We start from the raw sequence: 144,179 nt of genomic DNA on the forward strand, positions 1-144,179 counted from the left end.
ATAGGGAGACCGGTATCCGTCAGGACCCATAGCACTCTGGAAAAAAGTAGGGCACTATAAGGAATGGGGTGCCATTTGGGAGGACCCAAATAGTAGTGGTGGAATAGAATAGATAGACAGTTTGCTGAATAAATCCACATTCATCCCGTGAAGAAAGATACCAGAGACTTATTTACAAACAACCACAAGCCACCACAGAGAACAGCTAAATTAGGGAGCCATGGGTAGAGTTAAGACATTACATAAATATAGAAAAAGCCAGACTGCGCTTTCTCATAGGTCATTCATTGAGTGAACCTGGATGAAACCAAAAGGTCACAATAGAGTCTGTGCTATTAAAGGTGTGCCTTGTCCTGCTTGGACAAAGCCAGAATTCAGTTTGCTTAGTTATCTTTTTTTGCCATGAAAAATCTAGGTTTGGTTGTACCATGATACTGTATTGCGATAACCCTAAAAACAGAGGTACTAGAATTATACGGTGGATGATGTGTTGGTTGATAGAGGTCCTGCCAGTAGATCTCTGACTGGGTCAGAGGAGAGATACTGGAATCCCACATCAGCCGCTGATGGGAGCAGATGTACACACTTAATACATGATCACAACAAATACATTTAATAAAACACAAAGAGAATAAACTCACTAGGCTGCAGGTAGCCTAGTGGTTAGAGTGTTGGACTAGTAACCAGAAGGTTGCTGGATCAAATCCCCAAGCTGACAAGGTAAAAAAATAAATAAAAAAAAGTTGTTCTGCCCCTGAACAAGGCAGTTAACCTACTGTTCCCTGGTAGGCGGTCATTGAAAATAAGAATTTGTTTTTAACTGATGTGCCTAGTTAAATAAAAGGTTAAATAATAAATCAAAACCATTAAAAAAGGGGCAGCGCAGTTAAAAATAGTGCTTCCACACAAAGGTCAAAATAACACAGAAATTGTTAATTATGATAATGCCCTTTTTGGAAGAGCGGTTTGAAAAACAAATGCCTGGAATTTCAGCCCACATCATGACTTCACAAGGTGATCTGCTTATAATAGACCAATGACTGTTCATCTGGGTAAGGGGGGTAGGCTCTAGACCACCCTATCAGGGATGTGTACGCAAATATCTTAATTTGCTTCATAACACCCACAAGATCAGACTGAACATTTCAACAGCCAAATGAGGCTCAAGAAATAAAATGATCAAAATAGTTTCATTAAATAAAAGTGATAGACAGTGATGATTTAAAGACCTTTACTAAGTCAAGAAGTGTTCAGCAGGGAGAAAATGTTTTGAAACAGAAGGGGAAGGTACTACCTAAATTGAAACAGATTTTAATTTTCTGTTGCAAAAGGTACTGCCCTACTTGAACACGACCCTGAGAACCACTACAGCCATCCATCCATCCATACAGACATGCCCTTACCCAATCTGCTGCTCGTCTCATTCACCAGTAGCTGAGCCTGTTCCTGTCTGGACCGCAGCTCCCTGACCATCTTACACTGGGTGTCCATCTATGGAGGAACAGATGTTTTTTTTTTATTTACGTGCAACTCACATTTTAAGAGGGTAATAAGCGTCTCACAACTTCAACAGTAATAAAAATTTTAAAAACGGCCTTCGATATGCACTCATCTACAACAAAAGCCAGGGCAGCACCGTGGTTGAGGCAAATAAACTCTCGGGCTAGGCGATATGGCCAAAATGTCAATACTTTTGTATTAAAAAAATAAATACAATTTCTAGATATGCTTTATGAGTAGTGCATGACTAGCGTGGCAACATATGAATTCTAAGTGTTTTAATGGGCCTTTCTCCATTCTGGTTGAACAATATAAACAAAAAAGTTCAACAAAAATATTGAATATAGTGACTGGGCACTTCAAAGTGTTTGACATGACAAGGAATCAAAAAGCAAGGTGTTATTGTGACAGGGTATGAACCAAATGTTGGTCAGTTTTCCAGTGGATCCTATTTAGAGGTTAAGTTTCATGCACTCTTACTTGATGTAGCTAAAATATTAATGTGTTATACATTTCGAATTTTATTTAACTTGGCAAGTCAGTTAAGAACAAATTCTTATTTACAATGACGGCCTACACCAACCAAATCCGGACGACGCTGGAGCAATTGTGCGCCGCCTTATGAGACTCCCAATCACGGCTAGTTGTGATACAGCCTGGAATCGAACCAGGGTGTCTGTAGTGACGCCTCAAGCACTGAGATTACAGTGCCTTAGACAGCGGCGCCACTTGGGAGCCCAGGCGTTGCCTATTCCTCTCAGATTTAGAATATACCATTGTACAAACACACTGGTATCAGCACAGATAGATATTTCACCGGACATATAAATGTGAAGTATCCGCTTGGCGTTTCCACTCACTGGAAGCCCACTGGCCAGCAGGGGGAGAAGATGGATTTTGGCTGACATTCTACAATTTCTCATCAACTGAACATTTGATCTCAATACAGTTCTGTTCCCAAAACTGTTAAATCGGTTATGAACAGAGCGGACTACCCTTTGCAAAAGTTTTTAAAAAAAATTTAGGAGTGCAAAGGGGAATTGAGTGATTGCACACGCACACTTCAGAGTAGGCGTTCCCTAACGGAAATATGCAAACGCATGTTAGAACACGCCAATAGGATCGTTTTAGATCGTGCTTGGTTCTGCTCACTATGACTCAATTGGTCCCATTGGAAACAGGCTGTGGTCCATCTTGGTTTAGTTGTAAAAATCTTTGGTATCAGGCTAGCTTGCCAGCTAAGTAGCTATTTGCAGCTAACAATTTGAGGCACAAAAAAACAAGTAAAACCGTAGAATGTTTGTGGATTTACATAAAGCAAAGTGGAAAGCAACATAGTTCTCAACATCTTGTTGCATCTGAAGCGTTGACCACCGCAGACTGTCACTGCGAGTGAACGGCTAGTATTTTAACTTGACTCGTGGAAGAGCAAAAACAAGTCTCGTTGAGTGATAATTGGCTGGCTGTGTGGAAGGAGAGAAGACAAATAGCAAACGGAGTAAACTATAAAAACTGACATTACACACGGAGGAGTGGATTAACATTTAAACTTATCAAACATTAAAAAAATACTGGTATACAAAGGTAAACTAAAGACCCAAACTCATCTGCATCAATACCAGTATTTAGTCAAATTCAGTATACCGCCTAACCCCATCTCGGGCTATTAATGAACATTTTATGTTAGATTCATTAACACACAAGGGTGTGATAAAGAAATAATTGCTCTAACCTGAAGGCAAGTGAGAACACTTCACACAGTAGTCAAAAATGTTTATTGCATTGGAACTATAATGTGTGCACTGCAGCTACCATCTTACTTTGAGCATGGGACATAGAATTCACCCCTCAGTGTTCCAACTTCCACTTCAGTCAAATGTGTAATTACTCGTAGTCGATCATTGTAGTCCTTCAACTTAAAGCATCAGCTGTCAGAGCAGCTTACTGATCATTACACCTGTACACAGCGCATCTGTAAGTAGACCACCCAACTACCTCATCCCCATATTACTTTTTGCACACCAGTACGCCACACCCCTCTACTTGCACATTCATCTTCTGCAAATCTCACTCCAGTGTTTAATTGCAAAATTGTAAATATTTCACCACTATGGCATATTTATTGCCTTACCTCCCTAATCTCACTACACTTTTCTATTGTGTTATTGGACTGTACGTTTGTTTATCCATGTGTAACTGTCGCACCGCTTTGCGTCATCTGGGCCAGGTCGCAGTTGTAAATGAGAACTTGTTCTCATCTGGTCTACCCGTTTAAATAAAGGTGAAATAAATTAAAAAATGCCATCAATGCATGACTAAGTGAAAATCTAACTTAAATGCAAGTTAAGATTTGCCCAATAGAACATTAAATAAAACTCCCAAAGGCCTTTCCTGGATACAGAGCCAAATACTGGACTACAAAACTATTACGACAGAGATTCTCCATTGAGCTTGCTTTTAGTCTAGGACTAAACTGTTCAAGAAACCATCCAAGTGGAATAATACAAGTTTGTCCGCATTACCACCAGTTCCACAGTGGACAGTACAGACCGCTGTCTGCGGAGCACGCTGTGGTAATCAGGTTTGTTCTGGATGAGCTGGCTCTGTGAGGACTGGGCCAGGCAGCTAGGGTCTAACATCACCCCATTCTCCAGGCACTGCTCCAATTGCCTGCAAAGGGAAAGATAAGATATACCAACACATTTACACTAGACAAAAACCACGGTACTAAAATGGGCCATAACCAACTCTAGTATCGTTATCATGCCATTCTGAACAATGAACAATCATTGGGGGAAGATCAGCTTTAATATTACAGATGGTAGCTGCCATCAATGAAATTGTCTGCACAAATTCCAATCCTCCATTCATATACGTAAACATACAAACTAGAGGTCTACCGATTATGATCTCTCAGTGCCGATACCGATTATTGGAGGGGGGAAAAGATGATTTAGATTGTTTTAAATATTAAGAAAAGAAAAAGCCATTTAAAATGTATTTGTAATAATGACAATACTGAATGAACACTTATTTTAACTTAATATAATACATCGAATCAATTTAGCCTCAAATTAATAATGAAACAAGTTCAATTTGGTTTAAATAATGCAAAAACAAAGTGTTGGAGAAAAATGTAAAAGTGCAATATGTGCCATGTAAGAAAGCTAACGTTTCAGTTCCTTGCTCAGAACATATGAAAGCTGGTGGTTCCTTTTAACATGAGCCTGCAATATTCCCAGGTAAGAAGTTTTAGGTTGTAGTTATTATAGGACTCTATATACCATTTGTATTTCATTAACTTTTGACTATTGAATGTTCTTATAGGCACTTTAGTATTGCCAGTGTAACAGTATAGCTTCCGTCCCTCTCCACGCTCCTCCCTGGGCTCGAACCAGGAACACAGCGACAGCCACCCTCGAAGCCGCGTTACCCATGCAGAGCAAGGGAAACAACCACAGGCTCAGAGTGTGACATTTGAAACGCTAACTAGCTAGCCATTTCACTTTGGTTACACCAGCCACATCTCGGGAGTTGATAGGCTTGAAGTCATAAACAGCGCAATGCTTGACGCACAACAAAGAGCTGCTGGCAAAACATGCGAAAGGTGCTGTTTGAATGAATGTTTACGCGCCTGCTTCTGCCTACCACCGCTCAGTCAGATTATATGCAACGCAGGACACGCTAGATAATATCAACCATGTGTAGTGAACTAGTGATGAGTGATTTGACAAGATAAGTTTAATGCTAGCTAGCAACTTACATTGGCTTACTGCATTCACGTAACAGGCACTCCTTGTGGATTGCACAAGGACTAGTTAACTGTAAGTTTGCTAGATTGGATCCCCCGAGCTGACAAGGCGAAAATCTGCCGTTCTGCCCCTGAACGAGGCAGTTTACCCACCGTTCCTAGGCAGTCATTGAAAATAAGAATGTGTGCTTAACTGGACTTGCCTGGTTAAATGGAGTAGAAAAAAAATATTTAGGCAAAAATCGGTGGCCAAAAATACCGATTGTTACGAAAACTTGAAATCGGCCATTCCGATTAATCGGTCGACCTCTAGTATATACACTTTTTACATTGTAGAATAACAGTGAAGACATCAAAACTACGAAACACATGAAATCAAAATATATTTACATTCTTCAAAGTAGCCACCCTTTGCATTGACAGCTTTGCACACGCTTGGCATCCTCTCATCCAGCTTCACCTGGAATGCTTTTCCAACAGTCTTGAAGGACTTTGCACACATGCTGAGCACTTGCTAGGCTACTTATCCTCCCCTCTGTGGTTCAACTCATCCTAAACCATCTCAATTCTGTTAAGGTCAGGTGATTGTGGAGGCCAGGGCATCTGATGCAGCACTCCATCACTCACCTTCTTGGTCTAATAGCCCTTACACAGCCTGGAGGTGTGTTGGGTCATTGTCCTGTCGAAAAACAAATTATAGTCCCACTAAGCACAAACCAGATGGGATGGAGTACTGCTGCAGAATGCAGAGGTAGCCATGCTGGTTAAGCATGCCTTGAATTCTAAATAAAACATTTTAAAAAAAGAATTTAAAAAAAAAGAACTCACTGACAGTATCACTAACAAAGCACCCCCACGCCACCTCCTCCATGCTTCATGGTGGGACCCACACATGCATAGATCATCCGTTCACCTACTCCGCGTCACAAAGACACGGCGGTTGGAACCAAAAATCTCAAATTTGGACTCAGACCAAAGGACAGATGTCCACCTTTCCAAATGTTCATTGTGTGCGTTTCTTGGTCCAAGCAAGTCTTCTTATTGGTGTCTTTTAGTAGTGGTTTCTATGCAGCAATTCAACCATGAAGGCCTGATTCACGCAGTCTCCTTCTGAACAGTTTATGTTGATATGTGTCTGTTACTTAACTCTGCAAAGCATTTATTTGGGCTGCAATTTCTGAGGCTGGTACCTAATGAACGTATCCTCTGCAGCAGAGTTAACACTGGGTCTTCCTTTCCTGCAGCAGTCCTCATGAGCCAGCTTCATCATAGCGCTTGATAGTGTTTGCGAATGTACTTGAAGAAACTTTCAAAGTTATAGAATTTTTCCCGGATTGACTGACCATGTCTAAAACTGTAGTTTCTCTTTGCTTATTTGAGCTGTTCTTGCCATAATATGGACATTTATTGTACCAAATAGGGCGATCTTCTGTATACCACCCCTACCTTGTCACAACTGATAATGTTCAAACGCATTAAGGAAAGAAATGGCACAAATTAACAAGGCACACCTGTTAATTGAAATGCATTCCAGGTTGAGAGAATGCCAAGAGTATGCAAAGCTGTCAAGGCAAAGGATGGTTATTTTGAAGACTCAAATTGATTTAACAAACACTTTGTTACATGTGTTATATAGGGATGCACAATATTTAATAAAAAATAAAAAAAATAAAAAATAATAATAATTGAACATAACGGAAATCGTCCGATATTAGCCAAAATCAGTATTGGCCAGATATGTAGTTTAATGCCGATGTGCAAAATCAATGTCAAAGCTGAAATGCATACCTATATAATGTAGGGACATGTGGTAATGACTGTACATAAAATGTAAAGGCTACACATCATTCCTAACCTAGCCCACAATGTCTGCTCTGTGGATCGAGCAGTCAACAAGTCGAGCAGTTATTTGAAAGAGAGACAACGCAAAGACTAAACTCATTAACACCAAGATAAATTCATTGCCCATTACAAGAAAACGTTCTGTCGTGGATGATGTTGGCTTTCGCGACTGGTCGAGCACAGGTACACACTAACGTTACCAAGTGCGCAATTTTTTAGATGTCGCCCTACCGGAGTTAATAATAGTGTCATTGCTATTAGCTTCACAACATTACATGGAAAGCCGTTTGGGCGTACATTTTTTGAACGGAGCATGCTTATTTAAGATGGTGAGGAAGGCACTTTTAAAGAATAACCATGCATCCTCTGATGGGATGAGGTCAATGTCATTCCAGGATACCCCGGCCAGGCCGATTAGAAAGCCTGCTCGCTGAAGTGTTTTAGGGAGAGTGATGAGACAGTGATGAGGGGTGGTTGTTTGACCGCAGACCCATTAAGGATGAAGGCAATGAGGCAGTGATCTCTGAGATCCTGGTTGAAAACAGCAGAGGTGTATTTAGAGGGCGAGTTAGGATGATATCTATGAGGGTGCCCATGTTTACAGATTTGGGGTTGTACCTGGTAGGTTCATTGATAATTTGTGCGAGATTGAGGGCATCAAGCTTAGATTGTAGGATGGTATGTCCCAGTTTAGGTCACCTAGCAGCACCAGCTCAGAAGATAGATGGGGGCAATCAATTCACATATGGTGTCCAGGGCACAGCTGGGGGCAGAGGGTGGTCTATAGCAAGCGGCAACGGTGAGACTTTTTCTGGAAAGGTGAATTTTTAGAAGTAGAAGCTCGAATTGTTTTGGTACAGAACTGATAGTAAGACAGAACTCTGCAGGCTCTCGCTGCAGTAGATTGCAACACCGCCCCCATTGGCAGTTCTTTGTCGGAAAATGTTAGTTAGGGATAGAAATTTCAGGGTTGTTGGTGGTTTTCCTTAGTCAGGATTCAGACATGGCTAAGATATCCAGGTTGGCAGAATGTGCTAAAGCAGTGAATAAAGCAAACTTAGGGATTAGGCTACTAATGTTAACATATGCATGAAACCAAGGCTTTTACGGTTACAGAAGTCAACAATTGAGAGCACCAGGAGAGTAGGAGTGGAGCTAGGCACTGCAGGTCCTGGATTAATCTCCACATCACCAGAGGAAGAGAAGGGTACGGCTAAAGGCTATAAGAACCGTCCGTCTAGCACGTTCGGAACAGAGAGTAAAGGGAGCAGGTTTCTGGGCACGATAGCATAGATTCAAGGCATAATGTACAGACAAAGGTATCGTTTACCTCAATGTACTCTTCCTACCTAGGCATTGAGTAACAATTAGTGTGTCTCCAGAGACGTTTAAACCAGGTGATGTCAACGCATATGTGGGAGGTGGAACAACATGGTTGGTTAAGGCATGGTGAGGCTCTACAGTGAAATAAGACAGTAATCACTAACCAGGACAGTAATGGACAAGGGATATTGATATTAGGGCGAGGCATGCGTACCTAAGTGATCGTATGGGTCCAGTGAGTGGTTGGGCCGGAAGGGGACACGGCGATTCAGACAGCAGGCCGGGGCTAGAGAGCTATGGGGTGGGGTCTGTTTTGCCTCCTTGAGCTGTGTCGTCGATAGACCAGTCTTGGAATTAGTAGGTTTCCAAGTACCAGAGGGGTTCAAGTCCAATTGGAGAAATGGGTATAGTGGTCCAAGAAACTGGCCGATGGATCAGCTAACAATCCAATATGCTCTAAATAGCTTGCAGATAGTTAGCAGAATGGGCCTTCAGGGGATGTCGCACCTGAGGGGCCTGTTGGGGTCCTCGAGCAGATTATGTCGGTATTCCAGCCATGAAGGATTGGCAGGGTTCCATGCCCCGTACCGGCAGTAGAAGGGGTCCAGATACTGTAGCCGAGGAGTGGGCTTCAGGAGTAGAGATGGGTTAAGCATGGGTAGGCTCCAGGATAGTTGGTGCTTGCGCCGGGACAGAAAGGTTAGCCAGGAGTAGTCAACCCAGGTTGCGGTTAGCTAGCTGCGATGAATCAGATGAAATGGTTCAGAGTTTGAGGTAGGAATCCGGGGATATGGAGAGAAAAATAGGTCTAGTATGCTCTGGTTTGAAACGCATTGTACGAACTGACGAGAGCTTTCCGAGCTAAAGGTTAGCTGATGACCGCTAGCAGTGGTTAGCTGACTAATAGCTGGCTAGCTTCAGTTGAGGTATTCCAGTTCGGAGGTAAATAGAAATACTTTAACAAAAAAACAGATCCACACCACATCGGGTGAGGTGGGTTGCAGGAGAGTATTTAGAAGTTTAGGAAAAATATATACACACACACACGGGACAAGACAAAGACGTCTGACTGCAACACCATCTTGGATTCCTGCATTGTGATTTCAGATGTCAAATTAACAATTAGTTTGTTGATTTTATATAAAACATTACAATCTCGTTTAGCATGATGCATTCAATTATGGCATAATTATACTGCTTGTATTAATTTGCATCACTGTCAATGACATACTTTAATTTGAAGGCTAACAGCAAAGTCCACTATTGTGGCAAATCCTTACTGTGGCTAGGTGGTTCCGACCAACATTAATCAAATAAGAACAGTCTTATAAATTAGGGTTATTTTAGATGACACATAGCTATATAGTTAGCTAGCTAACTATAACTACAGAAACAAATGTTTTGCTATGTTTTGGGGGAAGAACATTGTTTGCATCCATGAGCTAGCTAGTTAAAAAAAATAATGACCAGCACCATAGGTGCGCAAGAAGTTCACCAGCATCATAGCATACATATCGACGAATCGTTGTGATATATGAAATACCAGTGAGTTTAATCAATATGTAAAACTCGTTAAATTATGTGACGTGCAGACATATTCAGGTCCTGATATGTCAAGCTGTTTTTTGACCCAAATGGCGTTCATTAGAAATCCTGACTGAGAATGAAAGGACTGAACAACGAAACAGCACAGCAAGTAAGTGAAAGAAATAAGTTTTGATTATGTTTTACTGGTAATGGGGACATGCGTAAATGCCAACAAAGTGGTCTGTACATGGCCTGTATTCAAACCAGGGACTGTAGGGATGCCTCTTGCATTGAGATTAGAAGAAGTCGACCGATTATGATTTTTCAAAGCCGATACCGATTATTGGAGGACCAAAAAACCCGATACAGATTAATCGGATAATAGATAGATAATGACAATTACAACAGTGCTGAATGAACAACTTAATACATATAAAATAAATTTAGCCTCAAATAATGAAACATGATCAACTTGGTTTAAATAATACAACAGTGTTGAAAGTATTAGTGCAATATGCCATGCAAAAAAGCTAACGTTTAAATTCCATGCTCAGAACATGAGAAAGCTGATGGTTCCTTTTAACATGAGTCTTCAATATCCCAAGGTAAGACGTTTTAGGTTGTAGTTATAGGACTATTTCTCTATACCATTTGTATATTGGATCTTCTTATAGGCACTATAGTATTGCCAGCCTAATCTCAGGAGTTGATAGGCTTTAAGTCATAAACATCACTGTATTCAAGCAGCGAAGGCTGCTGGCAAATGCAGGAAATTGCTGTTTGAAAGAATGCTTACGAGCCTGCTGCTGCCTACCACCGCTCAGACTGCTCTATCAAATCATAAGACTTAATTATAATAGAACACAGCAATATGAGCCTTAGGTGAAACCCGGAAACAACCATTTTGAAAACAAAATGTTTATTCTTTCAGTGAAATACAGAACCATTCTGTATTTTAATCGAACAGGTGGCATCCAGAAGTCTACATATTGAGGTTACATTGCACAGCCTTCATTGCTATGTCATAATTATGTAAAATTCTGGCAAATTAATTATGGTCTTTGTTAGGAAGAAATGGTCTTCACACAGTTCGCAACGAGCCAACTGCTGCATTTTCCCTGAATCTGCTTGCACAGAGCGCAAGAGAAGTGACACAATTTCCCTAGTTAATATTGCCTGCGAACATGAATTGATTTTAACTAAATATGCAGGTTTAAAAAATATATATATACTTGTGTATTGATGTTTATGGATAGGTACATTCATTCAACGATTGTGCTTTTTTCACGAATGCGCTTGTTAAATCACCAGTTTGGCGAAGTAGGCTGTGAGTCGATGAAATTAAAACGCACTGTGCATTGATGATTTGCAATGTGGTCAGCCTGCCAAGCAGTCTCCTCGTGGAGTGCAACATAGTCGGCGATCAAAAATGCCGATTACGAAAACTTGAAAATCTGCCCCAATTAAATTTGGCCGACCTCTAATTGAGATGCAGTGCCTTAGACACCTGCGTCCATTTGTGTGTCAACTATACTAGAATGCTTAAAAAGGCTGCAATTCTTTTAATAATATCGGTATGGGTTTTTTTGGCAAGGAAAATATTGGATATCAGGAGGCCAAAAGTGGCACTATTATTCTACAATGTAGAAAAGAGTTTTTAAAAACTAAGAAACCCTGGAATGGAGTAGGTGTTTCCAAAGGTACGACTGGTACTGTATGCATGCATGTATACACACCCTTTTAAAAATGTTCCACTAACATCGAAAATCTCTTCAACTATTTAGCAACCTATATGGCACAGCTGTGAATTTTGGGGTAGTTAAAAAAATACCAGTTATCACAACGTTATTTAATGCAGGGCCGACAGACTAGTTCCTTACTTATTCCCCCTTCCACTTGCCGCTTCCATTTTTGCAATTAGTTAGTTATTTTGGGTAGAGCAGACATTCCAATACATTTTTGTTAGCTGTATGTGTGACAACTCCACCAGCCCTATTTATTCTATAATCTTTTAATTTAAAACATTTTTTTGATTAAAACAATAATCAATTACAATATTTGAGTTGAACCACAATATGTTGTATGATTGTGTCTTTTCTGGTGGATTTAACTGAAATTGCAACCTATGGCTTGTTTTAAAAATATTGATATTTTGGAGATTTCATTTCACATATCCAAAATTGAAAGGTTGTAATCTGAATAAAGGCCATTCTGGAACACGGGATGAGACTTTCTTACTAATTTGCTAGAGAACCAGTTCAGATTTATGTATAACTTTTGTATGAATGACACCTTCAGTGAGAGGTCTAATGCTTTAATATTTAAATCATTTCTGCCCTCCGAATTCATAAATAGGCCCTTTAAATTTTGTCTGGTTTGTCATTCTAGATAAATTATATGGGCAAAAAATATTGCATTTTAACAAAAAGCAGGTCGCTAGGTGGAGGCAAGACCATAAGCAAATAGGTAAACTGGGATATGACTGAAGAGTTAATCTGGGTGATTTTTCCAGAAATAGACAAGTGTTGTCCTTTCCTTGGTAGCAAGATATATTTTTGCTAACTTTCTATTAAAATAAAATTGAGATCATTTCTTTTTCAGGACATATACTGAATATGTCCACATCCGTCAGACCATTTTATTGGTAAACTACACAGTAATGTAATAGTAAAAAAATAAAATAAAAATTTCAGAGATCCTCTATGAGGCTGTGGAGGGATCCAAATTGTGGATTTAAAAGGAAACATGACCTTCATTTTCAAGCCCTGGATTACTAACCCCTTAATATTATTGTTAAACTCAATTTTAACAGCTAACAATGGCAATAATAAAAATATATGTTGATAGTGGACAACCTTGTTATACTCCGACAGTTTAAAAGTTCCTGAGAATAGCCATGATTTACTATACATAACTTTAAACCATTTTATAAAAATTAAAAAATTAAAAAAAGATTCTCCAAAATTGAAATTTTCCAGACATTTATATATGAACTCCAGTTGTACTTTATCAATGCCTTTTCAAAGTCTCCTATGAATACCAGGTCTGGGTATTGATAGCTAACTTTGGCTAATGCCCAAATTGGACTGAAGCACCAGGCACATAAGAAAAATAACTGACAACCTGAAACTTGGAGCATGGTGAGTGCAGAACGAGAGTGAACAAGTGCATGTAATTTGTGGGTGTGAGAGAATGTGCTCACCTGTCCAATTGTTCAGCTTTACTCCGGTGCTTGTCTAACAGGGCCTCCCAAGACGCACTCTCAGCCTGCAGCCTGAAATTACAGGTGGAAAAAAAATAAATTAAGAAAATATTTATTAATTACAGGCACTCACACAGTGATGAGGAAGTCAGTTACCTGTGTATAGCCTTCCTGGCCTGCTCCATGGTGTTCTGCATTTCAGTGTCACTAGTGAGAAAGAGAGTCAAAAGGGAGCCATAACAGATAACTGAATACAGAAAGGGCTGAACTAGAAATAAAGGGACAATACAGAAGAATGAGCCCTTTTTCTCTTGGGCTATGCCGATACTAGTATCGCAATATTTTTTCCATGCCAAAAACAAGAAGCCTTCCTTTAAAAACCGGCTGTTTGTAAAATATTGCGTGCTATAGCTTGGGGGGGGGGGCAAACTCTGGATGACATGACGCTGCTTGTTTTCAACAGAAGTTAAAAATCGGTTTTGTGTTGTTTCCTTGCCACAATACCGACTAGTATCATGTTACTCGGATTGTCCCGGACCCTTCATGTTAGAGGATGAAGGGGGGAGAAAAAAAAAAGTGCTGGAAATACATAATAGTAAAATAGACTGCTCAGGAAAAAGGTAAGTGTTTAAGGACGTTAAGTCAAGGAACAAAATGAGGTTGAGGGCTGTGACGAGACAGCATTACCTGGCTGTGCTAGTGGGAGGTTGCTGACACTGCGGCTCATTGCGTAGGTCTTTGGCCAGGCAACACCACTCCTTCTGTACAGCCTCCACTGAAACAGGGAAGAAAATGTTATTAGACAACACTTAAAGTGAATTCGGAAAGTATTCAGACCTTAACTTCAATTACAGACTTTTAAAATTAGTTAAAAAATTGTCACCCCAAGCTATCTATACACAGAGCAAAACCAAGTTTGTAGAATTGTTTGCAAAAAAAAAATACACATTTACAAAGTATTCAGACCCTTTACTCAGTACTTTGTTGAAGCACATTTGGCAGCGATTAGAGCCTTGTCTTCTTGGGTATGACGCTACAAGCTTGGCACACCTGTATTTGGAGAGTTTCTCCCATTCTTCTCTGCAGATTCTCTCAAGCTCTGGCAGGCTGGATGGTGAGTGTCGCTGCATAGCCATTTACATCTCCAGAGGTGCTATTGGGTTCAAGTCTGGGCCACTCAAGAACATTCAGAGACTTGCCCTGGCTGTGTGCTTAGGGTCCTATGGGAAGGTGAACCTTCACCCCAGTCTGAGGTCCTGAGCACTCTGGAGCAGGTTTTCATCAAGGATCTTTCCGTACTTTGCTCCGTTCATTATTCCCCTCGATCCTGACTAGGCTCACAGTCCTTGCGGCTGAAAAACATCACCACACCACGATGCTGCCATCACCACGCTTCATAGGGATGGTGCCAGGTGTTTAGTTTTGGTTTCATCGGACCAGAGAATCTTGTCTCTCATGCTCTGAGAGTCCTTAGGTGCCTTTTGGCAAAATCCAAGCGGGCTGTCATGTGCCTTTTACTGAGTGGCTTCCATCTGGCCACTACCATAAAGGCCTGATTGGTAGAGTGTTGCAGATAGTTGTCCTTCTGGAAGGTTCTCCCATCTCCACAGATGAACTCTGGAGCTCTGTCAGAGTGACCATCGGGTTCTTGGTCACCTCCCTGACTAAGGCCCCTCTCCCACAATTGCTCAGTTTGGCCAGCCAGCCAGCCCTAGGAAGAGTCCTGGTGGTTCCAAACTTCTTCCATTTAAGAATGGAGGCTACTGTGTTATTGGGGACATTCAATGTTGCATACAATTTTTGGTACCCTTACCCAGATCTGTGCCTCGACACAATCCTGTCTCAGAGCTCTACGGACAATTCCTTCAACCTCATGGCTTGGTTTTTGATCTGACAGGCACTGTCAACTGTGGGATCTTATATAAACAGGGGTGTGCCTTTCCAAATCATGTCCAATCAATTGAATTTACCACAGGTGGACTCCAATGAATTTAAACATTTCAAGAATGATCTATGGAAACAGGATGCACCTGAGCTCAATTTTGAGTCACGGAAAAGGGTCTGAATACTTAGCCTGGTTTCACTTAGTCATTATGGGGTATTGTGTGTAGATGTAGTGTTTAAATTTTTTAAATACATTTTAGAATAAGTCTAACGTAACAAAATGTCAAAAAATGGAAAGGTCTGAATTCGAGGTCGATTTCAACTTCTCATAAAAATCAGAAATCTGTTGTTTTTTTTTACACCTTTTTAAACATTTAATTAACTAGGCAAGTCAGTTAACACATTATTTTCAATGACGGCCTAGGAACGGTGGGTTAACTGCCTCGACAGACTTTCACCTTGTCAGCTCGGGGGATCCATTCTTGCAACCTTACAGTTAACTAGTCCAACGCAATAGCCAACTGCCTCGTTGCACTCCACAAGGAGACTGCCTGTTACACGAAAGCAGTAAGCCAAGGTAGGTTGCTAGCTAACATTAAAGTTCAAATAAAAAAACAAAATCAATAATCACTAGTTAACTACACACGGTTGATGATATTACTAGTTTATCTAGCGTGTCGTGTGTTGCATATAATCTGACTGAGCATACAAGCATCTGACTGAGCAGTGTTAGGCAGCAGGCTTGTAAGCATTCATTCAAACAGCACTTTAGTGCGTTTTGCCAGCAGCTTTTCATTGTGCGTCAAGAAGCATTGCGCTGTTTATGAATTCAAGCCTATCAACTCCCGAGTTTAGCCGTACCCTTATCCTACTCCTCCTCTGGTGATGTAGAGGTGAATCCAGGCCCTGCAGTGCCTAGTTCCACTCCTATTCCCCAGGCGCTCTTTTGATGACTTCTGTAACCATAATAGCCTTGGTTTCATGCATGTTAACATTAGCCTTCCTCCCTAAATTTGTTTTATTCACTGCTTTAGCACACTCTGCCAACCCGGATGTTCTAGCCGCGTCTGAATCCTGGCTTAGGAAGACCACCAAAAACTCTGAAATTTTCATCCAACTACATTTTCAGACAAGATAGAACAGCCAAAGTGGGCGGTGTTGCAATCTACTGCAAAGATAGGACAGAACTCTGCAGGCTACTAGCCAGGTCTGTACCCAAACAATTTGAACTTCTACTTTTAAAAATCCACCTCTCTAAAAACAAGTCTCTCACCGTTGCCGCCTGAGCTCATGCTGCTAGGCGACCTAATTTTACCTTTGTTCTTAACTGACTTGCCTAGTTAAATAAATTATTCTTTTCAATGACGGCCTAGGAACAGTGGGTCATGGGCAGAACGACAGATTTGTACCTTGTCAGCTCGGGGATTTGAACTTGCAACCTTCTGGTTACTAGTCCAACGCTCTAACCACTAGGCTAACCTGCCGCCCCTAAACTGGAACACCCTAGTCATCCTACAATCTAAGCTTGATGCCCTCAATCTCACACAAATTATCCATGAACCTACCAGGTACCTCCCCAAAGCAGTAAACACGGGCACCCTCGTAGATATCATCCTAACCAACTTGCCCTCTAAATACACCTCTGCTTGTCTTCAACCAAGATCTCAGCAATCACTGCCTCATTGCCTGCATCCGTAATGGGTCAGCGGTCAAATGACCTCCACTCACTGTCAAACGCTCCCTGAAACACTTCAGCGAGCAGGCCTTTCTAATTGACCTGGCCAGGGTCTCTCATCCCGTCAGTAGAGGATGCTTGGTTATTTATTTTTTTAAATGCCTTCCTCACCATCTTAAATAAGCATGCCCCATTCAAGAAATTTAGAACCAGGAACAGATATAGCCCTTGGTTCTCTCCAGACCTGACTGCCCTTAACCAACACAAAAACATCCTATGGCCTTCTGCATTAGCGGCGAACAGCCCCCGTGATATGCAAATTTTCAGGGAAGCTAGAAACCAATATACACAGGCAGTTAGAAAAGCAAAGGCTAGCTTTTTCAAGCAGAAATTTGCTTCCTGCAACACCAACTCAAAAAAGTCATGGGACACTGTAAAGTCAATGGAGAATAAGAACACTGCCTCCCAGCTGCCCACTGCACTGAAGATAGGAAACACTGTCACCACTGATAAATCCACTATAATTGAGAATTTCAATAAGCATTTTTCTACCGCTGGCTATGCTTTCCACCTGGCTACCCCTACCCCAATCCCAATCAACAGCACTGTACCCCCCCACAGCAAATCGCCCAAGCCTTCCCCATTTCTCCTTCTCCGAAATCCAGTCAGCTGATGTTCTGAAAGAGCTGCAAAATCTGGACCCCTTACAAATCAGCCGGGCTAGACAATCTTTTGTGTCGTCTGAGATTCCCAAAGATTGGAAAGCAGCTGCGGTCATCCCAGTCTTCAAAGAGGGGGGGGACACTCTTGACCCAAACTTCTACAGACCTATTATCTATCCCACCCTGCCTTTCTAAGGTCTTCGAAAGCCAAGTCAACAAACAGATAACCGACCATTTCGAATCCCACCATACCTTCTCCGCTACACAATCTGGTTTCAGAGCTGGTCATGGGTGCACCTCAGCCACGCTCAAGGTCCTAAACGATATCTTAACCGCCATCGATAAGAAACAATATTGTGTCTCTGGCAGTCTATGGGGGTGCCACAGGGTTCAATTCTTGGACCAACTCTTCATACTCGTCGCCAAACCCACTGGCTCCAGGTCATCTACAAGACCCCGCTAGGTAAAGTCCCCCCTTAACTCACTGGTCACCATAGCAACACCCACCTGTAGCACACGCTCCAGCAGGTATATCTCTGGTCACCCCCAAAACCAATTCTTTCTTTGGCCGCCTCTCCTTCCAGTTCTCTGCTGCTAATGACTGGAACGAACGACAAAAATCTCTGAAACTGGAAACACTTATCTCCCTCACTAGCTTTAAGCACCAGCTGTCAGAGCAGCTCACAGATGACTGCACATAGCCCATCTATAATTTGGCCCAAACAACTAGCTCTTTTCCTACTGTATTTATTTAGCTCCTTTGCACCTCATTATTTCTCTACTTCGCAATAAACCATTCCAGTGTTTTACTTGCTATATTGTATTTACTTCGCCACCACGGCCTTTTTTGCCTTCACCTATAGACCTTTTCAACTGTGTTTATTTTACTCCATGTGTAACTGTTGTTGGTTTCAAACTGCTTTGCTTTATCTTGGCCAGGTTGCAATTGGAAAAGAGAACTTGTTCTCAACTTGCCTACCTGGTTAAATAAAGGTGAAAAAAAATCAAATTAAAAAAAGATGAGGCTGGTGTAACCGATGTGAAATGGCTAGCTAGTTAGCGGGGACAAACATCACTCGCTCTGAGACTTGGAGTGGTTGTTCCCCTTGCTCTGCAATGGGTAACGCTGCTTCGAAGGTGGCTGTTGTAGTGTTCCTGGTTCGAGCAAGGAGAGGGACGGAAGCTATACTGTTACCCTGGCAATACTAGTGCCTATAAGAACATCCAATAGTCAAAGGTTAATGAAATACAAATGATAGAGGGAAATAGTCCCATAAATACTACAACTTAACTTCTTACCTGGGAATATTGAAGGCTTATGTTAAGGAACCACCAGCTTTCGTATGTTCTGAGCAAGGAACTGAAACGTTAGCTTTCTTACATGGCACATATTGCACTTTTACTTTCTTCTCCAACACTTTGTTTTTGCATTTAATGCAAATTGAACTTGTTCCATTATTTGAGGCAAAATTGATGTATTATATTAAGCTAAAATAAGTGTTCATTCAGTAGTTGTAATTGTCATTATTACAAAAGAAATTGGCTTTTTTGGTCCTCCAATAATCAGTATTGGCGTTGAAAAATCATAATCGGTCGACCTCTAGTCTGAATACTTTCCGAATGCACTGTATACCTACTGCAAGGCACACAACTAAAGCTCTATTCAAAATACAGCACCGAAACAGTGGGGGGCAGAAGTAAACATTGGATGTTTTTTTTGCTGGATGTTTACAATCCAAAACCACTACTCATTTGATACTTACAAAGATCCTACCAACCTTGTGTCTGAAGTGACTCTAAACTGCCTTTGGGTGTCGTGCTCAGTGAGTCTTGTAACTTCTTGACTGCCAGCTGGAGACAAAGAGAGAGATGGGACACAAAGTCAGCTAAATTGTCAGCCAGGATCCTAGACATTGAAATAACCTCCAGGTTGAAGTTAACCTGACTTTCAAAACACAGACACTAGCGAATTACAATCACTTAAACATACCCCCATAGAAGCCTCCATCAGTTTCTCTTGCCTCTCCTCCTCTGGTAGGGATTGGCTGATTGACCTGCATATAGCTGGATAGGAGGCATTTAGACAGAAGCTTAGCATTTACAGGTTACAAGAGAATTTTGTAAATCACTTAGCCCCAATTGTGCCTCCTTCCCATACTGCAATTCATTGTTTTTAAGGGTCAACCTGGGATAGGTGGCCGACTCTAGCCATAGCTTGGAAAGAGTATATGTTTTACGGCTCAAGAAGACGTAAACTAAACTCTAGATAGTGTCACTCATCCCAGACACCACAACCAATGTTGTTGATACTGAAAAATACAGGTTTTGGGGCTCACTCTGGGAGGTGTTGGGGAGGGAAGGGAGAGAACGTCGGTCCCTGGTCGACCTCCAGGAATTATTTTGCATGCTGCTGGGGCTCAACGACTGACCCTCTGTTAGAACATCCCCCTCAGGATCCCTTCCATGCCGCTCTTCTCCAGAACACTGCTCCATCTGTGCCTCTGCTGTTTCTGACATCTGTATGTTGGTGGTGGAGGCAGGAGTGTGTCTGCAGGGAGATTTGGGGTGAAGAGCTGCTGGGCTTGGACTCCCAGGGCAAACTCTTTTGAGTTCCTGCGGAGGCTTTTCTTCCTCGTGGACCTTGATCAACTAAGTGGGCTTTTAGGTAATTTGTGTGTCATCGTCAGTGCTATGCTAACTTCATCAGCTAGCTACCATTTTAGTGAGTTTATATTATGTATATTGGCCCTTATGTGCAACCAAAACCGCCTACACCACAAACAATCAGCTGTTGATTGTCTTACCTTCTTCTGGTGTTCAGCAGAGCTGTCGCAGCTGCTGATAACATCAATGAAAAAGAGAGAAAGATTAACATAACCACATGAGCATAGTTTATGTTGAAATGGCTAGTTTGCTGTCTATAGATGTGGCTACCACTAAGACTACTTTAAAATAGGGGTGTTAGCTAGTAGCTAACGTTACCCGGGCAGTGAGGTCGGTACTTAACGTTAGCAAGCTCCTACTTTGATGTACAACACAATACGACCCTCTGAGATAGCGCGCTAATTCCACCCAATTCTTCAGAGCAAAGCAGTGAAGTTCGGGAAAACTTTCAGTAACGTTATTAACTTAAAATACATTTTAAAAAGATACAAACCTTTCCGACTGCATTCCAGAACGAATATCCGCCATATTTATTTTAAAAATCTACCCGCCACAAACAAAATCGTCCCCTCCCATTTACAGATATGCATTTCGGGAAATGTAGTGTTGAGCGACGTGGCCCACTAGGAGCATCTTTGCACTACTTAGGCTCCAGCTACCATTTCTCTGCATGAATCGTCCCTTAAGCAGAGTTTGGGGGGGTTGGGGACGAGTTGCGCTCTACTCCTCTCAAGATAACAACCAAAGTGTTACCATAATTCAGCTTTTGAAACAAGCCATAGTTTTTAGCACGGTTTGGCACCAAATGGAAACGGAGGTGGCACCGTTATTATACTGAACAAAAAATATAAACGCAACAAGATTTTAATAAGTTACGGTTCATATAAGTCAATTGAAATATATTCATTAAGCCCTAATTTATGGATTTCACATGACTGGGAACACAGATATGCATCTGTTGTTCACTAAAAAATGTTTTAAAGTAAGATGGCACTGACAGACATGGAAGCTCTGCTTCTAGCTCCTAAGCAACTTTGCAGACAAGCATTTCGCTACACCCACAATAACATCTGCTAAATATGTGTATGCGACCAATAAAATGTGATTTGATATCTTTAAAAAAAAAATTGCCTCAGAATGGGCTTCAGGATCTTGTCACGGTATCTCTGTACATTAAAATTGCCATAGATAAAATACAATTGTGTTCGTTGTCCATAGCATGCCTGTCCATACCATAACCCGACCGCCAACATGGGGACCTCTGTTTACATCGGTGACATCAGCAATCCACTCGCCCACACGACGCCATACGTGGTCTGCGAGGTCAGTTGGACATACTGCTAAATTCTATAAAACGACGGAGGCGACTTATGGTAGAGAAATTAACATTAAATTATTTGGCAACAGTGGTGGATATTCCTGCAGTCACCATGCCAATTGCATACTCCCTCAAAACATGAGACATCTGTGGTGTTGTGTTGTGTGACAAAACTGCACTTTTTAAAGTGGCCTTTTATTGTTCCCAGCACAAGGTGCTGTTTAATGATCATACTGTTTAATGAGCTTCTTGCTATGCCACACCCGACAGGTGGATGGATCATTTTGTGAGAAATGCTCACTAATAGGGATGATTATCAAATTAAATGTATTTATATAGCCCTTCGTACATCAGCTGATATCTCAAAGTGCTGTACAGAAACCCAGCCTAAAACCCCAAACAGCAAGCAATGCAGGTGTAGAAGCACGGTGGCTAGGAAAAACTCCCTAGAAAGGCCAAAACCTAGGAAGAAACCTAGAGAGGAACCAGGCTATGTGGGGTGGCCAGTCCTCTTCTGGCTGTGCCGGGTGGAGATTATAACAGAACATGGCTAAGATGTTCAAATGTTCATAAATGACCAGCATGGTCAAATAATAATAATCACAGGCAGAACAGTTGAAACTGGAGCAGCAGCACGGCCAGGTGGACTGGGGACAGCAAGGAGTCATCATGTCAGGTAGTCCTGAGGCATGGTCCTAGGGCTCAGGTCCTCCGACAGGAGAGGACAGGAGAAGTACTCCAGATATAACAAACTGACCCTAGCCCCCCGACACATAAACTACTGCAGCATAAATACTGGAGGCTGAGACAGGAGGGGTCAGGAGACACTGTGGCCCCATCCGATGACACCCACGGACAGGGCCAAACAGGAAGGATATAACCCCACCCACTTTGCCAAAGCACAGCCCCCACACCACTAGAGGGATATCTTCAACCACCAACTTACCATCCTGAGACAAGCCGAGTATAGCCCACAAAGATCTCCGCCACGGCAACCCAAGGGGGGGGGCACCAACCCAGACAGGAAGATCACATCAGTGACTCAACCCACTCAAGTGACGCACCCCTCCTAGGGACGGTATGAAAGAGCCCTAGTAAGCCAGTGACTCAGCCCCTGTAATAGGGTTAGAGGCAGAGAATCCAAGTGGAAAGAGGGGAACCGGCCAGGCAGAGACAGCAAGGGCGGTTCGTTGCTCCAGAGCCTTTCTGTTCACCTTCACACTCCTGGGCCAGACTACACTCAATCATATGACCCACTGAAGAGATGAGTCTTCAGTAAAGACTTAAAGGTTGAGACCGAGTTTGCGGCTCTCACATGGGTAGGCAGACCGTTCCATAAAAATGGAGCTCTATAGGAGAAAGCCCTGCCTCCAGCTGTTTGCTTAGAACAATTAGGAGGCCTGCGTCTTGTGACCGTAGCGTACGTGTAGGTATGTACGGCAGGACCAAATCAGAGAGATAGGTAGGAGCAAGCCCATGTAATGCTTTGTAGGTTAGCAGTAAAAACCTTGAAATCAGCCCTTGCCTTGACAGGAAGCCAGTGTAGGGAGGCTAGCACTGGAGTAATATGATCAAATTTTTTGGTTCTAGTCAGAATTCTAGCAGCCGTATTTAGCACTAACTGAAGTTTATTTAGTGCTTTATCCGGGTAGCCGGAAAGTAGAGCATTGCAGTAGTCTAATCTAGAAGTGACAAAAGCATGGATTAATTTTTCTGCATAATTTTTGGACAGAAAGTTTCTGATTTTTGCAATGCTACGTAGATGGAAAAAAGCTGTCCTCGAACCAGTCTTGATATGTTCTTCAAAAGAGAGATCAGGGTCCAGAGTAACGCCGAGGTCCTTCACAGTTTTATTTGAGACGACTGTACAACCATTAAGATTAATTGTCAGATTCAACAGAAGACCTCGTTGTTTCTTGGGACCTAGCACAAGCATCTCTGTTTTGTCCGAGTTTAAAAGTAGAATGTTTGCAGTCATCCACTTCCTTATGTCTGAAACACATGCTTTTGGGGCTTCACCATGTTTCATTGAAATGTACAGCTGTGTGTCATCATTTTCAAACATTTTAGAGAAATAAGCTTTTTGTGCAACATTTCTGGGATCTTTTATTTCAGCTCATGAAACCAACACTTTATGTTTATATTTTTGGTCTATGGGTGGCCTGTACCAAAGTCATCATGACATCATCCCACCTCTGTTGTCAGTGTAGTAATCTCATCACTAAAATCAACTAGATTTTAATCTGTCACAATAGAATGCCAGTGTAGCAAGCAAGAATGCACCAGACATTTTTACATTTTAGTCATTTAGCAGACACTCTTATCCAGAGCGACTTACAGTAGTGAGTGCATATATTTTTCATACTGGTCCCCCATGGGAATAGAACCCACAACCCTGGCATTGCAAGTGCCATGCTCTACCAAGCGAGGCACACGGGACTTAAAGTCCTCTCAAACATAAATCAGGCTTTTCTTGTGGCCTCTCAACTTGACTTCCAGTTAAAATGTATGCAGCTCACTCATCAATTAAAAAAAGATATGTTCAATCCCTATGTAGGTATAGTAGGCAGTGCACTGCATAGGTAAATGGAACATGACAAAGTAGCACTTGACACAAACAGCACCACTTGTATTTTTTGGTATTTTATAAGTCTGTAAGAGTTTTATGTTTTTACAAAATTAAGAAAAAACAAAATGTAAAAAAATCAAACACTTCGCAATTCTCTTGGAGAACGCCCTGTTGTGTGTGTGTGTGTGTGTGTGTGTGTGTGTGTGTGTGTGTGTGTGCATTTCACATGGGCCGGCACACAATCTCAAACGCCACACAATACTGCTGTCTTCTTGGCCTTCGGTGATAGAGGGAGGGATGGAGAGGGGGAACGGGAAGGCAAGAGGGGGAGTCTAACTAGACCTGGGAATCCTATTTAAAAATAAAAAAATTCAAATACTTTAGCTGCACTTGTTTCAGCTTGCCTGGCGCAACAGAACAGTCCCAAAAGTGCAAACCCTGCTTATCTGGAGCTCCTGGCAGGATCAACCAAAATGCTCAAAGTATTCAAAAGAAAGCAAATAGCATTTGAGCCCAAGTTTGTCTCTAGCATAGAAGAAATATAATTTTAAATACATTAGTGAAGAGGGGGAACAGGAGGGACAAAGCAGAAAGATGGGGTAACATTTAAGGGTGTGGTAGGGGTACAGTACTGCGCATCTGCCTGACATGCCTAGTCCATCTCCTCAGCTGTCTTGTGCATCACATCAGCCTTTAATCTTTTCCTCCCTCCACAAGTCTCCTCAATCCTTTCCCTTTACAGATTGGTTGCTGAGGGCAGAGGGTTGATCAAGGCAGCTGTTGGCATGGCGATTCAGGAAGGCAGCCTCGGGGTTCCTTTGCCCAGCAGGAACTGCAGAACGCGGTCGACCAGCAGGGCAGCGACAAAGTCAACCACCAGGACGCGGGCAATGACTAGCTTGAACTGCAGGGGAAAAAACACACAGATAATAATAATTTATACATCCTTTTGCGCCGGTTTCCGACACAGATTAAGTCTAGTCCTGGACTAAAAAGCAGTTAAATGGAGAACTTAAATTAACTCAGTTACTTCATTATAAAAAGGTTCATACAAGCTTATAACAAGTTATAAAGCAAATCACACAAAATGTTTGTGAAAGTACAGATGTTGGATCCTAATTTGACCCGTTTCATTGCAGAAGGAAAATAATCAAGTGTTTGATTATGTTTGAATGTTTGAAGAAATATTTAGAATCACTGCCAGGGGGCAGCTGGAAGCGGTGTTTATGCACGATGCAATAGAGTACCTACAATGTACCTTAGCCTGCAGGTCCACTGTGTGCCAGTTCATGTAGCCTATGCAGGCTCTATGCAGGCTACAGCGCATCTCGTGTGAATTCTTATGTGGATTATAAAACATTTACATATTTGTAGGGGGTTTATGTATTTTTCATTAGGGAAAATCATTTTTTTTAATCAATTGTTTTAATATATGTTCAAGGCAAGCAATAGGCAAAATCAATTATTGGTGGCCTCAGTGCCTGTGTGGTCCAGCGTCTACAGCCGCTGACCCCGGGACATATATGCCTGTGTCGGCATTGGTTCAAATCCATCCCACTGCCTCTTCAATGAAAGCAAAACAATTACGAAAGGAGTGGGATTGCCCCACTCTTTAAAAAATACCTTTAAGAAATAATAAATCGGACAAATAACAATTAGATTGTGAGCGCACATCCAACATAAAACATAATTATAAATAATACAAGGTATGCTAAATTGATTAATAGAAAATGCACAGACCTAGCAAGTAACAATAGACTGTGAAACAAACAGTAGCCTATTATCGGTTTTCACACCTTTCATTATGTGACAATAGATAGGCTAATGGTTAGCCTACAGAATATGAACAAATATAGCCCCACTGGTCTGAAAAACTTGACTGCTCCTGCAAGGAGAAAGAGAACTGCTGCTTTTCAGTAACATAACTACTATAAATCACGAAGCTCATCTGAATTTCCGAATGAGCAGGACATTTATGTGATCAAATTAAGATCCAATATCTGTATAATATATGCTGACCTCTGTTGGTATATCTACAAGAGCAAACTGCTCGTTGAATTCAGGCGAGGATCCTGAGAGAAGGCCCACGATTGCCAGACCTGAAAGGGCGATACTCCATAGCAGCGGTCTGTTCTCACTCAGAGACTCCATGAAAGGATGACCCTAGAAAAACACATAGTATTAGTGGAATACATGTCTTATTCAATGATGGCTAGGATAAGTACGGCATAAAATGGGGCACATTTTTTATTAGGTATCGCTTAATGAAGCCTTCATAAGCCCTACATAGAAGCCTCAAAACTATTTTATATGCAAAGAAAGGCCTTATAAGGGATCATGAAGGCTACATTAAACCTAAGACACGGAGGAGGAAGAGCAGTACCTTGTAGTTAATGGCAAAGGTAGCCATCTGCATGGCAATAGACATTATGTACACTGTGCTGTTGATGAGATTGGGCTCAAACTCTTTGTACAGGTCCGCAAACCGCTCTGCCCTAAAAGGTAAAGAACAGACAGAGGATTATGAGAGGGGATACTTGGACAGGTTGGAAACAAGACAATGTCAATAACTGTAAGGTGAACATGTCCAGTTAGTACAGTGTGGGTGCAAATACAGTATCAACAAGTCTGTAGGTATCTATAGTGTGTGTGTGACAGAGAATGTGTGTTTGCATGTGTGTATGCATGTATGTGTACCTTGGAGGACTTCTGCTCTGCGCTCCTTTGTACAGGTATACCAGACTACAGAAGTGAACAGCAAACTGCAGCAGTACTGTCAGAACAGTGTACAGGTTGAAGATGTTAGGTAAGGGCCGCTCTTTAGACAGAGTCTTCAGGGGCTGGACAGGACAAGAGAAAATAGGATGAAAACTTAAAAGGGCGCTTTTACATCTCCCCTGTATGATCCATTTCCTGGAGCGTTTGGTGCCCTGAGCCGCACTATAAAGCATGTGTGAAACACAAATGAATCCTGGCTAAAACAAATCCTGGACCTGCGTTTGTAGCGGGTCCAAGATGCAGGACCAGAGTATCAGGAGTCGCATGGAACTTTTTGCCCGTTGTAAACAAGCTAGCTCGCTAACGTCATGTAGAATGTGCGTCTTGCTAATCGCACCCTGAAATGGGTATTTTCAGATCTTGTGAAAGCAAAACTTATTTTGTAGAATTCTCACACTCTCCAGGAAAACGGACCAGGGCACCAAATTTAATGTGAAAACCCCCTAAGTTGAATTAAAGGCTTAACTTGAAACTACACCTGTTAGCACTAGGGCTACATAATAATACAGTGGGGCAAAAAAGTATTTAGCCAACCACCAATTGTGCAAGTTCTCCCCCTCAAAAAGATGAGGCCTGTAATTTTCATCATAGGTACACTTCAACAATGACAGACAAAATTAGAAGAAAAAAAATCCAGAAAATCACATTGTAGGATTTTTTATGAATTTATTTACAAATTATGGTGGAAAATAAGTATTTGGTCACCTACAAACAAGCAAGATTTCTGGCTCTCACAGACCTATAACTTCTTCTTTAAGAGGCTCCTCTGTCCTCCACTCATTACCGTATTAATGGCACCTGTTTGAACTGGTTATCAGTATAAAAGACACCTGTCCACAACCTCAAACAGTCACACTCCAAACTCCACTAGGGCCAAGACCAAAGAGCTGTCAAAGGACACCAGAAACAAAATTGTAGACCTGCACCAGGCTGGGAAGACTGAATCTGCAATAGGTAAGCAGCTTGGTTTGAAGAAATCAACTGTGGGAGCAAATATTAGGAAATGGAAGATATACAAGACCACTGATAATGTTACGGTTTTCTAGGTGTGAAGGAGAGTCGGACCAAAATGCAGCGTGTAGATTGCGATCCATAATTTAATAAACAAACGTAACACGAATCTAAATATAAACACTACAAAAACAATAAACGTAACGAAAACCTAAACAGCCTATACTTGTGAAAACTAACACATAGACAGGAACAAGGACACTAAGGACAATCACCCACGACAAACTCAAAGAATATGGCTGCCTAAATATGGTTCCCAATCAGAGACAACGATAAACACCTGCCTCTGATTGAGAACCACTCCAGACAGCCATAGACTTTGCTAGATAACCCCACTAGCTACAATCCCAATACATACACACCAAAACCCCAAGACAAACACACCACAATACAAAAACCCCATGCCACACCCTGGCCTGACCCAATACATGAAGAAAAACACAAAATACTTAGACCAGGGCGTGACAGATAATCTCCCTCAATCTGGGGCTCCACGTAAGATCTCACCCCGTGGGGTCAAAATGATCATGAGAATGGTGAGCAAAAATCCCAGAACCACACGGGGGGACCTAGTGAATGACCTGCAGAGAGCTGGGACCAAAGTAACAAAGCCTACCATCAGTAACACACTACGCCGCCAGGGACTCAAATCCTGCAGTGCCAGACGTGTCCCCCTGCTTAAGCCAGTACATGTCCAGGCCCGTCTGAAGTTTGCTACAGAGCATTTCGATGGTCCAGAAGAAATTGGAGAATGTCATATGGTCAGATGAAACCAAAATATTACTTTTTGGTAAAAACTCAACTCGTTGTGTTTGGAGGACAAAGATTGCTGAGTTGCATCCAAAGAACACCATACCTACTGTGAAGCATTGGGGTGGAAACATCATGCGTTGGGGCTGTTTTTCTGCAAAGGGACCAGGACGACTGATCCGTGTAAAGGAAAGAATGAATGGGGCCATGTATCGTGAGATTTTGAGTGAAAACCTCCTTCCATCAGCAAGGGCATTGAAGATGAAACGTGGCTGGGTCTTTCAGCATGACAATGATCCCAAACACACCGCCCGGGCAACGAAGGAGTGGCTTCGTAAGAAGCATTTCAAGGTCCTGGAGTGGCCTAGCCAGTCTCCAGATCTCAACCCCATAGAAAATCTTTGGAGGGAGTTGAAAGTCCGTGTTGCCCAGCAACAGCCCCAAAACATCATTGCTCTAGAGGAGATCTGCATGGAGGAATGGGACAAAATACCAGCAACAGTGTGTGAAAACCTTGTGAAGACTTACAGAAAATATTTGACCTCTGTCATTGCCAACAAAGGGTATATAACAAAGTATTGATAAACTTTTGTTGTTGACCAAATACTTATTTTCCACCATAATTTGCAAATAAATTCATAAAAAATCCTACAATGTGATTTCCTGGATTTTTTTTAAAATTTTGTCTGTCATAGTTGAAGTGTACCTATGATGAAAATTACAGGCCTCTCTCATCTTTAAGTGGGAGAACTTGCACTATTGGTGGCTGACTAAATACTTTTTTGCCCCACTGTATGGTTTCCTACCAATCACAACTACAGTACATGCATTACATGGATGTCACAGGTTCTTTCGCAATACTATTTCCTCGATTCCTTATGTCATTTCCTCCTAAAAAATGTCTGTCAGGAACTGATGAAAGGACTCAAGGAAAAGAAACGCTTCCCTCTGACGTTTTGAGGAGGCAGGGAGGAGAGGACACAAGGAACTGAAGGAGGAAAAACTATCAAGAGAAAGCACTACAGTGTTTTTCCCGCCATGTGACCTTTCACCTTTGACCGGGAGATGAAGAGAAAGCAGCCAGCCAATAGCAGGCCCTGTAGGGTGGCCTGGAAGTCACTGAACTTGACCCCCTCCAGGTAGAGGACAGACTGGCTGTAGGCCAGCACCAGGGCGTTCAGCGCCAGGATCTTAAACATCTGTAGTGTGGTCACCAGCGTACAGCGGCCCTGCTTTATCACGTGGCAGACTAGGCAGGAGGAGATGATAAAGAGGGAGACAGTGTGTGAGGGAGAGAGACAGTGAGTGAGTGAGTGAGTGAGTGAGTGAGTGAGTGAGTGAGTGAGTGAGTGAGTGAGTGAGTGAGTGAGTGAGTGAGTGAGTGAGTGTGAGTGAGTGTTAATTTGTGTTTGTATACAGTGTGGGTGTAAACAAAAACACACATTTTATTTAAAAAAAAAAAAAATGTGTATTGATTATGTGTATGTATGTTCCTCACTGCACTGTATGGAGGATAATTTGGAGGTGAAGGGGGCAGCAATGGAGGCATCTCCCAGTTTCACTACTTGTATCTGATCTTCTTCCAGCTCCCTTAAGACTTGACTAATCCTCTCCTGCAACAGAATTAACACCAAATGGTTAACAACACGCACAATCACCTCTCCCTCCCTCACTACCCCAACACACACACACCACCTTCTGTGCGGCTAGCTGCTCCTCTCTCTGGGCCATGACCCTTTGCCTGGCTGCCCTGGAGGTCAGTTTGACCCCTGAGCTGGTGACCGGAGGTAGGGAGGGTCTGGAGTCGGCTGCTGGGGTCTCCTTCTCTCTGCCCCTCTTCCTCCTCTCAGGCATACGCTCTGGAGCGTTGGCCAACAGAGCCACACCTGATGGGGGGGAAAGGGGGAGGGAAGGAGAGAGGGTAGGGGGAGGGAGGGAGAGGAGAGAGAGAATGGTCACAAAATGACTCACATATAGCGACATTGTTTTTGATAAGAGGATGGTATAAATTTTCCTACTGAGACAATAAATGTTGAATTGAAGATATCATGGTCTAAGACAGGTGTGTCCGTTAACGTTGCTGAATATTGTGCACAGCTTTTACATGTCGAGTGACCTCACCGATATGAGAGTGTTTGAGTGCTCCGACGTCATTGGTCCCGTCTCCGCACATTAATGTTGTATAGCCCAATCCTTTAAGACTAGTGATTACAAACTCCTGCAACACAATAAGAATACACACAGTTAGCACAAAACTAGCCTCAAAATGTACCGCCAGTTCTTGAGTGTGTTGGTTGTAAACCGAGTGTACAAAACCCGAAAAACACTTTCCTAATATTGAGTTGCACCCCCCCATTCTTGATACACACAGGAAACTGCTGAGCATGAAAAACCACAAACCAGTGTGTCTGGCACCTACTAACATACCCCGTTCAAAGGCACTTAAATATTGTGTCATGCCCGTTCACCCTCTGAATGGCACACATACACAATCCATGTCTCAATTGTCTCAAGGCTGAAAAATCCTTATTTAACCTGTCTCCTCCCCTTCATCTACACTCAATAAGGGATCATAGCTTTCAGCTGGATTCACCTGGAAAAGAGCCTGTGTTCATAATGTTTTGTACACTCAAGAATATATGTAGTCTATCTTTTATAATCTAATAAATTCATTACATCAACAAAAATGGAGTAAAATAAGAACAATTGGAATTGAAGGGTAATCAAATCGAACAAAGCTTTATTGACACAAAAATAGAATTCAGTGGTAGTGTCCAAAATGTAAGCCTATTTAATCCCTGTACTGTATAGTGCACTACTTTTGACTAGAGTCCTATGGGTCCTGGTCAAAAGTGGTGCACTAGAAAAATAGTAGGGTGCCATTTCTGATTTAGCTAATGTCTACATGGAGGCAAGAAGACTGACCTTCTGTTTAGGGCTGACCCGTGCGAACACCCGGACATGTGGTAGGAGGGCGTGGAGCAACCGGGTGTCACTGGTCAGTCTGGTTAGCCCCTCCCCCGTCACACACAGATCATACTGATGAACCAACGAGGGGACGGATGGCGGGGGAAGCGGAACACACACACTGCCGTCTATAGACTCCCACTGCCATTCACCTGGAAGGAACAACGGCACAAGTTACCGTATTATAGTGCATTCTTAAAAAAACGACACACTACACCTGGGTTAAAAACATACATATTATGTCAAATAGTCTCAAGTACTTAAGGTGCGCTTGATTTGGTTTGCATATTATTTCATTGCACTGGGGCGAAGTAGATCAAGTGCAGCTCAAGTATAATATATATGCATTTGACCCAGGTCTACAACACATGCACTGTCCACTATAGATCCCTTCATTACAACAATCACATGGTTATATCATCAGTGCATTAGTCTGTAGATTAGTCTAGTACAGAGCCCTCCAACCATGTTCGGAGAGCTACCATCCTGTCTGTTTTCTGTCCTACCCCAGTTGTAACTAACCTGATTCAGCTTATCAACCAGCTATTAGAATCAGGTGCACTAGATTAGGGTTGGAGTGAAAACCGACAGGACGGTTTTCAGATCAAGCATAAATTGGCTCTTAGTGTGCCATACCCTGGTTGGGTCTGGCCTGCAGTACGAGTGTGTGTTCCTTCTGGATGAAGTGGAGCTCTCTGGCCACATGGCACGCTGTTAGAGGGTTGTCGCCTGTTATCATCACCACCTGAGGGAGAGACAGAGGAGAGGAGGGTTATGTGTATGTGTGGTGTGTAGTGTGTGTGTGTGGTGTGTAGTGTGTGTGTGTAGTGTGTGTGTGTGTGTGTGCGTGTGACTGAGTGACTGCGTGCATGGAAGTGCCTGATATTATTGTAATAATTGTAATCTTTGTCAATGTGTGTGAGCGTGCGTGTGTATTTTGAGACAGCCTGCTCACATGATGCGATGCCTCCTGGATCTCTTTAATGACAGCCTTGCTGTCGGTCTTCAGGGGACACGAGACGACCATGAAGCCGGCAAACTGCAGGTCACACTCCAGAGCATCACGAGTCACCTCCCGCACCTGTACAGACAGCCACAAAGCACCCAGTCACACAAACAACCAACCCCTTCTGTAAAAGAGAGACACCCTCAACTAACCACTTGGCTGAGGTTCACGAAAGCCTTGTAGCTAACGTGGTACTTTATTTATCTCGAAGACCCAGAACTACCCCACCCCCTCTCTCGGCTGAGCAGCTGGGTTGTTGAGAGTATTGAAATAGCGTGCCATGTTAACTATGAGGCTTTCGGGAAACTCATCCCGTCATACAGAGCAGGGCAGGACCGATAGGTGAGTTAAACAGGACAAGTAGGTGAGTTAGACAGGACAAGTAGGTGACATAGGTGAGTTAGAGGGGACAGGGCAAGACCGGTGAGTTAGACAGGACAGGGCAGTTAATTAGGTACACCCATCTAGTACCGAGTCAGACCCCCCCTTCGCCTCCAGATCAGCCCGAATTCTTCGGGGAATGGAAATTTTGATCAATTAGTATCAAGGGCCCTAACGTGTGCCAGGAAAACATTCCGCACACCATTACACCATGCCACCAGCCTGTACCGTTGACACTTGGCAGAATGGGGCCATAGATTCATGCTGCTTACACCAAATCCTGACTCTGTCAAAAGAACGGCTGGAAGCCAGAGATTTCTCTGGAGAGACACTGAAAAGATCTTCTTTTGCAAGAAAACGGTGAAGGAGCTGAAGCAAGAAAGAAATTTGGCTAAGAGTGCTTTTACCAAGCAAGCAAACTTCCTTAGCAGAGGTGCAAAACACATGACTAAGAGCGAACTGCGAGAGGAGTTCAAGAAGCTCACGTCGGAGGCAAGGAAGGTCAGTGAGAAAAATTATGAATACAGGGCTGGACTTCTGGCAGACATTGAAGCTGAAACCGATGAGGGTGAAGAAGCTGACCTGAGCAAGCAGCAGCAGACTGAACTTGAGAAGACATTCCAAGAATGTGAAGTATGATTGGATGAGGTCAAGGGGATGATCCAGTCCAACCTATGGCCTAGATACGGGGAGGACGAGGTGAAGTCTGCAATCAAAGAAGCTGAGACCGCCTGTGATGGAGTTGCTCGAAAGCCTGTTTTTGCTGTAAATAGAGATGGCTTCGAGCTACGGTGGGATGGTGCGAAGGCACAAGTCCAAGACGCAATCACAAGCCTAGCAGAGTGGGAGATGTGGATTCCAGTAGCAGAAAAAGAATGGCTGGAAGCCAGAGTAAAGGATCTGAAGCATTCAGAAACAACCTTGAAGCAAGGAGGGCAGGATTTCTCACAGCGCAAAGAATTGCAGAAAAGGATAAAGACAGAGGGAGAGTGCCGCAGATTCCCGTGCCAGCTCCACAGCCGACACTGAGAATAAAATCAACCTGTTTTCCCAGGTTCAGTGGGTATCAAAGGAATTTCCATCGATGGAGGAGAGACTGGGAGAGTCTACAGAAGCAGGGGGAACCAACAGGCTCAGTCGAAGTAAAGAAGATCCAACTCCTTGACAGTGTAGATGAGAGAATGTGCAGAGACCTCCATTTGTCTATTTACAATACTGCTGAGGACATGTTCAGGGTGCTTGAGAACAGGTATGGAAACAAGTCTACAATTGCCTTGGAGATAATTGAGGATCTGGAGAAAAATCCTGCTTTAAGAGCAAATCAGCCAAGGAATGTTATCGACATGATCCAAACTATAGAGAAGGCACTGGATGATCTCACAGAGCTTGGAGGCACAGGAGCCATCAACAACCCTCTAGTGATCAAATCCATAGAAAGCAAGTTACCTGACAACATCAAGCAAGATTGGCTTGTCTTCATGGTTGACCTGAGGAATAATGTCACGCCGGACAATCACTTTGAGAACCTTCTTAAATTCCTGAAAACACAGGAGGAAATTCTTGAAAAATTAGAGCAGCTGGGAGTGAGTGAAAAGCCAGAAAATAAATATGCTTGTGTGGAGAGAAAATATGCGTCCACACGTTCCACAAGGAAAGGCGGCTGTTGTTGTCTGTGGAGATGAAAAGCATAGAGAAAAGATCTTATTTTGCAAGCGTTTCAAAGAACTGAAGCCTGTGGAAAAGTTGGATGCTGTAGAAAAGATGGGGGCCTGCAAGAGGTGCTTGGTCTGTCATGGAGAAGATGATGAATGCAAAGACACTTACCTGTGCAGGAAAAGAGACTGTAAGAAAGACCATCATTTCTTTCTTTGTCTGAAGGGAGATTTCAAGAGGAGTGACTCAGACAGAAGACAATCCAATGTGAGAAGGTATACGCGTACAGAGGAGCAGGAGGAATTTGTATCTAAGCTCTCCCCAGAGATGGCAGAGAAATTCAAGAAAGCATTCACCAACATCACTGCGAAAACAAACTGTGTCGAAAAGAATCAGCTAGGAGTGACTGTGTCAAGTGCAGTAGAACAATTGGCAGTTATTCTAATGCTGCTCAAGGTAACTACCAATGCAGGACAAAAAGAATTGGAACCCTGATCGACTTAGCATCGGACACAAACTACATCACTCACAGAGCTGCCAGAAGATTAAATCTTCGAAGTGAAAACATCACTTTAGTCGTTCATGGAGTCGGAGGAATGGCCATGAAGATTAGAACCAGAAGATATCTCCTCAGAGTGAGGGTCAAAACGACCATAGGCACGGAAAGAGCTCATGAGCTTATGTGCTATGGTTTGAATGAAATTGCCAACATCCACAGAGTCATCAAACCTGAGCAACTCAAGAAGTTCTTCCCAGAAGTCAATCTAGGAGATCTGAGTAGACCGGAGAGTATTGAGCTACTGATAAGCCACCGCGAAGGAAGACTTGCTCCGCAAAGAGTGAAGGTGATTGGAGACCTTGTCTTGTGGGAAGGCCCGCTAGGAAAGACTGTTGGTGGAGCACATCCAGATCTGTTTGAAGAAGTGGATATAGCCGCACACAGGTCTGAAACACACTTTGCTCGATCCATGAGAGCAACCGCTGTCAAGTATCAAGAGATAGCTAAGCTGTTCACAGCTGAAACCAAAGGCACAGTTGCTCGCAGAGAGTTCTTGGATTGGTGGAAATGGGACAGCATTGGAGCAGCTTGCGACCCAAAGTGTGGAGGATGCCGGTGCGGCAACTGTCAACCAGGAGGCAAGGAAATGACTCTGAGTGAGGAAAGAGAGATGGAGATCATAAGGAAAGGCCTCACCTACATCAAAGCAGATGCTCACAGCGATGAACCCCACTGGGACACAAAATACCCCTGGATTCAAGATCCAAGTTCCCTTCCTGACAACAGGAGTGGGGTGGAAGCCACCTTCTTGAGAACAGAAAAGCAACTCAAAAAAGAGCCAGAGTGGAGAATAGCATACACAGCTCAAGTCCATGAAATGGTGGAGAGAAGAGCAGCGAAGAAACTCACCAAAGAGCTCATTGCCAGCTGGAAGGGGCCAGTATGGTATGTCAGCCACTTGGTGGCGCCAAACCCGCACTCTCTCACAACACCTGTGCGACTGGTATGGAACAGCAGCCAGAAGGTTAGAGGGGTCAGCATGAATGACGTTCTGCTGAAAGGGCCTGATGTCCTCAATCCCATCCGAGCAGTACTACTCAGGTTCAGGAGAGGCGTCCATGCTGCCCTCGGCGACATTAAGAAAATGTACAATTCTGTGTGGTTGGAAGACCTGGAGATGCACCTCCACATATTTCTCTGGAGAGACACTGAGGAGGAAGAGATTGAAGAGTATGCGATCACCAGAGTCAACATTGGCGATCGACCAGCAGGGTGCATTGCGCAATTGGCTATGAGAGAGACAGCCAAACTGCCCATGTTTGCTCACCTGGAGGAGGAACGTAGGATCCTTGAAGAGGATACCTATGTCGATGACATCCTGACTTCCCATAATGACTTGTAAAAGCTGGACCAGAACACCAAAAGGGTTGAAGAGATCCTGAAGGCAGGCGGCTTCTTCCTCAAGCCCTGGGTCCGGTCAGATCAAAGTAGGAGGCAGGAGATCGTACCAGCAGAACAAGGAGCGCAGTCAAGCACAGCACACATTCTCCCAAACCAAATGAGGGAAGGAGACAAAGCCCTTGGAGTTGGATACCTTGTTGAGGAGGATAAACTGTACCTCATGACTTCAATCAATTTCTCAAAGAGGAAAAAGAAAATGAGAGTCGGCCAAAATCTCCTTGATGAAGAGGTGAGAGGGAAAACTCCAAACCCACTGACGAGAAGAGAACTGCTGAGCGAGGTAGCTAGCCTGTATGACCCAATAGGCCTCGTCACATCTGCCAAACAAAAGGGTGCCATTCTTGTCAGAAAGGCGTTTCAGGAAGCTGGAGGCAAAACTCTGACCCGAGACACTTGGGACAAACCTTTGTCTGAAAATTTGAGGGAAGAAGCCATCCAATTCTTTGAGGAATACACACGTCTTTGCCAAATCACCTTTCACAGAAGCCTCACACCAGTCAACTGGATTGGAAAACCTTGGGGAATAACATTCTCTGATGGAAGTGACAAGAGCTATGGAGCCGTAGTGTACTTAAGATGGGAGACCCAGCAAGGCATCAAAGTCAGACTGGTTGAATCCAAAGCAAAGCTCACACCATTGGACCAAAAGGGAGAACCAGTAAAAGCTGAAATCTGTGGTGCTGTCTATGCAGCACAACTTCGAAAGTACGTTGAAAAGCACAGTCGAATAGAAATTGAACGATGGCTCCATCTACTGGACAGTGTTAAGGGAATTTTTTATCAATGATGACTAATTATGTATACATTTCAATCAGGACTGACTAATCAGAATACTATTATGTTACTGTATATGTACTAATCAGAATACTACTATGTTACTGTATATGTATGAATGATCTTTTTAATCTTAGTACTGAATATAATGTGTGCAAATATAATCAAGAATTAGAACAATGACTGTCTGTACCATGGTAGAAATGAATGAACTTATAGCCAGACTGGCTAGAAGGCTTATCTACACCAGCTGTCCTAAGCTTAGTCATATATCAACTTAATAGGGGGAGACGATGTGAGAACCATACAGCCTTTGTACTAGAACGGAGATGGCACGGGTTGGTACTGAAACTAATGATGTCATTTTAAATCAAATCAAATTTTATTTGTCACATACACATGGTTAGCAGATGTTAATGCGAGTGTAGCGAAATGCTTGTGCTTCTAGTTCCGACAATGCAGTAATAACCAACAAGTAATCTAGCTAACAATTCCAAAACTACTACCTTATACACACACAAGTGTAAAGGGATAAAGAACATGTACATAAAGATATATGAATGAGTGATGGTACAGAGCGGCATAGGCAAGATACAGTAGATGGTATTGAGTGCAGTATATACATATGAGATGAGTATGTAAACAAAGTGGCATAGTTAAAGTGGCTAGTGATACATGTATAACATAAAGATGCAGTAGATGATATAGAGTACAGTATATACATATACATATGAGATGAATAATGTAGGGTATGTAAACATTATAATAGGTAGCATTGTTTAAAGTGGCTAGTGATATATTTTACATCATTTCCCATCAATTCCCATTATTAAAGTGGGATTTTTTTTTTAATTAAAATTATTTAAGTTTATAACCTGTGGTAAAATGTGTAAGGAGCAGTACTCTCGTGAATAAAGGCTGCTGTTTGACTTTAAGACTGGGCTCTGTCAATTTTTATACTAATAAGGGTCATACATATCCTTATGAATTGACAGAGTGTTTGATTTTAATTGGGTATTAAAACAGAGGAATTTAATTCCTGCAACAACAGTCAAACTGTGTTGGGAGCAATCCAGAGAGACAGCTATGGATATCAAACTTTATTTGCGAATAGAGTTGGAGAGATCCAGAAATCCACATCCGTAGAAGACTGCCTCTTATTTTTAGCTGATAGAAGTGGTCATCTGGGTGGTCATCTGCAGCAACAGCACATCCGTGACAAGGATTAATGAGTTGTGCGTCCTGAGATGCCGTTCTACACACCACTGTTGCACTGCGCCATTATTTGCCTGTTTGTGGCCCGCCTGATAGTTTGCAAGATAATTGCCATTCTCCTTCAACCACTCTCATGATCGAGCTCGTTTCGACCACAAACGCCGCTAATTGGATGTTTTTTGTTTGTCGCACCATTCTCGGTAAACCATATTCACTGTCGTGCATGAAAAGGCCAGGAGGGCGGTCGTGACTGAGATAATGGATCTGGCGCACTTGGCACCGCCGATCAGACCACGCTTAAAGTCGTTTAGGTCACTCGTTTTGCCCATTCCAACGTTCAATCAAACAGTAACTAAACGCCTCGAAGCCCATCTGCCTGCTTTATATAACGATCTATTTTCGTGAACAGGGTGGTGTACCTAATAAACATTTATTTTATGAAAAAAATATTACTAACAACAACAAAATGTAACAATTTTTGACGAAGGGATCCGTGGAATAAGTATGGAGAGTGCAATACAATACAATGTAATATTATTAATCTACAATTTGTTCTTAAACATGGGCAACATGGGCCTGGGAGGCTAACAGGGATATTGGTATCCTCAGTACTCCACCAATTATCCATTTCTCACTCAATACTTATTTTATTCCCCCAAATGTATTATTATTATTATTATTTATTTTTTTACACAAGTGCACTGTCATTTAATCCTTAAAATTGCTACGTTTTTCTCTCTGCCCCATGGAAAAATATGTAGCGTTGCAGGATATTAGCTTTAAAGCTGCAACAACAACAATTATCTCTGCCACATGACAAAATGTGTAGAATTGCAGGAAATTTACTTGAAAACTAAAGTTCTCTCTCCGATGCTAAGAGGCAGGTCTTTCAGGGCCCAAGATTTGGTTCGTCCAGCCATGTAATACTGAAGTCATAGTAAAACTCATTGTATGCTATTTTTTATCTCACGTGAGTTGTGTTCTGATTATTTTTATTTTTTATTTTTTTTATTTCACCTTTATTTAACCAGGTAGGCTAGTTGAGAACAAGTTCTCATTTGCAACTGCGATCTGGCCAAGATAAAGCATAGCAGTGTGAATAGACAACACAGAGTTACACATGGAGTAAACAATTAACAAGTCAATAACACAGTAGAAAAAAAAGAGACTCTATATATATACATTGTGTGCAAAAGGCATGAGGAGGTAGGCGAATAATTACAATTTTGCAGATTAACACTGGAGTGATAAATGATCAGATGGTCATGTACAGGTAGAGATATTGGTGTGCAAAAGAGCAGAAAAGTAAATAAATAAAAACAGTATGGGGATGAGGTAGGTAAATTGGGTGGGCTATTTACCGATAGACTATGTACAGCTGCAGTGATCGGTTAGCTGCTCAGATAGCAGATGTTTGAAATTGGTGAGGGAGATAAGTCTCCAACTTCAGCGATTTTTGCAATTCGTTCCAGTCACAGGCAGCAGAGAACTGGAATGAAAGGCGGCCAAATGAGGTGTTGGCTTTAGGGATGATCAGTGGGATACACCTGCTGGAGCGCGTGCTACGGATGGGTGTTGCCATCGTGACCAGTGAACTGAGATAAGGCGGAGCTTTACCTAGCATGGACTTGTAGATGACCTGGAGCCAGTGGGTCTGGCAACGAATATGTAGCGAGGGCCAGCCGACTAGAGCATACAGGTCGCAGTGGTGGGTGGTATAAGGTGCTTTAGTAACAAAACGGATGGCACTGTGATAAACTGCATCCAGTTTGCTGAGTAGAGTGTTGGAAGCTATTTTGTAGATGACATCGCCAAAGTCGAGGATCGGTAGGATAGTCAGTTTTACTAGGGTAAGTTTGGCGGCGTGAGTGAAGGAGGCTTTGTTGCGGAATAGAAAGCCGACTGGAGATGTTTGATATGAGTCTGGAAGGAGAGTTTACAGTCTAGCCAGACACCTAGGTACTTATAGATGTCCACATATTCTAGGTCGGAACCATCCAGGGTGGTGATGCTCGTCGGGCGTGCGGGTGCAGGCAGCGAACGGTTGAAAAGCATGCATTTGGTTTTACTAGCGTTTAAGAGCAGTTGGAGGCCACGGAAGGAGTGTTGTATGGCGTTGACGCTCGTTTGGAGGTTAGATAGCACAGAGTCCAAGGACGGGCCGGAAGTATACAGAATGATGTCGTCTGCGTAGAGGTGGATCAGTGAATCGCCCGCAGCAAGAGCAACATCATTGATATATACAGAGAAAAGAGTCGGCCCGAGAATTGAACTCTGTGGCACCCCCATAGAGACTGCCAGAGGACCGGACAGCATGCCCTCCGATTTGACACACTGAACTCTGTCTGCAAAGTAGTTGGTGAACCACGCAAGGCAGTCATCAGAAAAACCGAGGCTACTGAGTCTGCCGATAAGAATATGGTGATTGACAGAGTCGAAAGCCTTGGCAAGGCCGATGAAGACGGCTGCACAGTACTGTCTTTTATCGATGGCGGTTATGATATCGTTTAGTACCTTGAGCGTGGCTGAGGTGCACCCGTGACCGGCTCGGAATCCAGATTGCACAGCGGAGAAGGTACGGTGGGATTCGAGATGGTCAGTGACTTGTTTGTTGACTTGGCTTTCGAAGACCTTAGATAGGCAGGGCAGGATGGATATAGGTCTGTAACAGTTTGGGTCCAGGGTGTCTCCCCCTTTGAAGAGGGGGATGACTGCGGCAGCTTTCCAATCCTTGGGGATCTCAGACGATATGAAAGAGAGGTTGAACAGGCTGGTAATAAGGGTTGCGACAATGGCGGCGGATAGTTTCAGAAATAGAGGGCCCAGATTGTCAAGCCCAGCTGATTTGTACGGGTCCAGGTTTTGCAGCTCTTTCAGAACATCTGCTATCTGGATTTGGGTAAAGGAGAACCTGGAGAGGCTTGGGCGAGTAGCTGCGGGGGGGGGCGGAGCTGTTGGCCGAGGTTGGAGTAGCCAGGAGGAAGGCATGGCCAGCCGTTGAGAAATGCTTGTTGAAGTTTTCGATGATCATGGATTTATCGGTGGTGACCGTGTTACCTAGCCTTAGTGCAGTGGGCAGTGGGCAGCTGGGAGGAGGTGCTCTTGTTCTCCATGGATGAGGGGTGGTCGTTTGACTGCGGATCCGTAGCGGATACAGGCAATGAGGCAGTGATCGCTGAGATCCTGGTTGAAGACAGCGGAGGTGTATGAGGGGGTCCCTGATGAATTTGTTATCACAAAAGGGGTCCCCAGCCACAAAAAGTTTGAGAAACCCTGAGTTAGATAGGACAGGACAGGTAGGTGAATTAAACAGGACAGGTAGAGTTACCTGTTGGTGGCTGAGGTGTCCGATCTCTCTGTATCCCAAGGCCAGAACCCTGGCCCCTTCTCGGGACATCTCCCTGTGCACCTGATCATAGCTGGCTGGGCACTCTGAGAACTATAGAAACAAACAAATGGTTAGAATAATGATAATGACACAAAGAAAGTGTAATAAGCAGGTTGTAACTGCAGCAGTGACGTATCTACTCAACACTGAGATGATGTACTTGTATGTGAAGTGTAGTACAGTAGACATGTATTATATTGACCATAAAGATACAGTTGAAGTCAGGAAATGTACATACACTTAGGTTGGAGTCATTAAAACTCATTTTTCAAACACTACACAAATTTCTTGTTAACAAACTATAGTTTTAGCAAGTCGGTTAGGACATCTACTGTGTGCATGACACAAGTAACTTTTCCCAACAATTGTTTACAGACAGATTATTTCACTGCATCACAATTCCAGTGGGTCAGAAGTCTACATACACTAAGTTGACTGTTCCTTTACACAGCTTGGAAAATTCCAGACAATTATGTCATGGCTTTAGAAGCTTCTGATAGGCTACTTGACATAATTTGAGTCAACTGGAGGTGTACCTGTGGATGTATTTCAAGGCCTGCCTTCAAACTCAGTGCCACTTTGCTTGACATCATGGGAAAATCAAAAGAAATCAGCCAAGACCACAAAAAAAAATTGTAGACCTCCACAAGTCTGGTTCATCCTTGGGAGCAATTTCCAAATGCCTGTAGGTACCACGTTCATCTGTACAAACAATAGTACGCAAGTATAAACACCAAGGGACCACGCAGCCATCATACCTCTCAGGAAGGAGACGCGTTCTGTCTCCTAGAGATGAACGTACTTTGGTGCGAAAAGTGCAAATCAATCCCAGAACAACAGCAAAGGACCTTGTGAAGACGCTGGAGGAAACAGGTACAAATGTATCTATATCCACAGTAAAAACGAGTCCTATATCAACATAGCCTGAAAGGCCGCTCAGCAAGGAAGAAGCCACTGCTCCAAAACCGCCATAAAAAAGCCAGACTATGGTTTGCAACTGCACATGGGGACAAAGATCATACTTTTTTGGAGAAATGTCCTCTGGCCTGATGAAACAAAAATGGAACTGTTTGGCCATAATGATCATCGTTATGTTTGGAGGAAAAATGGGGAGGCATGCAAGACGAAGAACATCATCCCAACCGTGAAACACGTGTTGTGGGGATGCTTTGGTGCAGGAGGGACTGGTGCACTTCACAAAATAGATGGCATCATGAAGCAGGAAAATTATGTGGATATATTGAAGCAACATCTCATGCCATCAGTCAGGAAGTTAAAGCTTGGTCCCAAATGGGTCTTCCAAATGGACAATGACTCCAAGCATACTTCCAAAGTAGAGGTCGACCGATTAATCGGAATGGCCAATTAGGGCTGATTTCAAGTTTTCATAACAAATCGGAAATTTGTAAAAATGTACACACCTTTATTTAACTCGGCAAGTCAGTTAACTTTTTATGGCTGGGGGGCAGTATTGAGTAGCTTGGATGAATAAGGTGCCTAAAGTAAACGGCCTGCTCCTCAGTCTCAGTTTCTAATATATGCATTATTATTAGTATTGGATAGAAAACACTCTAACGTTTCTAAAACTGTTTGAATGTCGTCTGTGAGTATAACAGAACTCATATAGCAGGCAAAATCCTGAGTTGAAATCAAAACAGGAAGTCAGAAATCTGAGCTTTGTATGTATTCAGAGTCCCCAATGAAATCCCCTTGAGATATGAATGATGTTGCACTGCCTAGGGGTTCCACTAGATGTCAACCATCAATAGAAATTATAATGAGACTTCTATGATGTTGTGGGAGTGAATGATAGTAGAATAGGTCAGGTCAGGCAGTCAGCCATTTTCTGATCATGTTTATTCCTCGTGGTAGTCACTTGCGTTCCATTGCTCACGAAGACAAGAAGGAGTACTCCGGTTGGAACTTTATTGAAGCTATATGATAAAAACATCCTAATGATTGATTCTGTACTTAGTTTGAAATGTTTCTTCGACCGGTGATATCATTTTTGGAAGTTTTTGTCCGATATAACGCTGACCAGAATTAGCGTTTGGATATGTATACCATACGCGCTAACAAAAGAAGCTATTTGGACATAAATAACTGACATTTCCGAACAAAACAAACATTTATTGTGGACCTGGGATTCCTGGAGTGCTTTCTGATGTAGATCATCAAAAATAAGGGAACATTTATCATGTCATTTCTTGTTTATGTTGACGCCATCTTTGCGGCTGTGGTGTTTTTACTTCTGAGTGCCGTCTCAGATTGTTGCATGGGTTTCTTTTTCCATAAAGTTTTTTTGAAATCTGACACAGCGGTTGCATTAAGGAGAGGTACATCTATAATTCCATGTGTATAACCTGTATTATCATCTACATTTATGATGAGTATTTCTGTTGAATGATGTGGCTATGCAAAAATCACTGGATTTCTTTGTAACTAGTGAATCTAACGTGCCAACGTAAACTCAGATTTTCTGATATAAATATGAACTTTATCAAACAAAACATGCATGCATTGTGTAACATGAAGTCCTATGAGTGTCATCTGATGAAGATTATCAAAGGTTAGTGATTAATTTTATCTCCATTTGTGATCTCTCTCTTTGGCTGGTAAAATTGGCTGTGTATTTTAGTGAGTTGTTGGTGACCTAACATAATAGTTTGTGGTGCTTTCCCCGTAAATCCTATTTGAAATCGGACACTGTGGTGGGATAAACAACAAGACTACCTTGAAAACGATATAAAATACATGTATGTTTGAGGAATTTTAATTATGAGATTTCTGTTCTTTTGAATATGGCGCCCTGTACTTTCACTGGATGTTGTTATATCGCTCCCGGTAACGGGATCTCAGCCATAAGAAGTTAAGAACGCATTCTTATTTTCAATGACGTCCTAGGAACGGTGGGTTAACTGCCTTGTTCATGGGCAGAATGACAGATTTTTACCTTGTCAGCTCAGGGATTCAATCTTGCAACCTTACGGTTAAATAGTCCAACGCTCTAACCACCTGATTATATTGCACTCCAATACTCCAATACTGCATCTCCTGTTACGCGAATGCAGTAAAAAGCCAAGGTAAGTTGCTAGCTAGCATTAAACTTATCTTATAATAAACAATCAATCAATCATAATCACTAGTTAACTACACATGGTTGATGATATTACTAGTTTATCTAGCGTGTCCTGCGTTGCATATAATCGATGTGGTGGCATTCGCGAAAAAGGACTGTGTGTGTACCTAACCATAAACATCAATGCTTTTCTTAAAATCAATAAACAAGTATATATTTTTATACTTGCAAATTTAGTTAATATTGCCAGCTAACATGAATATATTTTAACTAGGAAAAATGGTGTCACTTCTCTTGCAACAGAGTCAGGGTATATGCAGCAGTTTGGGCCACCTAGCTCATTGCAAACTGTGTGAAGACTATTTCTTTCTAACAAAGACAGCCAACTTCGCCAAACGGGGGATGATTTAACAAAAGCGCATTTGCAAAAACAAGCACAATCGTTGCACGACTGTACCTAACCATAAACATCAATGCCTTTCTTGAAATCAATACACAGAAGTATATATTTTTAAACCTGCATATTTAGCTAAAAGAAGTCCAGGTTAGCAGGCAATATTAACCAGGTGAAATTGTGTCACTTCTCTTGCATTCATTGCACGCAGTCAGGGTATATGCAACAGTTTGGGCCGCCTGGCTCGTTGCAAACTAATTTGCCAGAATTGTACGTAATTATAACATTGCACAAGGTTGTGCAATGTAACAGGAATATTTAAACTTATGGATGCCACCCGTTACGGAACAGTTCCGTATTTCACTGAAAGAATAAACGTCTTGTTTTCGAGATGATAGTTTCCGGATTCCACCATATTAATGACCTAGGGCTCGTAGTTCTGTGTGTTATTATGTTATAATTAAGTCTATGATTTGATAGAGCAGTCTGACTGAGCGGTGGTAAGCACCAGCAGGCTCGTAAACATTCATTCAAACAGCACTTTTGTGCGTTTTGACAGCAGCTCTTTGCTGTGCTTCAAGCATTGCGCTGTTTATGCCTATCGACTCCCGAGATTAGGCTGGTGTAACCGATGTGAAATGGCTAGCTAGTTAGCGGGGTGTGCGCTCATAGCGTTTCAAACGTCACACGTCTGAGAGTTGGAGTAGTTGTTCCCCTTGCTCTGCATGGGTAACGCTGCTTCGAGGGTGGCTGTTGTCGATGTGTTCCTGGTTCGAGCCCAGGTAGGGGCGAGGAGAGGAACGGAAGCTATACTGTACATCCAATAGTTAAAAGGTATATGAAATACAAATCGTATAGAGAGAAATAGTCCTACAATTCCTATAACTACAACCTAAAACTTCTTACCTGGGAATATTGAAGACTCATGTTAAAAGGAACCACCAGCTTTCATATGTTCTCATGTTAGGAGCAAGGAATTTAAACGTTAGCTTTCTTACATGGCACATATTGCACTTTCACTTTCTTCTCCAACACTTTGATTTTGCATTATTTAAACCAAATTGAACATGTTTCATTATTTATTTGAGGCTAAATTGATTTTATTGATGTATTATATTAAGTTCAAATAAGTGTTTATTCAGTATTGTTGTAATTGTCATTATTACAAAAAATTAAAATTAAAAATTAAAATCGTCCGATTAATCGGTATTGGGTTTTTTGGTCCTCCATTGGTGTGGAAAAATCATAATCGGTCAACCTATATTCCAAAGTTGTGGCAAAATGACTTAAGGACAACAAAGTCAAGGTATTAGAGTGGCCATCACAAAGCCCTGACCTAAATCCTATAGAACATTTGTGGGCAGAACTGAAAAAGCGTGTGCGAGCAAGAAGGCCTAAAAACCTGACTCAGTTACATCAGCTATGTCGGGAGGAATGGGCCAAAATTCTCCCAACTTATTGCGGGAAGCTTGTGGAAGGCTACCTGAAACGTTTGACCCAAGTTAAACAATTTAAAGGCAATGCTACCAAATACTAATTGAGTGAATGTAAACTTCTGACCCACTGGGAATGTGATAAAATAAATCATCCTCTCTATTATTATTCTGACATTTCACATTCTTAAAATAAAGTGGTGATCCTAACTGACCTAAAACAGGGAATTTTTACTAGGATTAAATGTCAAGAATTGTGAAAAACTGAGTTTAAATGTATTTGGGTAAGGTGTATGTAAACTTCCGACTTCAACTGTATATTCAATTATACATTTAAAATGTTAGTATTCTATTTAAAACAATGATTTTTACCATGTCCCTGAGTGTCTCTGGAGCTCCTTTGACAGTGGAGACAAAGCAGAGGTCAGTGGAGCCCAGCTTCTCATAGGAGGCGAGGACGGACATCCTCTTCAGAGCACTGGCAAAGTGGAACCGCAGGTGGATCTTCAGGCCTGGGGTCTTTATACCGCGAGCAAACACCTTTTCATCTACACGACACAGAGAGAGAGGGACAGAAGGCTAGAGATTATGCAAACATATGGAGACACACACACACTCTCACTTCTGGTGTACAAAGAGGAGACAGAGCAGAAATCCTGAGGTACACACGTGTGCACGCACACGCACACACACACCTTTAGTGAGGGTCCAGTCAGCAGCAGTGAGCATGGCCTTCTCCAGGGGGTCGCCTACCAGCTGTCCGTCGTCAAGGGTAACCAGTGAGTGACAAGTAGCAACCACCCGATGCGTTTCCACTGGGATCTCTGACACAGGCATCACTTCTTTCCCTTCTCTGGAGGAGTTTAGAAAAGGTTTACAGACAAATGTAAAAACATACTTCATATTCTTCCAAAGATTTTAATATGATTAATTCATGCTAAAAACATGTCAGTTTCTCTTTAAATGTCACTCCTCAATATGACAATACTCACAGTATGACACCAGTGCATAAGGGCATTGGTAGACACTTTACTTAACCCGGACCGTTACAATGCATTATGATGCCATTATGAAACCTTTAAAACGTCTTAATATCATCAGGTCCAGTCAGTCTTTGGAAAAATTTGCAACAAAGAAATCTAAAAAAAGAGAGTGTACCTGAGTCCTGCAACCCCCCGCACAACCAGATGGTCGCTGGTCAAGGTGCCCGTCTTGTCAAAGCAGCACACCTCCACCTTGCCTGCAAATGGGATCCTGAAGGGCTCAGTGCAGAACACATCTAAGCAAGGGAGAAACAAGAAAGGGGTGAGTCAAATAGCAGAACAGCGAGGTAGACTGGCATCATTAAGTACTACAAACATTACTATGCCAGTTTCAGAACCACTTTCACAACACATACATACACACACCACCCCGCCCACCACACACACACACTACTGACTCACAGAGCTTGGCCAGAGCGATGAGGGATGTGTTGACTGCAAGAGACAATTCTATAGGGAGCTCAGGTGGAACCACGGAGGTCAGGATGAGAGTACACTCCAGGAACAACTTATACCGGTTCCTGCTAGGGTCCTTAGTTCCTGCAGGGGAGAGCACACAGAGACAGTTACACAACTAAACTCAGCAAAAAAAAGAAACCCTTTACAATGAAGATCTGTGAAGTTATTTGGATTTTTACGAATTATCTTTGAAAGACAGGGTCCTGAAAAAGGGACATTTCTTTTTTTGCTGAGTTTTTAGTAATAGTTACTCACACAGAGAAAGCTATGCAGTATGTTTGCACACATGCCTGTAAGTTGCTTTGGATATAAGCATCTGCTAAATGGCATATAATTGTTATTATTATTAATAATAATTTAAAAAACAGTTATACTGCATGTAATCAGGAAAAACCTGCAGCTCTCTCCTGACCTCAGGGCCTATTTCAACAACTTGTTTTATAACATTTTATAAAGGAGGAATTTGTGTTTAATAGGTTATGTGTTTTTTTTGTGAATAGGGCCCTTCGGCAAGACTGTCAATGTTCAGTAAAAATGTTAATTGAATAAAATATTATCTCCTTAAATTGTCTCTTGGCTAATAAACTACCGCCAAGATATAAACAAACTGTATAATGGAGAAATGCTCTAAGTAGGACCAACTGTACTTCTGCCTCTGCATTGCTTGTTCCATGGGGTTTTAGAATGGGTATCTGTGAAGAACTTTGTGACAACTGTTGAAGTAAAAAGGGCTTTATAAAACACATTTAATTGATTGATTTTGTTGCGTTGTTCACTGCATCCCTCACCTTCCACCCACACATAGCCAGCAGCAGCGATGGCAAACACCAGGAGGAAGATGATGAAGATGAATGTTTCCAAGTTGTTGGCTGTCACCCTCTTCACTCCAAACAAGATGGTCCTCAGCAGTTTACCCTGTAGACAGGCGTGGTTAACAACACCAGGGTTGTATTCATTACTGAACACCGTAGCAAAACATTTTGCAACAGAAAATGAAAACAAGTGGTTCTTATTGGACAAGTTCGGTAGTCAAGGGCAGCAGCCCCTCACCTGAGAGGTATAGAATCCGGTTCTCAACACATAAGCCACACAGCCATTGTCCACAGCTGCAGAAAAATGAAAAAGAAGAAAAACAAACTATTATAATTTGCTCTTAGTGAGACAAGATAGATACGAGGGCAGATTCAATCCATCTATTCTGAGGCTGAGGGAGATGAAACATAACTGATCTAAAATATAGATTTGTTTTTACATTGATAAGGGATAACTAAATATAGATTTAAAGTGCTTTATAATTAGAACTGTTAATCTCAAAGTGCAAAAAATGCAGGACATTTCTGCCTTATATGTTAATGATATACTAAACAGTATGTAGGAACTGACGTTTGAGTCCTACAGTGGCACGGAGCGGGGGGCTGTGCTGCACCACCTTGGTCCCACCAGAGATTATGTGGAGGCGGGCATCACCCTGGAGGTCCAATACCCTCTCTGGGTCCAGATCCTCCACCGGCTCCTAAACACACAACATAGTGGAACATCAAATTAAAAACGTATTTTAAAGGATACATAGAGCCTATGATTTAGAAAGCATATGATTTTGCTAAATGATTTGTGGAGCATCTTTGATATTCTATGCTTATGAAGTCTTTATGAATGATCTATAGTAACATTCCCATTGTTTTGACAATCTACAGTGATCATCCTTGAGAAGTTTCTACAACTTGATTGGAGTCCACCAAATTCAATTGATTGGACATGATTTGGAAAGGCACACACCTGTCTATATAAGGTCCCACAACTGACAGTGCATGTCAGAGCAAAAACCAAGCTATGAGGTCGAAGGAATTGTCCGTAGAGCTCTGATTGTGTCAAGGCACAGATCTGGGGAAGGGTACCAAAACATTTCTGCAGCATTGAAGGTCCCCAAGAACACAGTGGCCTCCATCCTTCTTAAATAGAAGAAGTTTGGAACCACCAGGACTCTTCCAAGAGCTGACCGGCCAGCCAAACTGAGCAATCGGGGGAGAAGGGCCTTAGTCAGGGAGGTGGCCAAGAACCGGATGGTCACTGACAGAGCTCTAAAGTTCCTCTGTGGAGATGGGAGAATCTTCCAGAAGGACAACCATCTCTGTAGCACTCCACCAATCAGGCCTTTATGGTAGAGTGACCAGACAGAAGCCACTCCTCAGTAAAAGGCACTTGACAGCATGCTTGGAGTATGCTAAAAGGCACCTTAAGACTCTCAGACCATGAGAAACAAGATTCTCTGGTCTGATGAAACGAAGATTGAATCTTCGGCCTGAATGCCAAATGTCACGTCTGGAGGAAACCTGGCACCATCCCTACGGTGAAGCATGGTGGTGGCAGCATCATGCTGTGGGGATGTTTTTCAGCAGCAGGGACTGGGAGACTAGTCAGGATCGAGGTAAAGATGAACAGAGCAAACAAAATACAGAGAGATCCTTGACGAAGAGCGCTCTGGAGCGCTCAAGACCTCAGACTGGGGCGAAGGTTCACCATCCAACAGGACAACAACCCTCAGCACACTGCCAAGACAATGCAGGAGTGGCTTCGAGACAAGTCCCTGAATGTCGTTGAGTGGCCCAGCAAGAGCCCGGACTTGAACCCAATCGAACATCTCTGGAGAGACCTGAAAATAGCTGTGCAGCAACGCTGCCTATTCAACCTGAGCTTGAGAGGATCAGCAAAGAAGAATGGGAGAAACTCCACAAATACAGGTGTGCCAAGCATGTAGCATCATACCCAAGAATACTTGAAGTACTGAGTAATGGGTCTGAATACTTATGTAAATGTGATATTTATTGTATTTCTTTTAATAAATTTGCAAAACATTTCTAAAAGCCTGTTTTTGCATTGTCATTATGGGGTATTGTGTGTAGATTGAAGAGGAAAAAAACAATTTACATCCATTTTAGAATAAGGCTGTGTAACGCAACAAAATGTGGAAAAAGTCTGAATACTTTCCGGAGGCACTGTATATTGTCCAGATAGACTGCATTGTTTTACATGGTTGTCTAGTATAGGACAGGCTTCCCGTATGTCTGACCTTCATCTGAGGAACTGACTCTCCCGTCAGCATGGCCTCGTCCACGATGCAGCGCCCTCTCAGCAGCAGCACGTCACATGGAGCCAAGTTCTCCTGGGGAGAGCGGCCTGGGGGGAAGAGAAAGACAGATATATACTGTGTCAAACCAACGTAAGAATGCTGTTCATTGACTACAGCTCAGCGTTCAGCACCATGGTATCCTCAAAGCTCATCACTAAGCTAAGGTCCCTGGGACTGAACACCTCCCTCTGCAACTGGATCCTGGACTTCCTGACGGGTCGCCGCCAAGTGGTGAGGGTAGGCGACAACACATCAGCCATGCTGACCCTCAACATGGGGGCCCCTCAGGGGTGCATGCTTAGTGTCCTCATGTACTGACTGTTCACACATTAAGTTTTCCAGACGACACGACGGTGGTATGCCTTATCACCGACGACGATGAGACAGCCTATAGCAAGGAGGTCAGAGACCTGGCAGTGTGGTGCCAGGACAACAAGTTCTCCCTCAAAGTCATTAAGACAAAAGGAGCTGATCGTGGACTACAGGAAACGGAGGACCAAGCACACACCCGTTCACATCGACAGGGCTGTAGTAGAGCGGGTTGAGAGTTCCTCGGTGTCCACATCATTAAGGATATACCATGGTCCAAACACACCAACACAGTCATGAAGAGGGCACAACAACGTCTCCTCCCCCTCAGGAGCTGAAAAGATTTGGCATGGGCCAAATCATCGCGCACCAGCGACTCCTGACGCGGCCTGGGCGCAGTGCGCGCTAACCAAGGTTGCCAGGTGCACGGTGTTTCCCCCGACACATTGGTGCAGCTGGCTTCCGGGTTGGATCCGCGCTGTGTTCAGAAGCAGTGCTTGGGTTGGGTTGTGTATCGGAGGACGCATGACCTTCGTCTCTCCCGAGCCCGTATGGGAGTTGTAGCGATGAGACAAGATAGTAGCTATTAAACAATTTGATACCACGAAATTGGGGAGAAAACGGGGTACCATTTTTAAAAATAAAATAAAATACAAAATAAATACAAAGTTATAAAGCTAAACCATCGAGAGCATCTTGACTGGCTGCATCACTGCTTGGTATTGCAACTGCTTGGCATCAGACAGCAAGGCGCTAGAGGTAGTGCATATGCCCCATTACATAACTGGGGCCGGGCTCCCTGCCATCCAGGACCTCTATACCAAGCGGTGTCAGAGGAAAGCCCAAAACTGTCAAAGAATCAAGCCATAGACTGTTCTCTCTACTACCGCACAGTCTATAACCAACAGGGCCCTGAAAAGCTTCTACTCTCAAACCATAAGACCATAAAAACCATAAAAAAAGACTGCTAAATAGCTATTCAAAATGGCTACCCGGACTACCTGCATTGACCCTTTTTTGCACTAACTCTTGCACTGACTATGCACATACACTGGACTCTACCCACACACTCACACATACTTACACCAACACAACATATGCCCAAACACACATTACACACACTTTCAAACTCACCACATACACTACCGGTCAAAAGTTTAAGAACACTTACTTATTCGAGGGTTTTTCTTTATTTTGACTATTTTCTACATTGTAGAATAATAGTGAAGACATCAAAACTATGAAATAACACATATGGAATCATGTAGTAACCAAAAAAAGTGTTATATAAAATATATTTTGATTTGTTTTTGAGATTCTTCAAATAGCCACCCTTTGCATTGATGACAGCTTTGCACACTCTTGGCATTCTCTCAACCAGCTTCACCTGGAATGCTTTTCCAACAGTCTTGGAGTTCCCACATATGCTGAGCACTTGTTGGCTGCTTTTCCTTCCCTGCGGTCCGACTCATCCCAACCATCTCAATTGGGTTGAGGTAAGGGGATTGTGGAGGCCAGGTCATCTCATGCAGCACTCCATCACTCTCCTTTTTGGTCAAATAGACCTTACACAGCCTAGAGGTGTGTTGGGTCATTGTCTTGTTGAAAAACAAATGATAGTCCCACTAAGCGCAAATCAGATGGTATGGTATATCGCTGCAGAATGCGGTGGTAGCCATGCTGGTTAAGGGTGCCTTGAATTCTAAATAAATCAATGACAGTGTCACCAGCAAAGCACCACACACCTCCTCCTCCATGCTTTACGGTGGGGGAAATACACAAGCGGAGATCATCCGTTCACCCACACCGCGTATCACAAAGACACGGGGGTTGAAACCAAAAATCTCCAATTTGGACTCTAGACCAAAGGACAAATTTCCACCAGTCTAATATCCATTGCTCATGTTTCTTGGCCCAAGCAAGTCTCTTTTTCTTATTGGTGTCCTTCAGTAGTGGTTTCTTTGAAGCAATTCAACCATGAAGGCCTGATTCACAGTCTCCTCTGAAGAATTGATGTTGAGATATGTCTGTTACTTGAACTCTGAAGCATTTCCTTGGGCTGCAATTTCTGAGGCTGGTAACTCTAATGAACTTATCCTCTGCAGCAGAGTAACTATGGGTCTTCCTTCCCTGCGGCGGTATAGGGCTATCTTCTGTACAGTGAGGGAAAAAAGTATTTGATCCCCTGCTGATTTTGTACGTTTGCCCACTGACAAAGAAATAATCAGTCTGTTATTTTATTGGTAGGTTTATTTGAACAGTGAGAGACAGAATATCAACAAAAAAACGCATGTCAAAAAATGTTATCAAAAATGTTATAAATTGATTTGCATTTTAATGAGGGAAATTAGTATTTGACCCCTCTGCAAAACATGACTTAGTACTTGGTGGCAAAACCCTTGTTGGCAATCACAGAGGTCAGATGTTTCTTGTAATTGGCCACCAGGTTTGCCCTCATCTTAGGAGGGATTTTGTCCCACTCCTCTTTGCAGATCTTCTCCAAGTCATTACGGTTTCGAGGCTGACGTTTGGCAACTCGAACCTTCAGCTCCCTCCACAGATTTTCTATGGGATTAAGGTCTGGAGACTGGCTAGACCACTCCAGGACCTTAATGTGCTTCTTCTTGAGCCACTCCTTTGTTGCCTTGGCCATGTGTTTTGGGTCATTGTCATGCTGGAATACCCATCCGCGACCCATTTTCAATACCCTGGCTGAGGGATGGAGGTTTTCACCCAAGATTTGACGGTACATGGCCCCGTCCATCGTCCCTTTGATGCGGTGAAGTTGTCCTGTCCCCTTAGCAGAAGAACACGCACAAAGCATAATGTTTCCACCTCCATGTTTGACGGTGGGGATGGTTTCTTGGGGTCATAGGCAGCATTCCTCCTCCTCCAAACACGGCAAGTTGAGTTGATGCCAAAGAACTCCATTTTGGTCTCATCTGACCACAATACTTTCACCCAGTTGTCCTCTGAATCATTCAGATGTTCATTGGCAAACTTCAGACGGGCATGTATATGTGCTTTCCTGAGCAGGGGGACCTTGCGGGCGCTGCAGGATTTCAGTCCTTCACGGCGTAGTGTGTTACCAATTGTTTTCTTGGTGACTATGGTCCCAGCTGCCTTGAGATCCTGTGTCGTTCTGGGCTGATTCCTCACCGTTCTCATGATCATTGCAACTCCACAAGGTGAGATTTTGCATGGAGCCCCAGGCCGAGGGAGATTGACAGTTCTTTTGTGTTTCTTCCATTTGCGAATAATCGCACCAACTGTTGTCACCTTCTCACCAAGATGCTTGGCAATGGTCTTGTAGCCCATTCCAGCCTTGTGTAGAGCTACAATCTTGTCCCTGACATCCTTGGAGAGCTCTTTGGTCTTGGCCATGGTGGGCCATGGTGGATTGCTTCTGTGGACAGGTGTCTTTTATACAGGTAAGAAACTGAGATTAGGAGCACTGCCTTTAAGAGTGTGCTCCTAATCTCAGCTCGTTACCTGTATGAAAGACACCTGGGATCCAGAAATCTTTCTGATTGAGAGGGGGTCAAATACTTATTTCCCTCATTAAAATGCTAATCAATTTATAAAAATGTTGACACGTGTTTTTCTGGATATTTTTGTTGTTATTCTGTCTCTCACTGTTCAAATAAACCTACCATTAAAATTATAGACTGATAATTTCTTTGTCAGTGGGCAAACGTACAAAATCAGCAGGGGATCAAATACTTTTTTCCCCCTCACTGTATACCACTCCTACCTTGTCACAACACAACTGATTGGCTCAAAAGCATTAAGAAATTCCACAAATTAACAAGGCACACCTGTTAATTGAAATGCATTCCAGGTGACTACCTCATGAAGCTGGTTGAGAGAATACCAAGAGTGTGCAAAGCTGTAATCAAGGCAAAGGGTGGCAATTTGAAGAATCTCAAATATATTTGTTTAACACTTCGTGTTAATACATGATTCCATTTGTGTTATTTCATAGTTTTGATGTCTTCACTGTTATTCTACACTGTAGAAAATAGTAAAAATAAAGAAAAACGCTTAAATGAGTAGGTGTTCTAAAACTTTTGACCGGTAGTGTATGCTGCTGCTACTAGTGTATGCTGCTGCTACTACTACTGTCAATTATCTATCTTGTTGCCTAGTCACTTTACCCCTACCTACAATGCATTCGGAAAGTATTCAGACCCCTTACCCTTTTCCACATTTTGTTACATTAGACTTCTTCTAAAATGTACTAATAAAAATCCTCATCAACACCACTGATGAGTTCTGACTACAAACTTGAAATATTGTTAATTATCAGGTATCCTATTGAAATATTGAAAATAGTTTCCACACCAGAAGTGAATGGTTACCTGTAAGCTTGGAATGTATTGAGTAAAGGAAGTGCAATCACGTGGCAGGCACTTATAAGGATGGAGAGATGTAGTTTAGTGGAAGGTGGCAGAGGTCAGATCAGGTCACATTAAGGGAGAATGAACAGTTTATGGCCCGCATCACATACTTTCCTGCCTAGCAACAACGATGTCATATTTCGAGAAAAGGACGAGTGGTAGTATTAAGTGGTTGGGGTATTAATACTACCACTGGTGGAACCATGTCTTTGTCTTATGCCGTTGAATGAACTTGGTTTAAGCTTTACTAATCATCCGTGAGTTTTACTAGGTTTACTAGGTTTACTACAGAAATAGCTTATTTACATAACTATTCAGACCCTTTGCTATGAGACTCGAAATTGAGTTCAGGTCTGAATACTTTCCAAATGCACTGTATATGTACAGTACATGGCTACCTCAATTACCTAGTACCCCTGCACATCAACTGGATACTGATACTCCCTGTATATATACATTTTATTTTCTACTCCCTATATATAGCCATGTTATTTTTACTCGTTATTCGCTGTGTATTTCTTCCTCGTCATCATTTATATTTTACAATTTTGTATCTCATCTTTAACTCTGCATTGTTGGGGCCTCCCGAGTGGCGCAGTGGGCTAAGGCAATGCATCACAGTGCTTGGGGCATCACTACAGACCCGGGTTCGATCACAGGCTGTGTCACAGCCGGCCGTGCCCGGGAGACACATGAGGTGGCACACAATTGGCCGGCCGGGATTTCATTATCCCATCGCGCAATAGAGACTCCTTGGGGTGGGCCGGGCACCTGCAAGCTGACTTCGGTCGCCAGCTGGATGGTGTTTCCTCCGACACATTGGTGCGGCTGGCTTCCAGGTTAAGCGAGCAGTGTGTCAAGAAGCAGTGCGGCTTGGCAGGGTCGTGTTTTTGGAGGACGCATGGCTCTCGACCTTCGCCTCTCCCATATCCGTAGGACAGTTGCAGCGATGGGACAAGACTGTAACTATCAACTGGATATCACAAAATTGGGGAGAAAAAGGGGTAAAAAAAAAAATATATATATAAAACATTTTTAAAAATATATACACTACTGTTCAAAAGTTTGGGGTCACTTAGAAAATGTCCTTGTTTTTTAAAGAAAATATTTTTTTTGTCCATTAAAATAACACCAAATTGATCAGAAATACAGTGTAGACATTGTTAATGTTGTAAATGACTATTGTAGCTGGAAACGGCAGATTTTTTATGGAATCTGGAGCATCAGCATTTGTGGGTTCATTTACAGGCTCAAAATGGCCAGAAACAAAGATCTTTCTTCCAAAACTCATCAGTCTGTTCTTGTTCTGAGAAATGAAGGCTATTCCAAAGGAGATACGGAACTAAATTATACTGGTGTGAGCATCCTGGGGGGAAGACAAAGTCATACTCACACTGTGTCAAACTGGCTGGGGCTCGATCTCAATTAGTCTCTCCACGATTCCTCACATCTCATCTACTCGCATCCTTCTCCACAGTATTCGAGGACAAAGTCCAAGGTCCCTCTCCTCCCCTTTTTCTCCAATGCATTTTAATAAGGAGGCGAGGACATAAGATGTGTGAAATTAAGGAAAGATGATTTGAGAAAGAGCCAGGTTCTAGATGGAGGAAATACTCTGGAACGGGAAAGGTTAACAGACTTTAAAAGAAAACATATATACACACACACACATATACAAACCTTTCCTCACACTTTGAACCTCTGTAACTGTTTTAATCATATTAAACACTAAGTATATATTTTATTTTTCCTGAAGAAGCTCCGTTCTGCTTTTTTAAAATTAAAGATATATATATCTAAACATATATATACACACACACACACACACACACACACACACACACACACACACACACACACACACACACACACACACACACAACCTTTAACTAGGCAAGTCAGTTAAGAACAAATTCTTATTTACAATGACGGCCTACCAAAAGGCCTCCTGCGGGGACGGGGGCTGGGATTAAAAAGAAAAAGAAATTAAATACAGGACAAAACACACATCATGACAAGAGAGACCTAAGACGACAACATAGCATGGCAGCAGCACATGACAACACAACATGACAACAACATGGCAGCAGCACAAAACATCGTACAAACATCATTGGGCACAGACAACAGCACAAAGGGCGAGAAGGTAGAGACAAAAATACATCACGCAAAGCAGCCGCAACTGTCATTATTAAGAGTGTCCATGATTGAGTCTTTGAATGAAGAGATGAAACTGTCCAGTTTGAGTGTTTGTTGCAGCTCATTCCAGATGCTAGCTGCAGCGAACAGAAACGACGAGAGACCCAGTGATGTGTGTGCTTTGGGGACCTTTAACAGAATGTGACTAGAAGAATGGGTGTTGTATGTGGAGGATGAGGGCTGCAGTAGATATCTCAGATAGGAGGGAGTGAGGCTTAAGAGGGTTTTATAAATAAGCATCAACCAGTGGGTTGCGACGGCTATACAGAGATGCCCAGTTTACAGAAGAGTATAGAGCGCAGTGATGTGTCCTATAAGGAGCATTGATAGCAAATCTGGTGGCTGAATGGTAAAGAACATCTAGCCGCTCGAGAGCAACCTTACCTGCCGATCTATAAATTACGATCTATAAACTCTGTAATCTAGCATGGGTAGGATGGTCATCTGAATCGGGGTTAGTTTGGCAGCTGGGGTGAAAGAGGAGCGATTACGATAGAGGAAACCAAGTCTAGATTTAACTTTTGCCTGCAGCTTTGATATGTGCTGAGAGAAGGACAGTGTACTGTTTGGCCATACTCCCAAGTACTTGTATGAGGTGACTACCTCAAGCTCTAAACCCTCAGATGTAGTAATCACACCTGAAGAGAGAGGGGCATTCTTCTTACCAAACCATATGACCATTGTTTTGGAGGTGTTCAGAACAGGGTTAATGGGCTTGATGTGGAGCATTTAACACAAAATCTGGGGAGGGGCCAGCTGAATAGAAGACTGTATCATCTGCATATAAAATGGATAAGAGAGCTTCCTACTGCCTGAGCTATTTTGTTGATGTAAATTGAGAAGAGCGTGGGGCCTAGGATCGAGCCTTGGGGTACATACACCCTTGGTGACAGGCAGTAGCTGAGACAGCAAATGTTCTGACATTGTACACTGCATTCTTTGAGAGAGGTAGTTAGCAAACCAGGCCAAATACCACTCAGAGTAGTGCTGGGCAATATATAGAGTTTTTTCAATATATTCAACACGATATGGAAAATGCCTGTCTCGCAAGAATCAAGGTTCTGTTATAATGTTTTACAAATGCAGCATCTCACTGTCTTTTCTCTGTCAGCCCAATGACGAATCATGTCCAAATTGCGTGACAACACGTTACAACAAATTGTAACCACGCCAGAGAAGTGTAGCGGCGTTCCACCAAGATGGAAAGTGAGGAAGTGAGCTTAGCCTCTCATGAGGATAAAAATCATCCCCAAAAAGGGCAGCAATGTTTTTTCAGTAATATGGAAGTGGTTCGGGTTCAAGAGGTATGATGTTCAGCAAACGAATGTCCTGTGCAAAATGTGTCGAAAGACAATTGCTACGAAAAGCAGCAGTACAACCAACCCCTTCCATCACCTGCAACTGAAACATGCGGTGGAATGGAAGGACTGCGTGAGACTACGCAATGCCGATTCCAGTCACCCGATTCCGAAAATGTCTGCTAAAAAGACAAACTACCATAGCCGCATCCTTTTCAAACATAATCCCTTATGACAAGAAAAGTTTGAGGTGGAAGGAGATCACGGATGCAGTGAAGTATTAAATAGCGAAAGATATGGTTCCAAATCTTTACTGTTTTAATTATAACAACAAATTAACTAAATTAATACATTTCAATCAAAATGATTATATAAATGACATATTCAAACAGCTAGTGGTCAAACATTCCTAAACAATAGAATAGAAGTGTGTGTGTGTGTTGTTCATTTGTTTTGCACAAATAGGCCTTGAGGCCTTGTATATTTTTTTATTTTAATAAAGAAAATTCAGTTAAGAATTATGTCTTGGCCTTTTTTAATTTGTTTAGAGAAAAACAAGAAATCGAGATATATATCGTGAATCGTCCACACCTCTAAAAAAAAATAGAGATATTACTTTTAGGCCATATCGCCCATCCCTACCTCAGAGACACCAATACTCCTTAGCCGGCCCACAAGAATGGAATGGTCTACTGTATCAAAAGCTTTGGCCAAGTCAATAGAAAAAGCAGCACAACATTGCTTAGAATCAAGGGCAATGGTGACATCATTGAGGACCTTTAAGGTTGCAGTGACACATCTATAACCTGAGCGGAAACCAGATTGTATACCTGAGAGAATACTATAGACATCAAGAAAGCCAGTCAGTTAATTATTGACAAGTTTTTACAACACTTTTGATATACAGGGCAAAATAGAAATAGGTCTATAACAATTAGGATCAGCTTGATCTCCCCCTTTAAATAAAGGAAGAATCGTGGCTGCCTTCCAAGCAATGGAACTTTACCTATTGAGACGATGTCCCCGGGGACTAGTTCATCACTGGACACAGGCCTCCACTTCCTGTTGCGGTAAACCTGTTGGGAAACATGGGCACAAAAGTGTAAATATCAGGGGCCTGTTCAGTAGGGAGAAAATGTTTTGACACAGAGTAAAACAGGGAGGTACTAGCTACACTTGTTCAATAATAAGAACACACAAATACGTTCATTTCCGTTTCAAAACATTTTACACAGTGTGCCCTACTGAACACGACACGGACAGATCAATATGAATCCAGATCAAATCGATAATTTGGTTAATTCAGTATTTCCCAAACTAGGGATCGAAAGACTCCTACATGGGCGGCAGGTAGCCTGGTGGGTAGGAGTGTTGGGCCAGTAACCGAAAGGCTATAACTGAAAGGTTGCTGGATCGAATCCCCGAGCTGACAAGGTAAAAATCTGTCGTTCTGCCCCTGATCAAGGCAGTTAACCCACTGTTCCCCGGCCGCCAATGACGTGGATGGGATTTAGGCAGCCGCGCACACCTCTCTGATTCAGAGGGGTTGGGTTAAATGCAGAAGACACATTTCAGTTGAATGCATTCAGTTTTACAACTGACTCGGTATCCCCCTTTCCCCCAATTGTGGCTCTAACTTGTGAACGATATGGGCTATACGCTATTATGACCTGCAAGCTAAGACTCTCAGGAACAAGTATGTGTCTTCTATTTCCCTCTACCACGCACAAAAGCATGACTCGTTAGAACCGAGTGGACAGAACCAGCCACCAAATCAGACTGGGGGGGATATTCTGGGGGAAAAGATGATCATAATTGAAAGCAATGATGGTGTTCTTTTCTACAGAGATCATACACAATTATTGGCTGATGATCTTCTGATGCATTTCAATCACTTCAAACCATACTTCTCTCAGATTGAAATACTGCCAGACTTATTTGCCATAGACCCAAATAAAAAAGTAAATATTGGCTGTTGATTACATCATTACATCATGCAAAAAAAGTTTACCAAAATTGGGTCTCAGCCCAAAAAAGCTTAGGAACTCCTGGGTAAATGAGTCTGATGCTAGTATATAATGGGAGTCAGGGCCTTCGTTCTACAACTCTAGAATAACAAGGCTCTGGTGAGAACTTGTTGATCTGCACTTGAGCAAGAAGAACAGGCACCTGTGCATGTATCATATCATCAAATATCAAACGACATGATAATTTCCGATAAAGATACTGTAGTTCACCTGGATCATGTAGGGTTTGTTCCCCATGCGTCGTATCTCAGACATGTTCCTCATTTGCTGTTGTACCAGAGAGGCTTCGAAGGCTACCAGCATGAAGAGAGTGAACACACTGTAGTACCAGTACTCATCCAGACACCACAGACCAACACAGAACACCTGAGGAGAGGAGAGAGAGAGAGCGAGCGTCCATCTGTACACCTGTTGAGCGGTACTTTGCTGGCCTGGTTGACGCATCGGCATCCACCATAGTTGCTAGAACTGTACTGGAAAGGATCATGTGAAAAGAAAATATCTGAGCTTGTGCAGTACGGTTCAGGTTAGCACGATAGTACTGAAAGGGTATTATTATTGAGTCAATACTATCCCATATGCCCTTAAAGAGATCAATATAGAAAGTGAAAGAGACTTGAGTGATTTTACTACGTGTCATATTACTAGACAAAACAACACGCAAATACGCAAGCACGCTCACACACACCTGGAAGACGAAGAAGGGAGCGGTGGCTCTCTCCCTGAAGAGTTCCAGGAAGTCCGGCACCACCATCTCAGCGCGGTTGGTCCCATAGCGCTTCTCGGCGGAATGCAGGTCTGTCTCCTCCTGGTAGCCTCGCCAGGCCTGGAAGAAGCCCATTGGCTGTCTGATGGGGAACGACACGGGGAGGAAACACTTCCTCTCCTTGCTGTCAAAGATGTAGCAGATCTTCTGGAACTCAAAGGAAAGGATTCCCTCGCCGTTCTCATCCTGAGGAGAGAGCAGGAGAGAGAGAGAGATATAGAAAGAGAGCAAGCGTGTACATGAGTTAAAACACACACACACAAAAATGTGCCATCCAAAAAGCAGTATAACTGACTAGCATAGAGATGTTAAGAGGACCATTCTGACACCATGCATTGCCCACAAGTTTCAACCAGTGTACCTGGGTCATGTTCAGCACAGCACACCGCAGCAAAACGTTTTGCAACAGTTACAAACGTTTTCTCCCCATTGAACACAACCATGGGTTAAGTAAACAAGGTGTAGGCCAGGGGAACAAGGCAAACTCACCCTGTCTCTCTGCAGTTGTACCAGCTCAGCAGAACCGTTGTTGGGGGTGGGTATAACCTTAGCCAGGGTGGCCTTGTGTGGGTCTGGCTCCTGTTTATACACATCGATTCACAGCATGTGAGCAATTCACATACTCTGACAGACACAGCCTTATAATCAGGTCAAAACTTTCTGGACAAGGGCACAACTCTATTACACATCATTTCAAAATGTCCTTGTGTACTCACTAGAGTGATCACCAGTTATGTTGGGCAGTGTTAGTTCAATCTCCAACACCTAATTCCAAAACAACTGCAGATGATCCATCCACTTTACCTTGGAGCAGGTGAGCCAACAGTGCGCGTGCACGGACCAATAACCGGAGAGCGCTGTGAGGACGTGCGCGATCCCGATGGCAGCGAGAGCAAGTAGGCCTGCTTCTGGGTACTCGGAAGTACCGTACACTCCGAGCCACACGTACAACCAGCCAGGGTACAGCACGGCTAAAAAAGGTAGAACCGTGCCGTGGAATATCCGGGGCCTGCGCCGGTACAGCGACACTGAGCTAACATTCTCGTCGTCAGTCTCGGCGCTGTCATGCTGGCTGTTCATTGAGGGGGCCTTTTGCTGGTTCCCCGGCCCCTTATTCCCGTCCTCCCCAACCATATTCCCGTTTCTTAGTCGCGTTCGTTTTTGTCCCTCTCTCTCCGGGCACCCTCTATCCTCCACCTCCCCCTAGCTATTAGTGTCGGTGGTAAGGCAGTTTCACACAATCCAGTTGTTTTAGTCGGTGTCAGGTCCAGTTTCTGAATCGGCTCATTCTCACACAGCTGCTTCCGTGTACGCAACCACGTAAGGAAACGTCATTTTTGCTCTCGTATGGTTACTTCCTGCCGATTTGAACACATTTGTTTGACATCAAATATCCTCAATCGAGTGCATATTAAAAGGAACATTTTAAAAGCAGGGGTTAACAAAATACAGGTTAAAATATCAAAGGACAATCGGTTGTTTCTCCTTTAAGAAATCGATGTAAAATCTGGAATTGACAACAACCCAGGACCAATGGTATAGAACAACGGCAGTATGCAACGTGTTTCGACCAGTCGAAATAGAGGAGGGTGTATGCGGTAGATATTCTCTATGGCTGTGAACATATTTTATAACCTTGATTCTCTTTTTACTTTCTTTCTAAACAAGCCTTCAAACTACCTCCACCACAAACATGTAAGTGTCGTCAACGTTATGCATTTAACTCAGTTTCATAGCTATCTATTTGAGTAAATCTACTTTGTAAACTGTACTCATTTACACCAATAAAATACAGTTGTGACTTGACCAGTATCTATGCGTTAGAGACATTAACGTCCAGATAGCTCAAATTCAAACTACAATTATAATGTCAAGATACGTTCGTTGATTACGAAATATGGAGTTTCGATGAGAATCTTAGTTTACTACCATTACGGCCAGTATGTACTTCCCAAAAATGTCTAAATAAAAATGAACAAGCAACCGGAAAAAAATGCTCTTCTGCATGGTCACGGCTAGAAGGGATCCATACAGTTTGTCAAATTATCGTCAAATCTGACTTTTCGTAACGGGTTAGGAAAGAGGATCCAATTGAAGATCGCAAGAGAATGTTTATTATTGCTCCTATCTGTCACACGCACTTGTGTTAGTTAACTTTTTAAAAAGCTTAAAAACTGTTAATAAAGATGTTCAAAGTAGTCGTAACTAAAGAATAAATGAACAGACCACGTCAGCTACAATAACTTTCTCACTAGCTTTAGCGCAATGACTGGAAGTCTACAGGAATTGTTAGCATGCTAGCTGTTTTTGATCACATGACTGGGGAAGTAGATAACTATATATATATATTAGTTCAATATTTTTTCTGCATGCTTTCTATCTTGGTTTGGTAATTTAAGTTGACACTGAAACCTCTTTTCCATTCTGAAAATGACCACTTCTTAGATGGCTTGCTTAAAAATGTTCTATATAGAAAGATTATGTAATTAGCTCCAATGATTGTATTTTCCTCCATATTAAAGGGATAGTTCGAGATTTTGGCAATGAAGCCACTTATCTATTTCCCTAGTCATGTGATAAAAACAGCTAGCATGCTAACAATTCCTGTAGACTTCCAGTCATTGCGCTAAAGCTAGTTAGCATTGGCTCATGAAACTACCTCTAACTTCCTTCACATTGGACATAGACATAACAAAATGGTATCCACGACGGTATTCTGTTGCAGCTAGCGATACTCATAAAATAATTATTTCACATTAAAAAAATGCAAAAATGTATTTAGTCAGCCACCAATTGTGCACGTTCTCCCACTTAAAAATATGAGAGAGGCCTGTAATTTTCATCATCTATACACTTCAACTATGACAGAAAAAATGACTAGAAAAAAAATCCAGAAAATCACATTGTAGGATTTTTAATTAATTTATTTGCAAATTATGGTGGAAAATAAATATTTGGTCACCTACAAACAAGCAAGATTTCTGGCTCTCACAGACCTGTAACTTCTTCTTTAAGAGGCTCCTCTGTCCTCCACTTGTTACTTGTATTAGTGGCACATGTTTGAACTTGTTATCAGTATAAAAGACACCTGTCCACAACCTCAAACAGTCACACTCCAAACTCCACTATGGCCAAGACCAAAGAGCTGTCAAAGGACACCAGAAACAAAATTGTAGACCTGCACCAGGCTGGGAAGACTGAATCTGCAACAGGTAAGCAGCTTGGTTTGAAGAAATCAACTGTGGGAGCAATTATTAGGAAATGGAAGACATACAAGACCACTGATAATCTCCCTCGATCTGGGGCTCCACGCAAGATCTCACCCCGTGGGGTCAAAATTATCACAAGAACGGTGAGCAAAAATCCCAGAACCACACGGGGGGGCCTAGTGAATGACCTGCAGAGAGCTGGGACCAAAGTAACAAAGCCTACCATCAGTAACACACTACGCCGCCAGGGACTCAAATCCTGCAGTGCCAGACGTGTCCCCTGCTTAAGCCAGTACATGTCCAGGCCTGTCTGAAGTTTGCTAGAGAGCATTTGGATGATCCAGAAGAAGGTTGGGAGAATGTCATATGGTCAGATGAAACCAAAATATAACTTTTTGGTAAAAACTCAACTCGTCGTGTTTGGAGGACAAAGAATTCTGAGTTGCATCCAAAGAACACCACACCTACTGTGAAGCATGGGGGTGGAAACATCATGCTTTGGGGCTGTTTTTCTGCACAGGGACCAGGACGACTGATCCGTGTAAAGGAAAGAATGAATGGGGCCATGTATCGTGAGATTTTGAGTGAAAACCTCCTTCCATCAGCAAGGGCATTGAAGATGAAACGTGGCTGGGTCTTTCAGCATGACAATGAACCCAAACACTCCGCCCGGGCAACGAAGGAGTGGCTTCGTACGAAGCATTTCAAGGTCCTGGAGTGGCCTAGCCAGTCTCCAGATCTCAACCCCATAGAAAATCTTTGGAGGGAGTTGAAAGTCCGTGTTGCCCAGCAACAGCCCCAAAACATCACTGCTCTAGAGGAGATCTGCATGGAGGAATGGGCCAAAATACCAGCAACAGTGTGTGAAAACCTTGTGAAGACTTACAGAAAACGTTTGACCTCTGTCATTGCCAACAAAGGGTATATAACAAAGTATTGAGAAACTTTTGTTATTGACCAAATACTTATTTTCCACCATAATTTGCAAATGAATTCATTAAAAATCCTACAATGCGATTTTCTGGATTTTTTTCTCTCATTTTGTCTGTCATAGTTGAAGTGTACCTATGATGAAAATTACACGCCTTTCTCATCTATTTAAGTGGGAGAACTTGCACAATTGGTGTCCGTCTAAATACTTTTTTGCCCCACTGTGTGTGTATATATATATATATTTTTTAAATGAAATGTGTGTGTGTGTGTATATATATATATATATATATATTTTTTTGTATATTTATTATTTGTTTTTATATATATATTGTAACGACCGTGAGTTTATACGCGCGGAAATCGACTCTGCGGCACAGTCGATAGCGCACAGGACCTCGGGCTAGAAGGTCGAGGGTTCCAGACCTGCTCCCTACCTGTTTCATTACACTGGTTTCAGAAGGGATCGGACCTTGCATCCATGACAGTGCGTGTGCTTGCCCGGTGAGCGCGTTCCTGTAAGACGTAGAGCCGCAAGCTAACATTAATTTGTCCTATTTAGCTAATTTATCTGAGTTATTTTACCTGATATGCACAAGGACTTCTACTCCGACAATTCTTTTTTTACAATATACAAAGGCTTAGTGGGCAATTTTGTTTTTCATTCCTTCCACAATTGTCATTGTCACAGAAGAGGACACACAGTCCATGATTGGACATCACTGTAATTGTCTATGCATATCACAGAAACTGTTCTGCATGTCTGTGTCATCCTTCAGGCAGGTTGCCATGGATATCACCACCAAGTATTGCCATAAGGAGATGGAGAGCTATGGGCAGTGTGTGGCCGCTCACCCGTCAACATGGCAACAGCACTGTCAAGAGCTAAAGATGAAGGTGGCACAGTGTACCTCTTCACAGTAAGGAATAAGCCGTTGTCCCTGACTATCAGTTGCGCATGTATAACTGTCTTAGCTAAATAGCCTAAAATCCATAACCTAACTTTAAACTCCTTGTACTCTGTGTCATTGTTTTGCATGTTAAGGAGTAGAATGATAGCAGCAAACAGACTGGCTATAACTGACTGGCCAAGATGGTCATATGTAAACCCGATACAGAGCAAAGTGGGCCCCCTCTCTGAGTCTGGTTCCTCTCTAGGTTTACTCCTATTTTGACAGTTGGAAACAGGGGAAAAACAGGCAAGTAGGAGAACAGTAAGGTGGACGTGGGGAATGAACCCTGGTCTCCAGTGGGGAACAGTATATGTGACTAGCCAGGAGCGTTAACGCTAGACCACAGGCTTTGCACAGGTTCTCCTTCTAGGCCCAGGCCCTATTCCTTCCACTGTGCTGCTGCTTGTTCTTCGAGGGTCTAGGTTGGGTTACTGTAAAGAACTGTTGATGTGAAAATAATTCAGACGCAAGAAGTCAAACCAGTGAGTACTGTACAGTGCTGATGTGAAGTGTAGGATTGTTTAAGTTTTCTTCAAGATCTTCTTGATCAATGTTTCTGCAGCCCTGTGATCCAGAAGATCCGGACAGACTGTTCAAAAGAGTTCACAGAGTTTGAACGCTGCTTACTAGAGAACCAGAACTCACCTACCTCCTGTTCAGCACACGTGGCACGCTTCCTCGGCTGTGCCGAGACAGTGGACCTTGCCGGAGTGGGTGAGTGTTCACTGATTGTAGATCAGTCTCCGGCTCGTTCACACCCTCACTTTTCTTGTGATTATTCTAACTTTTGACTGGTGCTCCTTGGCCTTGAGAGAGTGTCTTTCATATTCGGTCTTCAAGTACCCCCAAAGTTAAACATTAAAGCACTATCTTACTACATAGTATAACCTGTCCAGTGTCCGTACACCATAATGTATTTGTTAATCTCGGTTATCCCAGAACAAACATCTTGTGTCATTTGTTTAGGTATTCTGTTTCTGAGAGATTACCTTTTTGAATACTTGGTGTAGTAGTTGAAGAAGTGAATAGATCTCCTCTTTCAGCAGTGAACCCGGTTCCTCAGCCCTCTTAGGACCCAACAGTGACCATCATCCATCCCTCTCAGAGAAGATATCTCCTTCCTGCAATACTAACGCCGGACTGCTCTATCAATCATGGATAAATCACTGCCCAAGTCATATTGATAACATAACATCCTGACTTTGTACATGAATAAAGTGGACTCTTGTCCATGGCTACTTTAGGATTTGTCAAGAGAACTCGGAATGTTAGACATTTACAAGTTACTGGGACAGAGTTAGCTTTGCAACCTCACTCCGCAGCATATCTGTGCACAACTGCGTGTTATCCAAGTATCCCTGGTTTGCGGTGTAGTGGTCTCTTGTAAATGTTATTTTGGGGGAAATTTATCATTAAACTCCTATATTTCAGTCCTATTACTCATCCAGTTTGGATACATACTCTGATGTTATGGTGCCCCTTTCTCGCTCCCACGCTCATTTTCTTCAGGTTGAAATGAGTCATGGTAGAATATTCAACCGTGGAATGTATGATATCTCTCCCACACATCTCTCCTTGGCTACTCACTTGTTGAGGGAAAGGAGGGAGCACAGGAAGGAGGGGAAGGTGGCTGGAAAGTTTGAATTTGAAGGAGCTAAGGAAAGGTGGAAGGAAGGGGGATGAAACAAGAGGCTTTCCACTGGCCGGAGGGAACAGAGCCCAGGAAAATGGAGAAGGTGGAGGCTGTGGAGTTATAATCTGTGTGACCATAGAGAGACAGACGAGGGGGAGGATGTTGAGTTATGTGCCCTTTGACTACTAACCGGAACAGGCCACCTTTTCTGCTTCAATTATTAAAGGCTGAGGTAGACGCAATCAAGTGGAGAGTTTCTTCCTTAGAATTGTCCGTCTTCAAAAAGGTCTACACTTTGACACAAACAACATGCAGAGGCTCTTTTCTACAATTACATTATAGCTCTCTATCATACCACTGAGTGACAAAACATTAAGAACACCTTCCTAATATTGAGTTGCACATCCCCCTTTTGCCCTCAATTCGTCGAGGCATGGACTCTAAAAAGGTGTCGATAGCGTTCCACAGAGATGCTTCCCAAAGTTGTCAAGTTGGCTGGATGTCCTTTGGATGGTGGACCATTGTTGATACACACGGGAAACTTGAGCATGAAAAACCCAGCAGTGTTGCAGTTCTTGACACAAACCAGCACGTCTGGCACCTATTACCATACCCCGTTCGAAGGCATTTAAATATTTTGTCTTGCCCATTCACCCTCTGAATGGCACACCTACACAATCCATGTCTCAAGGCTTTAAAATCATTCTTTAACCCGTCTCCTCTTCATTTTAACAAGTGACATCAATAAGGGATCATAATTCAACTGGATTCACCTCTTCAGTCTGTGTCATGGAAAGAGCCGGTGTTCATAATGTTTTGTGCACTCAGTGTAGCAGAAGAAGCCTTGCATCATCAGCATCTTACACATACTCAGAATAATGTAGGCATATTTAGTCTGACTCTGAATTGACAGGTTATATTGAAGAAAGGTGACATTACACGCAAAAAGCACATACACTGGAATAGGTCACAGAACAAAAACTTGGAACAATTTCTTTCAGACAATCTGAGAAATGTATCCCACAATAAATTATATCCACGTAAATACTATACTGTAAAAAATATATATCATCAGTCAATTATGAGAAATCATACAGGAAGCGGACTCCACAAGATGGTCCCAGTGTGGGTATAAGCTATAGGAAAATACTATCAATAGTGCTATGTTCATAGTAATAATTATTTACATTTTGAAAGTGTGGCACACAGCTCATGCTTCAACATAAATACTTAACCATAAGAGTACAAAATATTGAACAATGTCTATTGTAAGGTGTGTTTTCGATCAAAGATAAATAATTACAGTGATTATACCTATAGTAGTACTGTATTATTCATTGTAACAACAATAATATTAACACAATTATTTTACATTGGAACACATACTTGTTTATCGTAGCTAGGGCCAGTAGTTTTCCTGACCACATGATCTGACCAGGAAAGACTCCTGGGCCTAATCATACTTTTTACTTAAGTGTTACACACCAATTAGTATTCAACTCCTACATTTTAGTTAGGGCCTAGAGTTTTTCCAGCCAAGGACAAACTCCTGCACCTTTTATTAGTGAATACTTCACAGTATCAAAGAAATAATTACAAGAAGGCTAGCTCTGGTCCATGTTATAACATACGGCTTGCTGATGCTGAGCATTCCCAAGCAAGCCCCACATAAACCCCTGAACCAGAGCTACATGAAAGCGTTACACTTTCCTTTACACAACCCTGTTTCCATTATAAGGTTCTCCTAATGACCCTGTCAGCCTACTCTGTAGTGGTGTTTCTCAATCCTGGTCCTGGGGACCCAAAGGGGTGCACATTTTTGTTTTTTTCCTTTCGCACCTGACAACACACCATCTTGACCACACAGCAGCGCAGAGCTTTCAAGGCCTCCTTCGAGGTGTCCTCCAAACCATGCAGAAAGGTAAGCAGACCAGGCATAACATTGCTTTTTTCTTTCGCTCTCTTTTCAATGTGCACCCCTTTGGGTCCCCAGGACCAAGATTGAGAAGTGCTGCTCTATAGGACCCTGTTAGCCTACTCTATAGGACCCTGATTGTATCTATAGTCTAAATATCTCCTTTCGCTATGTTGACTAATGTGAACTAATCAGGGGTTAGAGTGATGTGTAAATAATTTCCTGTTATAACATTGCTAAAAATTCTAACACACTAACCTGAGCACAAACTCTAGACCTAAGTTACCTAACCCACATACTTCACTCATTCACATACAAATCGAGCGTGCCACTCTGTATCCTTCAACTCATCTCAACCTATAATGAAAGCTGTTCCTCCAGATCTACCTGTACTTTTATTCCAGTCATTCATTTAGGCTCAACTTCCATTCACTTTCTGATTTGGCTGAATTGACCCCATCCGTGCTATGAAATAGTGGCCATCTCCAATACAACGTTTTTTTTGGGTTGAATCATGTTCTGGTGGCAGCTCTGCCCCTAGCCTGCTGTAACCTCTCTGGTATGGGTCTTCACTCTGCTCCGAAACCCAGCTGCCAAGAAGACTCCCTAACCATGTGGACACCATAAGCAGGTCAGATCATGAGCTAAATGAATGAAACATTCCCCATTCATTAGCAACCTAATAAGTAACATAGGTTTCTGACTCACAAACACACAGACCTGGATTCAAATAGTATTTCTTCTCTTCAAAATACTTTAACTGCTCTTGATTTAAGCTTTCCTGGGCAATCCTCCCCTCCCTTATATGAAACAAATGAGAGAGTATCAGATAAAGTATGATGTCATAGGATTTCACATCTGTCTGCTACAGGTAGGACGTTGGGATCAAGCAAAAGAGAGTGGCCGTGTCCGAATACCCATACTTGCGTCCTAAATAGTAGGACGTTTGAGTATGTGAAAAAAAGTTTTATAGTATGTGAAATCTTGAAGAGCTAGTGTACTTTAAATGCCCGGATGTCATACTCATTTTGTCTTTCCATCTAGTAGAATTCGCTAGGCACTATTGAGGAAGATAATTGTCTTTTCACACCCACGTGTTCGACAACAACTGATAATTAGATGAGGGGACAAAAGCGATTGCGCATTCGATGATGCCTTCTCAGTATGGATGAGTAGTGTTTTGATATTTGTTGCTTACTGCATACGTTTGTACTAAACACAATGTTCTAAATAGTATGTAATATGATTAGTACACAGTATGCAGTTTAAGTAAGTAACGGGCAAGCCAGATTTAGTTCACGCCCTACATCATAGTTGAGACCTTAAATGGCTACCTGGGTCGTGTTTGGTATGGAAAAATGTGTTCTTAGTGGATAAGTCGAGGTAGTACATCCCTATTTCACTCCTAAGGTTTCCTCCCTACAGAACATGACCAGGTGTTTCCTATTATGCTTTTACTTGGTCATGTACAATAAGCCTGGTCAGACATGGATATGGACCCAGCTCAAGCATGGTTGGTGTGATGACCTTCTGGGTCTAGTAGGATAACTGGCCATTAGCTGCTTCTCTGAGTGTTGATTAGTGGAGTGAGTGAGGGATCAAGGGTGCGGGGTCAGGATGTGAAGTAGGAGTTCTGCATGGAGTAGAGGCGGTCGATGGGGTTTCCCACCCGCCCCGCCAGGAGCCCACTGTCCGCCACTGCCAGGAGACAGTCGCCGAGGTGACTGAGGCTCCCGTCGCTGTCCAGATCGTGGAACACAGTCTCTGAATCTAAAGGGAGAAATAGAGTTAGTGTGTCTGTCTGTTTGGTCCATCTGTCCATCTCGCTCTCTTTTTATGTTTCTCTCCCTCTCTCTCACCGTAGGAGTGGAGATGTTCAGAGCCCAGCTGAGGGGGTGTGAGGCCATGGCGGAAGGGCTCTCCTCCGTAGATGTTGGGGTCCAGAGCCAGTAGCTGCTGTCGTGGCAACGAAGGGTACGACAACAGACCGTCCAATCCGTGACCACTAGAACCGTCTGGGAAGAGAGAGACAGAACATGAATCAATCCCTGCATCTCTTCCTCTCGTCCTGCCCCTTTACCTCCAGAGACATTGTTTCACCTGCCTTGAGGTGAGTTTCCTGAAACTTAGCTACTTTGGCAAGCTACTCTGTTTAATTGTTACTTTTGTAGCGAAAGACTAATCTTTCTGTGCATGAATGACCAAAAATGGTCAAATTATGCACTTCTATATCTACCGTCCCGCGAGTTAAGTACCAGTTAACTACAAGGCTTTTGGGAAACCCCTGCTCTGTTCTCCACTCTCTTACCCTCACTGTCATCGTTGCTCTGTCTCCCCCCCCTGGTCGGCCCTCTCCTGGACCCTCCCAGCTGCTCCTGTTCCTGCTGCTGCTGCTGTTGCTGCTGCCTGCGAGCTATCTTCTTCATCTGCAACGCACAGGACCAACACACACTGGCACACTGATAATGGACCCAATGGCGCTATTGCTCTGTCGTTCGTTAGAAGGATAGTTCACCAAAATTGCATTGTTATTTGGGTGAACTATCCTTTTAACTGTGCTTTAGCCTTTAAAATAAATGTTAGCATGCGGTTTCAGAGCAATTGCGCCGTTAGATTCATGATTAGTGCTATATTAGTGTCATGGGCGGGGGGAGTGGCGATTCAGGACAGGTCAAATATCTCACCTTTGCTCTCTGGTTTTGGAACCACACCTGCACGACTCGAACCGTCAACCCGGTCTCAGCTGCCAGTGTCTCTCTCACCTGAAGATAAGAGAAATTAAGCCATGACACTAAATGGGACAGTGTGTGTATATGTCTGTGTGTCCGTGTGTGAGAGAAAAAAAGAGAGACAGAAAAGTGAAAGAGAGGAGGAACAAAATAAATAAACCGTGTTACGCCTGGTCTGCTTACCTTTCTGCAAGGTTTGGAGGACACCTCGAAGGAGGCCTTGAAAGCTCTGCGCTGCTGTGTGGTCAAGATGGTGCGTGGTCGCTTTGACCGTTTGTGGTCCTTCCCTTCGCCGCCCTTCCCCCCTACAGAACCGCCCCCACCATCCTCATCCTCACTCTTCACTGAGGGGTGTGGAGAGAGAAAATAGGATCTTCAATTGACAGACAAACTGGTATCAAATGGTGCCTAGTAGTGAATTCCAATTAAAAAACAAGTCATTAGGTTATCACTGTGTAATTATGTAATCTCCTGCACTTTCTGTACCATGACAAAGTGCCATCCAGTGATTGTATTGGTTGATTGATTGATTTGTTGGTTGCCCTGTCTTTTCCTGTTACCTGACTCAGTGGGTGTGGGGCTGATGGCAGCCAGCATCTCCCTCTCCTTCTCGTAGTCTCCCCTGCAGAGCAACTGTCCCTCCTTCAGGACAAACTCGTCTCCGCGCTGCAGCCGGCGCTCACATTCACAGCAGCTGAAACAGCCCAGGTGGTACACCTGCCCCAGCACACGCATGATCAGCTCTGAGCGCCCAATCACCTGCAGGCACGCACTGCACTTCCTGACAAACAGCCTATAGGGACAGAGGGGAGAAAGGGTGCGTTCCAGTGTGTAATAGATAAGTTGTCTTTATTGCAGTCGGGTGTGTTCCAGGTTGTCTTTTTTGCAGTCTTGAAGATGTTTAATGTCTCTAGAATCACAGTAGGAATATGATCAAGTAATATTCTGAGATGTGCAGAAGACACCGTCTTGACCACACAGCAGCACAGAGATTTTAAGGCCTCATTTGAGGTGTCCTTCCAAACCGTCTCTTTTGTAGTTGGGCTGCAGATGATCAGGTCTCACATCGCTTGCAGGAGTTGTTGTAATTTCTCACTAACATGATATTAGCAGTCCTCTGAGATGTGCCGAGCGACTGAATTAAAGACAACATGGAACGCACCCAAAGGCAGAGACATATTGCCTGAAAGATTAGACCTCATTTGCACCTGTGAAGATTCTCAATCAAACCTGTGTACGGTATCTAATTAAATGTCACATCAGCATTTCCCATAACTTAAAGCTTGAACATGTAACATAGCTAACATGGTAATGCTTTAGAATGTCGTTCTTCACTGATGACACTTGGGGGCAGTAGTCAACTGACATGTAGGGAGCCTGCACTGAAGTGTTGGTGGATTCTAGTTTTTTTACGAATTCTTTACATCAATCTATTGAACGAGCTGGTACAGCCCATCATTACCTACTATTCACAATTAGTAGGATTTAAAAGAGAACATGTGAAACATGTATCGTGCTTGGACAGTTTTTTTAACAGTTCACACACTCATTCGTGGTCTACTTTCTTTTTGTTCATTCACCACTACTCTCGTGTGTCCCACCCCTTTCATTTTCTCCAACTCTTCATTCTCTTCTCATCAACATATCAATTCAATTTAAAGGCCCCAAAACTCCTGCTTTTAAATTCCTCTTGAATTCCAGTTGTTTTATCCCTCTATCCCCCCTTCTATCGCTCTCCAGTATTTTCTGACAGGATTCCCAATTCCCCCCTCCATTCTCCTTCGCTCCCTCCCTCCACAGTTCAGTGAAACTAATAAAGACAGGATTAATTAGATTGTTGTTTAAACAGTGCGATGCCCAGACAGACGCTGTAAACTCATAACCAGGGATTGGCCATAGCATGGGGTTAATCTCTCTCGCTCTCCTCTCTCTTTTACACACCAAAACACGCACACACACACACACACACACTCTTTCCTCTTTCTTTATCGGTCTCTCTAGCCTAACCAACCCACAAACTCTCACATATATTTACAGGAAACCAAGGTTACTCATCAATATACGGTGAGTACTTCCATATACATTTCTACAATATCTAAGCATATTTAAAACACACACCTGCACACGCCTAATCATATGATGACATATTGACACAGGAAATCCTGGGTCATTAAACAAGACAGCAAACAATAGTTCTGCTGTGCAGAGACTTAGCTCATAGAAAGAGAGAGACCATAGAGAGAAAAATGTTTCTGTTGAGCAAGGGATGACTGGATGAGATGAGAAAGTGACAGGATGACTAGGGACAGAGAGATAGAGGGAGGAAGTTAGAGGGAAGGAGAGAAGTGTTAAGGCTCCCTGACTGGGTGAGAGGAAGGTGTCAGTACCCCAAATCTGAAGGGCGGAGAGGGGAAGAGGTGAAGAGAGGAGAGTGAGCCAGGTCGGCACATTAGAGCTCCTAATCTGTGATCTTGCCCTGTCCGAACCACAGCTGCCACGGATAATCTCTCTCAATCCATCTGTCTGCCAAACAAGCTAACACTCCCGAAAATTACCCCAATCACAGCCCACCACCGTCACACAAACTTACTTAACCAAACATACTCACTTGCCAAACACACTTACACACATGCGTGCGCATACTCACACACACACACAGACGCATGCACACACACCGATCGAGGAGTACCACTTCAACACTAATCCAGGCAACACCACCACCACGACTATCAATTCACTTCACACTCCATTATACCGAGCTGTCTCTGTCCACAACACACAGAAAGTTATTTCAAGTGCCTCCTCTTAATTGCCTCATTGCCTACAGCAATTGTAAGGAAAATATCTCATCAAATAGCCCCGAAAATGGCAAACCACAATTTTTAATTTTAAAGGGGAAATCTGCTATTTTTTTACTTTAACATTCACAATATATACATATTAATTATTGAAGAAAATAACTTATGCGTCATGAGCTTAGTTCAATTGTTATCCTTACCCAAAATATAAGATTGTTTACAAACAAAGCAGTAAAACAAAGTAATTGTAAACAGACACGGGATAGCCTCAAAATATTGGTTAAAACTATACATTTGATCTCATGGATGGTCAGTCCTTGCATCAATAGCTCTGTATACATTTGAGAGTAGTTACATTTCTCCATCCTTCAGCTATTTACAAAATCATTGGCAGGGTGCCGGCTTTGTTATTTGAACTGCAGATTTCCCCTTTAAATCCTAGTTTGTTTTTTAAATCCATTTTATACTGCCAGAATTGACTCAACATAAAAGGCGACATGGGACAACGGTCACCAGACCACAATTCCTCTGCAGTGTTTAAGTCCTGATTTTTGGTTATTAATCCCATTTCATAGTGCCACATATTGTAGAATTTAATAAACTTGGAAACTGAAGGCAATGGTCACTGAGGGAGGTCTCTAAGTAGATCAGTCTAATCCCCCTAATAGAAGTGTAATTCACAATAGACCCACCCACCTCTGTCCCGAATGGCACCATATTCCCTTTATAGTGCACTACTTTTGACCAAGGCCCAAAGGGCTCTGGTCAAAAGTAGTGCACTATATAAGGGATACAGTGCCATTTGGGACGCATCCCCAATAACCCAGGGAGAGGAGAAATGGCTCATGGCTGCTATCAAGATGAATGGTCCCACTTTAGACAAAACATAATGAAGCCTTCATAAACCCTTTATAAAGCCTATATAGGTGTCTCCGAAATTATCACAAGCATTCGTAAGCAAACGGAGTTAGATTTTACCCTGCTTGGCACTTTGACCTCCCCAATTCACGGCACCAATGAGATTGACTGGGTTCGAACCCCAGTGGGTTATGACTGTTGAGACATTAGTTTGGGGAGCGAATGCAAGTCCTCAGATCTCAGCAAAGACTATGTTATGCATGTGTTAGTTGTATGTTGATGTGTATGTGGAGCTGCTTGCTCCTATGTGCGTAAGCATGCATGTTTGGTGTGTGTCCATCCATGTGAATGGATTAGTGAAAATGTGTGAGGTTGTGGGTATGGTATCTTGGGTGAGGTTGTGGGTATGGTATCTTTACAGTGAATCTGGATGTTACAATCTTAGTATAGCTTTAGTATAATTTTATTTTGGTGTGAGCATGTGTGTGTGATTGTGTGTGTCCACGTGCATGTGTGTGTGCACGTTCAAGTGTGTGTGTGAGCGGATATTGCACTGTGAAGCAGGATGGCTCAGAGCCAGGGTTCAGTAATCACATCATCTCCTTTTATTAAATCTCCCTGCACTGCTTCTGTGTTATTAACATTTCCCAGCATTCCCCACGATACAGCTCCCCCCGCCGCCACCACACACACACACACACACACGCACGCTCGTGACTCACACACACACACTAAGATGCCTGCATACAAAAACAGACACATACACAAAAAAAATGCTTGGTTGTTTGGTTGACCCAAATGCTGGGTTGCAGGTGTTTGGTCACTTGGTTGGGTTGTTTTCTTTAAAAACTGCTGGGTCACTAGTGCTGGGTTATTGATCCAGCAGGTCAGATCATTAGACTGGAGGCCTAGTTTAGTAGGGTTGTTGCTTTCGGATAGTTATTTTTAGCCACCCATGAGAGTAAACGTAATTCCTGTTAATCTGTTCTGTTGTATAGTTATCACACGTTTAGATCCATAAAGCTTACATAAGTGTATGAGTTCCCCTAAAAGCGTATGTAAATCCCACTGTTGCGATACAATAAGGTGGTATACCTTATTATTAAGCAATGAGGCCCAAGGTGGTGTGTGGTATATGGCCAATATACCACAGCTAAGAGTTGATCTTACACACGACGCAACGCGGAATGCCTGGACACAGCTCTTAGCCGTGGAACAAAAGTGTGTGGACACCCCTTCAAATTAGTTTGGCTATTTCAAATCAAATCAAATCAAATCAAATTTTATTTGTCACATACACATGGTTAGCAGATGTTAATGCGAGTGTAGCGAAATGCTTGTGCTTCTAGTTCCGACAATGCAGTAATAACGAGCAAGTAATCTAACTAACAATTCCAAAAAAAAAAACTACTGTCTTATACACAGTGTAAGGGGATAAAGAATATGTACATAAGGATATATGAATGAGTGATGGTACAGAGCAGCATAGGCAAGATACAGTAGATGATATCGAGTACAGTATATACATATGAGATAAGTATGTAAACCAAGTGGCATAGTTAAAGTGGCTAGTGATACATGTATTACATAAGGATGCAGTCGATGATATAGAGTACAGTATCAACGTATGCATATGAGATGAACAATGTAGGGTAAGTAACATTATATAAGGTAGCATTGTTTAAAGTGGCTAGTGATATATTTACATAATTTCCCATCAATTCCCATGATTAAAGTGGCTGGAGTAGAGTCAGTGTCATTGACAGTGTGTTGGCAGTAGCCACTCAATGTTAGTGGTGGCTGTTTAACAGTCTGATGGCCTTGAGATAGAAGCTGTTTTTCAGTCTCTCGGTCCCAGCTTTGATGCACCTGTACTGACCTCGCCTTCTGGATGACAGCGGGGTGAACAGGCAGTGGCTCGGGTGGTTGATGTCCTTGATGATCTTTATGGCCTTCCTGTAGCATCGGGTGGTGTAGGTGTCCTGGAGGGCAGGTAGTTTGCCCCCGGTGATGCGTTGTGCAGACCTCACTACCCTCTTTCAGCCACACGCGTTGCTGACAGGTGTATAAAATCGAGCACACAAGCCATGCAATCTCCATAGACAAACATTGGCAGTAGAATGGCCTTACTGAAGAGCTCAGTGACTTTTAACATGGCACCGTCATAGGATGCCACCTTTCCAACAACTCAGTTCATCAAATTTCTGCCCTACTAGAGCTGCCCCAGTCAACTGTAAGTGCTGTTATTGGTAAGTGTAAACGTATCGGAGCAACAATGGCTCAGCCGCGACGTGGTAAGCCACACAAGCTCACAGAATGGACCGCTGAGTGCTGAAGCACATAGCGTGCAACAATTGTCTATCCTCATTTGCAACACTCACTACCGAGTTTCAAACTGCCTCCGGAAGCAACGTCAGCACAAGAACTGTTCGTTGGGAACTTCATGAAATGGGTTTCCATGGCCGAGCAGCCTCACACAAGCCTAAGATCACCATGCGCAATATCAAGCGTTGGCTGGAGTGGTGTAAAGCTCGCCGCTATTGGACTCAGGAGCAGTGGAAATGTATTCTCTGGAGTGATGAATCACACTTCACCATCTGGCAGTCAGACGAATGAATCTGGGAGAGAATGCTCCCGAGTCCGAATGCATAGTGTCAAGTGTAAAGTTTGGTGGATGAGGAATAATGATTTGGGGATGTTTTTCATGGTTCGGGCTAGGCCCCTTAGTTCCAGTGGAGGGAAATCTTAATGCTGCAGCATACAATGACATTCTAGACGATTCTGTGCTTCCAACTTTGTGGCAACAGTTTGGGGAAAGCACTTTCCTGTTTCAGCATGACAATGCCCCCGTGCACAAAGCGAGGTCCATACAGATTGGTGTGGAAGAACTTGATTGGCCCGGACAGAGCCCTGACCTCAAACCCATCTAATACCTATGGGATGAATTGGAACGCCGACTGCGAACCAGGCCTAATCGCCCAACATCAGTGCCCGACCTCACTAATGCTCGTGGCTGAATGGAAGCAAGTCCCTGCAGCAATGTTCCAACACCTAGTGGAAAGCCTTCCCAGAAGAGTGGAGTCTGTTATAGCAGCAAATGAGGGGACCAACTCCATATTAATGCCCATGATTTTGGAATGAGCTGTTCGACGAGCACGTGTCCACATACTTTTGGTCATGTAGTGTATATTGGCCATATATCACAAACCCCCGAGCAGTGGTGGAAAAAGTACCCAATTGTCATACTTGAGTAAAAGTAGAGATACCTTAATATAAAGTTACCCAAGTAAAAGTCACCCAGTAAAGTATTTGGTTCTAAATATACTTAAGTATCAAAAGTACATGTTATTGCTAAAATATACTTAAGTATCAAAAGTAAAAGTATACATAATTTCAAATTCCTTATATTAAGCAAAGCAGATGGCACCATTTTCATGTTTTTAAAATGTACAGATAGTCAGGGGTACACTCCAATACTCAGACATAATTTAAAAACAATGCATTTATATTTAGTGAGTCTGCCAGATCAGAGGCAGTAGGGATAACCACGTGTTCTCTTGATAAGTGCGTGAATTGGACCATTTACCTGTTCTGCATTCACCTGGTTACCAACGTACCTAGAGCAGTAAAAATAACTTCTGTCATACCCGTCGTACACAGTCTTTTATAAACTGGTTGGTTTGAGCCATGAATGCTGATTGGCTGACAGCCCTTAGCCGTGGTATATTGATCATATACCACACTGCCTTGGGCTTTATTTCTTAAACATACCACGGCTGTCAGCCAATCAGCACTCAGGGCTCGAACCACCCAGTTTATAATACAGCATGTAATAAATTATCTTCACATTATAAAAGAATGTGTCAAATGCAAAAACAAAATAACAGGTGGCCAATAAAACCTAGCTGAAAATAATTTAAGGATTATATTAAAACAGACCTAACTGCTAGGTCAACTCGGCATGAGAGTAAAAACTACACAATTGATAGTTAAATTAACCCATGTTTGGATAATCCCAACAACTCAATTTGTTGGGTTATTCACACAACCCACCTGTCTGGGTCAAAATAACCCAGCGTGTGTTCTGTCCAATATTTAGCTAGCGTTGGCTTACCAAATGATCCAAATTGGGTTGTTTTTAACACAGCATTCTTTTGAGTGTATGGGTCACAGACACGGTACATCACAGAACAGTGATATACAAACAGAAACAACTTGTAATCACACACATACATATGCAGATGGAAGGCATTTCCTTCAAAGCCTATGTGTACTTATAGACAACGTGCATCAGACAGTCTTATTTGATTTCCAAACATTTTGAGGTATACAGTATGAATGACTCTCTGATTAGTATAAAATACAATATCAAGGTCTATTACTAATGACTAGCATACCAGTCTCTCCATAGACTCCTAACTATTTACACTGTTCACAATAATACTTTAGATATTCCATACTCTGATCTCGACTGAAAGACTACCCTTTAATAATAGTTCAGATATGGCATAACATGAAAAAATGTAATATACCTGCAAAGAGTAACGACTGAAAACTGTGCAGAACACTGTGCTTGATGCTTGGGAGAGTGTGAGAGGAATGTGATATGTGTGAGGACATGGATGATTCTCTGTCTGTCTGTGTGTGTGTGTGTGTGTGTGTGTGTGTGTGTGTGTGTGTGTGTGTGTGTGTGTGTGTGTGTGTGTGTGTGTATAGATAAAAGCTAATCCCCAGGCCACCAGAACGCAATATCCTGTCTGGCGGTTTCTCATTTCCTGTCTCTCTCTGGTGGAGCGGGATGCAGGGGGAGGGTGGAGGAAGACTGGGGAGGGGAGGAGACTCGTTGCCCCAGAAACAGGAGATACAGCCCCCCGATTTGAGAATGTTGACACCGCTCTCTCTCTGCCTCTCTCCGTCTCTCTCCCTCCCTCTCTCAGGTCCACCCCCCATCTTTTCTTTTCTCTTTTTTTCTCTCGCTCTTCTTCTTTTATTATCTCAGATTTAATAACGTCGAGGCGAGCAGCTTGTTCTTCCATGAAACATTTATTAGCTGTCTGTAATGAAATTGTTGTGGGGGAGGCCAGATGATGGGGGACTCATCGGGCATTATGCAAAAACTGTGGCAATATTACTTTGTGGTGACACAGACACACCTCGGCTCACACCTCACCTTCCTCCTCTTCTGTCTTCTTCTCCTAAATCTCTCTCTTTTGCGCTCTCTTGCTTTTATCCCATTCTCACTCCCCATCTGCAATTTATCAACTTTCTCCAACTTCTCATTTTCAGTCACATCTCTGTTCTCTTTGTCCTTTCCCTCTGTATTGTTTTGGCACAATGCATGCCTTGATATAAATGTATCACTGTAAGGTTCTGTTTCTCCATCTATTTTCTCTTCCTACCTCTTCTCTCTTTCACACCTCTTTCATCACCTGTTGACCTGAGCTGGGAGGTGACGTAAGAACCCTTACTGTGTGTCTGGTGGAAGAGAAGGATTGTGTCTGAAATAGCACAATTTTACTTATATAGAGGCACTACTTTTGACCAGAATGGTAACCTATTCCCTATATAGTGCACTATAGTGAAATACTTTAATGCCATTTAGTGTAATTTCAGATGGAGACAAGACATTGTGTTAAAAACCACAATATTACTCCTCAGTATGGATATGGAGTACTAAAGTTGTCTGTGTCTGTCTGTCTGCCTGCCCATAACCCCTGTGGACAACCATGTATGAGCCAAGACCAACATTATATCCCTAACGCACTCCTACAACCCCTCAGACTGAACTATAGTGAGTGCAAACACATGGGATGAATTCCTAACAATTCTACAAAAAAAGTGAGTATTCTTCAGAGTGGATATCATTGGCTGCAATAGGTTATGCTTCGGTTCAGACTATGTACTCCATTGCACAGTAGGCTTGCTGCAGTTGTGTTGATCAATCCGCTTTGTGGGTTTTGGCATATATGTTTTAGCAGTATATGTTTTAGCAGTATGGCGTAGAATGTCTTGATTTAACCCATTCCCTCCACTGTGCATACTAACTAATTATCCATCTCCTAGCACAGTTATACTGTATATTACAATATATACAGAATATAACTATATACAGGTACTGTGAGTATATAGTTATTCTCTTAGGCTTGCCATCACTGGAGTGGCTGAGTACATTTGGTAATTAGCGCTGTGTCCAATCAACCCCCTCCCTCCATCCCACCCTCCCTCTCCTCCCATCCTGAGACACAAAGAGGCGCTGAGCTGAGAGACGATTAAGAGAAAACGAGAGATAAACAGAGAGATAAACTGATTGGTGTCATCAGTGCTATCAATCTCAACGAGAGGGAAATGAGGTTTGGAATCGAGAAATATTATTACAAACCAGACAGTGATGAACGAGGTAATGGAGAGAGGAGGAGCGAGATAGGGAGGAGGATAAGGGGGATGGGTGGGAGAGATACTGTATCTGTGTGGAAGACATGATTTCTCTGTTCTCAATCCCAGCATAGGACAACAGTGATTCCACATATAACCATGTAAGATGAGAAGGTGGGCTCCTGGCCTGGCAGTTTGAGAGATTGTTTGGTCAGTGAACGTTGGTCTTGGCTGTGACTCTTGGGGTCTCCGCTCCCGTGTGACTGTGGGAGTCTCCCCTCTCCAGACAGGGTCTCCATGTCTCCCACCCCACATAGTGATCTATTAGAGCCAGCATTGAGGGGCCAGAGTGTTGGGTCTAGCAGTTACCTGCGCTACCACCTTGTGTGTAGATGCCTGAGTGAGTGTGGAATCGAATCCCAGTCCCGCCGTACTTTCCACACAAACCTCTAACTTTCATTTCCTGTCTCTCTCCACTGTCTCTACTACTAAAAACATCAATGGTGTTTTTACCAACAATACCACCACCTATCGTGATACAGTGATATCCACTGTAGTGTTCTACATGTTGATATCCAACCCATATGTGTGTGCAGTAGGAGCAGGCTATCTGTTGCCTGGTGAGCGGGGGGTGTAGATAGGCCTCAGAGCCCCCCACTTTAGACTGATATCGAACCTGGGCTCCAGGCTCCTCCAGGCTCTAGTCGCCCGCCGGGCCCCAGGGCCTTTATTGGTCTGAGACCTAGGTCAGCCCGGAGACTCTGCTCTCTGTTGCTCTGTGGGAAGTGTGTATCAGAGTGTGATTGGGGGATACTGGAGAGTCTGTATGGGCAGCGGTCTGTGTCTCTTTGCCTGTCTTGGAAATTGTGTGTAATAAAAACACACACACAACTCTCGCCTAAGAAAAAGGACTAATATGAAAATATTTGAAAACAATGGCTAGACGGAGATACTGTAGCGGGAGGAGGCAAACAGCAGGGCTCAGCAGAGTGGAACCATGCTCCTCATGTAATGAGTAACCCTAACCCTAGCTTCAACCACTACCCTTACTCTAGCTTCAACCACTACCCTAACTTCAACCACTACCCTTACCCTAGCTTCAACCACTACCCTTACCCTAGCTTCAACCATTACCCTTACCCTAGCTTCAACCACTACCCTTACTCTAGCTTCAACCACTACCCTTACTCTAGCTTCAACCACTACCCTTACTCTAGCTTCAACCACTACTCTAACTTCAACCACTACCCTTACCCTAGCTTCAACCACTACCCTTACCCTAGCTTCAACCACTTACCCTTCACCACTACCCTAGCTTCAACCACTACCCTTACCCTAGCTTCAACCACTACCCTTACCCTAGCTTCAACCACTACCCTTACCCTAGCTTCAACCATTACCCTTACCCTAGCCAACCACTAACCCTAAATACCAACTTCAACCACTAATCCCCACTACCCTTACCTCTTCAAATTCCCTTACAATTACCCTTACCCTAGAAACTACCCTGCTTCAACCACTACCCTTACCCTAGCTTCAACCACTACCCTTACCCTAGCTTCAACCACTACCCTTACTCCCGGTTCAACCCTAACCCTAAATCCAACTCCAACCATAATCCCCCACCTCCAAATTCACAATTGAAATCCTGATTAGCTCCACAAGCTAATACCTAGGCTTAGCTCAGTGGGCTAACACAGTCTTAGGACTAACACTGGGAGATCTGGGTTCAAGAGACCCAGTCGGCCATTACAAGGTCACTATGAGAGTGCTATGGGGATGATACAGTAAGTACTCGATTCAATCAGATCCACTTTAGCCCGCGACAACCGACAACTGCATAGCATAATTATTGTTTTATTTAGACGATGTTGGAGGTGGAACTGCGTTGGAATTGTCAAATCAGCAAGTGGCTCCCCGTGTTATACCTATCGCGGACATTGCCATTGGATGCACCCAGTCACATTTGTATAAACTGGTTGAATCTACACAGAAGCACACACACAACTCCAGACCGCAAAGGGTTACAGCAAAAAAAGATACCTCCCTCCAATATTAAGCTTTCCACTATTTCTAGTAAATTCTTATACACAGACACTCACTCACTTCAAATTATCATACAGTGTGTGTGTGTGTGGTGCTGATGGAATGACTGCAGGGAACACAAGGAAACATTGTTACTGATCTTCTGAAGGTCATAAGTAAAGACGTGTGCCAAGTCTCTCACAGAGTCAGACATACACAGTACACACACTATATTGAAAGAGAGAGACTCATCATATGTACACTATATACAGTGGGGCAAAAAAGTATTTAGTCAGCCACCAATTGTGCAAGTTCTCCCACTTAAAAAGATGAGAGAGGCCTGTAATTTTCATCATAGGTACACTTCAACTATGACATACAAAATGAGAAAAAAAAATCTGAAAATCACATTGTAGGATTTTTTATGAATTTATTTGCAAATTATGGTGGAAAATAAGTCATCTGTACAAAAAATAGTACGCAAGTATAAACCCCATGGTATCACACAGCCATCATACTGCTCAGAAAGAAGATGCGTTCTGTCTCCCAGAGATGAACGTACTTTGGTGCGAAAAGTACAAATCAATCCCAGAACAACAGCAAAGGACCTTGTGAAGATGCTGGAGGAAACAGGTACAAAAGTATCTATATCCACAGTAAAACAAGTCCTATATCGAGATAACCTGAAAGGCCACACAGCAAGGAAGAAGCCACTTCTCCAAAACAGCCATAAAAAAGCCAGACTATGGTTTGCAACTGCAGATGGGGACAAAGATCGTACTTCTTGGAGAAATGTCCTCTGGTCCGATGAAACAAAAATGGAACTGTTTGGCCATAATGACCATTGTTATGTTTAGAGGAAAATGGGGAGGCTTGCAAGCCGAAGAACACTATCCCAACCGTGAAGCACAGGGGTGGCAGCATCATGTTTTGGGGGTGCTTTGCTGCAGAAGGGACTGGTGCACTTCACAAAATAGATGACATCATGAGGCAGGAAAATTATGTGGATGTATTGTAGCAACATCTCAAGAGATCAGTCAGGAAGTTAAAGCTTGGTTGCAAATGGGTCTTCCAAATGGACAATGACCCCAAAGTTGTGGCAAAATGGCTTAAGGACAACAAAGTCAAGGTATTGGAGTGGCCATCACAAAGCCCTGACCTCAACCCTATAGAAAATGTTTGGGCAGAACTGAAAAAGCGTTTGCGAGCAAGGAGGCCTACAAACCTGACTCAGTTACACTAGCTCTGTCAGGAGGAATGGGCCAAAATTCACCCAACGTATTGTGGGAAGCTTGTGGAAGGGTACCCGAAACGTTTGACCCAAGTTAAACAATTTAAAGGCAATGCTACCAAATACTAATTGAGTGAATGTAAACTTCTGACCCACTGGGAATGTGATGAAAGAAATTAAAGCTGAAATAAATCATGTTCTCTACTATTATTCTGACAATTCACATTCTTAAAATAAAGTGGTGATCCTAACTGACCTAAGACAGGGAATTTTTACTGGGATTAAATGTCAGGAATTGTTTAAAACTGAGTTTAAATGTATTTGGGTAAGGTGTACGTAAACTTCTGACTTCAACTGTACACACTATATAGAGAGAGACTCAACACATACAGTGGGGAGAACAAGTATTTGATACACTGCCGATTTTGCAGGTTTCCCACTTACAAAGCATGTAGAGGTCTGTAATTGTTATCATAGGTACACTTCAACTGTGAGACGGAATCTAAAACAAAAATCCAGAAAATCACATTGTATGATTTATAAGTAATTCATTTGCATTTTATTGCATGACATAAGTATTTGATCACCTACCAACCAGTAAGAATTCTGTCTCACACAGACCTGTAAATTTTTCTTTAAGAAGCCTTCCTGTTCTCCACTCATTACCTGTATTAACTGCACCTGTTTGAACTCGTTACCTGTATAAAAGACACCTGTCCACACACTCAATCAAACAGACTCCAACCTCTCCACAATGGCCAAGACTAGAGAGCTGTGTAAGGACATCAGGGATAAAATTGTAGACCTGCACAAGGCTGCGATTGGCTACAGGACAATAGGCAAGCAGCTTGGTGATAAGTCAACAACTGTTGCCGCAATTATTAGAAAATGGAAGAAGTTCAAGATGACGGTCAATCACCCTCGGTCTGGGGCTCCATGCAAGATCTCACCTTGTGGGGCATCAATGATCATGAGGAAGGTGAGGGATCAGCCCAGAACTACACGGCAGGACCTGGTCAATGACCTAAAGAGAGCTGGGACCACAGTCTCAAAGAAAACCATTAGTAACACACTATGCCGTCATGGATTAAAATACTGCAGCGCACGCAAGGTCCCCCTGCTCAAGCCAGCGCATGTCCAGGCCTGTCTGAAGTTTGCCAATGATCATCTGGATGATCCAGAGGAGGAATGGGAGAAGGTCATGTGGTCTGATGAGACAAAAATAGAGCTTTTTGGTCTAAACTCCACTCGCCGTGTTTGGAGGAAGAAGAAGGATGAGTACAACCCCAAGAACACCATCCCAACCGTGAAGCATGGAGGTGGAAACATTTTTTGGGGATACTTTTTTGCAAAGGGGACAGGACGACTGCACCGCATCGAGGGGAGGACGGATGGGGGCCATGTATCGTGAGATCTTGGCCAACAACCTCCTTCCCTCAGTAAGAGCATTGAAGATGGGTCGTGGCTGGGTCTTCCAGCATGACAACGACCCGAAACACACAGCCAGGGCAACTAAGGAGTGGCTCCGTAAGAAGCATCTCAAGGTCCTGGAGTGGCCTAGCCAGTCTCCAGACCTGAACCCAAAAGAAAATCTTTGGAGGGAGCTGAAAGTCCGTATTGCCCAGCGACAGCCCCGAAACCTGAAGGATCTGGAGAAGGTCTGTATGGAGGAGTGGGCCAAAATCCCTGCTGCAGTGTGTGCAAACCTGGTCATGAACTACAGAAAACGTATGATCTCTGTAATTGCAAACAAAGGTTTCTGTACCAAATATTAAGTTCTGCTTTTCTGATGTATCAAATACTTATGTCATGCAATAAAATGCTAATTAATTCATTAAAAATCATACAATGTGATTTTCTTGATTTCTGTTTCGATTCCGTCTCTCACAGTTGAAATGTACCTATGATAAAAATTACAGACCTTTACATGCTTTGTAAGTAGGAAAACCTGCAAAATCGGCAGTGTATCAAATACTTGTTCTCCCCACTGTATATACACACACACACACACACATATACACTGCTCAAAAAAATAAAGGGAACAACACAATGTAACTCCAAGTCAATCACACTTCTGTGAAATCAAACTGTCCACTTAGGAAGCAACACTGATTGACAATAAATTTCACATGCTGTTGTGCAAATGGAATAGACAACAGGTGGAAATTATAGGCAATTAGCAAGACACCCCCAATAAAGGAGTGGTTCTGCAGGTGGTGACCACAGACCACTTCTCAGTTCCTATGCTTCCTGGCTGATGTTTTGGTCACTTTTGAATGCTGGCGGTGCTTTCACTCTAGTGGTAGCATGAGACAGAGTCTACAACCCACACAAGTGGCTCAGGTAGTGCAGCTCATCCAGGATGGCACATCAATGCGAGCTGTGGCAAGAAGGTTTGCTGTGCCTGTCAGCGTAGTGTCCAGAGCATGGAGGCGCTACCAGGAGACAGGCCAGTACATCAGGAGACGTGGAGGAGGCCGTAGGAGTGCAACAACCCAGCAGCAGAACCGCTACCGCCGCCTTTGTGCAAGGAGGAGCAGGAGGAGCACTGCCAGAGCCCTGCAAAATGACCTCCAGCAGGCCACAAATGTGCATGTGTCTGCTCAAACGGTCATAAACAGACTCCATGAGGGTGGTATGAGGGCCCGACGTCCACAGGTGGGGGTTGTGCTTACAGCCCAACACCGTGCAGGACGTTTGGCATTTGCCAGAGAACACCAAGATTGGTAAATTCGCCACTGGCGCCCTGTGCTCTTCACAGATGAAAGCAGGTTCACACTGAGCACATGTGACAGTCTGGAGACGCCGTGGAGAACATTCTGCTGCCTGCAACATCCTCCAGCATGACCGGTTTGGTGGTGGGTCAGTCATGGTGTGGGGTGGCATTTCTTTGGGGGGCCGCACAGCCCTCCATGTGCTCGCCAGAGGTAGCCTGACTGCCATTAGGTACCGAGATGAGATCCTCAGACCCCTTGTGAGACCATATGCTGGTGCGGTTGGCCCTGGGTTCCTCCTAATGCAAGACAATGCTAGACCTCATGTGGCTGGAGTGTGTCAGCAGTTCCTGCAAGAGGAAGGCATTAATGCTATGGACTGGCCTGCCCGTTCCCCAGACCTGAATCCAATTGAGCATATCTGGGACATCATGTCTTGTTCCATCTACCAACGCCACGTTGCACCACAGACTGTCCAGGAGTTGGCGGATGCTTTAGTCCAGGTCTGGGAGAAGATCCCTCTGGAGACCATCCGCCACCTCATCAGGAGCATGCCCAGGCGTTGTATGGAGGTCATACAGGCACGTGGAGGCCACACACACTACTGAGCCTCATTTTGACTTGTTTTAAGGACATTACATCAAAGATCAGCCTGTAGTGTGGTTTTCCACTTTAATTTTGAGTGTGACTCCAAATCCAGACCTCCATGGGTTGATAAATTTGATTTCCATTGATAATTTTTGTGTGATTTTGTTGTCGGCACATTTTTTTAAAGAAAAAAGTATTTAATAAGAATATTTAATTCATTCAGATCTAGGATGTGTTATTTTAGTGTTCCCTTTATTTTTTTGAGCAGTGTATATACTCTGTATAGAGACTCAAATCTATCTCTATATGAGAGACTCAAGATGGGGCACTCATTCTATAGCCTACTTACAACATGGGAGCAAGTCTACTCTGTATAGGTTAAGTCTTTGATCTAGGTTAGACAATACAACATGGTCACCCATTCTATACTTTCAATAATTATATGTATGTACCAATATTGAATGCGATAAGCAAGATTTTCTTAGACACCTGAACTCATGGGTAACAGCTAAACTGTATATGTCAAAGTATTCACACCCCTTGACATTTTGTTGTGTTACAGTCTGAATTTAAAATGTATTGAATTGAGATTTTGTGTCCTTGGTCTACACACAATACTCCATAATGTCAAAGGGAATTATGTTTTTATCCATTTCTACAAATTAATAAAAAATGTAAAGCTGAACTGTCTTTAGTCTAAGTATTCAACCCCTTTGTGCTGAACAAGTCACAAAATAAGTTGCATGGACTCACTCTGTGTGCAATAATAGTGTTTAACATGATTTTTGGATGACTACCTCATCTCTGTACCACACACACAATTATCTGTAAAGTTCATCAGCCAAGCAATGAATTTCAAACACAGATTCAACCACAAAGACCAGTGAGGTTTTCCAATGCCTCGCAAAGAAGGGCACCTATTGGTAGGTGATTTTTTTTAAACAGACATTGAATATCCCTTTGAGCATGGTGAAGTTATTAACTACACTTTGGATAGTATACACCCAGTCACTACAAAGATACAGGCGTCCTTCATAACTCAGTTGCCGGAGAGAAAGGAAACCGCTCAAGGATTTCACCATGAGGCTAACGGTAACTTTAAAACAGATACAGAGTATAATGGCTGTGACAGGTAAAAACTGAGGACGGATCAACAATGTTGTAGTTACTCCACAATACTAACCTAATTGACAGAGTCAAAAGAAGGAAGAATAAAAAATATTCTAAAACATGCATCCTGTTTGCAACAGAACACTAAAGTAATACTACAAAAAATGTGGCAAAGAAATGTACTTTATGTCCTGAATACAAAGCGTTATGTTTGGGGAAAATACAACACAACACAACACATCACTGAGTACCACTCTTCACGTTTTCAAGCATGGTGGTGGCTGCATCATGTAATGGGTATGCTCGTCATCGGTAAGGATTAGGGAGTTTTTTAAGATAAAAAGAAACGGAATAGAGCTAAGCAGAGGCTAAGTCATAGAGGAAAACCTGGTTCACTCTGCTTTCCAACAGACACCATGATATAAATGCACCTTTCAACATGACAATAACCTAAAACACAATGCCAAATATACACTGGAGTTGCTTACAAAGAAGACATTGAATGTTCCTGAGTAGCATAGTTACAATTTTTACTTAAAATTGTCTTGAAAATCTATGGCAACACTTGGCTGTCCAGCAATGATCAACAACCAATTTGATAGAGCTTGAAGAATTTCTAAAATAATAATGTGCAAGTATTGTACAATACAGGTGTGCAAAGAGACTTACCCAGAAAGACTCATAGCTGTAGTGTTTTTTTTCATGAATGTTTTACAAATATTATAAATTGTTCTTCCGCTTTAACATTACAGAGTATTTTGTGTAGATCGTTGACAATTAAATCCATTTTAATCCCACCTTGTAACACAACAAAATGTGGGAAAAGTGATGACACACTATGACACCCTTACTTACTGAAGGCACTGTAGTAGCAGACACTTTTAGAGGGACTGAGACAGTGAACTCATTACCCCAATACCATTTCATATCTGTCGCACTCCAATTCCCCCTACTAACACCTCACCCAAATTACCCCGGAACGAAACACACTAATCTTAGTTGTCTATTATTTACATGCTAAGCATTTACAAAGAAGCAGTAAATGAAAACTTCTCTACTACCCTCCCCACTATATATCCCCCTTCACCTATCCCTCTGTCTCTCCCTCCCTCCCTTCTCTCTCCTTTCCTCCAACTCCCCCTCTCTCATCCAGATGTCTGCTACAGTGGGAGAGTCTGTGTGCCTGGACGTCGTCTGACACTTTTCACAAGAATGATAACGACCTGCAGGCTACGTCCTTCAGCCATCCATCCCTGGGGATCTCACACACACCACCAACAAACAAACACACCCACGAACACACACATGCATACACACACGTTGAACACATGCATGCACACACACCCACACATAGACTGACCAACAGACCCCCCAGACTGATCGAAACTCCACACCAAGTCACATTTATCAGAGAGGAAAGTGGAGCAAGCTTACTGCCACACTAATAGCAATCAAGCGTTTCATGTATATACCCACCAAACATTCAGGGACTAGTGTCTGCAGGTTTTATTTTTTAAATTTCAATTTAGACCTAGACAACTAGGTGAGGGGAGTTATTTACTAATGTGACCTTAATTCATCAATCAAGTTCAAGGGAGGAGCAGAAATTCGCAGACACTGGGCCCTGCATGGAATGAGTTTGACACGTTTTCCATATGTTCTGTCATATATTCCATATATACCAGTTCCTATAAGCCCCTGAGCCATTTCACAAGTTTGCTCTATCCCGAAACCAGCACACCTGATTCAGGGGTGGCACAAGGACTAGGTGACAAAATACATTGATTAAGACAACGCAAACTCTAACGTTTGTGTGTCTTTTGGGATTTTAGTAGTATTGACGTTCTCTTACTTTTCGTAGTCATGCTTGCAGTACAGCAGACGGTCTCTGCAGTAGCATGTCCCACTAAGCGCGCTCAGACACACCGCACACTTGACGCAGGTCTCGTGCCACGAGCGCTCGTTGACACGCAGTAGGAAGCGATCCGCAATGGGCGACTCACACCCCGCGCACACCTCGCCCCCTCCGCCCATATGTTCTGAACCTGAGGGGAGAGGGGGACACAGGGCAAAGGGGATACCTAGTCAGTTGCACAACTGAATGCATTCAACCTAAATATGTCTTCCGCATTGAACAATAACCATCTGAATCAGAGAGAAACGGAGGCTGCCTTAATCGAAGTCCACGTCATTGGAGGGTATAGTGTGTGTGTGTGTGGTCAAATCTGTAAATGTCAACCAGAACTTGATTTTTTTTGGTTAATTCGATATTACTTCCCGGCAAGGTCCATAATTATTTTATGACAAAAATAGCAATACAAATGTATCACATATCAAATATATTACATATTTATCGTATATTTCTCACATTTATAACATAAAGTTCAGAATTTAAAACGTTCTGTCACTATAACCTTTGACATTATAATGGATATTCATTTCATTATTGGACTATAATGTTAAAATAATTATGTGCCAGTCAGGCCCAAGATGTCAGTCCCATTTCACTCCTCACCGAATGGCGTGGAGGCTGGAGGCTGCTGAAGACATGATTGGGTCTCCTCTGTTTTCATCCCGTCCCTCCTTCCTTCGTCGTGTTCGCTGGACGAGAAGGAGAAGGAGAAGAGAGAAAAAAGGACAGTTACCCTCTAAATACAAGCCTACAGTCAACAAGTGTGTAGAAGGAAAAAATTGAGGGCAGATTGTTGTCGCCGAAAAGTGAGAAAGAGGATATACTGTAAGGGGAAAATAAAACGCATCAAAAGTCAATGAAAGACACGTAGGCTAAGGCCTAAACATGACCGTGGATATTGTATTTCCGTGTCCTCTTGAAAACATATTTAATATTCAAATGTATGAATTAATTACATAAACAGTCGATCTGCAATGCGCACATATTGCAACAGGAATAAAATTGTATACATGTATTGCCTCGGAATGGATAAATGCATAGGAAATAAAAATAAATGTGCTAGGCTTAATAGGTTACTCAATTCGGTCTACTCAACAGAGTTTTAAACACCTGACACACTGAGATTTAAACGTTGGAGCCGAAGGTGGTGTGTGGTCCTATTCATGTTTATTTATTTGCATATATGATACCCGAAGTCAGATTGGGGGTCGAACCGGATATCTGGTTTTGCCCTAATATTGACCAAAAACAGGTCGGGATTAAACCCCGTGACCTGCTGACGCCACACCGCTACACAAACCCAGAAACGGCCCAAATCCATCCGAGTCCGTTGTTGGAGAGGGAAAATGCAATACCGGATATTTAAAATAAATAAAGATCATTTTGTCGAATACGATTCATAGAAATGTATGAATTCAAAATTCCAACTAAAGCATGGAGATTTATTAATATACTTTGAATAATAATTCCAATATGAATAATAATACGCTAATAACTGTTAATAGAATAATAATAATATGATAATATAATTACTAACGGTGTTTAATGGTGTGGTAGGCTATAGAATTGCTCAATCCCGACACTTAGTAATGGACTTCTCATACCTATTCTATGAACACAAACTTAATCTACATAAATCGTGACATTTCAATAATGCACTATATTCAATAGGCCTATTGCAACATAGCGTGAACATGTTTATCTATTATTCGACAGTATTCTAAATCAAAGTGACTTTAAATTTGTTTTTTTAATGAATATTTATAATTAAGAACGCCTAAATCTAATTCCAGCCGATACCCTACATTTCGAAAGGAACTAATTGTTCTGAATGACCGATTTAATTTAAATACATTATTTGGTTTTTAAATTGATCTAGGCTTTAAATGATACATTCTCAATTATTGGGTTAAAATATAACAATTCTTAATCGAATATGAAGTTTACATGTTTATGAACTGAACTGATAAAGACTTTCAAGATACCTTTGCTCTCATTGGAGGAATTAGGGTGTCACTGCTTCGAATAAAAATTAAAGTAATTTAAAAAAATAAAACCTGAAAAATCATCAAGAAATGTGAATCATTATTGATTTAGGCTACATGAATACATAGGCTAAAATTTCATTTACACCGTCATTACAAATCGAAATAATTATTAGACCTTGTATAAAATAGCCTACTAAATCAAATAATTTAGGCCTATTAATGTGCATAGACTACAGAACTGTATCCACTAACCTCAAAAATATGTATTTCAATTTATTATTATTCCAAATGATCACAACAGTGATTACAAGATAGGCTATAAAATACTATTATAAAACCACATAAACCAATAAAATCACTTGAAAAACAAATCTGGAATATTCTTGTTTTCGACTAACTGCTATAATGGACACTGTATGTCATAGAATTTGAGCCTTGTTGTTGCCTTGCTTGCCAAAGCGCGCGTCTCTATTCGCCTATTTCTAAGAGCACATAACTGTTTGCTATTTCATGTCTATTATTCATAGCTGTGTAATGCAGACAAATACTGTTGACCAGAACAGTATATCCTTAAACTACTATCATATAAGCTTTATGTTATACCGATAATATACAGGACAAAACTGAAGGGGCACCTGGTTTAGTCTCCCCCCCCCCTCTCTAAATAAAACGCATAGGCCTATATAAATCTTTCGGCCCTGTGTGGTGATAGGGATATCAAAGCTTTACACATTGGTTAACATTGAGAAAATTTATAGGTGAAGAACAATATGTTCTGTGAACACCAAAGTCTGGGGAATGTGCTCGGAAGTTGTAGGTTAAGGTTAGGGTCAGGTAAGGGTTATGGTTAAGGTTTAGGGTAAGGGTCAGGTTTAAGATTAGGGTTTAGGGTAGGGATGTCCCATGGATCGCAGATAGCACTAACAATGAAATATCACCTATATGCACCGCATTTGCTGGTACTGCCGTCAACTTTCTTGGAGCTATGTTATTACTGCACCGTCATCACACGTTCACAATAAGGCTAATCTACATTTGATTTCATATTTTCCCTTATATTTCCCCCATTATATTCACATAACTAGGCTACCACTGCCTTTTTCAATTTGCGTCACCCTGTAGCCTATATTATCCACAACATGTTGATATAAACGTGTAGGCTACTGTTTATAAACGTGTAGGCTACTACTGGATAAATAGTCTATTTCTTTATGGGCTAATATCACCCCACATTTCTACAACTCTTTGGAAAGACATGTATACATTGACTTTTCAGATCAAATCAAATCTAACTTTATTTGTCACATGCGCCGAATTACAAGTGTAGACCTTACCGTGAAATGCTTACTTATACAAGCCCTTAACCAACAGTGCAGGTTAGTTGAGTTAATCTTTACATGTAGGTAGGGGTGAAGTGACTATGCATAGATAATAAACAGCGAGTAGCAGCAGTGTACAAAACAAATGGAGAGGGGGGTCAATGTAATAGTCCGGTGGCCATTTGATTCATTGTTCAGCAGTCTCATGAAGCTGTTAAGGAGCGTTTTGGTCCTAGACTTGGCGTTCCGGTACCGCTTGCCGTGCGGTAGCAGAGAAAACAGTCTATGACTATTGGCTTACAACCGAGGTTGTGGCTATTATCAAATGATATACTCTGTATCAAACTCGATGAAGAGCGAGACTCCATCATCATCAATATCATACAGGTAGAAATGAGATAGGCCAGTACTTTTCATACCCATCAACGGGGGCCCCCATACGTTCCACAACGTCTGGAGGTCAGGTGAATCAGGCGTGCTAGCTCAGAGCTCTCATCGGGAACCCCGAGACACCAGCCCGTTCCAAAACTTTGCATAGTTTACATTTTGGAACCGGCTGGGGTCTCGGGGTTCCTGATGAGAGCTCTGAAAACCCCGGAGATAGGCTGTAATAATTTCAAAATATCGATAAGGACTAAAGGTTTACTATGGACCTCAAGCCTATAATAAGACAGAACATGTATCTCGACAATCTCATTATTCAACAAAATATTAAAGTCAAATATTACAAACTATTTGGGTATTTAAAAGTATGCTATGTTAAAGTTGATAGGCCTACAAATATGAAATGAAGTAGGCTAGTCAAATAGCAGATTATAGGTTACAGGCAATATGCAACACATAACCTACACTTGGATAAAAGTCAAACCTTTGTAGGGATTCCCATCAGCCTCTGAAATAATAACATCGAGAAACCGATGTAGGATCACTCCTATTTCCAAGGAAGAATAAGACACGTAAAGGGGGTGGCCTGGTTAAATGTGCTGAAAAATGCCAAACACTTTATATTTGCAACATATCTGCGACTTGAGGTTGGCAATGCACCGACAACCTGTCGACGCGTTCTGGATGTTGGCGGCAGACGCACATACCTTGAGGTGAAACACACTCCTTCCGAAACCTCTATCGGTAGCATTAAAATATCATAAGACTATTCGGTCCGTGAATGTGCACGCGTCGTATAGTCCTATTTCAAACTCCAGAAGGCGAATAGCAGCAAAATAGCATGTTATGTTAAGGCAAACTATTCTATTGTGCTCTCTTTTCTCCCCGTCGCTCTAAAGCGGACTCTGCGCCCGGAGTTCGGTGGGCATAAAACGACTGAGAGGAGGAGGAGCAGGAGAAAAGGCGACGGTTCTTAAGGTGAGGGGGGTGTATTGACGTAGTGATAACGTGCTGTAATGGTAAAATGGATAATATGGAATCACCATCGGGTGATCAATGCTGTTCTTTTTTGGACAATTGGATTGTTTAACAAAACCATCATGCATTAGCAATGACAATAAAATTACTTTCAATAAAATTCACTGTAGAAAAAAATTATCCATTGACCCCATATTCTCAACTGTTGAGATGACATCGAAATATTTTGATAGTTAGGCCTATAAAGGTTCAATCAAAAGTGGCGCACGTTTTGGTTTTTGCCCCTAGCACTACACAGCTAATTCAAATAATCAACTAATCTTCAAGCTTTGATAATTTGAATCAGCTGTGTAGTGTTAAGGAAAAAAACTAAACGTGCACCCCTTGGGGTCCCGAGGACCGAGTTTGGGACTAGGCCCTATACGTGGTATGACCAACCTACATGTGTAAAGAGAAAGGGTTTGATGAGATAAAACATACACCTAACTAAACAATTAGAAACAAATGTTTTCCTACTTGCTAGAAACAATAAAGTGGTTGATTTAACGTTTGGCCCCTTTTGTGAAATAAATAAATAAATCACATGAAAAAAATATATATATATAAATAACTTTTCATGCAGTGAATTCTACTGCCACCGTGTGGCATCCTACTCTTCTTACATGATGATAAAGTGAATCACACCAGGAATTCTATGGAATGCTTTTGTACGAAGTCCATACAGGAATTCATCTGACTGGAATTCATATCAAATGGATCCAAATGTGGAAATAGTTGTAGTTAGAAGTTCAATGGGAAGCTCAATGTAAAAGTGCATCTTTATATTTGTTTATTAATAGAAATCTTACAGCATTCCAATGAGCTGCCTATAAAACACAGAAAAATACCACATGTATCAACCGTTTGTTTACAGTAGAAGCCTGGCATTCACGTTTTTAAGGGAATAACAAACAGTGCACGAAACACGTGTCAGAGCTGGAGGGGGATCAACTTTTTTCAGAATTCATAAAGAGGATGAGGGTATAGACAGATATTTATTGACCAGCCCTATGACCGTAAGAGGACAGACTATCTAAGCCTATGTATTTGTGTGTGCTATGCTGCATAGAGCATACTTCTCCCCACAACTCTCAAACTCTATCAAAATATTTTCCTTAGCAGTCCCGAGTTACAATATTACAGAGCAGTCCAGATTAACTTTACAAAAAAAATCACATATTTGTCTGGTCCAAGTTTAACTGGAGAGAGAGAGAGAGAGAGTGCTTCCTCATTATAAGGATGAATCTGTGTCCCAAATGGAACTCTATTCCGAATCCTTACATAGGGCGCTGGTCAACAGTAATGTACTATTGGGGATAGAGCGCCATTTGGGGCGGAGGCACATGGACTTCTTTTTAAAGGGGTTATTACAGTGATTCTCCTGCTATATTTAGGTTCTGGAGTCACTTCTTCACCAGAGCTGGCTGTTGGTTGCCAGCCCAATCTTGGCTTGTTAGAGATACAGTGTGTATTCATTAGTGCACACCATAGCAAATCGTTTCATAATGAAAACAAGTTTCGGTATCACTTTATAATAACTCCATGTAATAAAGTATTTATAATGGATCAGTAAATAGTTTATTCATCACTTATTCATCATTACTCATTCATAAAATGTTTAATATAAACTCAGCAGAAAAAGAAACTCCCCTTTTTTAGGACCCTGTCTTTCAAAGATAATTCATAAAAATCCAAATAACTTCACAGATCTTCATTGTAAAGGGTTTAAACAACTGTTTCCCGTGCTTAATGAACATGTACCTGTGCAACGGTTGTTAAGACACTAACAGTTTACAGACTGTAGGCAATTAAGGTCACAGTTATGAAAACTTAGGACACTAAAGAGGCCTTTCTACGGACTCTGAAAAGCACCAAAAGAAAAAAGACAGCACTACAGGGAGACAAGACGGACAGCTGATCGTCCTCGCAGTGGCAGACCACGTGTAACAACACCTGCACAGTACATTCGGTACATCCGAACATCACACCTGCGGGACAGGTACAGGATGACAACAACAACTGCCCGAGTCACACCAGGGACGCACAATCTCTCCATCAGTGCTCAGACTGTCCGCAATAGGCTGAGAGAGGCTGGACTGAGGGCTTGTAGGCCTGTTGTAAGGCAGGTCCTCACCAGACATCACCGGCAACAACGTCGCCTATGGGCACAAACCCACCGTCGCTGGACCAGACAGGACTGGCAATAAGTGCTCTTCACTGACGAGTCGCGGTTTTGTCTCACCGGGGGTGATGGTCGCATTCACGTTTATCGTTGAAGGAATGATTGTTACACCGAAGCCTGTACTCTGGAGTGGGATCGAGTTGGAGGTGGAGGGTCCGTCATGGTCTGGGGCGGTGTGTCACAGCATCATTGGACTGAGCTTGTTGCCATTGCAGGCAATCTCAACGAGACATCGTCCTCCTTCATGTAGTACCCTTCCTGCAGGCTCATCCTGACATGACCCTCCAGCATGACAATGCCACCAGCCATACTGCTCCTTCTGTGAGTGATTTCCTGCAAGACAGGAATGTCATTGTTCTGCCATGGCCAGCGAAGAGCCCGGATCTCAATCCCATTGAGCACGTCTGGGACCTGTTTGATCGGAGGGTGAGAGCTAAGGCCATTCCCCCCAGAAATGTCCGGGAACTTGCAGGTGCCTTGGTAGAAGAGTGGGGTATCATCTCAAAGCAAGAACGGTCAAATCTGGTGCAGTCCATGAGGAGATTCACAGCAGTACTTAATGCAGCTGGTGGCCACACCATATACTGACTGTTGCTTTTGATTTTGACCCCCCCTTTGTTCAGGGACACATTATTCCATTTCTGTTAGTCACATGTCTGTGGAACTTGTTCAGTTTATGTTGAATCTTGTTACGTTCATACAAATATTTACACATGTTAAGTTTGCTGAAAATAAACGCAGTTGACAGTGAGGCCGTTTTTTTTTTAGGTCTGTATAAACCATTTTCTAATCATTAGTTAAGTATTTTTGCAAGGCCTGATCTAAAGTGTCGGCTATTCATACTTTATAAATGCTTTGAGTGACCAGTGTAATTTCTCACAAAAAGATGGACATGTCATTCATCGGTAGACATTCTAGAAGTACCTCCTAGGACTGAAGGTTTCAAAAAGTCCCCTAGAACATACCAACGGTTAAACAATAAGCACACAATACAGATGATGTTTAAATATCTTGAACATTTTATTACAAAACAGTCACACTGTTGTAATAGTGTGATGTGTGACTTCAGACTCACTCTATGCGGAGTAAAAAATTTTTTAAATTGTCTGAAAATGCTAAAGTTAGCATTTCTTGGCAGTGATATTTCTACCAAAACCAAAGTGTGGATTGCAGTCACGCCTTAGAGCAGTCTATAGACTGCGTGCGAGGTAGGGAAATAAATATCTGAATTCATAAGTTCACTGAATTATCCCATTATGTTTAAATAGTTACTACCGTTAAAGGCCCAGTAAAAGTGCCGCCAAACGAAGCCGTGTGAAAATAGTCTGTGGTTAAAGGACTGAAGCACTGGAAGCATTTTAAAGTTATAGATGTAACATTTCTATCTGCAAATCATACATGGAACATATCTACCTCAATCACATAGGCCTATCGGTAGTAATGGAGGAATAGAGAGAACAACCAAGGTTGACAACATTAGCAAAACATTCACATTATAATAGAGGGCTGCAGATGGGTTCGGGATCAGTTCTTGCAGTAGCGGGTGGGAGTCAGAGAGAAAGCCAGCAGTGGAAAGCTGCGGGTGAGGGCGGGAGCGGGTGCAGGCAGGAGCGGGATGAATAAATCAGTCTGGTGCAGACCTCTACATTACAACTCTTCCTCATGTTCTTGCAACAGTTGTTTTACAACAGTTTTCGTGAATAAAATGTTTGATATATTTCCTTAAAGGCCCAGCGCAGTCAAACACTAGATTTTCCTGTGTTTCATATATATTTCCACAATATGAGGTTGAAATAATACTGTGAAATTGTGAAAATTATGATAATGCCCTTCTACTTAAATTTTTTTTGCCTGTTTTGGTGGGACGAAGTTTTGGCCTGCCTGGCAGTAAATGAGTTGATAGACCATTAAGAAAGAGTTCCAAACCTCTCTGTCAATAACAGCTACTGTAGTTTTTTAGGTTTCCCCTCCCACCCAGACCACTCCTAGACAGTCCTAGCAAAATTCTTTCTTGAGAAATTTCCCTTTGCTAAGAAGCTATTTTTTGTTTCTTTTTGACCATTTTAAGGTTACCCAGAAATGATTTGATTTTGAGATAAAAACGTCTGCAATTGCACCTTTAAACATCCTGTGTTGTGTCCTTGTTCTTTTACCATTGATACTGTATATTCTAGGCTATTTTCAGACCTTAAGGAGCATCAGGTACAGCTGGACTGTCTACCAAAGGCATGTCCATCTTCTTGTGAAAAGTTACACTGGTCACTCAAAACATTTCTATTGTACCTATAAAGTGTGAATAGCACACACATTAGACGAGGCCATGCAAAAAGACGTAACTAATGATTATTAAATGGTTTAGATGACCTATATTAAACGTCTTATGAATGGAGTAATGATGAATAAATGATGAATAATCTATTTACTAATCCATTACAAATTCTTTATTACGTGGAGTTATTAGGAAGTGCTACCAGAGTTTCTATTGGATATATAGGTCCCGCCCCGCTTGGTTCAGTTTGGTTTCTGTTGAAGACAGTGTGCATGACTGGAATTTTCACGGAAGTCCTTCTGTTGATTATCATTACAGTACATGTTTTGATGCAAATTATACATACAGTATAGGCCTTAATTATGTAAAGTCAAGATTTGGCCCTGTATATAGACAGTGCTTATGGACAGTGTGCGAGTAGGCCCTTTGATGAGCTTTTCATTTATGTGCATCACTGTGATGAGTTACAGTACCAGTCAAAAGTGTGGACACACCTACTCATTCAAGGGTTTTTCTTCATTTTTTACTACTTTCTACATTGTAGAATAATAGTGAAGTCATCAAAACTATGAAATGACACATATGGAATCATGTAGTAACCAAAAAAGTGTTAAACAAATCTAAATATATTTTATATCTGAGAATCTTCAAAGTAGCCCCCCTTTGCCTTGATGACAGCTTTGCACACTCTTGGTATTCTCTCAACCAGGAATGCTTTTCCAACAGTCGAAGGAGTTACCACATATGCTGAGCACTTGTCTGCTTTTCCTTCATTCTATAGTCCAACTCAACCAAACCCCCCCCAAAAAATGATAGTACCAGTAAGCGCAAACCAGATGGGACAAACCAGATGGGATGGCGTATCGCTGCAGAATGCTGTGGTAGCCATGCTGCTTATGTGTGTGTTTTTTTTAAAAGTGTGCCTTGAATTCCGCAAACCGGGAGACCCATGGGGCGGCGCACAATTGGGCCAGCATCGTCCGGCTTAGGGGAGGGTTTGGCCGGCAGGGATGCCCTTGTCCCATCGTGCAGTAGTGACTCCTGTGGCGGGCACGCTGACATGGTCGCCAGGTGCACAGTGTTTCCTCCGACATATTGGTGCGGCTAGCTTCCGGGTTAAGTGGGCATTGTGTCAAGAAGCAGTGCGGCTTGGTTGAGTTGTGTTTCGGAGGATGCACGGCTCTCTATCGTCGTCTCTCCCGAGTCCGTACGGGAGTTGCAGCGATGAAACAAGACTGTAACTACCAATTGGATACCACAAAATTAGGGAGAAAATGGGGTAAAAGAAAAGTGTGCCTTGATTTTTAAATAAATCACTGACAGTGTCACCAGCAAAGCACCATCACACCTCTTCCCCCTTGCTTCATGGTGGGAACCACACATGCAGAGAACATCTGTTCACCTACTCTGCTTCTTACAAAGACACGGTGGTTGGAACAAAAAAATCTAAAATTTGGACTCATCAGACCAAAGGCCAGATTATCACCTGTCTAATGTCCATTACTCGTGTTTCTTGGCCCAAGCGAGTCTCTTCTTATTATTGGTGTCCTTTAGTAGTGGTTTCTTTGCAGCAATTCGACCATGAAGGACTGATTCACGCAGTCTCTTCTGAACAGTTGATGTTGGGATGTGTCTGTTACTTGAACTCTGTGAAACATTTATTTGGGCTGCAAACAGAGGTGCAGTTAACTCTAATGAACCTCTGCAGCAGAGGTAACTCTGGGTCTTCCTTTCCTGTGTCGGTCCACATGGTTTATGTGACTGCACTTGAAGGAACATAAAAAAAATATTTACATTTTCCGGGTTGACTGACCTTCCTGTCTTAAAGTAATGATGGACTGTTGTTTATTTTTGCTTATTTGAGGTGTTTTTGCCATAATATGGACTTTGTCTTTTACCAAATAGGCCTATCTTCTGTATACCACCACTACCTTGTCACAACACGATTGGCTCAAACACAATAAGAAGGAAAGAAATTCCACAAATGAACTTTTAACAAGGCACACCTGTTAATTAAAATGCATTCCAGGTCACTACCTCATGAAGCTGGTTGAGAGAATGCCAAGCGTGTGCAAAGCTGTCATCAAGGCAAAGGGTGGCTACTTTGAAAAATATAAAATATATTTTGTTCAACACTTTTTTTGGTTACTACATGATTCCATATGTGTTATTTCATAGTTTTGATGTATTCACTATTATTCTACAATGTAGAAAATAGTAAAAAATAAAGAAAAACCCTTGAATGAGTAGGTGTGTCCAAACTTTTGACTGGTACTGTTCTGTATTTATGAGTATTCTGGAGTAATCATGTATGTTCTGTATTTATGAGTATTCTGGAATAATCATGAGCGGATGTACATTTTCACTGTATTTGTAAAAAAACATTTGAAGTTACACAGTACAATTCATCCCTTCTAGGGGTTTAACCATAGAAATAGAATCCTGCCAGTCACGAAACGGTGATTTGAATGAGGAATGTCCATTCTCGAATGTGGTTCCAATTCTATGGTTTAAAGTTTCATCCTTCCTCAGACAAAGTGTTGCTGCAGTCCTGAGGGGCTGCGTCTGAGCTTCAGTCCTGACAGGATTCTCTGGGCCGGGCCACTCAGACCCTCCTCTCCGCCCTGTCTCCGCCTCTCACCCAACCACCCCTGACTGTTATTGGACTGGTTCACGTTCAGCTGAGACAATGTGGCTAACCGACTCCTAAGCCACGCCTCCTGAGCACCGGTGCTCGGTGTCGCTACTGCTGTTGCAGCTATTGAGGGTTCTACTACCACTGTCCCCGCCCGCAGTCTGCCCTGTGGAACCTCATATGGGCGTGTCTTCTCTCTTTCTGTCTGATTCTCTGGTGCGTGGCCTCCAGCCTGGCTGAGCAGGTGGTAGGCGGTGGTCTCGGGGTGGAGCTCCAATCGAAGGCTTCTCCTTCTCTGGCTACCAGGGTCAGGGGAGGGGCTACGACTGCTGTCTTCGCTCCTCGACTGGTTTCTCCTCCTCTCCTCCTCTTCATCCTCCTCTTCTTCATCCTCCTCTTCCCCGAGCAGCCCAGCCCTGGTAGTGCCCGCAGAGCGGCGGAGACCCGGGGTGGGCTGGCGCTGGTATTTGACAGGCTGCCTACTGAAGTGGCTCTGTGGCTGGGTCCCCACAGAGGGAGAGTCCCCTGCTTCTGGACCCCACACCAGATCACCCAGAGCAGCAGCCTCTGCTGATGTCCCCCTCACAGCCACGACTGGGGAAGCAAAAGGGAGGAGAGGCGACAATAAGGCAAACCAGAGAAACACAGATTAACCACTGTATTTCACTTTTAGCTTGGCAAAGTAAATACTCTGTCTCTTTCTATCATAACATGTGTGAGTATAGCCTTGCTTTTGAGAGGCTGTTGAATTTTGGCAAAAGAAAGCAGAAAATGCCTACAGTCAAGCCAGCAGAGGGCGCTATAACATGACAAAAACAGGGCGCAGCGAGCAGACAAAATATCTGATGGTAGCAGAGAAAGGTTATGTAAAGAAATGACAGATCAGGTAAGAACAGCAAAGTCCTCTAGCCCACTTGTTTACCAACAATGCCCATTAATCCAATCGTTCCTCTGATACTAAAGTACATCCTACCTACCTGCTCTCTCATTGGCTTCAGGGCTGAGATGGTCCACTGCCTCATTGGACGACGACTTGTCAGATATATAACCCTCACTCAAGTCTCTCTTGATTGTGCGAGTCTGTTGAAATGACACAAACTCTAAGTTTTGAGGAATAGATACCAGATATTTAGGGTAGGAAGTGTTGGGAATGGAATGCTGTAGCGAGATACATGCTATAGCTCTAGGTCTAGAAAGTGAACTCCAGTGGATTAAAGAGATATTGGCAGGTAAATTGTGGATGTTGAGTAGCCTATTCATTAAACAGGGATTTTTATTCTTATTGAATAAAATCAAGTTGCCTGGTCACTGGTTCTCCTAGTTCTATTTTTCAGGCAAAACATTTGATAAATTCCTCGTGTCCCTAAACAACTCCAAATTAACATGTAGAGGGCAGGGCTCTAACCTTCTCTTCCACCCCCACACCTCCCAGTATTTACCAGTGGTCAGTGTTGTGTATTTAGTGGCCAAGAACACCAATGCTAGGGCTGTGTCTCAATAGCTTTAACTTGCTTCCTCTTCTCATGTCCTTTCCTACCCATGAAACCTACAGTTTCCACAGTATCCAGTCATTTGGCCTATCAGTGGTAATGAAGGAGAGGAGAAAGGAAACAAAGTAATTGTACAATAGAGGAGGAAGAATTTGACAATCATTTGACTATATTTCACAGAGGAAGCCATTGACCAGTATTGAAATCCAGCCAGGATAGATCTGGTCAGGAAAGGAAGGGTCAGATCAAAGTCCAGTCAGAGGTAGCATACACACACACACACACCAATGTTGCACTGTGTTAAACTTCACAAAAAAAGCATGTAATCCCTTCCGGATTGGCAACAGCAGAGTCACAGCGAGCCAGGAGCATTAAAGGGGCAATCTGGGATTGGTACATCTGTTTTGGGACTTTGAATAAATTATATAGCCATTGGCTCTTGAAGAATATTCCTTATAAATGCCTTATTAGTTACATTTCTTCAGCCCCATCCCTCAGCTGTTTACCAAAAAAAGTGACTGGAGTGACCGCTCTCTTGTTGTTTGAATCCCAGATGACCTCTTTGAGACAACGACAGGTAACAGAAGCAAAAGGAAGGAAAGCAGCTCAAGGCAGCAGGCTGAGGCGGAACTCCATGAACCCTGGCTGTGAGGCAGACTTGGGTTCAAATACTATTTGAAATCTGTCAAATACTTTGAGCACTCCTTCCTGGAGTGTCAGATGGGCTGGGTGGGCAGATGGGCTGTGACTATTATATTGGTACTATTGCGGCAGGCAAGCTCAATGAAGCCTGGCGAAAGTATTTGAAATCATTTCTAATAGTATCTGAACCCAGGTCTGACTGTCGGGCATCAGGAGCCGTCCCAATGTTACTTAGACTTAGAGGACCAATCACTGGCTGACAAACCTACAGCTGCCAGACGTGTGATCAAGAGGCCTCAGATTCAAAATTAAGTGTTTGATTGAGGTTCACATTGCCCTCCTATTCAAAACCTTAAAAAACATTGGAGAAAATCTGTATTTAAATGAACTTCAGTATAGGGGGTCTATGAAAAGTATTTTAAAAGTATATATTTGTCTATCAGCCCAGGGTTAACCCATCTGTTAACCAGACCTGGGTTCAAATGTTATGTTTGAATTAAAAAAACTTAAGCTGCACCTGATTGAGCCTGTCGGACACAATGGTATCCACCCTCAGTGTGTCCCTTACCTCTAGAGAGCGGGGGCGTTCTCTGGACAAGGCTCCTCCAGCAGGGGGGTCCTGAGAGCCAGGGTCAGCCCCTGCAACATTCTTCTGGGCCCCGCCTGAACACGTCGCCCGGGGAGGGGTGTCAGGGAGGGGGGTGGTGGGAGCGGGAGGTGGAGCGTCGAAGATGTGTTGGTGGTGTGTGATGAGGAACTCCACCAGTAGGGACTGGTAGGTGGTCTCCAGTAGGGCCACCATGGACACGTCTACAGACACCAGCGGGCGCAGCAAGGTCGGACCAAACACGATGCCCAGGTTACTGGGAGACATCTTGTTCTCCTCGTAGTTCTCTGATACTCTGTGGAGAGAGAGAGAGAATGTGAAATGAGTGAAGAAAAGAGAGGATAGAGTATGGTCCAAAAAATACCATCTGGAGGAGGGCTCAGCACCCCTCTTATGACCATGTGACCGACCGTTCTGCTGCACGCAACAATAATCTGTTTTCCCAGTGAGCTGAAGCAGAGGAATAACTTTGGGGAGCTAACACAAGTCTATGAGCATGGTTCACTGAGCCATCTCCACAACAACCAGGTTTGCTAATTGTGTAGGTGACGCATCATGTGCTGCAGTGTGCAGTAGTATCTGTGTAGGTGACGCATTTTTTTATTTTTTATTTTACCTTTATTTAACCAGGTAGGCAAGTTGAGAACAAGTTCTCATTTACAATTGCGACCTGGCCAAGATAAAGCAAAGCAGTTCGACAGATACAACGACACAGAGTTACACATGGAGTAAAACAAACATACAGTCAATAATACAGTATAAACAAGTCTATATACAATGTGAGCAAATGAGGTGAGAAGGGAGGTAAAGGCAAAAAAGGCCATGGTGGCAAAGTAAATACAATATAGCAAGTAAAACACTGGAATGGTAGTTTTGCAATGGAAGAATGTGCAAAGTAGAAATAAAAATAATGGGGTGCACAGGAGCAAAATAAATAAATAAATTAAAATTAAATACAGTTGGGAAAGAGGTAGTTGTTTGGGCTAAATTATAGGTGGGCTATGTACAGGTGCAGTAATCTGTGAGCTGCTCTGACAGTTGGTGCTTAAAGCTAGTGAGGGAGATAAGTGTTTCCAGTTTCAGAGATTTTTGTAGTTCGTTCCAGTCATTGGCAGCAGAGAACTGGAAGGAGAGGCGGCCAAAGAAAGAATTGGTTTTGGGGGTGACTAGAGAGATATACCTGCTGGAGCGTGTGCTACAGGTGGGAGATGCTATGGTGACCAGCGAGCTGAGATAAGGGGGACTTTACCTAGCAGGGTCTTGTAGATGACATGGAGCCAGTGGGTTTGGCGACGAGTATGAAGCGAGGGCCAGCCAACGAGAGCGTACAGGTCGCAATGGTGGGTAGTATATGGGGCTTTGGTGATAAAACGGATTGCACTGTGATAGACTGCATCCAATTTGTTGAGTAGGGTATTGGAGGCTATTTTGTAAATGACATCGCCAAAGTCGAGGACTGGTAGGATGGTCAGTTTTACAAGGGTATGCATCATGTGCTGCAGTGTGCAGTAGTATCTGTGTAGGTGATGCATCATGTGCTGCAGTGTGCAGTAGTATCTGTGTAGGTGACGCATCATGTGCTGCAGTGTGCAGTAGTATCTGTGTAGGTGACACATCATGTTCTGCAGTGTGCAGTAGTATCTGTGTAGGTGACGCATCATGTGCTGCAGTACATAGTGGTATCTGTGTAGGTGGCACATGTGCTGCAGTGTGTAGTAGTATCTGTGTAGGTGACATCTGCTGCAGTGTGTAGGTGACGCATCATGTGCTGCAGTGCGTATTAGTATCTGTGTAGGTGACGCATCATGTGCTGCAGTGTGCAGTAGTATCTGTGTAGGTGACACATCATGTGCTGCAGTGTGCAGTAGTATCTGTGTAGGTGACACATCATGTGCTGCAGTGTGCAGTAGTATCTGTGTAGGTGACACATCATATGCTGCACTGTGTAGTAGCGTAGGACCTGTGAAGGTTACGCATCATATGCTGCAGTGTGTAGTAGCGTAGTACCTGTGAAGGTGACGCATCATATGCTGCACTGTGTAGTAGCGTAGTACCTGTGAAGGTGACGCATCATATGCTGCAGTGTGTAGTAGCGTAGTACCTGTGAAGGTGACGCATCATATGCTGCAGTGTGTAGTAGCGTAGTACCTGTGAAGGTGACGCATCATATGCTGCACTGTGTAGTAGCGTAGTACCTGTGGAGGTGACGCATCATATGCTGCAGTGTGTAGTACCTGTGAAGGTGATGCATCATATGCTGCACTGTGTAGTAGCGTAGTACCTGTGAAGGTGACGCATCATATGCTGCACTGTGTAGTAGCGTAGTACCTGTGGAGGTGACGCATCATATGCTGCAGTGTGTAGTAGCGTAGTACCTGTGAAGGTGACGCATCATATGCTGCACTGTGTAGTAGCGTAGTACCTGTGAAGGTGACGCATCATATGCTGCAGTGTGTAGTAGCTTAGTACCTGTGGAGGTGACGCATCATATGCTGCACTGTGTAGTAGCGGTATGGGGGCAGTCTCCCCAGCAGGTCTCTCAGGCTATATGTGAGGTCCTCCACTATCCCAGGAGTCTCTGCTGTCGCCTCCCTCTCACTGAGACGCTGGATCTCCTTGCCCACCCAGATGAAGTCATTGTACAGGTCAAAGGTCAACAGCGGCTCTGGAAGCTGACGATGAAGATGGTTTTATTTCTAATAAATAATGACAATAGATTGTTATTCACACATAATAATAATAAATGCTTCGATGCATCGACTGACAATTGTACCACATGATGTTCACTAAAAGGGAAATCCTGAGATAAGATATGTCCATATCACTTATAGGCTGGCATAATCATGAAGGGGAGCTTTGTGTGAGAGTTTAAATAACAGTGTATGTCCATTCGACACTTAATTGTCTTTATTAACTGTGTCGTTGGCTCTACAGTATATTGTCTGTATTAACTATATGATTGGCTCTACAGTATACTGTATGTATTAACTATATTGTCTGTATTAACTGTATCATTGGCTCTACAGTATATTGTCTGTATTAACTGTATCATTGGCTCTACAGTATACTGTCTGTATTAACTATATTGTCTGTGTTAACTGTATCTTTGGCTCTACAGTATATTGTCTGTATTAACTGTATCATTGGCTCTACAGTATACTGTCTGTATTAACTATATTGTCTGTATTAACTATACCATTGGCTCTACAGTATACTGTCTGTATTAACTGTATCATTGACTCTACAGTATACTGTCTGTATTAACTGTATCGTTGGCTCTGCAGTATATTGTCTGTATTAACTGTATCTTTGGCTCTACACTATATTGTCTGTATTAACTATATTGTTGGCTCTACAGTATATTGTCTGTATTAACTGTATCGTTGGCTCTACAGTATACTGTCTGTATTAACTATATCATTGGCTCTACAGTATACTGTCTGTATTAACTGTATCATTGACTCTACAGTATACTGTCTGTATTAACTGTATCGTTGGCTCTGCAGTATATTGTCTGTATTAACTGTATCTTTGGCTCTACACTATATTGTCTTTATTAACTATATTGTTGGCTCTACAGTATATTGTCTTTATTAACTATATTGTTGGCTCTACAGTATATTGTCTGTAATATCAGTGTTCTTTGTTGTCTGGGAAACAGTGAAGTACCTCCTTGAAGAAGTGTTTGAGGACTGAGGTGACGTCATGAGGTGAAAGGTCAGAGAGGTCGACCTGGTCCTTCTGGGTCTCGAAGACCTGACACAGCTTCTGGATGCGAGGCTTCGACCCACTGATACGATACACCCCCTGGGTGGGAGGGAGGGATGGATGGATGGATGGGGGAGGGAGGGAAAGAGAAAATAAGAAGGATTGAGATAAGGGCACTGTACTGTCGCTTCTGCAAAACAGTTTTACTGTTTGCTTCAGTACTTTTTCTAAGCCATATTACATCCAGGTTAATACAGTACCTGTAGAGTGAGGGCCCTGCTCTCTATCTCGGCCGTGCAGCGCTGGACCACGAAGGGCACCTCGTCAGGCCGGTCCCGGGGCAACAGGGAGAAACCCACCCCAAACAGAACACCCTTCCTGTTCTCACACTCATGCTGTAACACCTCCAGACACTTCCTGTGAACCGCCATGCCACACTACAGAGACGGCAGGCGGGACAGAGGACATGGATTAGCAAACCACAGGGTGGAGCTCAAATCACACCCTATACAGTGGGGCAAAAAAGTATTTAGTCAGCCACCAATTGTGCAAGTTCTACCCACTTAAAAAGATGAGAGGCCTGTAATTTTCATCATAGGTACACTTCAACTATGACAGACAAAATGAGAAGAAAAAAAATCCAGAAAATCACATTGTAGGATTTTTTATGAATTTATTTGCAAATTATGGTGGAAAATAAGTATTTGGTCAATAACAAAAGTTTATCTCAATACTTTGTTATATACCCTTTGTTGGTAATGACAGAGGTCAAACGTTTTCTCTAAGTCTTCACAAGGTTTTCACACACTGTTGCTAGTATTTTGGCCCATTCCTCCATGCAGATCTCCTTTAGAGCAGTGATGTTTTGGGGCTGTTGCTGGGCAACACGGACTTTCAACTCCCTCCAAAGATTTTCTATGGGGTTGAGATCTGGAGACTGGCTAGGCCACTCCAGGACCTTGAAATGCTTCTTACGAAGCCACTCCTTCGTTGCCCGGGCAGTGTGTTTGGGATCATTGTCATGCTGAAAGACCCAGCCACTTTTCATCTTCAATGCCCTTGATGATGGAAGAAGGTTTTCACTCAAAATCTCACGATACATGGCCCCATTCATTCTTTCCTTTCCCCAGATCTGTCATCCTGGTCCCTTTGCAGAAAAACAGCCCCAAAGCATGATGATTCCACCCCCATGCTTCACAGTAGGTATGGTGTTCTTTGGATGCAACTCAGCATTCTTTGTCCTCCAAACACGACGAATTGAGTTTTCACCAAAAAGTGATATTTTGGTTTCATCTGACCATATGACATTCTCCTAATCTTCTTCTGGATCATCCAAATGCTCTCTAGCCAACTTCAGACGGGCCTGGACATGTACTGGCTTAAGCAGGGGGACACGTTTGGCACTGCAGGATTTGAGTCCCTGGCGGCGTAGTGTGTTACTGATGGTAGGCTTTGTTACTTTGGTCCCAGCTCTCTGCAGGTCATTCACTAGGTCCCCCCGTGTGGTTCTGGGATTTTTGCTCACCGTTCTTGTGATAATTTTGACCCCACGGGGTGAGATCTTGCGTGGAGTGTACCTATGATGAAAATTACAGGCCTCTCTCATCTTTTTAAGTGGGAGAACTTGCACAATTGGTGGCTGACTAAATACTTTTTTGCCCCACTGTATACCTGGTTCAACCTGAACCATACTGTGCTGGCGCCACTATGGAGGATAGCGTACAGCTCAGTTCAGCTTGGCATCGGTCAGGCTCTATGGTATGACTGTGAATCAGGCAATAATGTTATACATTTGTCAGTAAAGAGGCTGCCACTTAAATGTCTGTCAGTTGTTCCTCTCTCCTTCTATTCCTCCTCTTTCTCACCTCCTCACACTCGATGCCGTTGACCACGATGTAATTGTCACACTGTTTGCACTTCACCATCTTGCTCTTCATCTTCCTGAGTCGGTGTGTCAGTGCGGCTCGGGACGTAGTCCGTACCTTCCCCGCCGTACCGTTCCCTTCTGGAGTGGAGTCCACACAATCTACGAGGAACCACAGGACAGGACTCAGTCATGGTGGGAAACACTAGCCACCAAATTTACCCCTAGTTCCAAACAAACCCTACTCCCTAGCAACTCCTGTAGACCTGAGAGGATTGGACAAGTGGAAGAATATGGAAACATTTCCACCTAGCCAATCAGTAGACAAGAAGCAATTGCCACAATGATTATCTAATCCTCTCAGATCTACAGGAGGGGCTAGGGTGTAGGGGTTAGGGCAGTGTTTCCCAAACTCGGTCCTGGGGACCCCAAGGTGTGCACATTCTTTTGATGTCCTAGCACTACACAGCTGATTAAAATAATCAAAGCTTGATGATGAGTTGGTTGGTTATCTGAATCAGCTGTGTAGTTCTAGGGCCAAAAAAAATAAATATGCACTCTTGGGGGTGCCGAGGACCGAGTTTGGGAAACACTGGGTTAGGAGTAGATTCAGAATTCAGCAGGAGAATTTACTTATAGAGAGCCATTAGTTGGTGTCTGTTGTGGGAGTTAGGTGATGACGCTGACATTCACCTCCTTCCAGGACGGTGCCTATGTCCCTCTCATCCGGGTCGTCTGATGACATTGTCCCTGTGGAGGGGGCTTTAGGAAGCCTCCTGTTGCCATGGGCTACAGGGTTCAGGGTTCAATGTGGGTAAGAGACACAGAGAAGGAGGAGAGACCAGTCAAACAGGACAAGGTGAGTTTCCCGTAAGCTTCATAGCGAATACATTATTTCTCTCCACTACCAAATATGACATCGATGTTTGATGATTGGTCAATCTTCTGAGCATGATTAAATGAAATCTGCCAAATGAAGCACACAGGCTTACCTGGGCTGGACAGAGACTCCAGACTGCCTCCGATGCTCTCACTGTCACTGTAGCCCTTACGTTTAACCAGACTTTCTTCAGGCAGGGAGGAGTCCTGTAGAGAGCTAGGGTTGCTGGTCTTACGACGGCCACTTGGAGGAGCAACACACAGATTCGGACACACACACATGCAGGCAAGCACAAACACACGCAGGCAAGCAGACACACAATTAACATTTACAAATAAAATCTTGACAGCAACTCTAAATGTAAGACAATAGGCACTAATGGGACAAACAGTATCATCCATTAGAGTCGTAGCCTATAAAGAACAGGACAAATCATCCATCCGTCCGTACCTTTTGTTCTGAGGGACAAACTCCTGGAAGGTGAAGGTTTGTAGGGGCTGTTCTTGGCTTCTCTTCCTAAAGATGTAGAGCAGGTAGGGCTCCCCGGGTTCACACGGCCTGCAGGTCAACTCCAGGTTGTGGTAACCCAGGGGAACCGGCTCTGTCTGCTGACGCTGGAAGTAGAACATGTTCACTGTGGCCTAGGGGTGGTAGAGGTACATGATAAGAGGGATTATTTGAAAATTATTCATACCATTGAGCTCAAGATACCTCTGTAGCTCAGTTGGTAGAGCATGGCAACGCCAGCATATTCGGTTAAATCCCAATTACCACCTGTTTGTAAAATGTATGCACGCATGACCAAGTTGCTTTGGATAAAATGATCTGCTATATGGGATATATTAATATATTATTTAGAAAAGGAGACCTGGGCCATATTTTAAGATATTTTTGTTGTTGTGGTATGGGCGATTGACAGTCTTAAAAGACTAATTGAAACAGCTACTGGCTGCTTGCCTTGAGTCTATTTACTCTTATGCCCACTCTTATGCTATCACTATCCCTATTATGCACTCCGCTTGTTGCATCCAGCACAGGGAATATCTTGATCTCCAATAGGCTTGGACACCCACCTCCTTGAGCACAGTGTCCCCCTGGCAGATGAGTTTGCGGGTGTGAACGATGATTTTCTCCTTCAAGCTCTCCAGCTTGTCCTGGTGGTCCTGGGCCTCACACACACACTGTCTGTACTGCATCTCTGCCTCTATCACCTGGTTGTAGGGGATGAATGAGAGAGGGAGAGAGAGAAAGAGGGAGATAGGCACATTGAGTCACATGATGACAAAAAATAACAATTATAATTTTCCCATAAAAAAATGTAAACCTAAAAAGTGGGATATGTTTCCGTGAACCCCATGTGGCAGTTGGACCCGCTGTACCACACCTTTGACTGTGCGTCGTCACGTGACTTCCTCCTCTTGTCCAGGGTCTTGTGTCCCGCTGTCAGCTCGTCCCCGGCCTTGGCCGTCACAGCCTTGGTCTTCTCCAGGTCCTCACTGCGCTGCAGGTACTGCTGACGAGCCTTTTTCAGAGCCGCCACCGCCTCATTCTGACCGATGAGAGAAGTTGTTAGTTAACGCAATGTTCTGATCAATGGTATAAACTGTTAAAACACACAGGCACGTGAGTGCACATACATAGTAGCATCTAAAAAAACAGCACTTACCATCCTCCTCTGTTCTCTGGACCACTGCTCCTTGAACTCCCTGCGCCACTTATCAATCTCATTCTTCTTGGATGCCAGGGCCTTCAGAATTAAGATGTAGGATTAACCACATCATACTAAATCACTTAACATATTATTACACATTTTCTTGCATACAGGAATGTTTGACACATTGAATAGGCTTGCTAATTGTGCCTGCCTGCCTGCCTACCTGCCTACCTGCCTGCCTGCCAGAGTGCCTGCCTGCCTGCCTGTCAGTCAGAGTGACTGCCTGCCTGTCTGTCAGAGTACCTGCCTGCCTGTCTGTCTGTCTGTCAGAGTGCCTACCTGCCTGCCTGCCTGTCCTGACAGACAGACAGACAGACAGAGTGCCTGCATGCCTGTCTGTCTGTCAGTCAGAGTGCCTGCCTGCCTGCCTGCCTGTCTGTCTGTCAGAGTGCCTGCCTGCCCGCCTGTCTGTCTGTCAGAGTGCCTGCCTGCCTGTGTCTGTCAGAGTGCCTGCCTGCCTGCCGTACCTGCCTGCCGTACCTGCCTGCCGTACCTGCCTGCCGTACCCGCCTGCCGTGCCTGCCTGCCGTACCCGCCTGCCGTGCCTGCCTGCCTGCCTGCCGTGCCTGCCGTGCCTGCCGTGCCTGCCTGCCTGCCGTGCCTGACTGCCGTACCTGGTAGCAGCGTTGCTGCAGCAGTTCTGATGTCTGTTTAGTAGATTGGCTGGTCTTCACATCGTGCTCCAGGGCCATGGTGTAGATGTACTGCAGAGGCATCATGTCCTGTAACAACAGCACAGTAAGAACCAGGTCATAGATATAATTTCAATACGTTATTTATAGATATATTTCAGATATATTAGAGATATTAGATATCAGGAACATTTACTGTCTTCTTGGTAAGCAACTCCAGTGTAAATTTGGCCTTGTGTTTTAGGATATTGTCCTGCTGAAAGGTAAATTCATCTTCTAGTGTCTGGTGGAAAGCAGACTGAACCAGGTTTTCCTCTAGGATTTTGCCTGTGCTTAGCTCCATTCTGTTTCTTTTTTATCCAGAATAACTCCCCAGTCCTTAACGATTATAAGCATACCCATAATATGACGCAGCTTCCATTTTGCTCGAAAATATGGAGGGTGGTACTCAGTAATGTGATGTATTGGATTTGCCCCAAACATAACACTTTGTATTCAGTACATAAAGTGAATTGCTTTGCCACATTTTTTGCAGTATTACTTTAGTGCCTAGTTGCATACAGGATGCATGTCTTGTAATATTTGTATTCTGTACAAGCTTCCTTTTTTTAACTCTGTCAATTAGGTTAGAATTGTTGAGTAACTACAATGTTGTTGATCCATCCTCAGTTTTGTCCTATAACAGCCATTACACTCTGTAACTGTTTTAGTGGTGAAATCCCTGAGTGGTTTCCTTCCTCTCCGGCAACTGTATCTTTGTAGTGACTGGGTGTATTGCTACATCATCCAAAGTGTAATTAATGACTTCATCGTGCTCAAAGGGATATATATATACCAATATATGCCTTTCTTTGCGAGGCATTGGAAAACCTCCCTGGTCTTTCTGGTTGAATCTTGGTTGAAATTCACTGCTCAAATGAGGGACCTTACAGATAATTGTGTGGGGTACAGAGATGAGGTAGTCATTCAAAAATCATGTTAAACACTATTATTGCACACAGAGTGAATCCATGCAACTTATTATGTGACTTGTTAAGCACATTTTTACTCCTGAACGTTTTTAGGCTTGACTCAAATATTTCAGCTTTTAATTTTAAATGAATTATTTCTAAAAACATAATTCCACTTTGACATTATGGGATATTGTGTGTAGGCCAGAGACATTTATTCAATTTTAAATTCATGCTGTAACACAACAAAATGTGCAAAAAGTCAAGGCACTGCAAAACATTTTATATTGGTAATTTAGCAGATGCTTTTATGCACAGCGACTTTCAGTGTATTCCACTAAGGTAGCTAATAATAAGCCTGAAGAGTAATCTGATAGGGATTTAATACGTTTCTATGCAATATTGTACACATCATCACATGTACAACCTATACAGCCCCATACACACGAGAGACAACAAAAGCATCCATACCTGCTGAGTCACACAGGACTTAGCCGTTTCTGCTGCCTTTACGATGTTCTTGGCAAACTCTTGCTCTGTAAACAGACCAGAATAAGTGAGTATGATGGATTATGTGATTGATTTGAGTAAAAAAATATTTATTAGCATTACAATATTGTCAGGCAGTCTTATCAAAAGCTGTTATCCAGACAAATATCAGTATGACTTTGGGAGCTGTTGCATGTTCAATTGAGGTCTTTCAATGGTGATATAACAACCAAAATGTAACATATTAGATCCCATATCAGGCAATCAGACCTCATAGAGAGGAGAGGTCAATTCAGATTGTTAGCTTACATCACCAAATATCAAAATCAATGCTCTGCTTTGGCTGCCTAAGTGCTGCCCTACTTCAAGTACACTAATCTGCTGATCCATATTGATGCTGCGGTGTCAGCGTTGCAACCATTCAACCAGTGGAGGCTGGTGGAAGGAGCTATAGGAGGATTAGCTCGTTGTAATGGCTGGAATGGAATAAATGGAACGGAACATGTGGTTTCTATAGGTTTGGCGTGTGATACCTGCCCATTTATCCCATTCCAGCCCAATGAGCCCTTCCTTCCACCAGCCTCCACTGCATTCAAGTGTCCACAGTGGCTCAGACCTTTCCCTCTATGGTGACCACTTCCCCTACATTGTCACTCTGACCTCTACCCATTTCCTATACACAGCTATCCAAACACAGGTCTGCTTGGCAGCACCTTGGTGAGCTGATCCCTTTGGCCTCCTACAGTACAGAAGAGTGCATTAACGGTATACTACAGTATTGTATTTTACAGTACCGGTATAGCAGAGTACATTACTGTAAAGAAGGCTACAGTACAGAGCAGAACAGTAGGCTGTCCATCCTCCTGCGGTGGCCTGGTTAATCTGCCCTGTAGTCTCTGTGGAGTTCCCCTGACGGGAGTGGCTGGCCCACTCCATGTTATCCTCATTGGCTACCAACCCCACAGATCTACTTTGTTGTTGTTGTTGTGATCATCTCTGAGTAGGTTTACCGGTCCGTAATACCCCAACAGTGTTTCTCAGGGCAGGTTACACCTCTCTGTAATACCCTAACAGTGTTTCTCAGGGTCTGTTATACTGCTCTGTAATACCCTAACAGTGTTTCTCAGGGCAGGTTACAAAGCTCCATAATACCCTAACAGTGTTTCTCAGGGTCTGTTATACCGCTCCGTAATACCCTAACAGTGTTTCTCAGGGCAGGTTACAAAGCTCCATAATACCCTAACAGTGTTTCTCAGGGTAGGTTATACCGCTCCGTAATACCCTAACAGTGTTTCTCAGGGTCTGTTATACCGCTCCGTAATACCCTAACAGTGTTTCTCAGGGTCTGTTATACCACTCCGTAATACCCTAACAGTGTTTCTCAGGGTAGGTTATACTGCTCCGTAATACCCTAACAGTGTTTCTCAGGGTCTGTTATACCGCTCCGTAATACCCTAACAGTGTTTCTCAGGGTCTGTTATACCGCTCCGTAATACCCTAACAGTGTTTCTCAGGGTAGGTTATACCGCTCCGTAATACCCTAACAGTGTTTCTCAGGGTCTGTTATACCACTCCGTAATACCCTAACAGTGTTTCTCAGGGTAGGTTATACCGCTCCGTAATACCCTAACAGTGTTTCTCAGGGTCTGTTATACCGCTCCGTAATACCCTAACAGTGTTTCTCAGGGTCTGTTATACCGCTCCGTAATACCCTAACAGTGTTTCTCAGGGTAGGTTATACCGCTCCGTAATACCCTAACAGTGTTTCTCAGGGTCTGTTATACCGCTCCGTAATACCCTAACAGTGTTTCTCAGGGTCTGTTATACCGCTCCGTAATACCCTAACAGTGTTTCTCAGGGTAGGTTATACCGCTCCGTAATACCCTAACAGTGTTTCTCAGGGTCTGTTATACCACTCCGTAATACCCTAACAGTGTTTCTCAGGGTAGGTATACTGCTCCGTAATACCCTAACAGTGTTTCTCAGGGTAGGTTATACTGCTCCGTAATACCCTAACAGTGTTTCTCAGGGTCTGTTATACTGCTCCGTAATACCCTAACAGTGTTTCTCAGGGTCTGTTATACTGCTCCGTAATACCCTAACAGTGTTTCTCAGGGTCTGTTATACTGCTCCGTAATACCCTAACAGTGTTTCTCAGGGTCTGTTACACCGCTCTGTAATACCCTAACAGTGTTTCTCAGGGTCTGTTATACCGCTCCGTAATACCCTAACAGTGTTTCTCAGGGTCTGTTACACCGCTCTGTAATACCCTAACAGTGTTTCTCAGGGTAGGTTACACCGCTCCGTAATACCCTAACAGTGTTTCTCAGGGTAGGTTATACCGCTCCGTAATACCCTAACAGTGTTTCTCAGGGTCTGTTATACCACTCCGTAATACCCTAACAGTGTTTCTCAGCCTAAGGGTTCATGGAACCAGTCCGTGATATCTTACTGTCCCTGCAATGGTTAACTTTACAATTATTTTCTCTGATATCTTTTCAACCAGTTTTGCTCACCCAAAATGCAAACGGTTCCTATAACAGTCCTTGTAATACCTACGTACCACCAGAGTGTACTGTGGAGGATACTGTTCATCCTTTCACACAGGGTTCAACCACAAGGTCTATTATCCTATTACAGGTGAGGAATAAACACACATTGTCTAATGGCAGGTTAGGCCTACTTTAGACTCGGCTGTCTTTTCCAGGAATAGTGACTGACTCCTAGTCTTTCTTAGGAGAAGAGCTTTGGTTGCTGTAGTTACTGCAGTTCCATACCAGCAAAATAACTTTTGTTACAGAGGGATAAGAGAGCCTTTCGTGTTGTCCTAAAATTATTCTTGTTTATCTTACGTCTTGAGAAGGCTACCTGTCTATGAATGCCAGAAACATGGTATGTACTTCACATTTGGTTTGTGAACTATTTCATTTGTTTACATGTAAAGCAAATAGTTAATATACAAGACCATATTTACAAATATATGTGTTTGTGAATATGTTATAGGAGTTGTAGTTGAATGAGTCTGTACCACATTGCAGTGACACACTATGGGCCATGCCCTCATTTGAGATAGGTGCACTTAGCTTTAATTAAATAATGTGTTTATGTCAATGTAAGATTTGCAAATAGGAATGAGGAGACAGACAGACTGACTAGCAGGCAGGCAGGCAGACAGACACAGAAACACCCACGTCTCCACTCACCCAGGCTGATTCTTTTTTCCATCCAGGCCAGCAGGTCCTTGGCGTAGCGGCACCACATCTTGGCATACTGCAGGGCCAGCTCCACGCCTCCCTCACAGCGACACAGGGCCAGGTCTGCTTCCTGGGCTGAGAGTGAGTACATCAGCGTCACTGCATATCTTCTCTACCTCACCCTGATAGCCCACAGTCAGGAGGTTTCTAACCCCAAAACACACACAACTGGGCAGTCTGGACCCCCACGGGGCATCCAAGACCCCTCTCCCCCCTGATTCCCAAGGAAAAAGCTGGGCTCACAGGTATGCTTTGTGTTCCATACTACCAATAATGTGTAATCCGAATAATTTGTCATCCAAGAAGGAATAAAAGAGAAGAGACAAAAAAGGGTCTCTCCTACTATTTCTCAAATACATAAGTTCATCAGAAACATAGCTGTTTCCACAGCAGGTTTGTGGTTTAGGCAAACAAACTCTATGGAGAAGAGAGACTGAAAACGACTGGTCATCAGGGCTAGTCCTCAGAGTCCGCAAGGTCCAAGTGCTGCCGTTGTCCACAGGGTCGCTGTCTCAGCACAAGTGGTCACTACTACACCAACACCGGTGGAGGCCTGGTCATCTCAAAGCATGCATAGCAAGAGGTCATCACATGGGAAAACTAAATGTCCGAAGGAAATTCTCCTGTCCAGTCTAGATTAGGCCTGGAAGCAGCTGAACAGACAGTCCTTTAGCAGTCAGAAGTACAGAAAGGAAAAGAGAGAGAAAAGGTTCCAAACAGGTTTTTTAGGTATAACTCCTCTCCCCGCTCTACCTCTCTCCTCTCCCCCTCCCTCCAGTGCCTGTTCTTACCGCTCCCCTCCTCAGTCAGAGAGAGAGAAAATGAGATGGTCTGAGAAGATTACCGTGGCAACTCCTTGGTGCCAGAGTGCTGTAATCGACGTGGCAACATCAGAGCAGGTGTGTTGTGGTTGTTATAGAGTCAGGGTGTTGGTGTGACTGACAGCAGTCTGAAGTCAGTCAACTGCTCTCTCTCTCTCACTCTCTCTCTGACTCAGTGACAACGGATGGCGATGTGCAACAATCCTGCAATGCATGTCATGTGCTTCCTTCCTTCCTCCCTCCCTCTCCTTTCTAATCTCTCTTTCCCCCAGTCTCGGTCCTCTTCTTCCCCTCACTAGTTCTCTTGCAACGTCACTATCAGCACCGCTGTCCTTTCACCGGTCCACAGTCGAGCTGCATGCAAAGAAATCTAGCAATAATGCAGTCTTCTGACAAGTCGAATTCCTGTTTCACTTCTTCTTCTCCAACACAGATGCGTAGTCCTACACTCCAATTCTGAGCTCAAGTCCTCTCTGTGTGTTGTCAGACGTCCCTCTCAGTTCCAAAAGTGAGAGCAGAGAAAATATGCTCCTACAGAGCATAGAACAGGCTTCTCTCTTGAAACAAGTAACTCCATGTCCGAGAAAAAATCCACAAAAACGGTTAAGACTCTGTAGCGAGTGTTGTTTGACGTTGATCTCGCTCTCTCTCTTGCTCCCTGTCTCGTTCTCGTGGGCACACCTTCACACTTCAGCAATAAGTGTCCCTGTGCCACCTGTGTGTGTGTGTGTGTGCGCGTCCGTCCCCCTTCCCTTCGCTCTGCCTGTGCTGGCTTCTGGGACTATGGATTATCCAGAGAGGGCAGGTCCAGATTGTAGAGTGACAGGCTTTAGATCACAATCAGGTTTTACCTCCTGGTGTGTGTGTGTGTGTGTGTCTGACAGACCCTGTCAGGAGGACTAATAGGGTGGATGGGGTGAGGAACTGGATAGAGCTCAGTACAAACTGTTTATTGGTGCTCCTTCTTACAGCGTTTTTTCCTTTACTTGATCTTTCCTCCCCATCTCTCTCTTTCTCACCCTCTCCCAATCTTTCCCTCTCCCTTTGTCTCTTGGTCTCAGTTGAGAGAACGTCACAGCTGTAGGTTAGTGGAGTTACAGTATATCAGGAATATTGATATGACTGTCAGAATGTCAACTTGTGTTAAACAAGTGCCAAAACTAGTTAGTTACAAAAGCTCAGAACTTGGTCCATGCTGTTATTTGCCCTTGACAACTATTAAGACAGTTAAACAACACAGCGCCCATATACAGTGCAAGGATCAATCAATGTCAACCCGACGGGACTGACAACAGGCATTACAGAAAGCAGGCCACACCATGGTCCACTCAACTCATCAGCCCTACCACCCTACCCCCACCGCTCGCTCCTATCCACAGCCCCACCCCTCGCCCCTCCATTTAGCTTATTACAGATAATCTCCAAACTGGTGGGGGGTAGCTGGGAGAATTTGGGATTGGGAAGAGTGGATTGGGTTAGGGTGAGGGCAGAAAACTGCATTAGATGTAACTGAATGAAAAGAGAGGAGGAGGGCACTCAGTAACATGATAAATAAGAGGTGCTCCGGGGTGAAGTTTCTCCAAGCTGCAGATCTAGGATCAGCTTCCCCTCCCCCAATCCTAGCCTTAATCATTTGTGGGGAAAATGTCAAACTGACCAAAATATAGTATTTGATCGTTTCAAATACATGCAACTTAAAAGTTACCTATTACGATTTCACATCTTTTGGACATCAGAGCAACATTTAGGGAATCTTATTTGAGTCAGAAAAGGATGTTCATATGATAGGGAAGATATAAACTCAGCAAAAAAAGAAACTACATCCCACTGTCAACTGTGTTTATTTTCAGAAAAGTTAACATGTGGGGGGGGTCAAAATCAAAAGTAACAGTCAGTACCTGGTGTGGCAACCAGCTGCATTAAGTATGGCAGTGCATCTCCTCCTCATGGACTGCCCCAGATTTGCCAGTTCTTGCTGTGAGATGTTACCCCACTCTTCCACCAAGGCACCTACAAGTTCCCGGACATTTCTGGGGGGGGAATGGCCTTAGCCCTCATCCTCCGATCCAACAGGTCCCAGGCGTGCTCAATGGGATTGAGATCCCATTGGGATCCCATGGGATTGCTTAATTATATCAGTCATCAGTCAAAAGAGGGTGTCTTGTCCTGCTCCTGAAATCTGCTCCTGTATTCATCCCAGTCATCAGCAGCAGAGTATTGGGGTAGGTGCATGTCTGACATCAATGTTTGCACAATTACAATGGTAGTTTAATTTCCCCATTATCTCCCTAGTCTTCCTTTCTGTCTCCTTTGTAGTTTTTTTGTCTCTCAGGCTGAACAATGCTTGTTTCAATCCTCACTCTGTGCTCACTCTTCCCTTCGGTCTGTTTCTCTCTTTCCCTTCCCATCCCTTTATGGAAAAACCACATGATTTCACATGTGGAAAATCACATGATGTTTTGCACATGTAAAATAAAATTTCACATGTGAAGTGTCACATCTAAAACCATGTGGTTTTGGAACACTTCACATGTGATGATATTTCACATGATCACATAACCTTTCACATGTGGATTAACATTTTCACATGATGCCCTGCAGACAAAAATGAGTTGTTAGGATGTCCCCGGAACATCACGAAATTAGCTGCAGTGTTTTCAACTTACACACTTTGACATACATGATTACATTGTGTATGTTTATTTATACAGTAATTATTCCTCACGTGGCATTTGAACTCACAACCTCTTGGTTCACAGCATTCCAATCTTCCTGCTACACCACCATGTCTGTGTCATTGACAGATTTCACCTGTATTCTTATACTTTGGACTTCAAATTAAATCTCAGCTTTGTATAATACACCCAATAAAAACAAATATATTTATCATAGTGATTCAGGAGTAACATTGAAACAGAATAATACACTTCACCAACATTAGACAACTATACAGAAAACCCTCAAATTGCAGAATTAAGTAAATAAAATCAATGATGGGAGAACAGTCAGATTAACGGATATAACAAAAGCAGTGCAGATGGCAGTCTTTTGTTAAGTGCAGAGACGTATTATAGGTAATTAATTCATGTGTAGGAAACTTCTGAGAATGCTACAGGTTTTGTGGCGCAACAGAAAGCGTACTTCAAACCCCAGGTGGTGTCATATTGAAAAGTCAGTACTAAGTGACATTGCTTGTCCTAATATTTAAATATTTCTTAATTCCATTCTTTGACTTTTAGATTTGTGTGTATTGTTGTGAATTGGTAGATACAACTGCACTGTTGGCGCTAGGAACACAAGCATTTAGTTACACCCGCAATTACATCTGCTAAATATGTGTACGTAAATTTGATTTGATGTCAAATGTAAACATATTATCATAACATTTTTTAAACTATACTATTTTAGCTAATCAGCGTGTCAGATACCATTTCATTACTTCCCTTAACTGTTTTCACATGTTGAGCTGAAATTTTCACATGAAAACCAAAAAAGACACATATGAGGTCAGTTGTTCACACGTGAAACAACATGTTCACATGTATTCACCACCTGTTCATGTGAGGAAGAAAACATGTTCTCACCTCACATGTGGATATGCAGTTTCACATGTGAAAACCTAACTCTCACATGTGGAATGCGTGAAATGAGTGAGTAAAAATCTAATTTGCACTATCACGTGAAAAATGTTAAAATGTTGTCATGTGTATTTTCATGGCATCCCCATGTCACATTTATTTCACATGAGATCCCGTTCTCACGTGTGCTTAAATGTTTTTACGTGTAGTTACATGTTGTCAAATCACATGTTTCTTTAACATGTTGTCACATGTCATATTAACTTCACATAAGATCACGTGAAATTAATGTTGTTTTTCCATAAGGGATCTCTCCCCCTCTCTTTTTACCATCCCTCTCTACCTCTCATATCCCTCCCTTTTTCCCCCCTCACCCACATTTCTCCCTTCCTATCTCCTTCTCTCGCATCCCTTCCTTCCCCTCTTCCCCTCTTCCTCCCTCCCTCTCTCTCCTGTTTGATGGATATGTCTGAGGGGTAAACTAGAGAGCATCTGTCTGCAGCTCTAATCCTCTCTCTCCCCCCACCCTCTCCAGTCGTCTCCTAATCTCGTTAACAAAGAGGCAATTAGCGCCACTGGCTAATTACACCTCAACAAGAGAGGTTGAATAGGTGGAGATTAACCACTGTGACTGGCTGTCACCCCACTAGTCCTGCCCACACCACTCATCACATCCCACCTGGATTGGCTGTCTGTTAGTGTCAGTCACCGGGCAGTGTTTCCAGAAGAAAATGGCTTGGACTCTTGCATCCCTTTCACATAAAGACCAAAACCCCACTAATTTACCATGCCTGCATTTTTATACCAGCTTTTTTGTATATCTGAAAAGCATAGAGGGTAGAAAACATGGAAAAATAAAAGCCACCTAAAGACCTAGCCATGATTCCTGCATTTTCACAGACCCTGTAACCAAAATACAGGTATCGGGTCTGTGTGAATGGTTCTCTGATTATTTACAGGGAAATTCATTAACACTTCCATTGTTTAACACATCCCTAATTTGAAATGCAAACTGCCCCCATGGTTTAACCACACCCCCCAACCCTCCGAATTTGGCAGTTACCCACTGATATATATAAAATGGGTATACCTGCAAACAAGTGGCAAATAAGGGTCCGTTTGAAATAAACATTGCCTAAACGTTTATCTATCGTTATTGAGGGAAGTAATTACGTCGATAATTCCTGATATTGATTTATCGCCCAGCCCTGCTCTTAGCCCACTGAGCTATAGCCTAAGTAAGTTTTAGCTGTGGGAGCTAATGCAAGTATTCATGTCTCTGGCAAGGTTACTCATCACACTGAACCAACAAACCACCTCCGTTACTCACACCAGGGTTGGGGTCAATTCGAGTCAGTCCAATACAACTGATTTGAATTTAACAAAAACAAATGAAAAACACACATGAATACAACACACCACGTTCTGTATAAGCACTCTGTGACATCTGCTGATGTAAAAAAAAAAGCCTTATTAAATTAATTTGATTTCATTACAAACATACCTGATAGACCTCCATCTTTGTCATCACCATCTGGGGGGTAGACATCCTCACACTGCAGGGCAGAATACAGACCATTACAAGGAGAAATGGATTTGGAGACAAGACGATACACACTGTACTTCATATCAGTAGAATATGAGCAGAACCTAAGTTCAAATGATTCCCCTGTTGTCTAGTACAAACGGTACCAAAAGTATCAACACAATGGAGCACCAGACTAGAATTTTTTTTGATTGACTGACAGAGAGAACATAGTAACGATTGATTGATTGTTTGTTTTTAGGCTGGGTATCTGTAAAGCACTTTGTGACAACTGCTGGTGTAAAAAAATGGCTTTCCAAAATAATTTTGATTAGTTGCTTGATTGACTGATAGTACTGCTCCCCTACCGTCAGATGATCCAGCTCAGTGTTGTCTGTGGTTTCCGTAGAGACGGTCTCAGCAATCGACTGGGAGTCAGGGTCTGGAAACATTTCCTCTACAGTGCTGATGGATCAGAGGGCCGAAACATGTTATAATGGCTTTGTGAAGCCTTCGTAATGCCTAGATGCTTCACTTATTATTTATGTGCAAATTCTTACTATACTTAACAAAAATATAAATGCAACATGCCACAATTTCAACAATTTTACTGAGTTGCATGTAAAGAAATCAGTCAATTTAAATAAATTAATTTGGCCTTAATCTGAATTTAAGTATGCTCTCTCTAATTCTCTCTTTCTCTCTTTCTTTCTTTCGCTCTATGGAACCCTGACCTGTTCACCGGACGTGCTACCTGTCCCAGACTTGCTGTTTTCAACTCTCTAGAGACGACAGGAGCGGTAGAGATACTCTCAATGATTGGCTATGAAAAGCCAACTGACATTTACTCCTGAGGTGCTGACCTGTTGCACCCTCGACAACTACTGTGATTATTATTTGACCATGCTGGTCATTTATGAACATTTTAACATCTTGGCCATGTTCTGTTATAATCTCCACCCGGCACAGCCAGAAGAGAACTGGCCACCCCTCATAGCCTGGTTCCTCTCTAGGTTTCTTCCTAAGTTTTGGCCTTTCTAGGGAGTTTTTCCTAGTTTTCAGTTTTCCACCGGTCTAATGTCCATTGCTTGTGTTTCTTGGCCCAAGCAAGTCTCTTCTTATTGGTGTCCTTTAGTCGTGGTTTCTTTGCAGAAATTTGACCATGAAGGCCTGATTCACTCAGTCTCCTCTGAATAGTTGATGCTGAGATGTGTCTGTTACTTGATCTCTGTGAGGCATTTATATAGGCTGCCATTTCTGAGGCTGGTAACTCTAATGAACGTATCCTCTGCAGCAGAGGTAACTCTGGGTCTTCCTTTCCTGTGCCGGTCCTCATGAGAGCCAGTTTCATCATAGCGCTTGATGGTTTTTGCGACTGCACTTGAAGAAACATTCAAAGTTCTTAAAATGTTCCGCATTGACTGACCTTCATGTCTTAAAGTAATGATGGACTGTCATTTCTCTTTGCTTATTTGAGCTGTTCTTGCCATAATATGGACTTGGTCTTTTACCAAATAGGGCTACCTTCTGTATACCACTCCTACCTTGTCACAGCACAACTGGCTCAAACGCATTGAGAAGGAAAGAAATTCCACAAATTAACTTCTAACAAGGCACACCTGTTAACTGAAATGCATTCCAGGTGAGTACCTCATGAAGCTGGTTGAGAGAATTCCAAGAAGTGTACAAAGCTGTCATCAAGGCAAAGGGTGGCTATTTTGAAGAATCTAAAATCTAAAATATATTTTGATTTGTTTAACACTTTTTTGGTTACTACATGATTCAATATGTGTTATTTCATAGTTTTGATGTCTTCACTATTATTCTACAATGTAGAAAATAGTTTAAATTTTTTTATTTTTTTTTAAATGAGTAGGTGGGTCCATAATTTTGACTGGTACTGCATGTACACAGATGTAAGCGGAAGAATATACTCGGTTTACAATCCCACGTAGGTGTACACTTCCTCTCTGGCAACTAGTAGCAGACAACCCACCCCCAACAAATAAAAAATATGTAACTAAATATGTAGCTAAATAACTCAAATGTAAAACATGTCAAGGTGTTCTGAATGATGGACTGATTATAATGTGGAGGGTGACAATGGTAATACGTGTACATGATGAGTGAATCTAAAAGTCAGACTTACGAGTTGACCAAAGAGAGTTCAAAATTATCGAAGTCCCGGAAGATCTCGCTGTAGCGCTTAGTCTCTGATTTGTTGGGGACCTTCACCTCTGGGGTAAAAGATGGATGACAAACAGGTGAGCAAGAGAGGCCAAATGATCACTCTTTCTTTCTAATAAAATAAACATTACACACAAAACACACAGGTTGAAATGGCTTTTTTGAAGCTCCCAAAAAAGTTATCTGTAAAAAAAAAAAAGCTTACAAAATATCTTCTATTTTTAGAAATAACAAATAAAGGGGTAAACCAACAGCCAACACCCAGTCATAAAACAATGTGTGAGGAAATAAAAAAGTTTGTGGATTTGAAGGCTGGTGGTGGTGGTGGTGGTTATTGAGGCCTCAGATGTGTGATTGTATGTTTGTGTAAAAGGCATTTGTTGTAACACTGTTGTCTTTCAATTCTCCAGCCTCTGGTGAAAAACATATATCACTGTTGGTCACCCATTATAACACACTGAGTACTGCTGATATGGCTCAGAATGGTTATAAAAACCTTTGTGTGAATGACAGATAAGAGCATTTCCTTTTTATATAACATCTAATATGGGAAGGACTGCAACTACTCTGAGAAAAAGAGAAATGCAACTCCAACAAAAGGGGTTCTATTAATTTCCTAGCCTGGTTAGGCCAGACTGAATGCTGTGCTCAGTACTGAGTGCAGTATTCAGTCTGGTTTAACCAGGCTATGCATTTACAGTATACAGTTTACAGTATAGGCTGGGGAAAATACAGGTTGATGACACCCAAAACTGAATGATGGTACATTAACCCTGAGTGAACTACAACCTAATGCTGTAGTCTCTCTCAACATACGTTTGTGGGCTAGCATCATGTGCTGAGACTGAATATGAGGCTAAAAACCTATAGGAATCTGTTACAGTTGAAGCTGACTGTGTATCACTTCAAGGGCAGTTAATATGCAAAAATACTCAACTCCCAGTGTTAACAGATGAAAAAAAATCTACATCTCTCCTCCCTCTCTTTCGCTCTCTGTCTCCATTTAGGTCAACCACATCCTGCTTGTGATGTGTGTCATGTTTTGCTCAGAAGACACAAAGTCCTTGTTTTTGACCTTAGCAGAGTTCTGTTCATATGGCAGTCGAAGACAGGTACGAGATAGTAGAACTGTACACAACCAAGCTCTGCCAAAGTTCAGCTCTATAGCGCAAATTAAATTTAAAAGCAATGTTCCTGCGTGTCCACGGAGACTGCATTCACAGTAAACGCTGCATATGTCAGCTCAATCAGAAATTAACTTCAAATGGTAAGCGAGCTATAGTGCTGAACTTTGTGATATGGATTGAATCAAGCCCTTAGTCTAACAGAAAGCAGGGCCCTATAGCCTACTGCGCATGTCAGAGTTCTAGAGGGAGCTCGAAGAGTGGGTTCAAATAGTATTTGTTTTCCTTCCAACCATTTTCTCTTAAATCATGAGGACTGATGTCCCTGACTTAATGGTTTCAAGAGCTTTATTTTTTTTTTTTAGTTTCACGAATGGCACACACCAATATGCAAAATGGAGGATGAGTTCAGGAGGTTCACTGATCCTGCACTGACTGGGAGGATGTAGCATGCAGGGCCCTATAGCCTACTGTGCATGTCAGAGTTCTAGAGGGAGCTCGAAGAGTGGGTTCAAATAGTATTTGTTTTCCTTCCAACCATTTTCTCTTAAATCATGAGGACTGATGTCCCTGACTTAATGGTTTCAAGAGCTTTATTATTTTTTTTTGTTTCACGAATGGCACACACCAATATGCAAAATGGAGGATGAGTTCAGGAGGTTCACTGATCCTGCACTGACTGGGAGGATGTAGCATGCAACCACACATGCACACTCACACACGTTTGTTTTATTATCCTTGTGGGGACCAAACAATTGATCCCCATTCAAAATCCTATTTTCCCTAACCCCTAACCTAACTCTAACCCCCTATCTCTAACTTCTAACCCTAAACCTAACCCCTAAGCCTAAAATAGCCTTTTTCCTTGTGAAGACCGGCAAAACTTGTCCGAAGTATCCTTGTGAGAACTTCTGGTCCCCACAAGGACAGTAAAACCAAAAACACACACCTTCCCTGAAACATTTTCTCACCTCCTATTCTACCTAAATGGATGGTTTCCCAGACCCAGATGGAGACTATTCTCCATTGAGCATGCTTTAGTCCAGGAGTAGGCTTAATCTGAGCCCTGGAAACTGGTCTACATGATAACAATCTTCTGTTTTCTCTTGTTGTTACTCACCTGGGGTTTTGGAGTGCTCCTTCTCTTTAACTTGGGGTTCTTCTTCCCTCTCCATCTCTATTTCAGACTAAATATCACAAGTGCACCTAGCCCCAAACTACCATAGAGCATAGCAACCCCATCAATGTTCCTCGCACCACCAGCAATGTTCCATCAACCTTCTATCAATCAATCTATCAATTCCATCAACGTTAGCAATGCCTTCTGTTCACAAGACAAACAGCAGCTACAGAGCAGGAAATGAGCTCGATTTCCTCTAGATGCACTCAATCACACTAACATTTGACTAGAACACTGCTGCTGTCTGGTAAAGTGCTTGGGTTTGACCCTTCTCTTCTTGCTCTCTCAGGGTTATCTTCCTCTAGTGCAGAGAGAGGTTGGCCAATACGGTTTCACCATCATGATAAGAGGAAGTGTGATTCTGTACAATCTAGGTCACACCTACATTGTCACACTGAACATAGAGAGTGTGCAGGAGGAAAAAGAGAGAAAAAGTGATTATGCGTTTGCAGAAAGTATTAGTGCACTTGCCTCTATGTTATACTGTTTGTGTTGTGCAGATGTTCAGAGGTCAAACTTTGACCTCTAAAATGATCTCTCTCATGGGTGTTGAAAGATGAATGATATTATGCACATCTCTGCAATTCAAACTCAACAGCAACCTCTTGAAATTGCAATCTCATAGTCCTCACCAGTGTCATAGTAGGCAGTAAACATTTTGAAACTGAGTGAAATGGGAATACTAATTGTACCTTTACTAACTGTAACTATGCCCAATAATAACAAAGGTTTCCTTTTTCTGTTGCAAACGTTTTGCTACAGTGTGACCTTACACAACCCATGATAGTGAGGTAAAAATGTCCAGGAGATGGATTCTAGGGTGCTGAGACTGACTGACCAGTGATGGAGCGACGCAGCATGGTGAGGGCGTGGCTGACTGGAGGTCGACCCATGGATGGGTAGCATTCCGCCAGGGGCTGGAGAGACTGCTGAAGGGCCTGGAGCCCCATGGACACATGCAGCTGGTTAGGACCACCCAGCTCTGGGAGGGAAGGTGGGAGGGATAGAGAGAAAGATTAAATATTTAGATTGAGAGATTACGCACTGTAAAATTTTTAAATAATAATAAAAGTTGTCTGTGTGTGTTTGTGTGGTAATTTGTAAACTAAAAACACTATATACGTTTCTATAGTCAATTGGCACATTGGTGACCCGTCATTCAGGACCTTTGGGGCAGAGCAGCAATTACAGCCTCGAGTCTTCTTGGGTACGACGCTACAAGCCTGGCACACCTGTATTTGGGGAGTTTCTCCCATTCTTCTCTGCAGATCCTCTCAGGTTGGATGGGGAGCGTCGCTGCACAGCTATTTTCAGGTCTCTCCAGAGATGTTCGATTGGGTTCAAGTCAAATCAAATCAAAAAAAATTATTTGTCACATACACATGGTTAGCAGATGTTAATGCGAGTGTAGCGAAATGCTTGTCCGGGCTCTGGCTGGGCCACTCAGGGACATTCAGAGACTTGTCCTGAAGCCACTCCTGCGTTGTCTCGGCTGTGTGCTTAGGGTTGTTGTCTTGTTGGAAGGTGAACCTTTGCCCCAGGCTGAGGTCCTGAGTGCTCTGAAGCAGGTTGTCATCAAGGATCTCTCTGTACTTTGCTCCATTCATCTCTGCCTCGATTGTAACTAGTCTCCCAGTCCCTGCCGCTGAAAAACACCACCAAAACATGATGCTGTCACCACCATGCTTCACCATAAGGATGGTGCCAGGTTTCCTCCAGCTGTGACACTTGGCATTCAGGCCAAGAGTTCAATCTTAGTTTCACCAGACCAGAGAATCTTGTTTCTCATGGTCAGAGTCTTTAGGTGCCTTTTGGCAAACTCCAAGTGGGCTGTCATGTGCATTTCACTGAGGAGTGGCTTCCGTCCATTCCATAAAGACCTGATTAGTGGAGTGCTGCATAGATGGTTGTCCTTCTGGAAGGTTCTCCCATCTCCACAGAGGAACTCTTGAGCTCTTTCAAAGTGACCATCGGGTTTCTGGTCACCTCCCTGAACAAGGTCCTTCTCCCCCCAATTGCTCAGTTTGACTAGGCAGCCAGCTCTAGGAATAATCTTGGTGATTCTAAACTTATTCTATTTAAGAATGATGGAGGCCACTGTGTTCTTGGGGACCTTCACTGCTGCAGAAGTGTTTTGGTTCCCTTCCCAAGATCTGTGCCTCGACAAAATCCTGTCTCGGATCTCTACGGACAATTACCTCAACTTCATGGCTTAGTTTTTGCTCAGACATACACTGTTAACTGTGGGACCTTATATAGACAGGTGTGTGCCTTTCCAAATCATGTTCAATTAATTGAATTTACCACAGGTGGACTCCATTCAAGTTGTAGAAACTTCAAGGAAGATCAATGGAAACAGGATGCACCGGAGCTCAATTTTGAGTCTCATAAAAAAAGCGTCTGAATACTTATAAGTATTTCTGTTTTTTATTTATTTTTAATACATTTGCAAAAAAATCTAAAAACTGTTTTTGCTTTGTCATTATGGGGTATTGAGTGTAGATTTCTGAGGATTTGTTTTTATTTAATCCATTTTAGAATAAGTCTGTAACGTAACAAAAAAAAGTAAAGGTGTCTGAATACTTTCTGAAGGCACTGTATCGTTTATATATATATTTGTTGTTGTTCTGGTCTGTTTTGCATGCTATTTTGGCATTAATGTGTCCCATATCAGTTTGCAAACAATGTAAAAAAATATATAAAATCATTGCGTTAATAAAGCTGCATACAAACATGATCTCTTTTTTGCTTTGTTGAGTAAGGCAGCTCCAAAATGCAGGTGTTGCCATTGGTTTAGTGCTGAGGGTATGCCCCACCAAGATTTACATGCTAAAATCGCCACTGAATTGGCATATCAGACAGTATGCCTGCATGCCCTGCAACTTGCATTGGAATCGGAAGTAGGATGGCGACCCCTTGAGGCATGGTCGGTAGTCACATGAATAACACTATTTAACATGTCAAATAGTATATGAGTAATGTAAGATATGTAAACATTATTCAAGTGGCCTTATTTAAAGTGACTAGTGATCCATTTATTAAAGTGTCCAGTAATTGGGTCTCCATGTAGGCAGCAGCCTCTCTGAGTTAGTGATGGCTGTTTAGCAGTCTGATGGCCTTGAGATAGAAACTGTTTTTCAGCCTCTCGGTCCCAGCTTTGATGTACCTGTACTGACCTTGTTGCTACCTTGGATGGTGAACAGGCAGTGGCTCGGGTGGTTGTTGTCTTTGATTATCTTTTTTTGCCTTCCTTTGACATCAGGTGCTGTAGGTGTTCTGGAGGGCAGGTAGTTTGCCCCCGGTGATGCGTTATGCAAACTGCATCACCCTCTAGAGAGTCTTTCGGGTTGAGGGCAGAGTAGTTGCCGTACCAGACTGTGACACAGCGCGACAGGATGCTCTCGATTGTAGATCTGTAAATGTTAGTCAGAGTTTTGGGTGACAAGCTACATTGATTCAGCCTGCTGAGGTTGAAGAGGTGCTGTTGCGCCACACTGTCTGTGTGGGTGAAACCTTTCAGTTTGTTGTTGAGGTGTACGCCGAGGAACTTAAAACTTTCCACTTTCTCCACTGCTGTCCCTTCGATGTGGATAAGGGGATGCTCCCTCTGCTGTTTCCTGAAGTCCACGATCATTTCCTTTTTTTTGTTGACGTTGAGTGAAAGGTTGTTTTCCTGACACCACACTCCGAGCTCCCTCACCTCCTCCCTGTAGGCCAGGCCTGGCCAACCCTGTTCCTGGAGAGCTACCATCCTGAAGGTTTTCGCTCCAACTCTAATCTAGCGCACCTGATTTGAATAATTAGCTGGTTGATAAACTGAATCAGGTTAGTTACTACTGGGGTTGGAGCGAAAACCTTCAGGAGTGTAGCTCTCCAGGAACAGGGTTGGGCAACTCTGCTGTAGGTTGTCTCGTCGTTGTTGCTAATCAAGCCCACTACTGTTGTGTCGTCTGCTAACTTGATGATTGAGTTGGAGGCGTGCATGGGTGAACAGGGAGTACAGGAGGGGCCTGAGCATGCACCCTTGTGGGGCCCCAGTGTTGAGGGTCAGTGAGGTGGAGATGTTGTTTCCTACCTTCACCACTTGAGGTGGCCCATCAAGAAAGGCCAGGACCCAATTGTACAGGGCGGGGTTGAGGCCCAGGGCCTCCAGCTTGATGATGAGCTTGGAGGGTACTACGGTGTTGAATGCTGAGCTGTAGTCAATGAACAGCATAGGAATAAGCCATGAATACATAGGTATTCCTTGTGTTAAATATGCGTGTTGATTAATCAGGACCTGAATATGGCTGCACGCAATTTAATAATTTAACACATTTTTTACGTACTTATTACGCATTGATTACACTATCACTCGTATTTCATATGTCACAACGATTCATTGATTCATATTCTAGGATGCTGGTAAAGTTTTGTCCAGAGCCCCTGCCCTCCACTAGCTCTGTCTGGACAGTGCTGGTCATTAAAAAAAAGCTAGCTAGCTGATGACTGCAAACAATGTTCTTCCCCAAAAACATAGCAAAACTTCATAATCTGTTTCAGTAGATATAGTTAGCTATCTAGCTAGGTGTCATCTAAAATACCCCTAATTTATAAGAAAGTTCTTATTTAATTTATGGTGGTCGAACCCATCTGTATGAAAATAGCCACAATAAGGAATTTACACAACAAGTGTAATTTACGATTAGCCTTCAAAATAAAAGTCTGTCATTGACAGTGATGCAAATTAATACAAATAGTGGAATTATGCCATAACTGAATAGATCATGCTAAACAAAGTTGTAATGATGTTATATAAATTCAACAAAAGACAATAATTTGTTAATTTGACAAATCTGTTGAAATCGCACTACGTATTAGACTTCAGAATTGCATTGGGGGCATATTTATTTCACTGTACCTATGGATTGTGGATCAATGACATTGGGTATCAGTCTACTCAGTGATATGCAAATCAAATCAAATCAAATTGTATTTGTCACATACACATGGTTAGCAGATGTTAATGTGAGTGTAGCGAAATGCTTGTGCTTCTAGTTCCGACAATGCAGTAATAACGAACAAGTAATCTAACTAACAATTCCAAAAAACTACTGTCTTATACACAGTGTAAGGGGATAAAGAATATGTACATAAGGATATATGAATGAGTGATGGTACAGAGCAGCATAGGCAAGATACAGTAGATGATATCGAGTACAGTATATACATATGAGATGAGTATGTAAACCAAGTGGCATAGTTAAAGTGGCTAGTGATACATGTATTACATAAGGATGCAGTCGATGATATAGAGTACAGTATATACGTATGCATATGAGATGAATAATGTAGGGTAAGTAACATTATATAAGGTAGCATTGTTTAAAGTGGCTAGTGATATATTTACATCATTTCCCATCAATTCCCATTATTAAAGTGGCTGGAGTTGAGTCAGTGTCATTGACAGTGTGTTGGCAGCAGCCACTCAATGTTAGTGGTGGCTGTTTAACAGTCTGATGGCCTTGAGATAGAAGCTGTTTTTCAGTCTCTCGGTCCCAGCTTTGATGCACCTGTACTGACCTCACCTTCTGGATGACAGCGGGGTGAACAGGCAGTGGCTCGGGTGGTTGATGTCCTTGATGATCTTTATGGCCTTCCTGTAGCATCGGGTGGTGTAGGTGTCCTGGAGGGCAGGTAGTTTGCCCCCGGTGATGCGTTGTGCAGACCTCACTACCCTCTGGAGAGCCTTACGGTTGAGGACGGTGCAGTTGCCATACCAGGCGGTGATACAGCCCACCAGGATGCTCTCGATTGTGCATCTGTAGAAGTTTGTGAGTGCTTTTGGTGACAAGCCGAATTTCTTCAGCCTCCTGAGGTTGAAGAAGCGCTGCTGCGCCTTCTTCACGATGCTGTCTGTGTGAGTGGACCAATTCAGTTTGTGAGAACATTAGTGTTGTAGCTCTTATTGCAGGACTCTGAAACCGGTGAGAATTGAGCCACATTTATTGTACTAGTTACGCATTGTGTATTATACCACTATGTGTATTGAAGGCTCCCGAATGGGATCTCAGTGCAATATTTTGAAGAATCTAAAACACTTTTTTGGTTAGTACATGATTCCATGTTTTATTTCATAGTTTTGATGTCTTCACTATTATTCTACAATGTAGAAAATAGTAAAAAATAAAGAAAAATCCTTGAATGAGTAGGTGGGTCCAAACTTTTGACTGGTACTGTATATATAATTTATGAGTCCAAAAATGGGATGTCTTAACTACAGATTGCCCCTTTAAGTCAATCAAAAGTTTGCAAGTTTGAGGATGTGTCCATTAGGCCTATGGATAATTATTATTATTTTATTTTTTTAAATATCGGCATGAATGAGAAAGCCCCACTTTTATTCCATAGGCTTGGATCTGCACTATGCAGCTGTTGCAAGAGCGCATTTTTCACTGGCTGTCCACCGGTTTCAAAAATATGTTATTTAACCTTTATTTAACTAGGCAAGTCATTTAAGAAAAATTATTATTTATAATGATGGCCTACCCCGGCCAAACCCTAACGACGCTTGGCCAATTGTGCGCCGCCCTATGGGACTTCCAATCAGGGTCAGTTAAGATACAGCCTGGAATCGAACCAGGGACTGTAGTGAAGCCTCTAGCACTGCGATGCAGTGCCTTAGACAGCCGCATGACTCGGGAGCCTGCAATGATTGGTAGGCAGCTTAAACTTCTTGAATTCAAGCATTATTTGGTTCAAATACACATTTAGATATGTGAACAGCCATCCACAACAACAATCCTTAAGGTGCAAAAAGATAAATGAGAGAGCAGCAGTGTGATTCACATCCATGCTCTAAGTAGATATCAATAATAAGTGATATCTGTATCGCCGTAGATTACACCACTACTGTCATCCTTACCTCGAAGCGTTTATTCAAGTTGGATAATCTTTTAATGCCAACAGCAGTCGCACAATTGGAACGCACAATTGGAACGCACAATTGGAATACAGTTGAAGTCGGAAGTTAACATACACTTAGGTTGGAGTCGTTTTCAACCACTCCACAAATTTATTGTTAACAAACTATAGTTTTGGCAAACTACTTTGTGCATGACACAAGTAAGTTTTCAAAAAATTGTTTACAGACAGATTATTTCACTGTATCACAATTCCAGTGGGTCAGAAGTTTAAATACACTAAGTTGACTGTTCCTTTAAACAGCTTGGAAAATTATGTCATGGCTTTAGAAGCTTCTGATAAATTATGTCAATTAGCCTGAGTCAAATGGAGGTGTACCTGTGGATATATTTCAAGACCTATCTTCAAACTCAGTGCCTCTTTGCTCAAGCAAAGCATCATGGGAAAAACAAAATAAATCAGCCAAGACCTAAAAAAAAATTGTAGACCTCCACAAGTCTGGTTCATCATTGGGAGCAATTTCCAAATGCCTGAAAGTACCACTTTCATCTGTACAAACAATAGTTGGCAAGTATAAACACCATGGGATCACACAGCCGTCATACCGCTCAGGAAGGAGGTGCATTCTGTCTCCTAGAGATGAACATAATTTGGTGCGCAAATTATGCACAAAAAAAAGCACAAATCAATCCCAGAACAGCAGCAAAAAACAGACAATGGTTTGCAACTGCAGATGGGGACAAAGATCGTACTTTTTAGAAAAATGTCCTTTGGTCTGATGAAACAGAACTGTTGGCCATAACAACTATCATTATGTTTGGAGGAAAAAGGGGGAAGCATGCAAGCCGAAGAACACCATCCCAACAGTGAAGCACGGGGTGGCAGCATCATGTTGTGGGGCTGCTTTGCTGCAGGAGGGACTGGTGCTCTTCACAAAATAGTTTTCCTGTCTCATGATGCGATCTATGTGGATATATTGAAGCAACATCTCAAGACATCAGTCAGGAAGTTAAAGCTTGGTTGCAAATGGGTCTTCCAAATGGACAATGACCCCAAGCATACTTCCAAAGTTGTGGCAAAGTGGCTTAAGGACAACAAAGTCAAGGTATTGGAGTGGCCATCACAAAGCCCTGACCTCAATCCTATAGAACACTTGACTGCAGTTTCTACTGGTTGTTGTTTTCAGGCTGATTGTATTGGTGCTAGCTAGCTACCAAGCTAAAGCTAGCTACCCCAGAAGTTGCGATCAAACCAATGATGCTTTATTACGAACGCGGTCTTGTAAACACATCGTTCGTGGCCGGTGTTTGCAGACTTTTTTGTACAGCTTTGACAGTGCTACTGATAGTAGTGGTGGCGCTTGGCTTGCACGGGCAAATTCAGAACACACAACATTCTATAATAGAACTGTGTTATTTGACGTGGCAAATTAAAAGCTTTTTTAACGTGTCAAATGTTATTAATTTATTTTATTTCACCATTATTTATCCAGGTAGGCTAGTTGAGAACAAGTTCTCATTTACAGCTGCGACCTGGCCAAGATAAAGCAAAGCAGTTCGACACATACAACAACACAGAGTTACACATGGAATAAACAAACATACAGTCAATAATACAATAGAGAAAGTCTATATACAGTGTGTGCAAATGAGATAGGATAAGGGGGGTGAGGCAATAAATAGGTCATAGCAGCGAAATTATTACAGTATGGCAAATTAAACACTGGGGTGATAGATGTGCAGAAGATGAGTGCAAGTAGCGGTACTGGGGTGCAAAGGAGCAAAAGAAATTACAATATGGTGTTGAGGTAGTTGGATAGGCAATTTACAGATTGGCTATGTACAGGTGCATTGATCTGTAAATTGCTCTGACAACTGGTGCTTAAAGCTAGTGAGGGAGATATGAGTCTCCAGCTTCAGTGATTTTTGCAGTTTGTTCCAGTCATTGGCAAGCAGAGAACTGGAGGGAAAGGCGGCCGAAGGAGGAATTGGCTTTGGGGGTGACCAGTGAAATATACCTGCTGGAGCGCGTGCTGCGGGTGGGTGCTGCTATGGTGACCAGTGAGCTGAGATAAGGCGGGGCTTTACCTAGCAACGACTTATAGATGACCAGTGGGTTTGGCGACGGATATGAAGCGAGGGCCAGCCAACGAGAGCATACAGGTCACAGTGGTGGGTAGTATATGGGGCTTTGGTGACAAAACGATGGCACTGTGATAGACTGCATCCAATTTATTGAGTAGGGTATTGGAGGCTATTTTGTAAATGACATCGCCGAAGTCGAGGATCGGTAGGATAGTCAGTTTTACTAGGGTATGTTTGGCAGCATGAGTGAAGGATGCTTTCTTGCGAAATAGGAAGCCGATTCTAGATTTAATTTTGGATTGGAGATGCTTAATGTGAGTCTGGAAGGAGAGTTTACAGTCTAACCAGACACCTAGGTATTTGTAGTTGTCCACATATTCTAAGTCAGAACCATCCAGAGTAGTGATGCTGGACGGGTGGGTAGGTGTGGGCAGCGATCGGTTGAAGAGCATGCATTTAGTTTTGCTTGCATTTAAGAGCAATTGGAGGCCACGGAAGGAGAGTTGTATGGCATTGAAGCTCGTCTGGAGGTTAGTTAACACAGTGTCCAAAGAAGGGCCAGAAGTATACAGAGTGGTGTCGTCTGCGTAGAGGTGGATCAGAGAATCACCAGCAGCAAAAGCGTCATCATTGGTGTATACAGAGAAAAGTGTCGGCCTGAGGATTGAACCCTGTGGCACCCCCATAGAGACTGCCAGAGGTCCGGACTATAGGCCCACCGATTTGACACACTGAACTCTATCAGAGAAATAGTTGGTGAACCAGGCTAGGCAGTCATTTGAGAAACCAAGGCTGTTTAGTCTGCAGATAAGAATATGGTGATTGACAGAATCGAAAGCCTTGGCCAGTTCGATGAATACAGCTGCACAGTATTGTCTCTTATCGATGGCGGTTATGATGTCGTTAAGGACCTTGAGCGTGGCTGAGGTGCAGCCGTGACCAGCTCAGAAACCAGATTGCATAGCGGAGAAGGTACGGTGGGATTCGAAATGGTCGGTGATCTGTTTGTTAAAACTTGGCTTTCGAAGACCTTAGAAAGGCAGGGTAGGATAGATATAGGTCTGTAGCAGTTTGTGTCTAGAGTGTTTCCCTTTTGAAGAGGGAGATGACCGCGGCAGCTTGCCAATCTTTGGGGATCTCACACGATATGAAGAGGTTGAACAAGCTAGTAATAGGGGTTGCAACAATTTCAGCAGATCATTTTAGGAGGAGGGGGCCAGATTTTGCAGCTCTTTCAGAACATCAGCTATCTGGATTTGGGTGAAGGAGAAATGGGGAGGCTTGTGCAAGTTGCAGTGAAGGGTGCAGGGCTGTTGACCAGGGTCGGGGTAGCCAGGTCGAAAGCATGGCCAGCCATAGAAAAATGTTTATTGAAATTCTCAATTATTGCGGATTTATCGGTGGTGACAGTGTTTCCTAGCCTCAGTGCAGGCTAGCCTTATCTTTCCTAACTCCCTCTGTATATTGGTTCCTAACTTCCCTGAAAAGTTGCACATTGCGGGGGCTATTCGATGCTAATGCAGTACGCCACAGGATGTTTTTGTGCTGGTCAAGGGCAGTCAGGTCTGGAGTGAACCAAGAGCTATATCTGTTCCTGGTTCTACATTTGTTGAATATAGCATGCTTATTTAATATGGGGAGGGAAGCACTTAAAGAGGCTGCGAATTTTTGCAGCTTTTTGTTAAAAATCGCGCAAAATTTCAACGTCCTGCTACTCATGCCAGGAATATAGTATATGCATATGATTAGTATGTGTGGATAGAAAACACTCTGAAGTCTCTACAACTGGTTAAATCATGTCTGTGACTATAACAGAACGTGTGTAGGAGGCAAAATCCCAAGGAAAACTGTTCACAAAAAACAAAAAAATATCCCTCCTCCAGTCTCTGTATTGTCTATGGCAAGGGAAAATAGATAGCATCCAGGTTACAATGCCTACAGCTTCCACACGATGTCGCCAGTACTGGCGATTGAGTTGAAGTTTATCCTTGGTTAGATGAGGAATAGGCACTTCCTGTCTTCGGGTACACCAGAGGAAGTTATGAAAGGGAGAATGTGGACCATGATTTCAAGACTTGCTGCTATCGAATACAGATCACCCCGTGATCAATTTGATCGATTATTAACGTTTACTAATACCAAAAGTGTTTTGTCAAAGTTTATAGGCAACTTTTTTAATTTAAAAAAATTACGTTGCGTTTTGGAAAGCAGTTTTTTCCTGATCAGACGGGCTTCATAAATGGACATTTTGGGTATACATGGACGGATTTAATCGAAAAAAAGACCCAATTGTGATGTTTAAGGGACATATAGGAGTGCCAACAAAGAAGCTCGTCAAAGGTGATGAATGTTTTATATTTTATTTCTGCGTTTTGTGTAGCGCCGTCTACGCTAATTATTCTGTTTATGTCCCCTTTGGGTATTTCGGGGGTTGCATGCTATCAGATAATAGCTTCTCATGCTTTCGCCGAAAAGCATTTTAAAAATCTAACATGTTGGCTAGATTCACAATGAGTGTAGCTTTAATTGAGTACCCTGCATGTGTGTTTTAATGAAAGTTTGAGTTGTATCGAGTACTATTAGTTGTCACTCTGAAATTTCCGCTGATTTCCGCTGATGTTGATCCCTGTACAGGGCTGCATCCCTAAGAGGAACAACCAGGCATCCTCTACTGATGGAATGATGTCAATATCTTTCCAGGATACCCGGGCCAGGTCTATTAGAAAGGCCTGTTCGCTGAAATGTTTTAGGGAGAGTTTGATAGTGATGAGGGGTGGTTGCTTGACCGCAGACCCATTACGGACGCAGGCAATGAGGCAGTGATCGCTGAGATCCTGGTTGAAGACAGCAGAGGTGTATTTGGAGGGCAGGTTGGTTAGGATGATATCTATGAGGGTGCCCGTGTTTACGGATTTGGGGTTGTACCTGGTGGGTTCATTGATAATTTGTGAGAGCATCAAGCTTGGATAGTAGGATGGCTGGGGTGTTAATTAAGCATGTCCCAGTTTAGGTCACCTAGCAGCACGAGCTCTGAAGAAAGATGGAGGCAATCAATTCGCATATGGTGTCCAGGGCACAACTGGGGGCAGAAGGTGATCTATAGCAAGCGGCAAGAGACTTGTTTCTGGAGAGGTGGGTTTTTAAAAGTAGAAGCTCAAGTAGTGTTATTTGATACATCAAATAGTGTAAAGGCGTTCCATAATATGCAGACTGTGGTTACTACATGCCACACCCACTACATCCTGCGCCCACTACATGCCGCGCCCACTACATGCCACGCCCACTGCCATTGACCTACTAGATATTTGGCCCACATTTCAGCACAGTAGGTGGCGGTGTAAAGTTGGATGCCAACTGACAAAAAAAAACATTGAAGGAGGCTAAATAAATTTGGCTTGTCACCTAAAACCCTCACAAACTTTTACAGATGCACAATGGAGAG

The 144,179-nt window shown here is 42.8% G+C and overlaps 5 protein-coding genes across 10 annotated transcripts in view; 1 reads left to right on the forward strand and 4 right to left on the reverse strand.

Annotated features, from left to right (window-relative positions):
* Positions 1-20,547, reverse strand: part of LOC112225864 (DSN1 component of MIS12 kinetochore complex) — a 20,793-nt gene extending 246 nt beyond the window's left edge. Inside the window, exons 1-11 of the mRNA XM_024389959.1 lie at positions 20,524-20,547; positions 20,171-20,201; positions 19,703-19,914; positions 19,357-19,430; positions 19,145-19,217; positions 13,833-13,920; positions 13,302-13,352; positions 13,146-13,217; positions 4,023-4,170; positions 1,404-1,491; positions 1-563 (exon numbers count right to left, since the gene is read on the reverse strand). The exon at positions 1-563 is cut by the window's left edge and continues 246 nt beyond it. Of these exons, the coding sequence (XP_024245727.1) occupies positions 472-563; positions 1,404-1,491; positions 4,023-4,170; positions 13,146-13,217; positions 13,302-13,352; positions 13,833-13,920; positions 19,145-19,217; positions 19,357-19,430; positions 19,703-19,883 (867 nt within the window). The 5' untranslated portion in view covers positions 19,884-19,914; positions 20,171-20,201; positions 20,524-20,547 and the 3' untranslated portion in view covers positions 1-471. The remainder of the gene's footprint in view (positions 564-1,403; positions 1,492-4,022; positions 4,171-13,145; positions 13,218-13,301; positions 13,353-13,832; positions 13,921-19,144; positions 19,218-19,356; positions 19,431-19,702; positions 19,915-20,170; positions 20,202-20,523) is intronic.
* Positions 20,548-23,433: 2,886 nt separating this feature from the next.
* Positions 23,434-63,671, reverse strand: LOC112225865 (endoplasmic reticulum transmembrane helix translocase). 3 transcript variants are annotated; one of them, XM_024389960.2, is made up of 25 exons: positions 63,139-63,671; positions 62,824-62,913; positions 62,257-62,520; positions 61,779-61,934; positions 60,548-60,617; positions 51,276-51,382; positions 49,592-49,721; positions 49,259-49,314; positions 48,997-49,123; positions 48,152-48,289; positions 47,865-47,985; positions 47,402-47,559; positions 47,079-47,254; positions 41,741-41,851; positions 32,379-32,504; positions 32,060-32,168; positions 31,382-31,575; positions 30,578-30,674; positions 30,149-30,342; positions 29,955-30,069; positions 29,509-29,705; positions 26,615-26,757; positions 26,301-26,412; positions 25,937-26,080; positions 23,434-24,821 (listed from the first exon to the last, which is right to left on the reverse strand). In XM_024389960.2, the coding sequence occupies exons 1-25, from the start codon at positions 63,466-63,468 to the stop codon at positions 24,711-24,713; spliced, it is 3,576 nt and encodes a 1,191-aa protein (XP_024245728.1). In that variant the 5' UTR covers positions 63,469-63,671; the 3' UTR covers positions 23,434-24,710. The 3 variants fall into 3 exon arrangements, with proteins under 3 accessions (XP_024245728.1, XP_024245729.1, XP_042163450.1); XM_024389961.2 differs by having other exon boundaries at positions 30,152-30,342; positions 63,139-63,669; XM_042307516.1 differs by having other exon boundaries at positions 63,051-63,171.
* A 1-nt stretch (position 63,672) lies between these two features.
* Positions 63,673-69,301, forward strand: LOC112225867 (coiled-coil-helix-coiled-coil-helix domain-containing protein 5). 2 transcript variants are annotated; one of them, XM_024389965.1, is made up of 4 exons: positions 63,673-64,029; positions 67,257-67,393; positions 67,989-68,140; positions 68,473-69,301. In XM_024389965.1, the coding sequence occupies exons 1-4, from the start codon at positions 63,946-63,948 to the stop codon at positions 68,496-68,498; spliced, it is 399 nt and encodes a 132-aa protein (XP_024245733.1). In that variant the 5' UTR covers positions 63,673-63,945; the 3' UTR covers positions 68,499-69,301. The 2 variants fall into 2 exon arrangements, with proteins under 2 accessions (XP_024245733.1, XP_024245732.1); XM_024389964.2 differs by having other exon boundaries at positions 63,676-64,029; positions 68,470-69,301.
* Positions 69,302-69,959: 658 nt separating this feature from the next.
* LOC112225866 (LIM homeobox transcription factor 1-alpha-like) lies at positions 69,960-97,898 on the reverse strand. Its single transcript, XM_024389963.2, has 9 exons — positions 97,710-97,898; positions 93,915-94,000; positions 93,252-93,444; positions 74,264-74,496; positions 73,887-74,047; positions 73,659-73,736; positions 73,283-73,400; positions 72,834-72,989; positions 69,960-72,744 (listed from the first exon to the last, which is right to left on the reverse strand). Exons 1-9 carry the CDS (start codon positions 97,751-97,753, stop codon positions 72,587-72,589), a joined length of 1,227 nt encoding a protein of 408 aa, XP_024245731.1. The 5' UTR covers positions 97,754-97,898; the 3' UTR covers positions 69,960-72,586.
* Positions 97,899-104,684: 6,786 nt separating this feature from the next.
* On the reverse strand, positions 104,685-132,043 carry LOC112225869 (GEM-interacting protein). 3 transcript variants are annotated; one of them, XM_024389966.2, is made up of 20 exons: positions 131,691-132,043; positions 129,409-129,496; positions 127,628-127,724; positions 127,239-127,290; positions 121,285-121,410; positions 118,064-118,128; positions 116,625-116,732; positions 115,963-116,043; positions 115,681-115,845; positions 115,370-115,507; positions 114,747-114,937; positions 114,409-114,539; positions 114,110-114,205; positions 113,418-113,578; positions 111,813-111,989; positions 111,514-111,651; positions 110,314-110,516; positions 107,806-108,139; positions 106,083-106,185; positions 104,685-105,699 (listed from the first exon to the last, which is right to left on the reverse strand). In XM_024389966.2, exons 1-20 carry the CDS (start codon positions 131,743-131,745, stop codon positions 104,999-105,001), a joined length of 3,210 nt encoding a protein of 1,069 aa, XP_024245734.1. In that variant the 5' UTR covers positions 131,746-132,043; the 3' UTR covers positions 104,685-104,998. The 3 variants fall into 3 exon arrangements, with proteins under 3 accessions (XP_024245734.1, XP_024245735.1, XP_024245736.1); XM_024389968.2 differs by lacking the exon at positions 106,083-106,185 and having other exon boundaries at positions 105,560-105,699; positions 131,691-132,041; XM_024389967.2 differs by lacking the exons at positions 127,239-127,290; positions 127,628-127,724; positions 129,409-129,496; positions 131,691-132,043 and adding an exon at positions 122,180-123,006.
* Between the last annotated feature and the right edge of the window lie 12,136 nt (positions 132,044-144,179).

This window comes from Oncorhynchus tshawytscha, linkage group LG27, assembly GCF_018296145.1.
Source record: "Oncorhynchus tshawytscha isolate Ot180627B linkage group LG27, Otsh_v2.0, whole genome shotgun sequence".
NCBI lineage: Eukaryota > Metazoa > Chordata > Actinopteri > Salmoniformes > Salmonidae > Oncorhynchus > Oncorhynchus tshawytscha.

Coding starts and splice junctions, on each gene's coding strand:
- LOC112225865 (XM_024389960.2), bottom strand. CDS start 63,468: ATGGTTGGGGAGGACGGGAATAAGGGGCCGGGGAACCAGCAAAAGGCC. Junction 32,169..32,378: donor TCCAGGAGGCATCGCATCAT/GTGAGCAGGCTG, acceptor TCTCTCCCTCAG/GTGGTGATGATAACAGGCGA. Junction 26,758..29,508: donor TCTTCATCTCCCGGTCAAAG/GTGAAAGGTCAC, acceptor TGTCCTGTCCAG/CCCCTGAAGACTCTGTCTAA.
- LOC112225867 (XM_024389964.2), top strand. CDS start 63,946: ATGGCTGTGAACATATTTTATAACCTTGATTCTCTTTTTACTTTCTTT. Junction 64,030..67,256: donor ACTACCTCCACCACAAACAT/GTAAGTGTCGTC, acceptor TCCTTCAGGCAG/GTTGCCATGGATATCACCAC. Junction 67,394..67,988: donor GCACAGTGTACCTCTTCACA/GTAAGGAATAAG, acceptor ATGTTTCTGCAG/CCCTGTGATCCAGAAGATCC.
- LOC112225866 (XM_024389963.2), bottom strand. CDS start 97,753: ATGCTACCGATAGAGGTTTCGGAAGGAGTGTGTTTCACCTCAAG. Junction 74,497..93,251: donor TGCAAGCATGACTACGAAAA/GTAAGAGAACGT, acceptor CTGTCCCTATAG/GCTGTTTGTCAGGAAGTGCA. Junction 73,401..73,658: donor TCCAAAACCAGAGAGCAAAG/GTGAGATATTTG, acceptor TGTGCGTTGCAG/ATGAAGAAGATAGCTCGCAG.
- LOC112225869 (XM_024389966.2), bottom strand. CDS start 131,745: ATGGAGAGGGAAGAAGAACCCCAAGTTAAAGAGAAGGAGCACTCCAAA. Junction 118,129..121,284: donor GGAAAAAAGAATCAGCCTGG/GTGAGTGGAGAC, acceptor GTCTGTTTACAG/AGCAAGAGTTTGCCAAGAAC. Junction 115,846..115,962: donor CCAGAGAACAGAGGAGGATG/GTAAGTGCTGTT, acceptor CTCATCGGTCAG/AATGAGGCGGTGGCGGCTCT.